We start from the raw sequence: 144,179 nt of genomic DNA on the forward strand, positions 1-144,179 counted from the left end.
GTTTCAGTCATGAGCAGCTTTATCCAGTGATAAAAGTAGTGGTTATGATGACACAATACAGTAGTTTAACTGATATCAATAGCACTCCAAATGCTTCTCAATCAATCAGTCACCTAAGTTGCTTTGTACAGGTCGCATTACATCTTACTGCGACCTATACAAAGCTAATTTGTACTTTGCTGATTGAGCCCTCTGTGTATATTATACATGATTGTATGGGTGTTGCGGTGTGCATTGCTGTGTCTCCAAAGCAAGAAAGTTTGACATCCAATACATGAGGGCTTTCATTTCTGAAAAATGCCACCGCACTAATTTGATGAAAAACAACAACATACAAACAAAAGAAACATGTAGCAGCTTTAAAATGTGTTCAGTCAAAAATTTTAAATATTAATACCTCATACAACTCTTCATCAGTGACATGATTTCAGATGTGGGGAGCTTTTTGTTTTTGTATAATATGTGGATCGTGGATTCCATTGAAAAACACTGGCCAATTTACCATCCAAACACATTTTTAGAATAGATTGATTGATTGTAGTAAAAAGCAGATTAATCTTTCACTGCCACAACCAAAATGTCTGAAAACATTATGGAAAGGATTTCTAGGGAGGTCGACCTTTCTGTTAAAGAGTAAGATCCTTTTTTTAAACAGAAAAACATCCACAAAATTGCGTTCGCTAAAACCCACCAGACTCCATGTAAATAAACAGTCATTTTGGCATCGTAAAATACACTTCATTCAAAGTCGACAGAAAAAAAATAAAAATATGAAAAGCTGTTTTGGGCGGTCTTTCCACCTTTCCAACCATCACAACTCTAGTTTTGGTTGAAATAAACACATAGTTTACAGATTTGCATAAAAATATGTTGGCTCTATACACGCTAAAAGTGTTGCTTTTTTAAATGGAGTCTGGTGGGTTTAGCGCTAGCGACTTCAGAGCTGTTTCTGGTTAAACAGAAAGGTCTCAAAGAGGTTATAAAGGTCTGTCTCTGAAGGGATCCTTTCCATAATGTTGTCAGACACTTAGAATATTAATCTGAGCCTGTCAGTGGCAAAACGAGCACTTTTGTGATGGTAAATATAAGCTGGACAATTGCCCTATTAACCATTGTAGCTTGTTTCTCTGCTGCCGACTGCAGCGATCTAACTTAAAACTGGACCAGTGTCAAAGATTGTTGTTCCCATCAGTCACTTAGACACAAACACATAGGAAAATAGCATTGAAAAAAAAACAGTAGTTACCCTTTAAGTTTGCGCAACATGTTTTTTTTTTCCCCCAGGCTGGGAGGATTCAATGAAAGATGCTACAGAGCTGCATGATGGGAAGTGTAGGATTCTGGATTTCTGGAGCGTAGCTTCAAATCAGGGGTCTTGAAAGTCCCCACACTTTGGAAGTGCAGTACTTAATCTTGGGAGTAGTCCTTTAAGTTTGCATTAATTGATAAAGAGATGTACTGTCTCATCAGTTCACGAGTCACGCTGCGGGTTTTTTTTTCTGATGGTTTCTGCTTCCCTTCATGCTTGCAGAAGCTGTCCCACCAGGGCGGGGCTCCTCTCCCGGATCAGGGCTGACGTGATCTCGGCGACCCTCAACACTGACCTCTCCCATCGCTCGGTGTCCTGAGAGACAGAGAGAGGAGGAGAGACAGGGAGGTCATTTGTTAAACAATGTGAAATTACAGACAGACACTTGTCACGTGAGCTCAGTAGTAGAAGAGCCTGCAATAACAAAAAGACATCCCCACTAGAGTGCGGATCGGGCCGCATTTTTCTGTCCGAGCCTGGCCCGAGCCTGACAGGCATTAAGATATTTATGTCTGAGCCCGACCCGAGCCCGACACAGTTAAAATCTAATATTTTTCCTCATACTAATGACACATACGTTTGTTTGTGTGGAAAGCCCGCTTTTATTAAGCAACTGTAGGAGGGCATTCGGAAATGTCAACAGATGAGCGCATCAGCGCACACGGGGGAACAAGCGCATGTTATAAGCTGTTTTAAATTAAAAATGTTCAATGCCTTATCGCGCTGATGTGACCGAGCCCGAACTGAACATCATTTCTAAATATCTGTCCGAACCCGGCCCGGCCCGTCGGGTTACCATCGGGGTTGGGTATCCATCCTCTAATCCCCACTCAGATTCACATCCATTCGCGTTTATCTTTCCTCCCACATGGTCACGCCTCCGTCTGAGTCATCCGAATGTTTGTGCACCAGCGGGACTGCCAGCAGCATCCAGTTAGCGTTAGCAGCCAGTTCAAACCAGCGGGGAACAAAGTTAAACCACGTTGTTCCACTTCTAGTAGTAGTAGTAGTAGTAGTAGTAGTAGTAGTAGTAGTAGTAGCAAAAGTAAGGAACAGGCCTGTTAGGAACGAGTTACACCACTTACGGTTTACAGTGGTGGAAGAAATACTTAAGACCTTTTACTTTAATAAAAGTGTTGTCATAGGTAAAAAAAAAAATCCTGCATTTAAACTTTTACTTCAGTGAAAGTACAAGTATTAGCACACAACTATACTTAGAGTACCAAAAGTAAAATTTACTAGCAGAATGGCCCATTTCAGAGTCATTTATATTATAATACTTGACAATAATTAGTGATGCATTATTGTGTTCATCACTTTAATGTTGCAGCTGGAAAAGGGACATTTTAACTACTACCTATAATAATGTACCATCATGTATTAGTTAATTCATATTTTATATTAATAATTTAAATTCTGCAAAGTAACTCATGTCACCTTAATAAATGTAGTGGAGTAAAAAGTGCAGTTATTTGCCTCTGAAGTGTAGTGGAGTAGAAGTATAAAGAAGGAGAAAATGGAAATACCCCAAAACCTTTGAAATTGTACTTAAGTACATTATTTAAACAGTACAGTACATGTTCTTAATTACTTTCAACCACTGATGGTTTGGCTTCACTCTGAGCTACACGGACATCTCTGAGAAGTAGGAAAGGAAGAAAAGGAAAGGAAAAGGAAGTGGGCAAGGTTCCAGATTTAGCACCAGCTGCCATTTTCTTTACAAATGACGACACTCAGGAAAATATCTTGGATTCGGATGTGGCCACAAAGATGCTCCTGATGGGAGAAAAGTCCCGTGCCATTGGTCAGATAAACGCAGAACACACTGAATTCACCACACGTCATTTGATTGTAAGAATCACAAAATCTGGCGGCGGATTTTTTCGTGACTCCCATGTCTCTTTACAGACGGGAGCAATTTTCCCGAAGGAGGGGAAAAGAAAAAAAACGCCACAGAATTAACTTTCTTTTTCCACAAATTTGTGTAAATGTCGAGTCCTCTGAAGCTTGTGAACCAATAAGGCCTACTTTGAGATTTATGGTGCATGATATTGGACAGAACTACGCTCAACCACACTTAAAACAAAAGGAGACCATACATTCTCTCATTCGCTCAGTCTGTTTCTTTTATGGGCAAACTCCACTGTTGTGGTTGTTTTGCTTTCGTGATTCCTCTCTTCTGTATCTCTTTCTTCTTCTTTTTCCCTCTGCAGACCGCCTGCACAATGCACTTTTAATGGTTTTCACTCCCCTGACTACGTTCCTTAGGCTACAGTGACTCCCTACTTTGATTTAGTTTCTTGATGAGGCCTTAGAATGACCCGTTTTCCATCTTTCAAAGGCACTGCAGTTCAAGGAGCTTTACTTATTTTTACTTGTTCCTCACGTAGATTTATGCTTCATGCTCTACCTGGACCTTTTCATAAATGGATCGTGGACTTTTAATAAGGCTTTTGACAAAGCTTTTGATGTAGCAGCATGCATGAGGTAAAAAATATAAAAGGTTTTCATTTCTTGAAACTTTTAAGCATACAGAGAACACAAAAAACAGGCTGTATAACCACAGAGGAGAGAGAAAAGAAAGGCCTGGGATAGATTTGAGTTTCTGCAACGAGCACACATACATTAGTTCTGCATTCAAATACCTAAAACAGCACACTTTCATGTAAAGTTGAAGGTAGGGATGCACCGAATACCGAATCCTACTCCCATCCTCAGTCCATTAACACAGTAAACGCATTAATGAAGTAAACAACGTCCACGGCCTCTAAAATAGTTAAATGTAACAACTTAATGTTGAATTCACACACTCTTTTCACATCGTAGGATATCGCCAAATGAGTGACAATTTTGTTTGGCAAATATTTCGCTAACCAGTGTATGATGAAGGCATGCTGGGTGGGTGAAATTAGCAAGCTAACGTTAGCTAAGGAGCAGCAGCCGGCTGGTCGGGCACTCCGCTCCCACCGTAGGGAGACTCATTTGCAGAGAGAACGGCTGACAGCCCGGGAGAGGCGCTGTCTGGTTAACACCAGTCTTTAGCTGTGACTGTCCTTCCTTTGCCGTACCTGGGGTTGCTGCATTTTGGCTGCCGTCTGTAGATTCCTTCATGCACAACTCATATTCTTACGGATGTTTCATACGCAAATGTTTTAACAGCGGCGAGGTTGTGTATTGTTTAGGGTCCTCGCCACCACGAGACAAATCGGCATTGCTAATTGAACATGTAGCTCGACTTGAATCACCTTCTTTTGACAAAGTACTACTGCCACTACTGTACTTACTGCCAAACAACAACTTTTTCTGCTCACGAGTTCCATTTTCACTTTCTCACAGCCTGCTGCATTGAACGGTCCGCCTCCGTAAACACCGTCCCGTAATCAACGGCGGCGCCATTACGGCGACCAGCGTAGCGCAAGCGTAGGGTTCGGTGAAAAAAAAAAGAGTCCGTTTTGTTTTACATCCCGGATCTTGTTATCACAGTTTTAGCCGAACTGATTGTTTGCTAAGCCCCACCCCCCTTAGTTGCTGTTGCTACGCCTGTCAAGCTTTTAGTACTTGCACGGCACATAATGCAGTTAAAGGTGGCGGATTTACCATTGGAATTCATAGTAGTTTTTTAAAATGCACATACAATTATTTAAGTACGGCAAGTCTATTTTTTCAAGTCTAATTCTGCCTTTAATGGATAGAACAGCTCAGATATGAAAGGGGAGAGAGAGGGGGAAGACATGCAGGAAACTGTCACAGTTCAGACTCGAACTCTGGACCTTCTGCGTTGAGGAATAAACATCTTTATGTGTGTGCCTGCTCTACCAACTGAGCTAACCGGCCACACGGCAAGTCTATTTTGATGCGGGAAGACTGTGAACTTTGATGGATGTTTTCAATGGACAGTTTATGTCTGTCCCCGTCAAACGTGTAACTAATGACATTAATGATGGCTCTGTTCCCTTTGGGTGTTTCAGTAAGCCATGACAGTGAGCCAGGATGGACAACACCGGGGGCATAGAACAGCACCACCCGACTGGAACGAAGCCTTTAATACTTGGGCTTTTCCTGCAATGAGATGTCAAAACGTCCGCTGTGAAAAACGCCTTTTACTTTGGCGAGTACAACGTTATCAAAACAGACAAAAACGATAATGGCCAAGCCACCGAAAACTGGATCCAAGCTGTAATAAATGGCAATTATCCTTTAACTTATCTTTTAACAGTCCTGGATCTGACTTGTATTATTTTAACAACCAATCTGACACTTTCTCTTATTAGGTCTAGAACCAATTTCATCAGCCAGCACTCAAAGGGCAGGTTTGCTTAGAGAGAGAGGAAAAAAAAAAAAAAACATTTAAGAGGGCTTTTTACAAAGCTTTTAATGTCCTAACATCCACAGAGAGGAACATAAAAATATATTAAAAATGTATCCCGCTAAAATGACAGCGATGATTTGTGATCTGGAACATCCTATTTAACAGGTCTTCAGATCTGGCTTCCAAATGCATTTCGCATTACAACTGTGGGACAGCAGTTTAACACATTTGGAGCTGAGTGTTAGATCAACAGGAGAAAAATAAGCTTTCTCTGACTCTGTGATTTCTCCTTCTTATAGCCTAGCTCCACCGGCCAGCTCCTAACAGCGCAGTTTGTGCAGAAATTGGACGGGAATGTGACGAGGTGTGAGAGCGATGAGCGTGGAATCGGGCCTGACCGTGGTTAATGGGAGCAAGAGACCCGGGATCCAGAACTCCCGAAGCACTCCTCCCTAATCAGAACCAGCGGGGGGGGAGTCAGATGACATGGATTTTCCACACCAAACCGACTGAAGGGGGAACTGGAGTACAGATCAGCGACTCCAGCCTCCTGATTGATTAAAGCAACAACGGAGGAATGAAAAAAAGAAGATGATGGAATCAAAATATGATAGCTTTGAATGAGCTCCAGAGGCATTCTGTGCCCCCTTCTACAATCTTTTCTTAACATGCTTTTATATCTAAAATTGGCAAAATCTTTGAAGAATCAAAAGGAAATGGCTTTTCTGTTTTTCTTTACGATGTACCCAAGTCATTGTTCCGTAGCTTAATCACTGGTACGAGGCGACGAGGGAATGGGCCAGTACATCTGTAAGCAGTCATGCGTGAGCACAACGTTGGCCACACATCTTCAGGAATATGCATTCAGGTTCATCCATTGAAATAAAATGTATAATCAGTGTTACTTCCTTGGGTTCATTCATGAGATCAGTCAGGAGCTCTGAGTGAGAAATCAAAGTGTTCTAGCGAAATCTAATTGCATCTTTTCATTGTTTACAGCATGAGCAATCAGATCAAAGCATCGCTCCGATTGGTATCTAAAAGCAATTACGTCTTCGCACGGAAAGTATTTGAGATGTTACATGTGTTCGGAGGAGCTAAAAGGGCCACGGGGGATGATAAATGCGATGAGCGCGATCGTCTGTCGATTGCCACCCAAGTGCAATTGATGAGGACGATGGGAAAGTCCTGAGATCTCCGGGTGCATCGGGCATATTGAAGACAGCTACAGCCATCAAACCACAGCTAATGACTCTATTATAGAGGTCTGTTTTCTTATAGGCAGAACAAAAAAACAAAAAAACACTTAAGTTTGCACAAGAGAAAAATAAGAAAAAGCAAGTCGAGATCACCAAGGAGGATCAAAGTTTTAAGCCTGTCTAAGCCCCAGCGCTGAATTATTTCCACTCCAGATATGCGGCCTTTGAAATATGAATCATGCTTCATAAAACGGCATTATTAAATCAAGTAGTTGCTTGCACAGTGGAACACAAATACGACTTGAGCTCTTCATTGACTCGTGGCACAGCTTTAAGTAGTCACAACTGCCACTCAGGCTTTAAATGTGGTCGAGACAAAAGCACGACAAAGGGGTAGAATTACTGAACAGCAAACAAATTCCGAGGCTTCGGAGATATTTGCATATCTAACCGCTTTCAGGCTGAAATCTATATGACTTCAGTGTGAGGAAGCAAGTGAACTGATTGATCGGCGCTCAGGAAAGAGTTCACTCCACTAAGTCTTGACAGACGAGAGCTGGTGCCTCTGCTGATCTGGGTCTCCTGTCCTGGGTCTCCTCTTTCCACCGAGGACCATCCCGGAGGAATAAAGCAGCTCTCTAATGAGCCGCTCGCTGGCTCATTGTTATGGGCACACAAACATCCATGAGAGGGAATACATGTGTTGGGACACACGAGAGAGTGCGCACGCATACGGAAGACGGACTGGGTAGACACTTCATCGGGTGTTCAAACTCATACATGTGCACCCAGGAATGTGATCCAGGAGGGATTTGCATGTCTCCAGATCATCATTATAAGCAGCGCTGTCTATGTCCTCCAGCATTTTCCACCGTGTCTGTCCCAGTGTCTCTTCCAGCAGAATATGGAAATGTAGAAACCAGTTAGCGAGCACTCGAGAATATGAGACAAACAGAGCTGGAGTTGGGTGTTTGGACAGACCGATAAAAACCTGAGGCAGAGGCGTAACTGAGCCTTTAAGATGGAAACCACAAGCAGATTAGTCTGATTGACGGAGCTATTTGAGGTAATAGGTGCTCCTCACCTGTTTACAGTGTGGAATTAATCTTCATACTTTCCAAAGACAGAAATGTCTTCATGTGCCAAAGTCTAAGTGCAGTCGCAAGAGGGTATTTTATTCTATTCTATTCTAAAAGTGCTTGTTTTTGAGATTATTAGACATATGGGAACCTCACTTTCCACTTCATAATGATTAAATATCACAAATCCTCGCTTAAAGAATCTTCCAGCCAAACGTATCATCATTTATTCACATTAGTGGAAGGACTATCACCGGTAACGCATGCCATGTTAAATGGGAAAGCGACACATTTACATTCTGAAACACAGCACTTTTTTTTTCCCCCACTGACAGCAGAGACTCTGCTACATCGATTACTGACGCGTCCAATCCTCTAGCGGCCTAGAAGACATTTATATAGTTTCTCTTGACAGATTTTACATTTAAAAATAGAGACGGTTAGCAAACAATTTATGAACTGGTATCAAGGGGAAAATACCACTGGATACGAGTCATAGTTGGAGACATGTCTTGGGACTTTACAGGAGATTTTGTATTTGTACTTTGTGGACCAGGAACCTAGACTATAGTCCAAGAGACAAGTCACATTGTGAAATGAAGTGACAGCATTGTTTTAATACATAAACAATGCAATATATAATCATTTGACTGGGCAGTAACTGAAAGCAAAATCCTCTCAATCACTCCCATGTGTATGGATGCACAAACACATGCATCAGCCTTGTTATTCCAGACTGCGACCACACGTTTTTTTGGAATGGAACTTCAATCATTAGCTTCTATTTTTGCTTACTGTTAGAAGGGAGGATTTTGACAAGCCGTGAGGCGACAGGTCTTTGAAACGCAGAGCAAAGGGAGAACGGGGAAGAAACGGGGGAGGAAAGCATCGACGGACCACACAAAATGCAATCCCCAAACTCGCTCTACTCTTAAATGCCACTGGTGCAATCAACCTTTCCATCTGAGAGGAGCGTGCAGCAGCACTTCTGCCACACAAGAAGAGCCTGCTTTGAAGCTTAAAGGTTTCAGGCAATTAGGACCTTTAATGGTGACAATTTGTATGCCTCTGTCATTTTCCCGAGATCCCCAGCCCCGAGGACTGCTGCTGCTGCTGCTACTGAAGACTTCCGCTTCTGTTCCCTTCATAAAATGCCAAGAGTGCTGGGTCCTAATTGAAAAACAGCTTATGTAAAAGCTTGGCACAGAGCCCGAGCCAAGGGACCTGGAAAGAGTTGTTAGAGTCACACCAGCTACCATAACCAATGTGGCCAAGAACATTTAGAAAGATGTTATGGCCTCTTTTTACTGCCACTGTATTTTTGCAACCCTAAGAGTTGCAGCATCCACTTGAGGGCAGTATCATTACTAGCAATAAACAGCATTCTCCACTCTGGGAGTCTGAAAAGCTAAACCCACCTAACATGAACTTCACTGAGCATTAATCTGATTTCTGCTCTTTAATAGATGAAGTGATTTCTCGGAAAAACTCTCCCTAAATGACCTGCGTGTAGAATCCCAGTGATACAATACTGCTAAAAACACCCAGCGCTTTGGTCTGAGAGAGGATAGTGTTTCAGGGCTTCTGACAGCTCGTCCCCCGAGTGGCTATTGTGGTCCTGCTGCCCTCCGCTCTGTGCATCTTTGAAGACAGGCAGTAGCTTGGGGCTAAACCGCGAGGAGAGAAGAGGGTAACAGGTCCAATTACCGGCCAGTACAAAAGTCTGATTAGAGCCGCAATTTTTACACCGCTAAGGTGCTTCAGAGACTCATGTAATACAATGAAGAATGGTGGCAGAATGACTTTGGTAGATGTAGCACCACAGGAGTCCTGTTGCATTTAAATCTTTAAACTCCTTAACATTTAATTCCCCCCTTTTTATTTCACCTAAAGCAGCTCCAAGGTTCAGGATTGGTTATTCCACTCTGTCTGACAGTATCATATAGATTTTTTTACAGCTTTTCATTGAAGGAAATATTCAAACCCAAGACTCCACGTTTTTATGGCTGGAAATATTCGAGATGTCTCGCACATCATTTTATACACATTTTCCCCCCAAATTCAGTCTGACATGTTTGGTATCGTTGGAAACGTGCGCCGCTAAAATTTTAAATAAAGCGCTCTGTGGGTTTGGATAAAATTTGGCTGCACAGCATGAGTGTGTAATGACTGAGCCACCAGCAGGTCAATGGGATGGAAAAGGAGAAGTAAACAAGTATGAGCAGCAATATATCCTGAAATATCACAAATAAAAGAACTAATTGTGAAGAAGAGTATTTCCTATTTATTTATTTCTAGTGTTGAGGGGATTTCAGGTCAATTCGAGAAAGAAGTAATATAGCGAGAACATACAGAAAGAAGGAAGAACAAAATTCAAATGTACTTGTGGTGTTTCTTTAAAGTATTACAAGTAGTCATTGAAAATAAGTGTTAAAAGTTGAATTTTGTTGCACAGTGAAAACCTTTATTTCTAGTTTGGAGACTCATTAACTCATCTGATACAATGAATGAATTGGTGAAAGTAGGAATACAACAAGGGAAGATACTACCGGTAAAATGTTCAGCAGGACATATTTGGTATCGTTTGAAATCTTTTGTTAGTTTTGTAAAGACCGACTGGCAACGGTGTTCGATGAGCCGGATTAAAAAAGTAGATGTAGCTAAATATATCCTCAGGTATCACAAGTAAAAGTACACATTTTCAAGAGCAGTGTTAAAGCGTAGCTTTTTTTGCTGCTCGGTGGAAACTTTTATTTCTAGTCTTTGAAATGTTCATGCTTTCAGATCAGTTGAAAGTCCAAAGAGAAGAGAGGAAACTTCCACAAACTTAGTTCCAGTCATTTTTATTTTTATTGCCGATCTTTGGATCTAAACAACCTTCAGAGTATACACCACGCTTACCCTGACAGTTCAGCCATTAATATAAAAATGAGCTTGGATCCCAGCTAAAAGACTGAGAGCTGAAGTTGACAGAGACATGAGAATTATTTCGTACTTCTGGGAACGTGTTTTATTGAATTTCTGCGAGGTATTCAGTGTCATTGCCTGAATGTCTGTACTTTAGATACCCGTGTCGTTCCCACTCTGCCTCACTTCATCTGAAAGGGATCATAATGTAGGAAAGTGAATACGTCTATATCCCAACCTACTTTTGTGAGTTCCCCTCAGACTTTCCAGCCATAGAAAAAGCTAACTTTTGTATTGATAACTGCTTTTCAGACTCCATTGAGAGAACAATTGCTGCCACACAACTCTTTCACGGTACACTGGTAAAGCTCTGTCAACACGGGTTTCCAAAATATCCTGTCTAGGGGCGTCCATTGGGCAAACATAGCAGTTTGTTAGTCACGTCTAATGCACGACTTCTCTTTCTGCTCTTCAGAGAAGGCAAACCCTGCTAAGAATGGGACATCGAGGGGGTCTGTGTTTCCACTGAATCCCCTTACTGAGAACTTTTTCAAACCAGCTCTGGTGAGAGACGACTTTGTTTGAATTCAACTCACCGAAAGACATCCCTCAAAACAGTAAGCAGAACAATGGCTCCTTAGTTGAGGAGGTATGAAGGCATGGGTGGGATTTATGAACTGGGACATACCAAATCCCACATGCGGTGAGAGAGAGGCCCAAAAGCACACACACACACACACACACACACACACACACACACACACACACACACACACACACACACACACACACACACACACACACACACACACACACACACACACCCTCTGCGGATGCCTCATTTACTTATCACACTGTATCATTTACACCAAACCAAGGGAAGCCAAACACAGTCTATATCCAAGGCCATCTGAGGTCAGGTGCAGGTGCAGGAATATTTCACAAAACAAGACATTTATTACAAGCTGGGTTTTCAGCAGCGCGCATCCTGGCCAAGGCTTAGTGCCCTCACTTCCATCCTTAATACAGTACAAGCACGAGATTGTAATCGCAGTAGGCCATGAGCCAAACATACAAACATAGGTGCCACACTGTGTTTTTGTACTGCTGTCAAAATATCGGTGTACCGCAGACTAAACATCAGGGGGATAAGGCCGGCCGTGTGACTTGACAGATGTAGTGTGGGAACAAGAAGGGACCACTATGAGAAACTGTAAAGGATAATCATTTTCACATGACACTTCATGGCTGTGAGATTCATTTGAGGACATTAAATACAAAACCAAATTTCAGTTCTTGCACTTCTTGAATCCTACACTGAAATCTGGTTATTTATAACTTTATAAACCTTCAGTTGGGGTTTCCATTGGAGCAGGAAATTAGATTTTGGCATTGGGGCCCAAATCCCCAAAACTCACCAGCCGTTTCACCTCCAGACAACTTGGTTGGTCATTAACTCCACTAAAGTTATGTATGTCAGTATGATTCAGTCCTGTTTAAATTTTCCAAAATGTTGTGGAAGGTTCGGCCATGAGCCAACAAACAACAGCTGGATTTATGGTTGTGTGTTAAGGGCCTTCAGCATAGCTACACATGCGCAGGCTCTGAGGTTACATTGTGGCCTACACTGCAGCTGATGTTTACCTCCTCGATTTTTTTTACTATATGTCAAGGCAAGAGGAGCTACAGAGATACCACATGCAGAGCTGCTGGTGTTTTCTGTTTCTGTTGCTCGTGGGTTGATTGTTGAGAGTAAAGATAACATTAAGGAAGTTGAAGAAAGGTAAAAGTTATCTTTCCCTTTTGAGTAGCACACATATAACAAAGACATCGCCGATGCGAAACGGTTACAGTTAGACGTGGCTCCATCACGTACAATACATCCATCTAGTGTTGCGGGGGTCGCGTCAATGGTTGAAATCCAGCGCTGAACTATAAATCAAAGTTCTCTACAGCGGTCTAACCACTTTTCCTTTCACAACTGCTGGATGCTTGCGATATCATATGAGAATCGTGGGATAACATCGCACGAAAATCCATCTTGTCAGGCTTCAAGTAACGTGCTTGTGTCCGGCCAATCAGCATCCTGTCAGGAGCTGCTGGCAGCTACGGCCGTGGTTTAGGTGTGTGTGACAACACGGAGAGGCAACTGTTAGTTCAAAACTACTGCTGCAATAGCATCAGTTATATCCAAACTGGAGAGTATTTCTTCATTACCAATTTATGTTTTGGTTTGTAACCTTTGGACCCCGCAAATTTCCTATAATCACATTTAGTGAGTTCCAAATCATTTCGGCGTGGCACATTTAAATTACCGTTTGACGGCACATTCACGTATCAAGTGTGACTGATAAACTGTGCAATAATAATGAGACTGTGCAATACTGTAAATACATTAAACTATTTATTCTCTTTACTTATATTTATTTATTGTTTGTTTATCTTTAGTGGCTTGTACTTTTCCCCCTATCCCTTGCTGCTGCAACACTGTGAATTTCCCCATTGTGGGATTAATAAAGGACTTTGAATCTTGAATCTATATTGCAAAGTTTGATGTCACTTGACGGCCTATAGGTGGATCTACAGCAACAGAATTAATTATCCATAACTCTGGCCATGGCTCTAGATTATGTGAAATCTTGTACACGTCATACTTTTTGTTACGTCGTAATCCAAATGTTAAGTTTCTATTGGCTGCCGGGCTGGGGTGGAGAAGAGGATTGTTTTTTCTGACTCGTTGTGAAGTTTCCCCACGGAGGTTGTGTTAATTTGTCGTCCGTGTTTTTAACAAATGAACTGTCAGCTGAGTGCCAATGCCCTCTGACGCTGCACCGACCGACCAATGCTGAGGACGACCGAGCCGGACGAAAACCATTACCTTCAGTCGGGCAGTTAAGCGGTTAGTTTTCTAGCTTTCAAAGGCTCAAGCAAAACCTAGCTCTGTTATAATCCTAGACGTAATATCAAGTTTTCCAAGAGTTGGTTATGCCGTGACATTATACAAAGCCCTAATATTTCTGTATAGGATTTAGGTAGTGTCCTAAGCAGCATTATGTACAGTAGATAATACAGATTTAAAATGTTTCTTTTATTAAATGCCAAAGTGACTGGAGGAGCAGATACATTTGCCAGCCTTAGCTTAAGTTTTACCAGCATTTTTGGGGCATCTGGTGGTGTTTTCCCTGGTCTAAATACACTGTGGGCTATTCCGCAGCTATTTTCCACCACACCCAACCAGACGAGCATTGGTGTACCAAGAAGTCCCTGCAAATAAAAGCACAAGCAGAGCAGGAAGGTGAGCGCTGCAAAAACAATCTTTGATGAGGCCTGTTAAATGAAAGCATAATCCCTGCAGAGCTGTGCTCACCCACGACACGACTGAAGAGCTGCAAGGAAAACTCAAACCAGGACTACTGTGGGTGGTCAGAAACAGCTCAAAACCAAGTGGCAAAACAAACATACACACGCATGTTTTGCCCTTACTCTGAGTGATTGAATGTTTACAAACTAATTGTGAAGAGCTGTCTTGCATTAATCCGCCATAAGAACATACCGTCTGTTTGGAACACTAATTCTCTCTTGGAATGTCACTTTCCAAATTGTCTGTAAGAGCCAGAGTCAAGTCATATCAGACAAACAGCGCGCTCGCTGGTCTTTTTAATCTAAGAAATCAAAGCTGAGTAAACACCGCTTTGGTATGTCTAATTCCTTGAGCCAAACTCAAGCGGTCAAGTTTCACACATACCGACACACATCTGGAGCGCTCTCAGCATGGAAGATCAAGCCTGATATCCTGCACATGTTGCCGCAGCGCGAGTCTCTCCCAAGGCTCTGACCCTAACACTCTACAAATACATCACTAAGAAGGGGAGCAATCCCCGGGCTTCTGTCTTTATGGAGATGTCAGGATTCCACAGAAGGGAGCCAAGTGCTCTCGTCCACATTTCCAAGGGGGGGATCTTAGATAAAGTTTAAAGACATAATTGTCAGAACAAAAGACAAGTACTTCGGCAAACAGCAGGGAAAAACTGTGTGAAGGGACAGGGGGGATTGTTGGACACTAAGTGCAGTGGGATCAACGGGAAGACTCGCCAAATCTGTCAGCCCCGCCCAGCGACGTTGTTGGGGGAAACCAAAAAAACTGCCGAGGCCACGTCATTTCTTATCTCTGCAACGTTTTTTTGATTAACTTCTCAAACATTCGTTCTGTTGAGTGTTTTTCCTCCTTTCTCCTCAGCTGTCAGTCGACCTAAACCAGTCAAAGAGCCTAAAGACAGTCCCTCCAGAAAAACGCGATCATGCGATCGCATAATTCAATGCATAATCAGCAAAAGTCCGCATATTTATGCGGGGGACGCATTTTTTTCAAATACGCTGCACTTTCGCCGCATAAATTGCCGATTTCCGCGCAAAACATGCGGGGCTTGCATGATTTCATAATCCCCACATTGCAAAAAAGTCACATATCTTAGCAGAAAGTTGAAAAATTTTGCGTTTACTTCACACAAGAGCAGCCTTTTCCCCTGTTGCCATGGGAACGTTATGAAGTGACGTAATTGCGCGACGTGAACATCATCGAAAAGCAGGGTGTTGGGGGAATCCCTTTTTTTTCTCTTTTTCATCAAACCGCAGTTTTTGCAAGTTCCCGCAATTTCATCGCATAAAATTGCATAAATATCCCGCATATTCCATCGCATTTTTTATGAAAACGTGCCGCATAATCAAGTATTTTTGCCCACAACAATCACAAAAAAACTCAGCATTTTACTGGAAGGACTGTAATGCATGCAATTTTACTAATCACGTGTCCAGTAATAGAAATAACTCCTCATTTTTAGACACTGGAATGACAATATTCTCTCAGAACACATTAAAGGTCCCAACGCTCTTTTATCACAGAAAATATAACAGCGGTCACTTATTCACCTCAGGACAACGAGAGAGAGAGCGGTCGGGAGTGTGCTGAGACAGCAGAGACGCCAGCCATCCCTGATCTCCCTTGACCCCCGCGCCAGGGTGCGAACACAAAGGTGTCACAGCAAGAGCCTCAGCTTGTGTAGGGTTTCACCTGTCTGCCACGTAGGACCTGAACAGAATAAGCTGCATGTGTCGCCTAACAGTTTGAGAGAAATTGTGGACAAAGACCTCTGGAGAAATCGTTTTCCTTTGGCACTTCATTTAGAAAATTCTCCAGGAGTGTGTAATTCCTTTTAAGGGAAGTGACTAAAGGACCAGATTTCAGTTAGGTTACTTTGCAGTGAAACCTGATTGTTCATGACTTTTTAAACTCTGGCATCACTTTAAGACACTGTTAGCCAAGCTAGCTCGGGCTATAGGTTTAGTTCAACACTTGGGTTCAAACTGAAACATGCCAACAACTACAGTAATCCACGGATTGCTCAGTCCTTCCAGAAAAATGCTGAGTTTTTTTTATTGTTGCGGGCAAAAATCCTTGATTATGCGGCACGTTTTCTTAAAAAATGCGATGGAATATGTGCAATTTTATGCGATGAAATTGCGGGAACTTGCAAAAACTGCGGTTTGATGAAAAAGAGAAAAAAAGGGATTCCCCCAACACCCTGCTTTTTGATGATGTTCATGTCACGTAATTACATCACTTCATAACGTTCCCATGGCAACAGGGGAAAATGGCTGCTCGTGTGAAGTAAACGCAACATTTTTCAACTTTCTGCTAAGATATGTGTGACTTTTTTGCAACAAAAATGCGTGGATTATGAAATCATGCAAGCCCCGCATATTTTGCGTGGAAATCGGCAATTTATGCGGCGTATTTGAAAAAATGCGGCCCCCGCATAAATATGCGGACTTTGGCTGATTTTGTATTGAATTATGTGATCGCATAATCAAGTTTTTCTGGAGGGACTGATTGCTATGAAATGTTGTACATACATTCACGGTCCCCATAGGATGAATCCTACTGACTTCAGTGATCCGCAGACTTCATCGAGCGCCACCAGCGAGTCAAAGTTTTCACTTAAACAGTGAACTATCTCTACATCTACAACAAGGTTTGGCACAAAATGTGGTACAGGCATTCATGGTTCATGACATTGGTGATTCGATGACGTCTTCTTTAGTGCCACCATTAGTTTGACGTCTGTGATTCTGAGTAAAATGTCTCAAAAACGGGACTGTGGATTTGCATGACATGTCATGTCCCCCTCAGGATTAGTTGTAATAACTTTGATGATCCCTTAACTTTCCTTCTAGCACCATCAAGTCAAAATTTAAATGTGTTCAATACTTTGGTTTATGATCAGATAGCTGCAGAACTGACATTTCCATTAAACGCACCAGTACTTAGGAGTTTTGGGAGCAAATATTAGCATGCACACTAAACTAAGATGGTGAACATTGTCCACTGTCAACCTGCTTTACATCAACTTGTTGTCAAGATCGTCATTGTGAGCATGTTACAGGGTTCATACGCATTTTAACCAATACTTTTCCATGACTTTTTCATGACATTTTAGCAAATTTCCATGACTATGTGTTCCTGAAAATGTCAGTCGACAATATACAATAAGAATACAAATCTGTGTTAAAGTTTACCCTCAGAGGTTTAACTATAAAATGAATGACGATTTATGTGGTTCATAGTGGGATTCATAATATCGCTCCCCGAACAGAATGTTGAGTTTAAGGTGACGTAAAAATACATTTATTAATGACATATTATTATGCGGAATATAAAATTCCATGACTTTTCCAAAACTTTCTGGTTCTTTTTACATTTCCAAAACCTTTCCAGGCCTGGAATTTGCATTTTTCAAATTCCATAACTTTTCCAGGTTTTTTCAAAACGTATGAACCCTGATGTTAGCATCCCAGTGTTGTTTCAAGTACAGCCTCAGAGGCTAGCGTAGCTTTCAACTCTCTGTCTGATCATTCTTTAATCAGAGGTTCCCTGACTTGCTGGCTTGCAACACCTTAAAATGAATCCGTGTCAGATGAATCAGATAAACCTATTTTACTTAAACTTTTCGCACAACCATCCCGCCCCCGATTTATTTCCTGCAATGCTGTGCCTCCCCATTAAGACCACTCGTTTTTTGTTTTTTTTCAGCAGAGGACAACTGTTGGATTAGCCTGAGAAAAGTGGGGGAGTGTGCTGAAACCACAGAGGCGACAGTCTTCCCTGATCTCCCCTGACCCCGGCGAGGGTACAACTCCACAGAGTGTCACAGCAAGAGCTTCGCTGGGTCGGGTTCGGTTTCACCTGTCTGCCTTTCAGACCTAGATCTGAACAGGTAGAGGAGAAAAGACCTATAGAGTCCTCTCCTTTTCTTCCCTCCCTCCCCTCCCTGCTCTCCTTTCTCTCCCTCTCTTTTCTTCCCGGCCGGCTAATCTGTTCTCAGGTTTAGGATTCCCGGTCCGGGGCTCTTTTGAGGAGGAGGAAATATGGGGTTGGGTAAACATCAGGGTTCTCACTGCAGGGATTACAACACCCATATATCACCGTGACAACTCCCTTTTCAGCGGATGACAAGTCGCCAGGACCCTGTGCGAGGAGGGATCCAATGACACTTCCTATCGCCGCTGCAGACACCGATAGCGCATACCGTCACCGTTTTCACAACATCGGGTTAGTTTATGAGGATCCGGTGTCCGCGTATCCTCGGTCAACATCTTTAGGTCTGATGTTTTCACACATTATCGCACCTGATGTTTGGCTTGTGGGCATCTTCAGAGGTAACAAAACAAACGGAAAAAGGCTCTAGAGAAGCGCTTTGATCACGTTCCTTTCAGAGAGACCGCTGTTCATTGTCCGTGACTCCATTTCACTCTCTCCTCTCGACGAAGCCAAGTGGCACGCCTGGTGACACGCTGCTGGATGCATTGTGTCGCGTCCCAGCGATTCAGTGTTGCCATGAATAATGTGAAACCAGTCAGGCCTCGTTTGTGAGAATCCACTTATTTTTTTATTTTCCAAAAAAGGACTAATCACTAAGAGTTCAACGAGGTGGATCGTTTTCCCAACCTCTCTGGGACGAACACCATTCCATGTGCTCATGCGTTTTAACTGTCAGAGGTTAAAATTAAATTAGCCGAATGGCCGTACTTTTCCAAAGAGGTGGGCGCGTCAAGTAATTCCTCAGAATGAGACATAATGAGAGACAAGGGACGCTTAAATGCTCTCTACGGTTGTTCTTCTCACTGGTGTGCAGTTGACAACAAACAGTCATGTCAGAGCAGAGAATGAAATCATTTAGGCAGGAACAAAAGGGATTCAGAGTTTATGGTGGACCATCTTTAACAAGATTTTGTATAAAAATTTGGAGAAGACGGAAAGTACTGATGTCATACCTTGTTTTACTGCCACTGGCAACTTGAAGGAATCATAAAATATTGAAACTTGGGTTCGTAATTAAAACTTTCACCTAGTTTATAAGAACTGCAAACATCCCTGGTCTACAGCAGTCGCAATCACAAATATATCATTCATCAACAGTATTGCTTTAGAACATGTATTACATTTTTATTCATACAATGTTTTGATTTATCAGCATCAGTATTTGAAGTATTAGTTTTGCGAGTAGTGATGATATGTCAGGCACCGTTTATACCTAATCTCAGAAAGTGCAGCATACACAAAATGTAATTTAATTGAAACATGATCCTATGAATTTGTAATGTGTTGTGGTTCATGCTTTTATATATCTAGAGATCTTTTCACCTCTGTGCCCAGGTAGTGTTAGTTCAGCACAACTGCACACAATAGGCTTTCCCTGCGAGACCCACGTTTAAATGCCTTTGTTCATCATCTGTGCTGTGAAAACATCGGATAAGTAAAAGTATAATATAGAAAAGTAACGCACCCCGAGGGATGAAGTGAGGGGCCCGATCACTGGAGGTAGACTTGGAAATAAGAAAAAAGTGTTGCACACTTCTTATGCATATCTCTATTTATTTTGACGACGTTTCGGCCCTCAGGCCTTCTTCAAATCAACAAATCAGATCAAAAACAAGGGCCCGAGGGCCAGAAACGTCATCAGAATAAATACAGATATGCATATGGAGCCAGAGTGTGCAACGCTATTTTCTTAGTTTCAAGAGAAAGTAAACGTGTCATCGTTCATTTAGCTATAAAATCCTAGCGCACCACGGAGCCAACATCATTCGTCGCGCTGCCCTGCCTCACGCTGCTCCCCGTTTCCATCACCCTTCTCTACTCCCACTAGGCATGGGCCGGTACACGATTCTGACGCTGTGATAACCTTCAGCAAAAATATCACAGTTTCATGGTATTGCAATTACAGCTTTAAAATGTATTATTTTTTTAAATGGTTAAAAAACTACTTCTTTTTTTTCCATTAAACACAATGTATTTGATTTTTAAACACACTGCACACTGGCAGGGAGACTAAACTGCAGTTTCTCTCCTTGACCTCTCATAAAAAACAGCTCATACCTTAGGAACGGTGTGACAGAAAATTTTTTGTGGTTTTGAAACCTTGACTTTTTCAAACCGCGGTATACCTTGAAACCGATAACCGGCCCATGCCTAACTCCCACCTCAGTCCGTTTCGTGGTGAGGTCATTTTGAGACTCTGTTTAAACAGTTCACAGCTTGCCTTGCTGTTGCTCCTGCATTGCTCTGTGTACAACGACACAGCTAAACAAAAAGGTTCAACTGACAATCTGCGAGTCGACACAGGGGTTTCTTGGGGGAGGAGGGGGGAGGGGGATGACACGCAGCAAAGGTCCACAGGTCAGATTCGAACCTGGGCTGCTGCAAAGGCCTCAGCCCACATGGGTGGGGGGCAGCCCTAGTTTGTCCACATGATAAACCAGAACAATGTGTTGATGTGGACCATCAAACTGCTTTGTACTGAATGGAGGGAGTCACAGATTGAGTTTGATAGCGTTTTTTTTATTTCATTCTCGGTGGTGCTAAAGCTGGTACACACATAAGCGCACAAAGCGACACACAAATCAATGAATGAATAAAACAGTTCATGCTCACAAACTTGCATTAAACTATATATTGAAGCTAACATCTTAATAATATGAATTCAATGAATGTTTATTGATACAAAGTGAACTGTGAAAAGTCACAGGAAGAACACATGTTGAAAACAGCAGCATAAGTCCCTTACAAAGATATTTTCACTTCCAAACAGTAAAAACTTGACCTTTCTTTGCAGGGAACAGAAAATGTAATCCGGGCTGTTTTGTCGTGTCAGCCTTTATGTGACCATTCGGGAAAATAACATCTTTCCTCTGGATGTTGGAAGTGTTGAATTTCAGTGCAAAGATGCCGGAGTTGTGCCTGGTACTCCGTTATATTGTCGCACATGTAATCACAGTGCCATCTCAGATGTTTATGGTTTTCGTAGGGCTGTTTTTCATGTTTTAATTAAAGCAACAAACACTGAGGACAAAAACTAAATAGAAGAAAAACTGCATTTTTAAGCAATCCGCACAGATTCAATCCCTCTTTCAACAATCAAACTGATTGCCTGAAAATGTTCACTATGTGTGCATTATTGCCTGCTGTCAGATCTTTTTTTTATTTTTTTATTAAAGCCAAAGAAGTAAAACAAACATAGAATTTGTGAGCATTATTCATATATACTGTACGGCTGACAGAGGAAGTGTTGGCAGGCATCTCCACAAGTATGAATAAGGCCATCTGGGAAGAATTATCCTCATTATAACAAAAAAAGCTAACAGTGATTTATACAAGGCTGTATTCTGCTGTTCCACTATCTCATAACGATAAGCATTTTATCATGGTGAAACACACATTATCTCCGTCCACTCTCTTCCCCATTTCTCTGTCGAAGCAGGATGACTAATTAACAGCATTAGTTCCATAATTCAGAGGAAGACCAAGATGTCCAACATCCGATAGTTGGAATCAAACTCATATGTGGGCCGACAGCGTATTTCGTGTCTCGCTATCAAGAATACAAAGCATCTCATTTTAATTAGGCGACACTGTGATGTCAAGGCCCGACGCATGATGCTGAATCACCGACCACAGAAGACTGGGCCTCCTCCTTCAGCTCGTTGTTCTCTTTCGCAGGAGTGAATAAAGCCGACCTGCTCAGACATCCGGACGGCCGGGGGCGTTGTACCAGACCCGAAAGGGAGGCAAATCTCGACGTTTCGACCTTTGCCTATGGTCATGAGCTTTGAGTATTGACTTTAAGAAAGAGATCGCAGATACAAGCGGCCAAAATGAGTTTTCCTCTATAGGGTGGCAGGCTCAGCATTATAGGGTGAGGAGCTCAGACATCGAATGGAGCTTGGGGGTAGAGCCGCTGCTACTTTTTAAAAAGGAGCTAGTTGAGGTGGTTCGGGCATCTGATAAGGATACCTCCTGGACACCTCCCATTAGAAGTTTTCCGGGCATGTCCAACTAGTAGGAGGCCTTGAGGTAGACCTAGAAACGCTTGACACATTATATATCTGGTCTGGCCTGGGAACGCCTGGGCGTTTCCCAGGAAGAGCTGGAAAACGTTGCGGGGGAGAGGGCCGTCTGAAATTCTTTGCTTAGCCTGCTGCCCTCGCAACCCGATGACGATGGATGGATGCTCATCCCCTCGCCTGAGCTTTTTTAATTGATTTGTGACGTGATGCAGCTGCCAATAAACCTCATTTATCACACTGCTGCAGTCAGTCGTGAACATAAATCATGATGGATGTCATATTTAAGGCCAACATCACCATGAATATTCAGCATTCGTCTTCTGTTTACCCTGCACATCTGGCCCAAATGTTGTGATTTGACTTGACGGCTTTGGTAGCATGAATCCCAACATTTCTCACTGTGCTGGATGAATAATTCCATTTTATATAATCCTATGATTACAGAGCAGTCAGTTATGGATTCCAGGTCAACCGCATCCATCCTGTATGACTCCGGTGCACACTTGGCGGGCCTCGCAGCGGATTCCCGGCTAAACTGTGGAGGTTTCGACCTACGCGTGCGGTGGTTGAGCTGCTTCAGACCTTAAGCACCTCTCCATCCTTATCATCCCTCTGGCGTTCAGTTAAAACTATACTTCCCAACGAGTGCGGCGGAGGGTAGAAATTTGATCAATTTTGATCAAATTTTTCACATCCAAGCGTGCACACACGCACTAACACATAAAGACAGCAACCTTGCCTGAAGCATAAAAGCATGACAAGACATTGGTACAAGACACTTAAGAGACATTTCCCATTCTGTTTTGTTTGGCGTCTCTGAAATATGAATTCACAGCACAGGAACTCTGAGCTCACTTTAGGAAGACATTAAAGAAAGACGGGGAAAGACTAAAAGCTTACCTTTGTCTGACGAAGCTGGATGCCATAGAGGAGAATATTTCGGAGCTTAGCTGCTGAGGCCAGGTCCATGATAGCTGCCGGCTCTACCCCTCTCCCGCTGACGGACAGCTCATCCGAACCGCTCAAATGCACCTATCAAAACAAAAGCCACCGCGCCCAATCAGAAAACGCTTGCCAATAGAGAGGATCTCTTACCAGAACAGCAATTATGCCCCTTTTTTTGGAGCAATAACAGCTCATTTTTCAAGCAGCCATTTAAACATGTTGCAACTCAATAGGCCTGTTTATTTAGGGTTGTATTCAGAGAAGCTCGGCTGTGCTGAGAGTAAACAGGTTGGGTGATGCACTGTCCTGTCTGAAGATATAATTATTCTCTAATTAAGCTGTAAATCTGAAGGGGCTCTGGGGTTTATTTTCTCCAATTATGGCAGCATAATCCAGACACACTGGTACGTATTACTGTATCAACCCTAATCCAACATTTAGCCGATTATCGTAACCCGCCCGCTAACAGAAACTGAACTCAAGATTTATTACCCGCAATTATTTTGTCATATATTCTTAAAAGCTGCGGCAGCAAGACACGATAGTCAGGAGAATCGTGTCAAGGCGTCAGCTCTAAACTTGCAATTACACTTACACTTGAATATCAATCAGACGTTTGCTGTCATCGGGTGACATTCAATTTGAAGAGTGATTATTCAGCACATAAGCAGGGCTTCAACCTCCAGGCCATATTAGTCTAGTGAAACACTGACAGTGATATTTGTGCGAAAATATGAATAACTGAGGCATATACAAGAGCAACTGACAAGAACAACTTAAAGCTAAAAGTTAAGGATAGATGTTCAACCGTACTTCATTTACACTTCATTGAGTCACACACGTTGACATCTTGGAACTGCCCACTTAAACTACTCATGTCGACCTTTGGCCACCTGGACAGTATACTAGAAGGTTTAAAAGGAGAGATTTACTTTGAAAAACTATTGAAAAATAGCTACTGGAAACGTACAGTACTTTGCACAATGTAGAGTGCATTTTTGGCTATTTACGACAAGACATCATGCATACATACATACGATCACATACATATTGTCAGTTCCTCGTCAGAAATCCACCATAGAAGAAGAAAAACATCAGTAGCCTCAAACGACTGGAATGAAACACATCCACAATACATGGTCTGTTCTTTTTTTAAATTAGAGGTGCGGCTGCGATCGCGCACACCCTGATTTGCACTAAGTGGTTGCTGCTATAGGCCGCTAGCAGGTGATGTCCACAAACTTGAAAACCTACACTAATACCCCGTATACATGTACATGGTTATTTTGAAAAAAACAGAGACATTTGCCTTCGTTTGTGCCCTTCGTTTACACGCAAACGGACAATTTGCCTTTGAAAAAGAGTCTTTCTAAAAGCAAGATTTTGGAAAACTTCGTTTGCACGTTTGCATGTAAGCTGAAACAAACGGAGGTTTAGGCAGCCGAGGAAGTGAGGAAGAGAATAGAGAGGAAGTGATTCGTTGCTGTTGTTCCTATTTTCGGGATTCTGATTGGCTAACGTGGGCTTGAGCTTCTCGTTATACTGCCACCTACAGGTTTGGCATACAAACACTTTTCTGAAAACTGACAGCTGTGCACGATGTTATTTTTAAAAACGGAGAGGTTGAAATGTCAGTTTATGAAAATAGCCGGCCACGTGTAAACGTAGCATAAATTAAGTACAAGAAGGCCAGGCAGGACAGTGGGTACTTTCAAAAATAAATACACTTCATTTCAACAAGGTGGAGGCAAAGAAAGTTTCTTTGTTAAAGTAGAGTTTTATATTGCACTTTCACAATGAACATTTACCAATGAAAAAACTGTGTTTTAAACTCTTATTTGTTTAGCTTCTTTCAAACTTAGAAAATGACTTAAAAATTGCTAACGTAGCATAAAAAAAATAAGATTTATTGCTAGGTGGTTAAACTGTTATCCATTATTATGTCTGAGGTGTACCGATATTGCATTTCAGCCTCCAATTACTAAAAAAATAAGTGTCTAATACATAACACAAAGGACTCCTTGGAACAGACATCAATCACAGATTTATGATACCTAACAACATGAGACATAAGGTGCTAATATCAACAACATGGGGCTCTTGCTTTGAATACAATGCTCAAGACCATAGCACCTCATTTTCACAGACGGTTTGAAACCGTGACCTCCATCAACCAGTCTGCTTCTCTGCCCTCGAGGCTACCACCTACACTTCAAACTCAATTATCCCTCCACCGATCCCTTCCATGTGATCAAAGCTGTGATAAATAACGGGGCACATGTGCAACCTAACAACAGCCCCATGCACAAAAACAAAAGGTAAGAAAAACACTTTGGTGCTGAACTAATCCTCATCACTTATAACCGCCAAACTCAGAGGCTGCTTCATGTTTCTCGTAGTCACAACTTCCCCGAATGACTTCACACACATTCTAACGCCAGCATGAAATCAGGTTATAAATGGAGAGAAAAGCAAACTGTGTGCTCTGTTATAGACTTACAGATTGTTTTGCTTATTTGAAATGCTCTTTGCCTTAAAGTGCTCATATGATGCTCATTTTCAGGTTCATAATTGTATTTAGAAGTTATATCAAAATAGGTTTACATGGTTTAATTTTCAAAAAACACCATATTTTTGTTGTACTGCACATTGCTGCAGCTCCTCTTTTCACCCTGTGTGTTGAGCTGGACTACAATAGAGCTGTTTGGAACAGTTTGTGGACAGTGTTTTCTGTTGGAGATGGTAAGTCCCTTTGGGGTGGACTTTGAGCTTTTTCACTTTGTAAACCTATAACGTGCACAAAAAAGATATATAACACAATAAAGGAAAGAGAAAAAGCCAAAAAGCATAATGAGCACTTTAAACTTTACAGACACAGTAGCTTTTAATATAGACTTATAGTCTTATCTGTCTTTTGTGGGGCTGCAATTAATGATTATTATTATCGATTATTTCTCTAATTTTCTATAATCAATCAGTTTTAGTCCATAAAATGTTGGTCGACCAAAACACAATAGAATTCAAGCAAATTTTCGCCTTTGAGAATCTATTTGATAAATAACTCATTGTACCAGACTTATAGATTAATCAACTAATTAACTATTTTTTCAGCTGTTGGGAGTTGTTTTAACTTAAATGAGTGTTACAGGAATTAATAGAGTAGAATATAATAGAGTACAACAGAGTACAGTGGACTTGAGTAGAGTAGAACAGAAAAAAAGGAAAATAGAGTGTACTAGAATAGAATTGAATAGAACAAAACTAAATAGAATAGTGGACCAGACTAGAGTGCAGTACAGTAGAATAGAATGAAATAGAATAGGTTTGGAGCAGAAGTGAATATAATTGAAGTGAACTGAGTGCTCGATGGTGTTTTAAGCCCCCAACGTCGACTTCAAGGCAGCACTGCGACCGTCAACTTCAAGGCCCCTAACCCTAACCATCATAACCATTGCCTATTCCTAGTGCCTTCCAGGCAGCACTGCCTGGAAGACGACGTTGGGGGCTTAAAACACCAAACACCAAACTGAATAGACAAGAGTAGAGCATAAGAAAATAAACAAAAACAAAAAATTTAATAGTTGAGTAAAATATAGTATAATAACAGAATATAACAGATTGGAGAAGAATTCAATATAAGAGTAATAAAAGAGAGCAAAAATAGAATAGAAGAAACAAGTTGACAGTGGGAGTTCTGGGTACTCTGACATGCTTTTATAGGGAGTGGATCCCACTAAAGCCAGTGTACACGTGTGAATCCATGTGTGTGTGTGTGTGTGTGTGTGTGTGTGTGTGTGTGTGTGTGTGTGTGTGTGTGTGTGTTCTATTGAAAACTTGGTACAACAAATAAGAGTGGGGGTTGATTGTGATTGAGACTGATTGAGGGATTTGGCGGTAGAAATCGGCCCTCTGCAGGTTTGTTTTTTTCTTATTACATGCCATTGTTTTGGCACTTACTCTGTGTTTTAGTAAGAGGTCAATTTTCCAAATTAAAAAGGAGCTTAAACAGGCCTTTCACAAATATTTGGATGTTTCTTGGATCAGATTTGATCCGTTTGTTTTAGGTTTTTCCTCTCTGTGATCTCTCTGGTCAGTGTTGCTCTGTGGGTGAACAGTAAGCGAGGCCAAGCTGCAGGGCTCTCCTGGGAGGTGTGCGGTTTCCAAACAGCTACAGAGCTCATCAGTGGAGCCGAGGTGGACTACAGGTGACGTTTTTACAAGCGGGAAAAAAAAAGACACGGTTTGGCTCGCTGTGTAGTACATGTACCTTTGAATAAAGAGAATCTGTCCTTCTGCCAGATGTCTGTATTCAAAAACATGCAAAGAAAAGTTCAATCAAAGTGTGGGAAATGATACTGAGACATGTTTAACTCCGCCTCTTACTAAACACACAGACCCACAGTAACTCTGTGTACACTTTGTGAATTTTTGGTTGATTTTCAAGGAGACACAAGATCTGATAAAGACCTACACTAACCACATCCAGGATGACTGTAAAGGCTGAATGTGTTGTGTTGTATAAATTGGTGATATACTGAAGCAATAAAGCCATAAAAAGTAATAGAACACACACAGTGACCTGAGAGCACATTGCTCAGCTATATTCATTTTCAAACAAAAAGTAATAAGTAAGATTTACATAAAAATGCTTTTTTTTCCTGGCGTGACAGAGACGAGTCGATCCTGTACTAATGAAACCTGCTGTGTGGCGAATTACAGCTTCATTGAAAGGCCAGCGTACCAAACACAAATCAAGGCAGTGGTTTAATCGAGTAATGCTGTGTGACAAATAGCATTTGTATTTTGGCACTGGCCCAAGTTAAAAAGCTAAGATCGGTTTTTACAAATTCAAAGCTTTCTCCCGGTGCGTTGCATGCCAGAGATCTTGTGCAGCTGATGCTCCTGCACCTCCCGGCATCTGTGCATTCATTCTTCTTCACTGGTTTACAAATCTGTCCTTCAGACAACAACAACGTCTGAAAACAAGTCAGGAGTGTGAGGAGTGTAGGATACATTTGGAAATGTGAAAAGTGGCTTTGGTGGCTTGGCTCTAATGATGGCAATGACGGTCTGTCAGTGAGTCCATCACTTTGGTCCAGACTAAAACAACTATTTGGACAAATTGCCACGAAATTCACGATGCATTCTACTGACTTTGGTGATGCCTTGACCTTTCATCTAGAGCCACTGTGGGTTTCACTTTTGTGGTTTTCAGCGAAACTTGGTACAAGTATTCATGTGTCAGCCTCACAGAGCCGCCAGCAAAGTTGTGCAACTCTTAAGTCTTTTTTTTTTTTTGCAAAACCATGGCTGCAGTATCCGTGTATGAACTCACCCAAATGACGACCAGCGGGTGGAGAAGAGCCCGATTCGCTGCCTCCAAATCCTTCAATACGGCCTCCACTTCAGACAGGCATGAACGATTGACCTGGAGACCAAGGACATAAAAAAACTACATAAGAACTTTTGAAGCAAAGATTACATTTTCTATTTTCTCTCCATGATGACCAGCAAGATAAAACAAAGGAAAAAAAGTGTGCTAGAAGATTTTAGAAAGTCCAAACCCTGCTTTGGCCAGAAAAGATCATAAATATTTACACTGACATGTTTTCATTTCTCATTAAAGTTGTGCTTAAAATAGGGAACTTACAGAAACCTGGATGAAGTTCCACTCTTTTAACAGATACCCGGCGTTTTCTCCCATCAGATCTGGGATGACATCCAGCTCCTGTAAGACGGAGATACCCTGACTTTAACTATTCAGTTGACATTCTGCTTGTTACAGGATCCTGAGTGATAACATTAAAGCAAGAGCTGCAGTACCAGGGTCCTCGTGCATCTGATGTTGAGTGACGGATGACTTCAGTGCTCAAAAGGTCAAGAGGCTTCTGGTTTTTGTTTCAGCCACTTCTTCAATCATTTAGTGTGAGTACACCCACCTGTTCTCCTGCCATGACTGATTTTATGATTATGAAAAAATCTAAATACACTCAGGGAGTATGTAACTGAGTGGCTCATTTCCATCAGTGGTAATCAGAAGCTTATTAGAACAAATGGTAGATATTAAAAAAAAAAGAAACCGTTTCTGGGTTCCTTTATACTTCTGAACAGGCAGGAAAATTCTGTCATATGCAAAGGCCGGGGACAGCGATCAGGCAAAAACCAACTTAAATTTCATTACGCTGCAAATTGAGTCAACGGCCGATGTACGGCCAAGAATCGTAAAAGCTTTTTTGCACAAAGAACCACGACATTTAGGTCCTGATCTTTCCAGTCAGCTTCGGCCTTGGCACACGAGTAACATGAGGCAACCGGATAGCATGCCGTGTCCACCATGTCCGTTTCACATTCATCTTTGTTGTTATGCCTCTAATTACAGCCTGGTACTTCAATTTCACACACGCAGGAAATAAACACAGAAATAAACATCCAGACTCTGAGTTTGGCATGAAGATACAGTCGTTTTAAAATAACAGAAAGTCATTGGAAATGTAAAATGGTTATGGGAAACATATGTCGGAGGGTTAATTTGTCTTGAAAGATAACTGCCCATGGCTTCAGGAGGAAAATCATTTCGGTTCGAAATGTAGATTTGTAGGGTTTAAAAAAACTTTGACGTGATCTAAACCAGGTTGGGCATGAAATCCCAGAGTAGGAATGTTTATTTAAATTTAGGCATGGCCTGGAGAGCCAAGAAGGCTCGGCGACCCAACCACTCTGAGGACACAAGAAAAACAAAGAGCTCAGCACAGCAGTGAGCTACCCGCGGAAATGATTTTAACGTGTTAACGTAGACCAAAATATAGTTATTTTAGTCATGGTTATAGTTTAAAACAATGTAGTGTTTAAAAATCCCATTAAATATTAGACTCAACGTTGTAATATGTGGTTATTTTGGCTACTTACTCTGAAATTAAGCTGTAACAAAATACTTATATATTATCACTTATAAAGTTGTGTTGTGTGTTAGCCAACTGTTTCTTATCTACACATCCAGTAATAACAGTGCAACAATAGCATTCATTTAGAGTCGTGTTTCTGGCCACTTGACAAATGAAAGTCCAACATTCATAGATTTTTTTTAGCTCTATATTGGTCTCTATGAACTCCTTAGTAATATACTGTATATCCAGCTCTTTAGCTTCTATATCCTCAACTATTTTTAGTTTTGCTAGCTGCTAACTCTGTCTGTCTGCCGCTTGGTGCTGGCCAAGAAAAATAAAGATTAGTGCAACTTTAAACTCTTAAAAGAAGATATGGCACATTTATTAACTGCTTAAATAGAGTTTGGTATGACTAGTAGCAGCTGGTGGCAAATGTAAGCTAATGTTGCCTAGCTTGAGATTGATATTGCTGTGTGACTGACATTATTGAGTCAGTTTGCTGACTTTATGACTCTTCTCTACTGCTACTGTTACGCTACAGCTAGCGTTTATCATCCCTTTTTGTCACTGGTAATAAAAATAAGTTTTAACAAGAGTCTACAACCATGCTGGCAGCTCTGTGAGCCTGTACTTAGCATTTAGCTCAAAGCATCACTGTCCCTTATGTCAGAAAAGCATGTGAACATTTGATAATTAGCACTAAACCCAAATTAAACACAAAGTACAGTTGACTTGAGCCTAATGGGAATGCCATAAGGTTAACCAGGTTAGTAGGGTTCTTCCTCTGGGGACCATGAATCACTGCACACAATTTCCTGCCAATAGTTGTTGAGTACAGTACAGGCCAAAAGTTTGGACACACCTTCTCATTCAGTGCGTTTCCTTTTTATTTTCATGACTATTTACATTGTAGATTCTCACCTAATGCATCAAAACTATGAATGAACACATATGGAATTATGTACTTAACAAAAAAGTGTGAAATAACTGAAAACATGTCTTATATTTTAGATTCTTCAAAGTAGCCACCCTTTGCCTTTTTCTTTAATAAAGGGAAAAAATTCCACTAATTAACCCTGACAAAGCACACCTGTGAAGTGAAAACCTTTTCAGGTGACTACCTCATGAAGCTCATTGAGAGAACACCAGAGTTATCAAAAAAGCAAAGGGTGGCTACTTTGAGGAATCTAAAATATAAGACATGTTCAGTTATTTCACACTTTTTTGATAAGTATATAATTCCATATGTGTTCTTCATAGTTTTGATGCCTTCAGTGAGAATCTACAATGTAAATAGTCATGAAAATAAAGAAACACATTGAATGAGAAGGTGTGTCCAAACTTTTGGCCTGTACTGTATTTCAGTCTTAACCAAAGTGGTTGAGACAGACCGAAAGACAGACCATCATTGCCATCCTTAAAGCTCCTTGCAAGGCTAAAAATGTATGTTTGTGGTGTAAAATTTCTTGGTAGAAAACAGCATAGACAGATTTAAACAATAGGAAAGGGAATGGCTCCAATCCTGGGTCAGATTCAAATTCATGTGGAAATTATGTCTGATATATTTACTTTATTTAATATTTGAGCCTGCGGTGGCATCAAATGGATGAAAATGTAATGACCGTGTATTTACCACATTTAAATGTCAAGTATACTTTTATAAACTTTTGTAAATTGTTAACAAAAGCTGAACCCACTACTTATCAATATCAGTGGCTGACAGACAAAAACTGTTTATCCTGGCGAGCAATACTCCCTCTCTGTCAAAATGACAGATCCTCTTATAGGTTGAGGTTAATCATTATAAACCTTCACTAGTTTGATACATGAGCTGAGGATTGTCTTTGATCTGGGCTGGATATGAGAATATTATAATTATATATTATCAAGATAAAAAGGGTTAGTGATAAGGGAGGTGATTTTTTTTTTAATGAAATACTGCTTTCCTCGTTTATGTAGGTGGCCATAAAACATCTACTTGTCTGGGTTTAGCCTATGATCCAAATTCACTGAAGCCAAATGTTTGAATAATAGATGGCTCATAATTATGCATTAAAAGGGGAAAGTAGGAAAATGACAGACTGAAAAAACTAGTTCAACATTGAGGAACTCATACATAACTTAGGTTTTCCATTCTATATTTAGTATTGCGATATCTCCTTTTTTCCGTGCTTATGAAACACTTAAGAGACACAATAACACAGTAATGCTCAGAATGTGGTCAGAAATTAGACATTTGACATGGACATGTGTAGGCCAGGAGTTCTTGGCATTGTTTATTTTAACTGAAACTAGAGGCAGTTTATTGATCCGACAATATAACGAGAGAGTTATTGATACTTTCACAAAAACTATCTGGATCACAATAACCATTTGTAGTGATGAGCAGCAGTTACCCATGAAGAGATTGTGAACTGAGATGTCGGATACAAAACTATTTGAGTTGTATCATCGCAAAAGACAAGATGACATTATATATCACGGAGAAACATTTCATTTAGCTGAACTACATTTCTTTAAAAAAATGATTATTCGACAGGCCAAAAAAATATTCTGTCATGTTTTAGAATGGAATAAGCTTAAAAGGGTAAAAAAAATTAGATCAGCTGTGGTTTTCATTTATATAGTGTGGAAGTACTGTATTTTTAGTTCCATTAAAACATTAAATATTTATCAAGCAGATGTCTTGCATTGTGCTATTTTTGGCCAAGATGTTTTTCATAATACGGTATTGGCACATTGCCTGTTTGAGAGACAGAAACCATAAAACACTACTACCACTGAGGTGCCCATGAGCAACGCCCTTAACCCCCAACTGCACCAGTGAAGACGCTCAATGGTCAGAAGATGAAAATGGTTATACTGTGCAGCTTTCAGGTGTGAATGTGTGTTAGGTTAAAAAGAAGAAGACAAAACTACAATGCTCTTGAAGAAAAAAAATCAGCTACTTTCTCCTGAAATGTGGTATTTTCAGGAGTTAACTTCATTTTTATATAAATTTGACATCAACTGACATTTTTTTTCCTTTTTCTCTGTAAGCCTGGATTTAAACTGCATTAAATCTCTCAGATAACATCCTGTTGAGAGAATCCCTTAATCATATTCTTACCGTGTCTTCCTCTTACTCACACATGCTGCCAAATCCTCCACCTGCACAAACGCACGCACGCGCACACACACACACACACACACACATACACACACACACTACACTACACTACACTACACTACACTACACTGTCGGCTGAGCCTTGCTTATCCCTGTATTAGATTCACGTGATGGCACTGAGACAAAGGTAATTCTTCGTCTTCCGCTTCTTCCACTCTCCTTTCATCTCCCCCTCCATTCTTCCTCCCTCCCAAACTCCATGAAAAGGATGTATCTGATTCCAAACATGCGCACCGGAAAAACACATCCCCACCGGCCACCTGAGCGCAGACGGGAATGGCTCCAGCAAGCCGATCCAAAGAGACAGACACCGACCCCAATCCGTCTCTGGGGCCCCCGGTCCAGCACAGGACAGCCAGATCCGCCCGTTTGACACCGCTGATGAAGGACTTGGAGCGAGTTTAAAGGAGGATGGACTGTTTGGATCACGTTGGAACATGGAAACATGTAATGCGGTGTGCTCTGCCTCCCCCCTTCCACTGTCAGCAGATACAGCCGGGGAATATATATATATATATATATTCATCAGGATTATCCACGACACGCGTTTCTATACATGGAGCCATGTGTGGGCGATTTGTCAGCCTGGGTGCCTGCTCTGGAGAAGAGTAATAGGTGATAGGCATGAAATATAAGCACATCAAGGGATGGACACAATATTATAAACACCTGTACAATCTCATATACAATGTCCTGCAATGTTTTATGAAGCTTATGTTATTAAATCTGGTTTTAGAAGGTTGATTCAACTCTTTACCCATTTGTGAGGCCCAACTTTGGTGTCACTTTACAGGATTGCTTTAAATTGTTTTTATGTGTTATTTCGTTCCCCCATATACATGAACCCCTTTCAGTCAAGTGTGTAGGTTTGGTTTTCGAATTAAGTCAGAGATTGTTACCATAAAATAAAAAAGGGGAATGCTATATCTTGCATTTATATACAATGATATCAATCGTGAACCGATACTTAATGTTTACTTTGCATTTCCATATTCATCAGCAGGAGCACTGCATTATATTTTACTGATGGTCACTTCTAGCATGAAATATTAACTGTGAAGAGAAACAGATTTTTATTTTGCCTGAAAAACATACGTATACATGAGGTGGAAGTGCGTTTCTCAGCCATGTAGATATAGTAGAGCCTGCACATCTTCCTCCGTAACCTGTACAAAGTACTGCCTGACAGGCGAAACCCAGAGCAAAAAAAGTCCAGAAAATAACGTACTGCTGCTTGTAAGGCTACATTTATGTGAGCTCACAATATAATTATAGGCGATTTATTTAGATAAGGCTATAAATGTTTTTTCAAACTCCTCTCTTCAGTAAAACAGTCAAAGTTGAGAGAGATGTTATCGAAACAAGCTCAAACTGTAAAAGTGGGGAGGGAGCTGCTGTCCCCACTAAGGAGCAGGCTACAAACCCTTCAGAGCCTCTTTAAGCCCACAACTATTGATTTTGATAACATAGATTTTTGTAGAGTATTCCTTCAACAAAAATTATATTTATAATTATATTATATTATAATTATAAGCTACACAAAGGCAGAACTTTTATATGGAAATAAGACTTTACAGACATTCATATTATTATGTCCACCCCCCTGAGCTGAATGAGCTCTTCCCTACCAGGTGGCACGCTCTTGCAGTCATACACCTTCACTGTAGGATTCATTTGTTAGTCTCAAAACAAACTGTACAACTTATAAGTAGACTGACTTTGCATTGTGACCACTGACCATCATAACTTGCCAGTAGCTGGTGAGCGTCACTTTCTTATTTTAAACACAGCTTTGCACAAAAGCTATTCTTTCTGACAGATCCATTTTGTACACACAGCATCTACTGCATGTCTGCCTGTCCTGGGAGAGGGATCCCTCCTCTGTTGCAGAATTTCTTCTGTTGGAGAAGTTGTAGAATTTACGTGACTTGACCCAGAACATGTAGTCACATGGCCATGGGCTTTGCCAAACTATAAGCAAGCTGGCTGACAAAACTCATTTCTGTGACATCCATTCTTCTTTCTTCTTTTTAAAGACAGACAAAAGGTTGCTCGAGTTAGTGGTTACGTGGCTTGCTCAAGGGTTGTTGAGGTAAAGGAGAACATTTCACATGTGGAACTTCTATGTGGTCTGTGCCGTCTGACTGAATATCTCAGACTGTCACTCTTTGTTGTTTTGCATAGGGATACTGTTTTCCATTGTCTATTAGGAACAAATTTTACAAATTAAATGGAGGATGTTTGCAACATGGGAATTTGATGTGCCCGAAAATAAATTAAGAGTGAAAGGGAGGAATGAGAACTGTGGTGGAAACTGGGAGCTTGTCAAGCCGGAGCAGAGGCGGTAGGAGTAGGATGAGGCGGAGGAGGTAAGAACTCATCACCAAACACTCAATTAATCAAGCAAACTCCCACGGTACAGGAAATATGACTGCCATCTGCTCTCCTGCAGGCAGGGGAGTGAGAGGTGGAGGTCGGGGATGGAGAGTGAAAATGAGGAGGGGGGGAAAGTTGCAGAGAGTGGATGTCCCAGACAGGCTCCATTAGAGGTCTGACCGCAGATGGCAAGTCTCACCACCAGGGCCACCCAAGTGGAGCTCACATTGAGTTTGTGCGGGGGATTGGAGGTACAGGGATGAGGAGATAAGAGGAAAATGAAAATGGCCAACTCATGGGGGATCTTCTGTAATACTGTCATCAACATAACCAGCATTTTAATCAGCAGGGAGTGACACACTCTTACCATGTCGAGGGCTCCAACAGCCTTCTGCAGAGCATCAGCCAGCGTGACAGCTTGTTCAGATCCACCTGTGATAACACAGGCCGACCGCGATAGAGTCTCTGCAAGAGGAAGACACATGACTGGTTGAAAACTCCTGAAATAATTAATTGCAGTGGGAGCGTAAATTAGCATGAACACAAATTGGCAAATTTTCTCGCAGTTAGTTTGGTTCTGTCAGTAGAGGTTCTTTAGAGCTATACACGGACAATTAACTGTAAAAACATCCCAACCAGGCTAGAAAAAGAGACACTTGTAAAAGGTTTGTGTAAAAGGCAACATTTCTGCCCCCCACAGTATCAGAAATAGGGCTGCATTGTTAGAGTGCATGTCGGAGAATAGCGCGGACACACGAGGATAACTAGCCAGTTGAGATCGTGTGTGTACGTCCTTGAGAACTGTAAGTGGTATAACTTATGTTGTCAGTTCATTTAAGCCTGGTCTTGCAAATTTAAATTAAGTTAACTGGTGATTTTCGTTGTTTGTGTTCTTCACCTGCGAGCTAAATTGCACGTGGCTGTTGATTCGATATAATAGCGATTGCTGAACGCCCTTGCGCACGTTTGTATTTGAGGTGCATTATTTACATGCTGAAGTAGTTACACTGCATTAAGATAATGTAATTAATAGTGGGTTTATTGTTATTTGCTACAGAATGCTTAGCCTTTATGTCAAGATCAAAGTTGGCCTATATAGTAACTCAAAAAATACAGTTCAATCACAACTGAAAATATGCCTCATTGTGTGTGTGAATAGAGGTGAATAAATATTTGTTTGTGTTGCAGCGAAGTGTCAGTTCCGTTTCATGGGGGGAAGGTGTGTGTGTGTGTGGGGTTGTTCGGACCTGCCCCCACTGCTAAAAAAACAAAAATCTATGGTAAAATGTATAAAATCATGGTCAAAAATAGAACATAAGTTAACCATTTCTATAACGTTAAGTTATGATAGCCAGCTTGTACGTCGTAAAACAACAACAAACTTATCACAGCTACAAAAAACGAAGGCCCTCCAGAACGGCTGCCTCACTTAAAAAGCCATCTATTGAGAAATCAACCACACAAACACGCACTTCTAACCAGGATACACACATCCATGTGTGGGCCCACAAACACACACACACACACACACACACGCGCGCGCGCAGGCACAGTCGTGCGTATGAAAGTATGTGTGAGCACACAGAAACACAAACACACACAAAGTGAAACACACAACAGTTTCTCATACTGACAGATGTGAGAACTTTCTTCCACGTCCTCTCTAAAAAACACACACACACACACACACACACACACAATGAACTCATTCACATCAGAGGCTCTGGGAATAATCACTGTGCACCTTATGTCTTCATCTAACAGGTAACTGTTGGTCCAGGTGCTGTCGGGGTGAAATATGGTCTTGTGATTATTTCCATGCCTCTGATTGTGATAGTCGCCCTAGTCCTGACTTGCTCTCCGAAGTATTCACAGGCGGCTTTACACCCGTCCTGTTCCAACCAGCTGAACAATGCTATGAAGAATGTTCCCTCTCAGTACAGCGAGGGGCGATTTTGGTTCATTATATTCAAGAAGAAGACACAAAAACTCTTACATTGCTCATTCCTGACCTTTTGATCTATCTGAGAAGACCTACTGCCTTCAGCCTTTCATGGATACACGTCTACATGGATTCATCCTGTGTGTATATCATATAATCGGATATAGAAAGTCAACAATACACAGTACAGTAAATGATAATCATGGCAAATGTATAAAGAAGGTAACTCACCTTTAATAATGGACTCTGCGGCAGCCAAATCCCGTTTGTAGGTTACCTGCAGGACAAAATAACAGATCAGTTCACCCAAATTGAAAAAAAAAAAATGGAAATGGAGATTAGTTTTGTTTTTTTGCCTCTGAAAAATAAGTCACTATCCCAATAGACTGACGGTAAATGGAAATTCACTTGGTTTCTTCAAAGTATTGAAAAAGTTACTCTCAATCAATGGTTCCCACGGTGTCACGAGGTGATTAACAGGAAAAGGGAAATAGGAAATTAATCCTGTTACACAAAATCATATTTATTCATTGGACTTTTCTCTAATCTTTGCTTTTTCTTGAGAAATACTGTGAAGTTGTTTCTCTTCAAATCTAACATGAATCCACCTCAGGAAGCTTACCTGAGTTTCGACCAGAGGTAACAGGGTCTAAATTGAGATCCTCTGCAAGTGTTATTGGTGGCGAAAAAGTCCATGCCATGGGGGTAGCACTGTCCCGCAAAGTGAAACTATCTCAGCTAAGTTTGCAATGCTGAAAGAACAACCCATTGCACACTCTTGTTTTTTCTTGTATATGAAAGTTGCATCTGAAACACAGCTGTCGTTTTTTTATCCATTATCGGACTAATTTGGCTAATCTTCACTGTTCCTACGAAGAAGCAAACTCACATGAGTGCGTAAAGGGGAAGTTTAGTTCCTGTGGCTCCATAGATCCTGGAAGTATTTAGTTAAAAGGGCTCTAAGAAGGTAAAAAAATTCTCTCTCTCTCTCTCTCTCTCTCTTCAATTGAGCTGCTCACAACGAAAAGACACCCAATCTGTGGTGTGGGGTCGTGGCTTTGTATTTATCACAAGCAAAATGTTGGGAACCAACCACTCTGTTAACCAGAGTAACCGAGGAATTGTTTCGTGGAAAGACAAGTTGCTCTTCAAATGTTATTTAAATGCCCTTCTTCAATGCTCCGAGCACCACAAACAAAACTCTGTCCATGTCCATTATATTAGGGGTGGAGACAGAAATCTCAAAGCCTCAGCACATAAAACCAAAAACTATCTTCATGGCTAGATAACACTACGTCTAACTATAAAAATATGTCTCTTTGTAATTAGGGTGAACTAACCATTTAAGGCAGAAAGTTACATGATCTGATAGAGGGTTAAATACACAACATTTGCAATTAAACTCATTTCCACTCGCTAATCCTGGATGTCACATTCAATATATTAATGCTTCCTCTTCTGCCGGCACCCCTCACTTTCAATTCATGAGCTTTGTTTGTGCCCATATGATAAATTAGCAGCGGGCACACAGCTGTGCTGGCCAAAATGTCACTGAATCCACAATCCCCAAACCAGGCCCCTGGCGAGCTCACCTTCCACAGTGTTGGCGGACCCTGGATGAGCTTGGCAGTGGTGCCACAGTACTGCAGAGCCAGATGGAGACACTCGGTGCCAAACTCAAAGTCTGATTCACTGCACTGTAGAGGGGACACAACACAGAGGAGCAGCTCTGGACGATTGTTGACAACAATATATTTCCACCACACTCAGTGGAACTGTGGTACACTATGTTGTTCCGCTGCAAAATCGTACATATACTTGACATTTTCTAGATTTTACTGTTATTAGACCGGACGGTCCATCACATAAACGTAATTTGAAAATGGTGTGAAGCTATATTACGCTAAATATAAACAAGACCATAGTCTACAGCCATGCTGGCGGCTCTGCTAACATGCTCACAATTGATTGATTTTATTTGACCACTTAAATATAAAAAACATATATGAAACAGCACTCTGCATCATACACTAAAAATACATAAATAGTCAGGGATGACACAATAAAGCCCAAAGACTTATTTCCATTGTGGTCCCAATGGATGCTGGTTTCCAATGACGGTGCCAACATGCAGATGTTGAGTTTTAGTTTAGCGTGTTACCATTCTGACATTTGCTAATTCGCACTTATCACAAAGTACAGCTGAGACTGATGGAAATATAAAGTAATTTTGACCTGTTTGGCACTAAAGGAAAAGTTAAGGGATCACAAAAGTTATCACAATGCACGCTGAGGAGAACATGAATGTTTTTACTAAATTCAATGGCAATCCAGCCAACAGTTGTCGAGATATTTCACTCAAAACCACACATCAGTACCAAAATCAGTAGGATTCAACCTCTGAGGACCATGAATGTCTCTACAAAATGTCACGACAATCCATCTAGTAGTTGTTGAGTTACTACAGTTTGGAAGTCCTGGACTGACCAACAGACATTAATAATAATATAATAATTCCTACTTCTTTCTAGTAATGAAGTATCAAGGTTCATGTTCTTTCCTTGGGAACTTGGACGTGCTGCTCGGAAATCAGATTTTTTTTATGATGATTAGATTGATGATATAATTATATTATGAGATATCTTGCGTGCAAATCTGAGATTTTGTGCTGAGGGTGCTGCAAGGGAAAACCACATGAAAGTCCAAAATGGAAATAAATATGTAAAAAAAACTAAAATAAAAACTATGTTAAAAAGAAAGAAAGTCCAAAATGGAACGTGAACGTGCTCGGTAAACGTCACGCCAGTCTGCAATTTAGACTTTGACATTTCAACATATATGTACATCTGGAAATTTTGGCCTGATAGTGGTAAAGAAAAGCTCCGGGGGCATCAATAACTTCAGATCATAATTATCCAAACCAAATGTCATGGCAATTTGGCCAATAGTTGCTGAGATATCTTGCTCAGCAACCAAGCTGAGCAACCAAACAACCACATCGCCATCCTTAGGCCCCATCTCCAAAAATATCAAATGAAAAAATATTAAACAAAGACCTTTGGTTAAATATCAGCATGAAGCATGCTTGGAAAGGTCTAAGTCTACTTAGTACACCTGCATTTAAGAATTGTCTCATATTGTTATTTTCAGAAGAGTTCAGACTCTGAACAATATGGCCTGCTGTATACTCTCTTGTACCACTATACATATGTATACCACTTGTTCGAGAAGCTTCTTTTGTCCAGACGTTTCTGAGATCATTTGGTTCTGTGCATCGTATTGTCGTCGCCTTGAGAGATGAAATTCTTCTTGAACTTGAACTTTCTGCACATAGTTCACCAAATATATCTGAAGCCTTTCATACACCGTCTGTGTTGAGAGCAGAGCTGGTGTTTGAACAGAAGAATAACAGGCTCGTGATGCTGCCGTCACCACATTTTTTTAGCAGACTGTTTTCTTTGGCTGATGGACTGCTGGCCCTGTAACGCTCTTATCTCTTTGAATTCGTTTCATCAGGACATAAGACATGTTTCCACGTTGTTCGGCAAGATGTCATGTGTTTTTTTGTATGAAATACTGATGCTACACAAATGGTTGTTCCTGCATATGTGAGAAATGGCAAAACTTTATCATAGGGGGGGTGATGGGGGCTTCTTTTGAAAATTGTTCAACCCTCAAACTAAACTCTTTAACAGTGTTACCCACAGGAATGTATTTGTGTTGGCGGACCAAACATTTCCAAACATACAGTATAGTAATTTAACAAAAAATGTTTTATCATAAAAGCAGTAACTCATAAAAGGGTCCTTTCCTTTACTGCCCCTCCTCAACAGCAGAGATGTGACATTGTTTGTTCCAGTATTTTATTTCCCCTCGTTTTTTAAAGCAACAGTCCCAAGGCTCATTAGTTGGTAAGAACATGTGGTTCTAGTATATTTCATTGGAAGGAAATGCTACACATGCAAATCTGATGGTTTTATCGACTTTGAAAAACAGCTTAAATGAATGGGTTACCTGTTACACAAAAACATGCGTGACTGTGGCTGCTACGAAAGGGAGGAAGGGAGGAATCAGCTGAAGGTCACTTTCAAGAGAAAATAAATAAATAAAATACAGGTATGAAAGATCTTTGTGTGATTCTTTTTGTACTTAATTAAGATTAGTTCATACACGTTATACACAAATGGACATTTTATTTGTGCTTTGACAGCTGGAAGTTTGGATTGAGGCGATGAGCTCATCTGGTTTTAAATACAGTCGGGAATACAAAGACAAATCCATGCTACCTGAGATTACACCTGGGTAATATTTTATCAAGTTATAAAAGAGAGGGGTCTTTTATTCCATGGACCCTGGAACTGAAGAGAGAAATTACAGCAGAAATACGCTCTCGGTCTTGAGGTAATTTAACCTTCAGCATTTTCTCCCGGTACAAAAGCTTTCACTGGGGACTGGATAAAGTGTCTCCCCCTTTGTCTTTTCAGCGCTAAGTTCTTCTACTCTCAATGGATGTCAAGCCACAAATGTGCAGCTCTCGGAGATTTTTCGTGAGCATGTCCTACAGTCCTAACCTGACACTGTCTCTATCTTTTTGAAGGGTTGAAGGAGAGGACAACAACAGGAGGAGTGAGCGTCCCCCCCAACCTTCTCTTTCTCCGGCGACCTCCCCAGTTTGTCTTCATTTTTGCAACTTGACTGGCCTTGACACCGCAGCATAAATGTGAGCTCATTTTCTGAAAAGGCCAACGCCAAAGCCAACAAGGCTCTCAAAGCAATCTCAAAATCCATATGGGCCAGGGGTAAAAATAACTGCGGACAAACTCTAATTGGAGGCATACTTGAGCTCTTTGCTCAAAGTTTGCTGCGTTCTTCAAAAACGTGGCTATCGGAAGAACCATCTAATGGAGTCAAGGTTGAAATAGCACACTCAAATAAATAAGGTCAACTTTTGCAAGTCAAGTTTCCCATTAAGTTGGCTTGCGTTAGCCGGCCAAGTCTTTGCAATAAGCCCCGGCTTTCAGGGAAGAATCAGACACATTTACGGTTTGCGTCAGCGGATAAGTTCTTTCCATTTTTCAGGTACACATATTAAAATGCACTCAACTGCTGAGACTATTAATCTGACTCCACCTAAATGTGCCATGTAATTTCAGTGCTCTCTCGCCATTTTTCCAACTGAGCCTTTGTTCCCGTTTGTTCCACAGACTAATCTGCAGCACTGTGGCAGAATATATTAATGTGTCATTCCTTTCCCAGATGCGGCAGAGGCCGAAGTGAAAAGTGATAGCACCCGCGCCACAAGCTCTTCAGAGTGAAACCCTGCAGGTTCTTGCACATCAGCTGAACAATGAAGGACTGTGAAGGCCTGTTATGATGTATGAGAACCATAAAGTCCTTTGTCATCTAAGTGGTGTAATTTTTAGAGCATAAATCTCATCCAGACAGTCATTCTATGAGATTTAAAAGACTTTCTCTTGTGCAATTATTCGACACCAGGAGTAAGCGGCACACGCCTGCAGGACTTGATTTGTCCATCCTGGAATATAAAGTCACATCTTTGTCATTACTGACTAATCCTGGATGCTGCTTGCCCTCTTCAGTTGCACAGATTGAATGGTACACTCTTACGCTGTTCCAAATTATGTATAACAAAGAAAAACAATAAATAAATGATAAGGATGAATCCATAAATGCGACCACTGTACTTTTCCCCTGGTAGTCAGTGAAGGCCACTTTATTATGCGTAAATCTGACATTAAAAACACTGGAACTGATGGCAAAATTATCACATTATTGAACAAGTAGCTGCTACAAAATAAGGGAAAATACATTTTTCTTTTCTTTGGTTTCTTATTTGTCCCCCCTCCCTCTGTAGTTTGTTGTTTCTGCCACTTCTATAGATAGGACGCCTAAATCAAAAGATTTGCCCATACTATGAAAAAAACACTTTTTCTGGGATTTGGAGTGTTATTTTGTGTCTCTGGTGCTTCCACACTCATACTTTGATTAAAAACATCCATGCTGTTCTGAGTGAGGTTTCTGAATGTCTTCTGCCTTCAGTCTCCGGGTGAGCTGTTCAAAATCGGCAGGGCTTTCTACATCACTAGCCGAAACGAGCTGGCTAACCGCTAGCATGCTAGCGCTAGCATGCTACCTCGTTCTCAATGGCAAAACACTGCTACAACACACACAAGTTCACCATAACCTACAAAAGAACTACTTCCATGTCCCTGTTCTGCAGGTATTCCACGCAAAGTTGGAAGTGCGCCCTCGTTTAGAAGAAGTCTCCCGGCTAATCCTGCCTTGTACAGGCCGAAGTTGGAGACACAGCCTTTTTTTTTTACTGTGTATGGAAACAGCTAGCTAGCTGGTATGATCCTTACCCAGCTACTGCGCATGTGCGACTGCCAACAAAGATGATACAGAAGTGAGATGTCTCACTCTGTGGCTAAAACAGAGACCTGAAAACACAGGGTAAAAAGAGGAGCTGCAGCAATGTGCAGTTCAACAAAACTTTGAGGAGTTTTGTATTGCTGTATTTATTTTTATTGTTTTATTAATATTGTGTTGTGCCTCTGTTGTATGTTATTGTTTATTCATAGACTGTGTTCAGCACTTTGGTCAACAGTGTTGTTTTTAAAGTGCTTTATAAATAAAGGTGGATTGGATTGGAAAAAGATGGTGTTTTTTGAAAATTAAACCATGTAAAGCTATTCTGAAATAACCTCCAAATACATGTATGAACCTGAAAATGAGCATAATATGGGTGCTTTAAAACACACATTAATAACATTTAAGGAAACAGGACAAAGACAGGTCGGCTGTAGTTAACAGGTTATCACAAAAGGGCTGACTGCCACAAGAGGGACAAGCCGTCTTGAAACTTACATTGTAAGTACTTTTCAATTACTCTCCAGCCACCGACCTCTACCCTCTCCTTACTTCTGGCTACATCTATGCTTCCTGGCTCACTGATTAACACAACTCACACAACACCACTCGTTGCTATGTCAAAACATTTTGTAACCAGGGAGTTGGGGACTTAAGCTGCAAAATCTTTGACGTGTTAAATATCAGGGCTGGGACGATATGCTTTTGTCCCGATTGGATTCTTTCATGATTGGATTTGTATTTTCATTTATTGCGATTTCAGAAGTATTGAGTATTGCGATTTTCTTTGCCTTCTTTAACAAAAAGTTGAATAATACACTTCTAGAGACAATATATCATGAGGCATTTCTAAAAAACTATGTTTTCTAAGAAGAATGGACATCACGTCAGTCAGTCAGTCTGACGTTTATTTCATTTGTAAAGAAGTACGTAACATGGGTTTTCTGCATTTTCTGCTTTCGCTCTGTTATGCTGGAAACTGATATGATGTTTGGTAAAAAAAAACAACAACAAAAAAACAGAGATTCTGGGGAAATTAATTAATTTAAAAAAATAGTTGCAAAACACGATACATACGATTTCCGATTTGTTCCCCCACCCCTATTAAACATCCTGAGCCATCGCATTGTGTCCTCCTTGTGTTTTTTTTCATCATTTATGCACTTATTGTTGTCATCATCACCTTCGTAGCCCCACTCACAACGTAGTAACGCCTTCTTGTGTGTTAAAGCTAAATGAAACAAATGACTGTACCTTCTGATAGGCTTGACAGATGACATCATATGTGAATCCCTGAGGCATCTCGCTGGCTCGGTACTTGGCTCGCTCCAGCGAATGATCCAGGTAGCCCTCTGATGTGGTGGCTATCACCGTGGAAACCAGAGGTCGGATAGCTCCTGCTGCCTGGGCAGAGTTTTTAGGATTTGTTTTGAATACAACGACAGAGAGATATAATACCCCTAGACAAGCTCTGTAAAGGGTGAACTTGTTGCTCTTGAAACTATACATCATTTTTAGCATTTCTCGAAAGCGTCTTGGCGCTTGGGGGTGAAAGGATACCATCGGCTGTATATCGTAATATCGTGATATGACATAAGTGTTCCTGGTTTTAAAAGTGATGTACTTTTCTGAACTTACCAGACTGTTCTAGCTGTTCTATTATTTGCCTTTACCCACTTAGACATTATGTCCACATTACTGATGATTATTTATCTAAGTTTGAAGATATTTTATTAAAGCACAAATTGTCAACTCTAGAATATCGCCGCAATATCAATATCGAGATATTTGGTCAAGAATATCATGATATCTGACTTTCTCCATATCGCCCAGCCCTATCAGAAAGCACAGGGGAGACTCAGTATGACTCCAGAGTCGCTACTTGCTCCGAAGCTAATTGCCGTCACTCTCTCACTCTCACACACGCCGGCTCGATGCACACACCAACGCACAAGTATAAACTTCAGGCCACTTACGTAGGCTACAGCGAAAGCTGTGCGTGGAGCCAATGCAGAACCATAAATCACGCTTTAGTTGTCTCCAACTTTTTTAGAGTTTAGTGAAAAATGCAAATGAGCCACACAGAGAGTCGCTGTTTGTTGTCCTATCTACATACAGTATATATATATATATATATATATATATATATATATATATATATATATATATATATATATATATATATATATATATATATATATATATACAGTGCCTTGCGAAAGTATTCAGCCCCCTTGAACGTTTCGACCTTTTGCCACATTTCAGGCCTCAAACATAAAGATATAAAACTGTAATTTTTTGTGAAGAATCAACAACAAGTGGGTCCCAATTATGAAGTGGAACGAAATTCATTGGCTATTTCAAACTTTTTTAACAAATAAAAAACTGAAAAAGTGGGCGTGCAAAATTATTCAGCCCCTTTACTTTCAGTGCAGCAAACTCTCTCCAGAAGTTCAGTGAGGATCTCTGAATGATCCAATGTTGACCTAAATGACTAATGATGATAAATAGAATCCACCTGTGTGTAATCAAGTCTCCGTATAAATGCATCTGCTCTGTGATAGTCTCAGAGGTCCGTGTAAAGCGCAGAGAGCATCATGAAGAACAAGGAACACACCAGGCAGGTCCAAGATACTGTTGTGGAGAAGTTTAAAGCCGGATTTGGATACAAAAAGATTTCCCAAGCTTTAAACATCCCAAGGAGCACTGTGCAAGCGATAATATTGAAATGGAAGGAGTATCAGACCACTACAAATCTACGAAGACCCGGCCGTCCCTCTAAACTTTCAGCTCATACAATGAGAAGACTGATCAGAGATGCAGCCAAGAGGCCCATGATCACTCTGGATGAACTGCAGAGATCTACAGCTGAGGTGGGAGACTCTGTCCATAGGACAACAATCATATAGTCGTATACTGCACAAATCTGGCCTTTATGGAAGAGTGGCAAGAAGAAAGCCATTTCTTAAAGATATCCATAAAAAGTGTCATTTAAAGTTTGCCAAAAGCCACCTGGGAGACACACCAAACATGTGGAAGAAGGTGCTGTGGTCAGATGAAACCAAAATCGAACTTTTTGGCAACAATGCAAAACGTTATGTTTGGCGTAAAAGCAACACAGCTCATCACCCTGAACACACCATCCCCACTGTCAAACATGGTGGTGGCAACATCATGGTTTGGGCCTGCTTTTCTTCAGCAGGGACAGGGAAGATGGTTAAAATTGATGGGAAGATGGATGGAGCCAAATACAGGACCATTCTGGAAGAAAACCTGATGGAGTCTGCAAAGACCTGAGACTGGGACGGAGATTTGTCTTCCAACAAGACAATGATCCAAAACATAAAGCAAAATCTACAATGGAATGGTTCACAAATAAACATATCCAGGTGTTAGAATGGCCAAGTCAAAGTCCAGACCTGAATCCAATCGAGAATCTGTGGAAAGAACTGAAAACTGCTGTTCACAAACGCTCTCCATCCAACCTCACTGAGCTCGGAGCTGTTTTGCAAGGAGGAATGGGCAAAAATGTCAGTCTCTCGATGTGCAAAACTGATAGAGACATACCCCAAGCGACTTACAGCTGTAATCGTCGCAGCAAAGGTGGCGCTACAAAGTATTAACTTAAGGGGGCTGAATAATTTTGCGACCCAATATTTCAGTTTTTATTTGTTTAAAAGGTTTGAAATATCCAATAAATTTCGTTCCACTTCATGATTGTGTCCCACTTGTTGTTGATTCTTCACAAAAAATTACAGTTTTATATCTTTATGTTTGAGGCCTGAAATGTGGCAAAAGGTCGAAAAGTTCAAGGGGGCCGAATACATTCGCAAGGCACTGTATATATATATATATATATATATATATATATATATATATATATATATATATATTCTTCAAAGTAGCCACCCTTTTCTTTTTTTAATAACTCTGCAAACCCTTGGTGTTCTCTCAATGAGCTTCATGAGGTAGTCACCTGAAATGGTTTTACCTTCACAGGTGTGCTTTGTCAGGGTTAATTAGTGGAATCTTTTCCCTTATTAATAAAAAAGCAAAGGGTGGCTACTTTGAAGAATCTAAAATATAAGACATGTTTTCAGTTATTTCACACTTTTTTGTTAAGTACATAATTCCATATGTGTTCATTCATAGTTTTGATGCTTTCAGTGATAATCTACAATGTAAATAGTCATGAAAATAAAAAGGAAACGCATTGAATGAGAAGGTGTGTCCAAACTTTTGGCCTGTACGATATATATATATATATATATATATATATATATATCCTAATCTGTAACAAAACCACTTCATACAGTTACGCTGCATGCCTAATGGAACCACTTCTCTTCACTTTGAATATACAGTACACTGTAGATAAAAACTGATCAAAATGTTGGCATAAAATGTCAAATCTGCAGTTTTGTGAAGATTCAATCATGTTTAACAACTCTTATCACAACATCATGCACAACATAATCATAAAAAGCACAAATAGGGGGCGCCCAGATAGCTCAGTTGGTAGAGCGGTCGCCCATATATAGAGGTTTACTCCTCAACACAGCGGGCCATGTCATTCCCCCCTCTCTCTCCCCTTTTGTGTCTTCAGCTGTCCTGTCAAAAATAAAGGCCGGAAATGCCCAGAAAATAATCTTTAAAAAATAAATAAAACACACACACACACAAATAGGGATGCTGTGAAAAGCTGAAAAAATCTAATATGTGGACCTTTAGTTGGGATTCTATTTCTTGGTCAAATAATCTTGATAGCTGAATATTTCTCTGATCATACTTTGAGTCAGCAGCCGTATTACACAGTAACAATAAATCCATCTTAACCAGTACAGCTGGAGCATGTGCTGCTGGTTAGGGTTGGGCATCGTTTTGTTTTCAACGATTCGGATTCTTCCTTTCGATTCCGGGTTCTAATCGATTCAGATTCTTTGTGGGGTGGGGTTGAAACGGGTCACGTGCTTATTTCACAGATAAGAGGAACATTTTATTTTGATTCGATGTTGATTTACAGTTTTACCGGGCGTTTTCAACGCCTGGATGTACGGTGGCCGCTGCGGAAACCTCGTGCATGTTAAATATGGAACCGATGAGCGGATCTGAAACCAAATTTTCCAAACGATCCTAAACGATTCCAATAAAGAAACCATTCCGCTGGAATTGGAATTTTTCGAAACGATTCCAAGTTGGAACCGCTTCTCGATGCCCAGTCCTACTGCTTGTACAAAATAATCCACATTTCTGAGACAGTATTTGCATCAATGGCACGAAAGAAGGCATCCCGGAGTAGACGGTCAGCCACACGCTTGCTGACGTGAAATGAAAGCAAAGCAAACATGTGTTCTGCGTGTTACACATGCTGTTAAAATCAAAATGAATCTGCTGTTTTTCGGTGGAGACGGGCTCTCTGCCATGAGCGTGGACACTGGCGAGATAATGAAGACCAGACCGCCTGCAGTGAAAGTTCATCACAAGGCGCACGCACACTCAGAAACACACCATAAACGTTGGCCCCATGTCAGGGAGCGCTTGCTTTCTTTCACAACCTGTGTGACCTGCCTTCAACAGAGCCTTAGCCGCGGATCATTATGGAGAGTAATCTGCGAGCGTGTTCGTCACAGCGGGGCTCCGTGACTTGGGTCCAAATGTTTTCCATTTATCACTGACGGGATACACGCCGCCCACCAGGAGCAATGGATCTGTCAATGGGATAAACACTTTTCTAAAAAAAAGATGGAAAGACCTTGAGGTGAGGTCACAAGACCTGTTTGTCGTCTTTGGTTTGAACCCCTCGACTGGAAAACTTGACTTTGTTGTAACTGTAGCGTTTGGTTTGTTGATGTTCACACTGCGCGGTGAAAAATGAGGCACAGGGACGCACAAACAAAAGTCGCCCGCTGCTTCTGGGTAACTTGTCATCCCGCCAGGTCAAAGGCTTGATTCCTGTAACTGCAGCTGGCCATGATGGATTTGCTTACACTCTGCGCTGTAATTGACCTTCTCTGGCTTGAGAAATGAAGTATGAGCTCCAGTCGAGATTTAACTGGCATTAGAACTACTGGCCTTTTGGGGTGGTTTCCTCTATTCCTCGCTTTCTGAACTGCCGCTCTCTTGGAAAGAGACGCATCCTGCCATTATGTGCTACTGGAAACACTGACGATCCATCTTCAACCCATCTTCGAGTCATATTTACAAATGGGAGATCATTTTAATTACGATCATTTCCAAGTTTTGACATTCACGGAGCTTTGAACGCTTCCTCGTGGCAGAAATTGAATGCTTGCAGTGATCAAAGGCCCCGTGTTCACTGATTTCTGTCTGCTACTTTTTAAAGATTATTTTTTTGGCCATTTTCAGCCTTTATTTTGACAGGAAAGCTGAAGACATGAAAGGGGAGAGAGAGAAAAAATGACATGCAGCAAAGGGCCGCAGGTCGGAGTAGAACCCGCGCCTGCTAAGCCGAGGAGTAAACCTCTATATATGGGCGCCCGCTCTACCAACTGAGCTATACGGGCGCCTAATTTCTGTCTGCTACTTCAAAAAATATGATTTCTATATCCTCCAGATATCCGCAAGGTTTAACATCGCAGTCCCAATTTGACAAGTAGGAGATCTGGGCTTCTAATGAACATTAGATGAAACTAACAATTATTTTCATTATCGATTAATGTTTTTCAATCCATCGGTCAATCATTTTGTCTCAAGTGTCCGAAAATAGTGACAAATGCCCATTTGCCCCGGGATGTACGGAGGTTGTATTTGTTGTCTTTTATAGAGCTGCAACTCACTATTATTTTTGGAGGTGCACGTCGAGCTACGGCGGAGGGCTCGGAGGGGGGGTTCGCGGCGACGCAGAGGGGTCTGCGGGGGTACGCTGTCGATTCGACGCAGAAGCATAAATCAGCCTTTAACCCACCCCCCCATCCCTAGTCACTACACTTGCACTAACCTTCATCCTGGCCTATACACCTGCCCATTGCACTATATATCCTTCGCTAATTCTGCACTCAACCCATTCAGCCTCTTTTGCATTTTTCTTATGCAACAGTTACTTTGTATATTTGTTTTTCTGTATTGTTTATTTCATATTAATGTTTAGTATGTTTGTTTGTTTATGTATGCCCCTTTCTCCAAGGCAAATTCCACACAAGTGTACTTATTGTGGCAATAAAACCTTTTCTGATTCAGATGTTGGAGGGATTTCAGTTCTTTTCCCTTTGAATACTCGGGTGTTTCAGATCAATGAGCTTTCATCATACTGACCCCTTGTTCCTCGGCAGCCATGGCTATCTTGTACAGTAAGTCCTCGTCCACAAAAGGCCGCACGGCATCGTGGATGATGACCACCTTCGGCCTCTCCTCCTCCGCGTCGCCCAGAGCCCGCACGCCGTTACATATCGACCTGTGGCGAGTCGAGCCGCCTGGCACCGCTCGAACCTTCTTGTGCTGGAAACGCTGGACGATGTCCGTCATCAGGTCCATGTTTTCTTTGGCAACGACGACCACGATGCTCTGGATCCATGACACCCTGCGAGAGCACACCGTCTGTTTTGTCAGGTGAGAAGTCAGAAAGACCAGGGAAGATAGGCAGAACATAACATCCACCCAGAGCTTCTTACATTTAGGAATCAGGGCAGCAACTAATCTATCGATTCTTTTTTTGCTTTTTTAATCTGGAAAATGTCTGGGGAAAAAGTTCCCAGAGCCTAAGATGACGTGTTCAAAATTCTTTTATGGGGCGACCAAGAGTCCAAACTCAAAGTCATTCAATTAACAAAGACATAAAACAGAGAAAGGCGGAAAATCCTAACATTTGGGAAAATGAAACCAGCAAATGTACAACAACGAATAAAAATACAAAAAGTGTCAAAGTATCTTTCTGCTAAGCTATGTGGTTGAGGGCTTTGGCGTCATATTTAGGGTACACACATAAGAGTTGTATCAAACTTCTAATCTAACTCTCAGCAAGAACACGAATGAGCGCATTTCCCAAAACAGGAATTATCCCTGTGATAAATGACAACAAATTATCAAAATTGTTGTTGAATGTGGCCCGGTTAGCTCAGTTGGTAGAGTGGGCGCACATGTGCAGAGGTTTACTCCTCAACGCAGAGCGAGCCTGCTCTCTCCCCTTTCATATCTCAGCTTTATTTTTTTTTTTACTGTTACCAACTTCATAATCATGCCACTTGAAATAACAAAAACCCAGGCCTTCTATCTGTCGAACATCTCAACTTCAGTTTGGTTTAAATTACAGAGGTTCAGGGATGGAGAATGCTTTGCCATCAGATTTTTCAAAGCTAACACTTGTACAATTTAAGAAGGCTGTTAAAGGTTTGTTTTTTGTCTCTGCAATGTTATCCCTATGGAATGCTTTTGTAAACAACCCTAATATGTAACTCCTAATATTATTTGACCTTTCGTATTTTAATTAGATGCACTGGAGAGTGCCCAGATTAAGCCCCTTGGAGGGTTTTTTGCATCTCTCCATCACATCTGTAGGAGCCACATATTGTAGGCCTATGTTGTTCATGGTCTCATTTATATTATTTATTGATTTTTTATACCTGCAAACTCAGAAGGGCTGAAAAAGGTGACACTCTCCCCCCTTCTTTTGGATATTGTAATATCGTGATATGACATAAGTGTTGTCTTTTCCTGGTTTTAAAGGCTGCATTACAGTAAAGTACTTTTCTGAACTTACCAGACTGTTCTAGCTGTTCTATTATTTGCCTTTTCCCCACTTAGACATTATGTCCACATTACTGATGATTATTTATCTAAAATCTATGTGTGAAGATATTTTGTTAAATCCCCAATTTTCAACCCTAGAATATCGCCACAATATCGATATTGAGGTATTTTGTCAAGAATATCGTGATATCTGATTTACTCCATATCACCCAGCCCTATTTGTATATGTGTAAACCAAAAAAAGTTCCACCAGTATGATAATGCACAACTTTCTAAGACCATGCATCCCTACTTATGAGTGACCAGGCTCGGATTGTGGATCTGATCTCACTTAACTACTTTACAGCGCTAACACTGATGATCTATGACCTCTCTGTAATCGCCGGGGCCACACAGGCAGCATCTCCATCCTGATCTCCAGTCCCAGGATGTTGTAGGATGTTGCCGCATTCATTTCCTGACATGTAAACACTGACGACGAGCTAAGAGGAGACACATTTGATTATAAACACCGGTTGTTATTGGATTTTTGTAATGAAGGCCATGCAATGATCACCACACAGTGTAAACATCCACCTTCTCTTCGCTGTCATGGAGCCTGAAATCAGTCTGTCCTCCAGTGGTGGAAGAAATGCTTTCAGTACCAACATGTGATAAATAAAGTACCTACATGAGAACGTATACAATTTTTAATGCAGGACTTTTATTTGCAACAGAGCATTTCTACACTGTAGTATTGCTACTTTTACTAAAGTAAAATATCTGAGTACTTCTTTCACTACTGATCTCATGTTTATGTGCGTAGTAATAATAAGAGGTCTGACTAATGTAGAGAAGTAAATAGTAGCTAGAATAGTTCCTTCTGAAAAAAAAATACTGGAGGAAAGGTGTCAAGATGAACTAAATGAAAATACTCCCAGTATGTGTCAGACTGAGCACTGAGCAGCCTGAACTCAGACTGCACAGACACACACCGACCGATAGAGGAAGGGAAGTCCTGTCCCGTTTCCCTCTCCTGCTCCTGCTCTGTCACTAACGTTAACGTTACACCTGAAACGTTACCTGGATATCTTCACAAATAGGGATTATGACATTTTAGTCCTATCTTATTTTATTTTTATCCTACCTCTCGAAAGCCTGGATAGTGTAGCTTATGAGCGGCCGACCCAGAAACGAGCAGAACTGTTTCGGTGTCTGTAGTCCGGTTCTCTCTCCGGTGCCGCCGGCAGGAAGAACCACAGACACCGGGAAGTCCACGCTGGATCCCCCCGGCTGGTGGTCGCTCTTCCCGGCCTCGCGGGTTGGGAAAATCCCGGGATGAGCGGGCCTGTCCGGGTCGCAACTATGGCTCTGCATGTTGATGTGGTTATCCTCCATCAGTTGGGTGGGTGAGGGGTCACGGCATGTAATTCCCAAAACTGTCCATTCCCAGCTAATGGGCGGGGTGGGAAGATAGCGACAACGTGGATGGAGAGTTGGGAAAACAGCGACGTGAAGCTAGAACCGTTAAACTGCGTACATCCGGTGACTGCTTTCAAAATAAAAGAAAACCAAAGTTGCTGGTAAAGATGCTCCATTGCTGTTCTTTTTATTTATTTTACCACAAAGCAAGCACCTAAATGGCATAACTTGTATGCCGAATGTATAGTGGGATACTTGTTCTGTAATCTCAAGGAAACTGTTTTCAAATGTCTTAGTTCTTCAGTGGTGAAAAACAAAGTTGAAAATGAATGCCACCTTTAAATACTCCATAACAGCTAATAGTTGTCTTTATTGAAAGCAATGTTTTTGTAATCATATTTCATGAGATGTGGTTTAAAGCTCCAGAAAATTACGTTTTAAGTAAGACCTTAAATAATAAAAAATGTGTCAGAATAGTACAATGTTGCCTCTAAAATTGAAATTGAATTAAAAAATGACCAGTTATTATGAATTCTTCAGATTGTTTTGTACTGAAAATAGTACGTAATATTTATTTGCCTGTCTGACTGCCAAAAATCTATTAAAACTAATAATCTGTACCACTGTAGAAAGCAGGGCAACTGGTTGATTGGATAATAGCCTACAATTACTGTAGGAGCAAGTATTTTGCACTCATCAGCATACATATGCACTCAGATGTAGCCTATCTATTTTAAGTTTAGTTTGTTTTAGTTTAGTGAACTTTATTTTAAAAGGTGACTTTTTTCATTTCCGGTCAAAATTTAGTGGATGTATTGTATTGGTGAATACTTGACCAAAGATTGTGAACTGTCTCTGGATTTGGAGAAGATTCGGCAGCTGCTAACCATGTTGCTAACAGGTCGTCACAGAGTTCTTGCGTGATTTCAGGTTCTATCTCACTGCAGAAAGTAGATTGTAATACCAGGTCTCACGAGAACTCAATACTACATCAGCCTTTGAGAAAACCATTCCTGCAGTAAGAAATCTTACCAAAATTATGTTTTAATTTTGTGCGAAATTCATATTACAGCCTGTAAGAAAAACTAAGAAGCAATTTTCTACACATACATATTTATGATTTATTTTAAAATTAAGAACCTAATGTTTTTTATATCAAGAATTTTACTGTGGAGATTATAGCCATTTTGTAAAAATTGTGACAGTTTCTTCCAACTTTCATCAGTACCCCACCCTCGTGTAGATGAAATATCACCTTGCATGGGTCATACATTTAAAGTATCCATTGACAACAACACGTGATAAAAAAAAAGTGATATTTATTTTCATATAAAGCTATTACAAGACTGATTAATGAAAATATCTTTTCCAGATTCCACCCACCTGATGACACCGTTTAAGCAAAACTTATCATATTGTATGTTGCCACAGAAAATATATTACATCATACATCATAAATCTTACATACTAACATTTTATACACATGACCATACTTCAAAAAGGCAAGTAAGAATTTGATATATGTACAAGTATTTACACTGGATTGTGGAGATGTTTGGTGTTTACTGGTGTTGGTGCCTAAACTACAGATCTCCATCTGCATATAAAATGAATACATAGGAAACGCATGCACATGGCTACATCTGGGACAATGTGTGTCGACTCGGGGCTCCGGAAGGCTCTGCAGACTGTACACCCCAGCTCTGTTCACATTATCTTTAAACCACGTGGATTCAAATGTCAAGACAAGTCCTTAGCATGCGCTTTGGAGTTCGCCATCATAGTGAGGAACCAGCTTCACATAACTCAAGTCCCAGTCACATCGAGAGATAATCCACAAGCTCTGGACGTTTGTGTCTCGATGTCGCAGGGACAAAACTCCTGTGGGTTTTGTGTGGATTCAGAGGGAGTCTCAGGGCTCAGTGTCGTGCCAGTTCTCACTCAGCCGGTTCTTCCCCAGCCTCCTCTTGCTCTTGGACTTGTGCTTGTGCAGGAGCTGCGGCGGCGACAGAGCCGGCTCCTCGAACTTGTTGCCCGACTCGTTGTGCTGCCTCGAGTACCTCTTGCACTTGCAGGAGGTGACCACAGTGATTTTGTACGTTCTCGTGCTGCCGTCCTGACACTGCAGCTGGATGCGCTGGGTGCGGGTTTTGTCGTTGACACAGCGCCAGTCTTGGTTGCTGCTCCGGCGACTCCACAGCTTCCTGCCGTGGGCGCCGCCGATCCAGTTTTGAAGCATCTGAGCTGGGAGACACTCGCCGGCGCACACCAGCTCCTTGATGGGGTTGATGCTGGTGCAGTGGCCATCAGAGATGTACTTAGTGGACCTCAGCTCTCTGCATCCGATTTGGCTCCGTTCTGTGGAAAGACACAATCACAATTGTAAGAATCTGGCAGCTGCAAAAGGACGGATATGGGAGAAAAGGTCTATAAAATGTCAGGGAATAGTGAACATTTTTTTTAATTTTCACACAGCCCAAGGTAATGTCTTTAAATGTCTTGTTTTGTTCAGCCAACAGTTCAAAACCCAAACATATTCAGTTAGCCATCATGAAAATAAAACCTTGCATCTCTCACATTTGGTTGTGATAATGCCATAGGTAATGTCCCTGATAAATAAACAATAAATAAATAAAATGTATGAAACAGAAAAGAAGCAAATCCTTACATATGAGAAGCTGAACCAAGCGAATGTTGACTAAATGTCTGTGAAGGTTCTCAGTCATCCAGGTCATATTTATCCAGCAAAGGGTTGAACACAAGAGCAACTAGACTTGGTTAAAGGTGCGCCGAAGAACTGAAGAAGTCTCTGGTAGTCGGAGGAGCGCTGAAACGTCTTCGAATGTGACCAGTTTTAGCGCAAACTGCTAATTAGCCTATAACGCTAGTCGTCTGGGCTTTGTGAGTGTACAGACAGTTTATATATATAAAAAGATAGTTTATAAAGACAGTACCATTCACATATACATGCAGGCGCCACCTTGGGAAAACAGTCATGATCAGTCGAACGACAAACGCTGTGCAACCAGTAACATAGCTCAAGCACGGCATTTGTCGTTCGACTGATCATGACTGTTTTCCCAAAATGGCGCCTGCCTGTATACCGCACGGTATTGTCTTTATAAACTATTTTTGTAATAAACTGTCTGTACACTTACAAAGTTCTCAATGCTTCAGTTTACATGTAGGGACCCTCATTATGCTACTGTGGAAGTGTGGCGCTATTTTGAGCCTTGTTAGTGGTGTAGAAATAGCGATTTCTTTTTACTTTACCAGTGCCCTGACGACTAGCATTATAAGCTAATTAGCGGTTTGCGCTAAAACTGATCACATTCGATTAGCATGAAAACATCCCAGAGAACGGTCGACTCTGTATGTATTATTAACCCTTAGGTTCATTTTGCGCCGGATTTGTCCTTTAAGTTCAACCCTTCCCTGGATAATGTTGACTAAAACATTATTTTATTATTAAAATAGTTGCCGTTTCATTTCGATGAATCGACTAATTGTCGCAGCTCTAATGTTAGACTTAGTTTTCTGAGAGCTCTGAGTCAGAATGTCCTTTTCAGCACTAATTGAGACAAGAAAATGACACATCACAGTGACTCTGTCAAGATATTGAAAGGCAAGTCCTGATAATAGTGAAGGATTACTGCCCAGCCTTTAACCCTGTACATTATGTCCGTAATGAGCCCCTTCGTAGCCTCTGGCAAGTCCCAGGAACCCAGGCAAGGAGCACAATAGCATTTTGACCTTTCTACTTCAAAACGCTGAGGGACTATGGCATGTGAGAAGGAAAACACTTTCTTATTTATCAGGATTAGCTCTGTGCAGCAGCTACGACTGTCTGTATTATTCTGCCGCAGGCTTCAAACACTGTCCCCCTGCTCGCCCCCTTCACCACTGTAACCCAAGCTCTGGTCCATTCATACAGCTCAGTGACAATGCCTCCCCCCCCTTCCCTGTGACGGAGTGTTTGATGAATGAACTCCCTCTCACTCCCCTCCCCTCCCTCAGAGCCACAATCGGAGGCTCCCTGTTCACGGGAGAACACCTCCATTGGGACGCCAGCCAGCCAGTTGTGTGTTACGCTGAGTGCGACCTCAGCTCACTGTGGTGACTGGCAGCAGAGCCGCTTTTAGTAACCCCTCCCTATACAAGGTCTGTCCAAGACTCCATTGTAAGTTTACAGTGACCCTGTAGTGTTGTTTAGTTATTTTTCTACAACTGCAGGATTCTTGCGATATGTTATAGCAGCTGCGTGCTATTTGAAAGTGTTTTGATTACGTATAGTCTATAATCTGTTTCAGTATGTGTAGCCTAAATGATGATGGCATGATGATAGAGCTGGGCGATAATGGAGAAAATCAAATATCACGATATTTTTGGACCAAATACATCAATGTCGATATTGTGGTGATACTGAAGGGTTCACTATTGGTGCTTTCACAAATATTTACACAATGAGAGTTTTGACAAATAATCACCAATAATGTGGATACCATGGCAAATTGTAAAACAGTAAGGAAGTCCAAAAAAATGACATCACTTCACTGTAATGCAGCCTTTAAAACCAGGAAAAGACAACACGTGTGTCATATTACGATATCCAAAATGTAAGACGATATCTAGCCTTGTATATCGATGTCGATATAATATCGATATATTGCACAGCCCTACATGATGATGGGATTTGGTGCCTGATTAAAAGGTCCCTCATTTGGCTCTTTGAGATGTAGATATTGATGTATAGACTACAGACAAAAAAAAGGAAATTTGGATTCTTAAACCAGAGTCAAGAGTCAAGAGTTTTCGGCTGAATGCATCCTTAAATGAAGAATAATTTAGAAAAATTGAATAAAGTAAAGTGTAAAAAATGGAAATTGGAAATGGAACAGCTTGCATTTTCTGCTAGTTCTGTTTCCTCACCTTATTCATGCTCCCTGGGCTTTAGGCTACTAAGAGTAAGAGCTAGGACCACAGTACTCTATTTCCTAATCCTAGAAAGCCAGTATTCAGATATCATGACTGTTTAATGTCTTGCAAATAGCCTCACCAAAGATTAGAAATAATACCACTTTGAGATCTCTGATGAAAAGTGCATTATAAATTAAATGTATTATTATTATTATTATTATTATTATTACCAGAAATCAAAAAGGAAACAATATAAAAGACAAAGATTCTACACTAGTGAGAGAACAGTTCTAAAAAGCATCTTAAAGCACGCGCACACACACACACACACACACACACACACACACACACACACACACACACACACACACACACACACACACACACACACACACACACGTTATAGTCCCTATACAAATAGCCCACTAAATGATAAAGCGGAGCATCCTCCGGTCCTTACCGCCTCTGTCGTGCGCAGCGCTGGCCGCTCCTCTCCCTCCGGTCCGTGCGCGGTTCAGGGTCACGTTACTCTGAACCTCCGGCACCGGCGCGCTCACGTGCGAGAACAGGAGCTCCGTGGCGTCGTTCTTGAAGGCATGGCAACTCCTCAGGAGGATGCAAAGTATGACCAAGGAATGGCACGACTCGTACGCGCTCAGGTGCATGGTTGCTCTCTGGGTATGGAGGGTGGGGGGAGAGAGATGTAGGTCCGGCTTAATGTAGACTGATTCTGGATGAAAACCACGGCAAAGCCGTGGTTTTATCCAGCCGGCCCGCCTCACGCTTTGGCAGCTACTCAGGTGCGTCTCTGTTGGGAGGCTGTGATTGGTCGCCACAGATGTACGCTCGTAAAATAACCCCGCCCACTGCTTTTATTGTGGAGGGTTTAACTTTTGATCCTGAACGCTGCAGAGGATGACGATGATGATGATGATGATGATGATGATGATGATGATGATGATGATGATGATGATGATGATGATGATGGGATTAGATGCCTGAGTAATTGGCACATTAACACGTGGTTTTTGGTTCCTGATGTAGATATATTTATAAAATATCTAAAAAGAAAATGATAAAATCACACGAAAAAAAAAAAAATCTAACTAAATAAATTCGAAATAAATTACAATATAAAACACAGCACAATGAGAGACAGACAAAATCCAAATGAACCAAAACATAAGACAGGGATGGGGATCTATTAACAGGATTGCCTATTAAAATGGGATTTTAGAAGCCATTAATAAAAAGCTATAATCAGGTAACTTGAGAATTCCATTCCTAGACTTTTCATCCATAATACTGCAGAGAAGGAATGACAATACTGAATATATATATATATATAGACCCAGGTCAACTTTAGTTTTTGGTCTTATCTAAATGCAGATGCTTCTACATTTGAACCGACATGTTTTGCAGTCAAGTCAAAAACAGATCAAGTTACAGATGGTGTTGTGATGATGTGATAAACAGACTTTGCTTTCAGTGTCTACTGCTGTTCTTGGATTGCATTTGTAGTTTTCTGGATGTTTCTTTTCACTATAAAGCGAGAGTTTTGTTTTGTTGAAATTTGTACCAATGTAGCTTCTCATCCTTCTAGCTTTCATATCAGCTCTGAAGTGCTCCTGTGTCCCAGTAGCTGAGCTGCAGAATGTTCCTGCTTGTTTGAATCTCTGCTTGAATTAGTTTCATTTGAGGGGAAATGAAATGTTCCCTCCCTCACTAAACTCCAAATCCAAGCTGCAGATGCTCTGAATGTAAGGTGTGTGAGTGTGAGTGTGAGTGTGAGTGTGTGTGTGTGTGTGCGTTTCTTCTGTTTCTTCAATACTCCTGCAGCACTTTTTTCTGGTGATGCTGGATACGAATTTAAGTTTTGGATGTACAATATCGTTTCGATTTTCGGAAACATTCAGATAAAGTTTGGCACCTCTCTGATCACATGCTGAAGAGAGCAAAATATTGTTGTTGTTGCAAATGTGCTCTTTTATGCAAAATAAAATTACCTTGTGGGTAGCATTTCTCTGTCAGGTGGAAACCCTGCACCTCCAGATATGTTTTCAGATCAGCTGAAGAAGGAAAGGTAGGAAAGAAGAAAGGAAAGAAATAAAAATAACTTTAGACTGTGGCCGGGTTGGCTCAGTGGGTAGAGCAGGCACACATATACAGAGAGGGTTATGCCTCGACGCAGAGGTCCAGGGTTCAAATCCGACCTGTGACAATTTCCTGCATGTCTTCCCCCTTCCTCGCTGTCCTGTCAAAATTAGGTGGAAAAGCCCCAAAGAATTATCTAAAAACTTTAGATTTGGTGGATGCTTGCACATGATTACTTCTCCATCCACATGCTGTGAAAGCAATAAGTCTGTCTATTGAAAGCTGGACTTACAGCGTTACACAACGTTTCTTGTGCATGTGGAAAATAAGTTATGATTATTGTGCAAGGGCATTCTCATGTTCACCAAATATGCTGTAAAAACACTGCAAAATAACTATAATCATACCTATGATACTTTAGTTTGTTTTTAAGACTCAATTTTCATCTTTTTAGTCGTCAGTTTCCAAATGTGTTTTGCCAGACACTGAATGCCTCTCTCCGTACTGATAAAAGTAGCTGGACTGTGGAAACACCAGGGACAACGATAGAGAAATAGCTCCGAGACACAACTGTTGTGTCCCTCACAAAGCCTGATATGTTGCATTTTAATATTATTTTCCTTACTTTCAATGAACCAAAACAAATCAGCCCAGATGCATTACGACTCAGAGACGATCAACTACTGAGCAAGGTTGCTGTATTTCCTCTGAAATTGTTAGACGTTATGAGCTCTCTGACATCTGCTGTGTTGTCAGAGTCAAGGAGAATCATAGACGTTATTGCCAAAACATTATTTGCCCCTGATCCGGCCAGCAAACAGCTGCTCATTAATCAGTAGTGACGGAGCATTAATCACACATGTATACAAGACTGATCATTTAAGATCTTCTGGTTAGTTTCTCCTATAGGATGTTTTCCACGTCGTGACTTGCATCCCTCTCTCTCTTTCGCTCTCTCTCTCGCTCGTTTAATTAAAGAATGAAAGCTGATATTGTCTGTGTGTGATTTGCTGTGCGTCTATGCCATCGTTCCTCTGCCTGCCTCTCAATCCCCTGTAATTACTTTTGTGGGGAACATTCAATCCAGGCCTGTCTTACTGATTTGAAAAGAGGCGTCGTGCAGAGACACTAATTGCTGCTCATGTGAATGAAAGTTGATACGCGGATCATTTATTTCTTTTTTTTATTATCACAACAATTTTTTTTTCAGAATGGAGAGCTGAGTAGGCCACGAGGACAAGTCCTTCTTCCCCTGAGTGTTAAGCTTATGGTTTTAATCTTTAATCAGCGGTGAAGGAAATGCTCTCCATGAGCTATTACCCCTCTTAACGGTTAAAAACATGGACGTCAATATTTGCAGAGTTTACTCAAGTGTTTTAAAGTAGTCATTGTAAAGACAAGCACTGTAGTTTTGCATGTCAATGTCGTAACCTCCAAATATGACTATTTTCAGGGGTTTCTGTTCAGTAAAAAAAAAAAAGAAGTTGGAAAAGAAAGAAATATATATAAAAAAAACAAAAAAACAGGAAGGTTGGATGAGGATAAGGAAGGAAGGATCCTTATGGGACCGGCTAAAGAAAGAAGGAACTAAAAAAAGGAAAAGGCAAAGAGTAAATGAAGGAACAAGGCAAGGACAGAAACACTATGGCCAAAACTAAGTTGACAGGTGGGTCAACATAGTTTAGGCCATAGTGTTTCTGTCCTTGCCTTTTTGTGCGCTTTTGGTCTATTTAGGTTATTTTTGGTCGTTTAGGTTCATCTCCTTCCTGTTTTAAAGTGACTGTGCTTCAATGCAAGAAAGCCAGCTAACCGTAAAGAAATGGTTTGCCCAGTTTGGTGTTGGGAGATCTTTAAAGAGCGCTGACCTTCAACTCCATCCAACACCTTTGGGATGAACTGGAACGCCAACTATGATCCTCCAGGACTCATCATCCAACACCACTGGTCGACCTCGCTAACTCGCTCTTGTGGCTGAATGGCAGCAAATCCCTGCAGCCAGGTTCCTGAACTGAACGAGAGCTCTTATAAGAGCAGATTTATGCGCCGAGTTTTGGGAGGAGATGTTCAACAATCTTGTATGAGCATAAAGTTCAGGCGTCCACGTACTTTTGGCCCTGCAGTGTATGAATGAATGAATGGTTTATTTTCGTGTCTGGTCTCTTGCACATTATAGGATTATTCAGACACATTTTAAATGAACACTTTCCTAGTGCTGACACAAAACTAAATAAGTGCATAAAAGCAGTGGTGTAGTGTAATGTATTGTAGTGGGTATACTGTACTGTATATATTGGCCAGAATCTGCCCTTTTTTTAGGGGGGTCAGGGTGTCCTCCCCCAGGGAAGGTTTGAGCATCAACGACTTCATTTCCTGTATTCGGTACACTTTTATGCTCCAATTTACGGTGGAAATCCCTTTATTTAGCCTATGTGAAGAAGAAAAACACAGATGACAATTCAAAATATAGCAAAAATATAACGCAAAGTATGTTGTTGTGTGTCATTGGGCATTTTTAAGTGGGGTATATGGAATTTCTGGAGCTTTCTTAGTGGGTATACTGCGTATACCTGCGTATCACGTAGACTACATCACCGCATAAAGGGAACAAATATAAAATTTACAATTCAACACAAAAAGCAGATAAATACAAGGAGGGTTCAAACGTGAAGTTAACATTTTAACAGACCCCGAATAAATGATGGTACAAATAGGAAATAAATAGATTAGGCAAATACTGTAGGTATTCCAAATAAGTAGTTTTAGTATTTTGAGTAATCGAGTAAATCCGCTCCGCAGGTGAAGCCGGTCTGTCATTAAAACTTCACCGTTTCTGTTATTGTTTCCTCTCCCTTTTGTTTGTCCTCAAACAGGAGAACCAGAGGCTCATTCACTCCACTTCCGAGAGAACATAAAAGGAGAACAGGGCCGGCTCCTCTCAGAACACTAGTTCCACTCCGACGCCCCTCTGAGCTCCTTATGGGACCGGCTTAAATGAATGCAGAGCAGTGAATATGATAGGCTCTCCCCCTTTGTGCCTTCAGCAGCGGCCGCGAAACTCAGCAGCAGGAATTCGGTAGCCCCTAACCCTCATGGGAAATGAAAGGTGGTTGGGTTAATGGCATATTGACAAGCAGCATGACGGGAGTGTGTGTGCATGATCAGGAAGCGCCCACATGCAGTAATGGGAGGTGTGGCGAGGGTCGACCGGAGGGGAACTAAAGGAATGCACAACACCTGGAACAAAGCCAGGAAAGGTCACGGTGGCTACAGAGTTTGGAAAAGATCCCAACGGATGGAGGGCTGCGTCTACTTCACTTGTGTTATTCCCTGGGATTGATCCTATATGACAGTCAATGGTACTTTAACTAGCAGTATTGTTGAACACCAGTATACTACACTTTGAGGTGCTTTCTTTAATTTAAGGGAGGTTGCATGCATACAAATAGGGGTGTCCAATATATCTATCTACGTGAGACTAGACATCGTTTGGATATGGTAATATTGTGATATGACATACAGTACAGGCCAAAAGTTTGGACACACCTTCTCATTCAATGTGTTTCTTTATTTTCATGACTATTTACATTGTAGATTCTCACTGAAGGCATCAAAACTATGAATGAACACATATGGAATTATGTACTTAACAAAAAAAGTGTGAAATAACTGAAAACATGTCTTATATTTTAGATTCCTCATAGTAGCCACCCTTTGCTTTTTTTGATAACTCTGCAAACCCTTGGTGTTCTCTCAATGAGCTTCATGAGGTAGTCACCTGAAATGGTTTTCACTTCACAGGTGTGCTTTGTCAGGGTTAATTTGTGGAATGTTTTCCCTTATTAATAAAAAAGCAAAAGGTGTTTACTTTGAAGAATCTAAAATATAAGACATGTTTTCAGTTATTTCACACTTTTTTGTTAAGTACATAATTCCATATGTGTTCATTCATAGTTTTGATGCCTTCAGTGAGAATCTAAAATGTAAATAGTCATAAAAAAATAAAAGGAAACACATTGAATGAGAAGGTGTGTCCAAACCTTTGGCCTGTACTGTAAGTGTTGTCTTTTGTTGTCAAAAATCTAATTGTGTAAATATTTTGACGATGTATTTGGTCAAAAAATATCGTGATATTTGTTTTTCTCCATATCGCCCAGCTTTACATACAAACATAATAATCTACTAACAAGCTTTTTCAGGAGCTTTCGATCTCATCTCATGGTCTTCATTAGCAAAGGGAACTGGTTCAGGTGTCATGTGAACAAGACCTAAGGTTACAACCCTTATTTTTTTTCCACGTGACACATTCATGTTTTCCGTTCACTGATGAAGACTATTAACTAAAATTCTTTCAAAAAAAGCAAGAGTAGTTGAAAGAGGGCATGGCACTGAGGAGAAGAGTCATGCGAGTAAAAGCTTGGACGGGTTGAAAAGAAAAAGGGGTTTAAAGAATCACTGCACCAACTGGTTTCGACTGGTTTCTACTCCTGTCTCTGGTTGAATCGGTGAAATCAGCTGGTTGTCTTGAATGCAAAGACAAATTCTTCTGGGCTTCCTTTGCACGTTTATCGGTGAAACCCCCAACGTCTCTGCCTGGAAGGCACTAGGATTAGGCAATGGTTATGGCTAGGGTTAGGGTTAGGGTTAAGGTTAGGGTTAGGTGGCTTGAAGGAGACGTTGGGGGCTTTGCACATAAACCTGCAAACTAAATATACCTCGTTTGCCTGTTAATTGTGGTGAAACACCGCCCTCTGCTGGATATTTGACTTCCCTGCAGATGAATGATTAAGACATGTAATCATTAACACTGTATGTTCCAAATTCAGCAGGAAAAATACGCAAACCTGACATAATCGATGCACACACCAACATAAAGCTGATATTTCTTTTTGAAATACAATAGAACTATTTTTTGTTTGTTGTGATTTCAAGCAGAACAGGAGTTTCCTGGCAACAGGTGTGAGACTTCAAAGGTGGCAGACAATGGAGGTGGCTGATGTAGGTAGACGGCATTATCTCAAATAATTTCAACCCCCAATTACAAAAAGGCACATGAATGCAACTTTTGTCACTTCTTTATCTGTAGTTTCTTCTTTTCTCACCCTAAAAAAAACAGGACATAAAGAAGTCCCTTCAGAAGTCTGGAATACGGAGAGATGTTGATGTTTGCCAACTCAGCCTCGCCACAAAGTAAGACAGACTTTCTTTTGTGTGTGTGTGTGTGTGTGTGTGTGTGTGTGTGTGTGTGTGTGTGTGTGTGTGTGTGTGTGTGTGTGTGTGTGTGTGTGTGTGTGTGTAAAACAAATGTATCTGTTGCTCTCACTGCAGCGGTTTGGAAGATTGAAATTCACACAGCTACATCATTTTAAAATGAAATGAAATGAAAAATTAAACAGGAACAAATAGGCAATTTTTTGCCGTTTTTGCTTAACAGAAAGCTCACCGGCGTCCCTGACTTATCAAGATTTCACTTTCTGAGGAAGCTGTGGCTGAATAACAACAGGGTAGGCCTCTGTAAAGATGTGTGCATTTCAGCAACAAAGTTTAAACCGAGTGAAAAAAATAATTTCTTTTTTATTCTGAATCTTTTAGATCAGAGAGCTCAGCTGCCGTTCCCTCAACTGCTGCTTGACTGAACTTTACCTCCACAACAACAACATCAAGTCTATATCTGGTGAGCTTGTATTTTTTTTTTTTTTTACTCCTTTGAATTATCTGTGAAGCTAATGTGAAAATGTTCTGAAATTAAAAAGGGCCTCTTGCTGGTTTGAATCCCTGGACAGACTAAATATAAATTAGTAAAAAAATAAAAATAAATATCATGCTACTCTAACCTTGATCATAGTATAGATATAAAAGGCTTAAAATGTTTTTTTACTGTCCTGTTGCAGTCAGAGGTGATATAAAATCTGAGGTTGATTTTTCAATTTACTTTTCACACTGTTTTTGATGTACTTTTAGGAGGACAGACACTATTGATGGATGTTGCTGCAGTCCCTGCTTGTTGTTGACAGATTTCAGTAGAAGATTACTGATGCAGTCTGATGCTGCTCCGTTGGGCTGTGATTATGGGGCGTGTTTCAACCGAACCGGGAAAGAAAATGCCTCTGCACTCAATTGGATAGACCTAAAACCAATCAGAGCAACAGAGACAGATGTCACAGAAGCTGCAAGTCAAAGGCAGGCTTAGGGTTAGGGTTAGGGCAGAGGCGCCACCCAGAGCCCTCGCCGTAGCCTACGTAAGTGGCCTGATGTTTATACTTGTGCGCTGGTGTGTGCGTCGAGCCGGCATGTGTGTGTGTGTGTGTGTGTGGAGTGTGTTGTAGAGCGAGGGTGAAGTGAGAGAGTGACGGTGATTAGCTTAGGACTTAGCGACTCTAGAGTCTAGAGTCATAGTGGGAAATCTTTTAGCAGGAGAAGTTAACCCTCTCCTTGACTTCATGTTGTTTATGGAGAAGGAGAACCAGGAAATGAGTCGGGGGGGGGGGAAATGCAACGCTACCAAGCCACGGCAGTGTAGTTACATTTTTCGAGAGGTGGGCATCAGGCTACGGCGTAGGGTTCGGCGTAGACGCAGAGGGGTCTGCGGGGCTACGCCGTCGATTTTACGCACGACTATAACATGGCCTTTAGACAGAGCAAAGGCAGAGGCGGCAGTTTCCGTGTCGTGCGGACAGGCGTGGCAATGTGTATACAGACGTGATCGCGGTTCTCTGTTCCTCTTTTAAAATGAATGCGCTGTCATTATCTTCTATAACAGACGCGATGGCAGCCATCTTTCTTGTAAACAAATTCAACCCAACCCAAGCGCTCGTGGTTGATGACGTTGTTACTGTTGATCATCCGTCATCATCATCGTATAAAAGCCCGCCCTGACAATTTGATTGGTCCGAACAGCTCTGGTTCGAGCATAGTTGCTCCACAACGGATCAAGTCCAGACCGAACTTCCCGACCTCAAATGTTGTGGGCGGGGCTAAGTTCGGCTGGCATCCAGGCTAGTAGAAGATAGAACGTACTTAATTTACCTTTAACCCACAAACAGCGTTTAAAGCTACATTGTGTAAGAATCTCTCCCATCTAGCGGTGAAATTGTATATGACAACCAACTGAATATTACTTTCTAGCCCTTCCTCCTACGGCGGCCGAACACGAAATTAGCTCTCTCCATCGTTTCCACGCAGCGGTTCTAGCCACTCCAATATTAACTTTGGTCTTGTCGCTTTGCCTGTCGCGTTGTCGTTTTAATTCTCTCTTTCGCATCCCTGGCGAGTGATCTCCCCCTTGCATTCGTCACAGTGCCAATAGGTGTAAGAGGGCGAAATGCGGAGATATGTCCCTCTCTGGCTAATGTATTTTAAAAGGTGGAGGCGCTACATGGCGGCCGTCATTCGAGCGACTCACTCGTCATGTATTCTGAAGGATTCTGAATGGCAGATTCTACGCTTACAAAAATACTTTGATTAGTTGTTGGAAGTAATTACACACGAATGAGCACATATTTGTGAAAGAACAAAGTTTGTTTTTGCTAAGAATCAACTCAAAAAATGCCTAAAAAAAGTGCCTAAATAAAATCCTCCCTGGTCTCTCATACAGGGGCCCTAAATCACCTGACCTGCCTCCGACTTCTTTTTCTCCACAACAACCAGATCAGAGGGCTGGAGGACACGATGCACGAGCTCAGGAGGATGCAGCAGCTCCAAACTGCATGTGAGTGACGAAACTCATAAAGAGCGCCATTTTGAGCCTCCGACAGTCTGCTGTCTTATGCTTTTAAAACAGCCGAGAAGTCCACTGATAGCCACAAGATTGCACCGTAGACTGTTAATTGTTGCATACTTTTCTTTCTAATAGAGGGCTTCTTTGCAGCTTTTTTCCTCAATCCCATCTCCCATGACCCTGCGTATCGCCTCCATGTGATCCACCGCCTGCCTTCTATCCTGGTTTTGGATAGAAAAGGTAAGATCTCGGTGACATTACTGTACGTATCTGACCTGCAAAGACTGCAGCCTGTCACAAAATATCACTTGCGCGTGGCTTGTACTTGGTTACATTATTCTGTATAAATGTGTTAAGTCTCTATGTCTTGTGTCATCAGAGGTGAGGTCAGTGGAGAGGGAGAGATCCTTCCAGATGTACAGCCAGGAGCGTCATCGCGTCCTCCAGTCTGTGGCTTTCTGCAGACGGGCAACATAGTCCACAAGCTGAGAGGAAGTTTGTTTCCGGTCATTACACTGTGCAAAGATGTGTTTTCAAGTGTATTAATAACTCTGTGGTTTGCTTAAAATGTCATTTAAAAAGCAAATTTTATTGTCCTGCTTACTCGGGTCCATATAACCCTCATGTTGTCTTCGGGTCAAATTTGACCTGTTTTTAAAGTTTCTGTAGCAGACATTTGGATTTCTTTCAACCAAACAGGTGGATCCATGCTGTTCACAAGTCAAATTAAGGATCAGTTCACTACTATCATTGACTTTTGGGTGTTTTATTTTATAGCATTATTCGGACTGAACTTTGACAGTCTGTGATTATCCATCAATATCCTCTGATCTTAAATATTAGTCAAAATAATTCATACTTTGCTTTTCTAACTCAAAAGTTAGATACAATTTCATAGGCTTTATAAGGTTTAGTGACCAGAAATTCCAAAAATAGTGGTAATAAGTTGTTCTTACTGGTTCTAGTGGGGGATAAAATTGCAGAAAATGTCGAATAATGCTACAAAAATGTTGGGAAAAAAACGTTGAAAAGAGAAAAAAAACAGCAAAATAAGTGACAAAAATGTCAAAAAAAGTGTTAATTTTGACCTGGAAGGACAACACAAGGATTAAAGGGGAACTCCATCGATTTGAACAGAGTCAGGTATTGTGCCGAATGTGCCTTGCTACTGTAGCTCTGACACGACGCACACAAGGACAGTATTGATTAGGTGATTGAGACCAGAAAGTCATATGGTTCCGGGGCTTTGATTATGTTGCTGCCTTGATCGGTTACGCACAGGTAAAAGGAATTGTGGTTGAGAACGTCCGTTGTAAAGGCCCACGTATTCAAAAAGTTTCGGGTTTAATTCGGGCTCATAATTAAAGTTAATGTGCCGGGCCGGGCCGGGCCGGGCCAGGCCGGGCTCGGACACAACGTGCACGGGCTCGGGTAGGATCGGGCTTTGATTTTTTGGGCCCCGATCTAAGCTTTAATGTACGGAGGCTACATTAGCTGCTTCGAGCATGAAGCACCCGAATCCTCACCCAAACTGTCTGCGGTCAAGTAGAAATATAATATACCAAAAATCAATATGATCAGTGGGCACTTTGATGAAGTTTGTCTTTATTTAATGTGATAAAGCTCAAATTGTTGGACATAGTAGATATTAGCAGTGTTCAGGACAGACAAAGCCTCATTGGACCTGTAGTTTGACGTCTGTCCATTAAGGCTACACAATTAACGAAAGAACATGAAAACCATACTACTGACATTTTTTCAAAACAAAAGTATCCTGGTCATGATGTTCTTGTGCTGTGTACAACAATTCTTATTCAACAACTGATGTTGCATTTTGGGAAGAAAACTTTCATTTTGTTACCGATATCCTGAGCATTAACATAATTTTTCACAATACACTAAAAATAAATTCATGTTTATGTTGTTTATATTTAAAAAATATACATTTTTGGTCAATATTGTGCAGCCATGCTATCCACTCACAATCTGCCATGAAATTATCAGTACAAAAAAAAAAAAAAAACGGTCCCAATAATAAATCAAGTACAGAGTATTGCAAACAGACAGACAGCTCTGATTGGCTAAAGTCACTTCTTTCCCGCACATGGTGCTACAGTTTAAGGCAGAATTATGTCCCATCATTAGCGGTGTTTCATTCAATTGTCAGGCGACTTTTAAGCAAAGTTTTGAAATGTTGCAAAAAAGAAATGTGAATCAACTGGTTTGGAGCGAATTAGTCTATATCGACGACGTTTTATTTCCGAGATTGTTCAGGTGCTGCCTGCCGGCAGGCCGGATATTCATCACCTCACGCTTTCTTTGTGTTGGCATTCTAAACTCCCAGACTGATCTCATGAAATGGCGTATGTATGACACGCCAATTTGTATACCATTACTGGCATGTTATCAAGACGCATACTCACGTTTTACGTTCACGTTCACGTTTGGCCTCCATTGACTTACATTGGCATACACATGGCTTAAAGCAAACCAGTCTTGTACCCATTAAGTGACTATTTCACTTTTGCCTGTATTTATTCATTCTTGTATTGTTTTTCGTTTTCTTTTTTTTTTTTTTGATTTGTATGTTGTAATTTCTGTATTTATGTAATTTGACTGGGGACTACGGATGTAAATTAGCCCTGTGGCTATAATCCGGCGTGTTTACGGTTATGGTTACACTTGTAATCAGAGTAGAAGAAGTACAGGTTGCTAACCGGAAACAAAACAAGTCTCCTTGGCCATCCAACCAATCTACTAGAGAAACATGCAGAGAGGTCTTCAGGAATTTGGTTTAATTGGGCAAATTTTATTTGTTCTTTCATGTCAGCTGGTATTGACCATGTTTCAGGCTGTCTGGAGAAGAAGACACGTTATGGGAATATCCGTGAAGCAGCCGATCAGTCAGGTTAGTTAAATGTTCGCTACGCCAGAACTTTTTCGGCAAAGGCGTTTCCATATCCCATTTAGTGCATCAACTCTTTTGCGCCAAAGGCAAAACCACCTCAAGCGAAAGTAAAAACTTTTTTGCTTAACTGAATTTCCACACATCTTTTCTAACGTGATGCTTCAAAAAGGAGCATTAAAAACACGTGAATGGAAGCATGGCCATTGATGTTAACCATTAGCTCTTGACATGTCCCCCCCCCTCCCCCTCCCAGTGACCTCTACCACTAACACATCAGCGTACGTAATTGTCACATTTACATGACAATATAATCTGAAAAATTAACATATAAAAATGAAAAAAAAAAAAAAAAAAGACGACCGCTGTGGGACAAACCTTCCTTGTATGCGTTAGTGTCTCCCTGCCTTTGTGACAGCCTCGGGTCAGTAATAAATATGGGTTCTCATCTCCTGCTGGACCAGTCCTTGTCTGGCTTTCAGTCTCAGTACCAGTTTGCTCCGTCTGTGGATGTCCGTTTATGGATGTATTGTGGTTGCTGACCGTCAGATGTTCCTCAGTTGTCAGCAGCTAGGACGGAAGAGGGGTTTGAGTTTTCTGAGGGGGCGACCTCACTGTCGGTTTCCACTGAGAGCTCCTGCATGGAGTCTGTGGCCTCCTGCACGGCTTCACTCTCCTCTGAAACACAGAGACAATATAGCCTAGTTAGGCCTGACTTTGCTTTTGTACAGAATCAAGCCATCGGAGGTTGAGGTTAGCCATTGACAGTGTACATGCCGTTTCATGTTCCGTCAGGTTGGTTTAATGAGCGTTACTTTCTTTCTGACGAAGTGCAACCTGGACAAGAAATTGATTTGTGTGAAGGAGCTTTAACATCGTTCCGATAGATTGTAAAAGGCTCATCGTTTTCAAAAGAAAAGAGAAGTAGTTTGGTAAAACCACTTTCCCCTGAATTTTATGTCCCCATCCATCCCAAAGTTGTTATGTTTCTTGCTGCACGATGACACTGATCACTGCAGTTTAAAGTAAACGCAATCCAACAGAAAATGCTTACAGTAATACACAGCACACTGAGAAATAAGTTGATGTGCCAGAGTTCCTTTAAGTACACAAAATGGTGGCGCTATGGTAGTATTTTTTTTTTCTTGAGATTTTTATAAAATGTAACTTTTATATTTACCCACTTAATAAAAAGAAATTATTTCCAGATTCCTTTCTTAGAAAAATGTAAATAAAACAAAAATACTGAGTCCTATATATCTATTTATTACTTATTTACATTTTGTAATTCCAATCCAAAACAAAGGCATGCACCGAGTTTTGGCCAAAGAATTTCCCAAACTTTTATTAGATGCAATTAAAAGCTTATGCTTGTGCTTTCTAGGCGCTGTAGGTAGAATTGGGAAGATCCAGGACTTAGCCAAAAAATTTGAACATCAACAACTTCTCAGTCCCTCCCCCCTTTCTGCTAAAGCCCAAAGGGTCTGTGACCAAAGTGAATTTGCTGGGCCTTTGAAGTTCATTCCAGATATGTGCTGGTTAAAATGATAATAATAATAACGCTTTCATTTCTGTACACGTTATTATTATAAAGCAATCCCCTCTTATCATGTAATTTGTGTGTGGGATTAGTGTTCCCCCTGTTGTAGAGTTTCATTCTGTCGTGTTTTGTCTCTTTGATAGATGAGGTACCTTGGCTCTGCAGCATCCTCAGTTTGGCTGATTCTGCCTCCTGCTTTTCTCTCTGCTCTTGGAGCTTCTTGCAAACTTTCTTGTGGGTGAACCAGTGCATCTTTTGGCAGGCCTGGTCACAGTAGATCACCTAGTACCAAAACATAAACCAAAGTGACTTTATTTGAACATGTGAGAGAGGAATATTGTTAATATTGTTGAGGGACAGCAAATGTCTTACAAGTTTCCCTCCACATGAAAGCCCTTACTGAATATATGAATTTAAAACCGTTAAATAAGGGCACACCCTTCGCTCAGTGGTTGAGACGCTGACCATGAAATACAACGCCCCTGTTGTTGCATCTCTTCAATCTCACTATCTAATAAAAGGCAAAAAAAATAAAATATTAGCTTTATCTTTATTCTTCTTAAAGAATGAAAGTTGATATTGAAACAACACTAAACTTTTTTTGCACATTGCAGAAAAGATGTAAATTGTTATATTGCTGCTGTTTTGACACTCACCATTTTACAGATGGAGCACCTCTTCTCGGCTCCCTTCTCTCCACAGGAGGTACAAAACTCTGCGTCCATGAAGCCGACCTGACCTGTGATGGCCTGAGTCAGCACTGACAGAGCTGTGGGGTCGTTGCCCTGCGATGATGGAAAGAATTATTATTATTTTTTTAAATGGACAAGAAAACAGATTAGGCATCGCACAACAAAACATTAACACAGATAGTTTACAACTAGATGAGACTCATTCAAATCAAATGTAAACATGAGAGCTTTTTTTCAGATGTACTGTGATGTAATACAAAAGATTAAAAAAAAAAAAAAAAAAAAAAATCACATTGCTGGATATAATCATCTCTAAACAGTTTTCATCATTCATCCAGACTCACAATCTCCACAGGGGCGATACTCCGCACCAGCTGCTGCAGCAGAGTAGCATCACAGTAAGGGAACTTGCGAATGCACTCTCTGAGAAACTTCTCCTGGTACACGGGGAAGCCATCGCTGTCCCGACCCTTCAGCAAACTGCAAGGCAGGGATCAAAGTGGTCAAACGCTTTAGGAAAACTTTCCTAATGGCAGAATGATGCAATATATTTCAGAGGGACTTAATAGGTTTTGAAAGATATGTTAAGCTGAAAGAAGCCACGTCTAGACAGAGGTCCAGTCATGATCCGTAAAGCGCGGCTACAATCATGTCTAAACCTGCATCACAATCTACTAAATACGTATAATAAAATTAATTTGGTTTGGTTAAAAGAGAAGACATTTTTGGAACTGCAAACATGCATTTATCCCAAAGGCCATACGTGATGAAAATATTAGTTAGGCAGAGTGATGTTGTCAGCTCAAGAAGAAAAAAAAAGAGTGGTTAAACTCCTTCATATATTTCCATTCCCTTCCCCCTTTCCATTTCAACTGAGTCAAGCCTCAGTGTGACCCTTTGGTAAATAATGAAAGGCACAATGTGGCTATTTAGCGCCTAAAAGGGGCCACAAATCCTCAGCAAATATCCCCCATGGCCTCACCTCTTGATGAGGCCGTCCAGCTTGTCCTCGCGGTCCTTGAGGAAGGACGCACATTTTCCCAGCACGCAGCTGATGTAGTGCATCTTCATGGCCAGCACCTCGTTCATGTCCTGCTGCTTGATGCACTTCTCACAGATGAGCTCCATCACCCGGCGGCATTTCTCCAGAGCCTCCACCTCCGCCAACAGGGGGTTCTCCTTCACCAGCATCACCATCTGCAAAACACAAGAGGTACTTATCAGGTTCCAGTTATTTAAAAAAAAAAAAAAAAAAAAAAAGTACTCCACCAATTTAGCATTTCACTCTTATAACATTGTCGGAACCACGATGGACAGTTTATATAAAAAAAAAAAATATTTCTTCCTTATCAAAACCTAGCGCCTACATTACCAACAAAGCAACTCAACCACCGACAGCTCCACCGTTGATTCTGATGTGTAATAAAATAACATATATGCATAGTAAGGGTTAATGTAGCCTCCAGCCTCCAGCCTGCAGCAGAGATGAGGAGCAGGCTACAGAGGTCTGGTGAGATCGCTTCTTTCTAATCTAACAACCCCAGATTTTTTTTCTCATTTTCAAACTTTTAGTCTTCAAACCCAACAACGCTAAATCAAACGCAAATAATCAAATTTCGTGCCGCTCTCTCTGGAGCCACAAAGGGCTTTATACAACCCATTTACATACTGTATATGCAGTAGTAGCATTAACAGTAGGCAATTTTGTACCAAGCTGTTTGAAGTTGTGTTTTGTTGGCACAAATTTAACCTCATTTTGTGCTGTCATGCATGGTGCAAAGCAAAAGAGCATGCTGGTTTCCAACCCAACTAAACACTGCAGAAGCTGATTAGTTCTCTGATTACTTGTCCCCTCCATATGAAGGAATATAAACAGTTAAATTGGCTGCTGGTGTGTTTTGATTAAGAACCACTCATGCAGACAATTTATCTGCTTTACTGCTGATATTCCCCAGAAACGTACAAGGAGGTATTTGCAGGTGGTTGGATGAGGGAGCTGCCGGGCTGCAGGATGGAGAGATTCATTTTGTCTCCACCTGAACACATATTCACAAAACAATTCCTATATCACCAGTCCCTGTCCAGTGGTGCCCTACCTTGATGGGGTTCAGGTTGGTGCTCATGATGACCTTGTGGAGGGGTCCGGCCAGTTTGGGCGGCAGCTTGGGTTCCTTCTCCAAACCCTGGGGCTTGGTGTAGTAATCCAGTCTGGCACGGGAGAAGAAGTTGTTGATCACCGTGACACAGTCGTGCTGCCCTGAGGAGGGAAAAGATAGATGGTTAATTTTTCAACATGAATGTAGCGTTGGTCACAGATTTATGTTTAGTCAGAGCAAGTTACAAGCTATTTAGGTGCAACACTAGAATAACAGTTTGCGTCAGTGCAAACAGACCTTGCCTCTTTCACCAACTTCAGGCCAGTTGGAGGCTTTTTTTTTTGTCCAAATGTGTTTGATTTGGTCTGTGTGTTCAGGCAGTGTACTGCAAGCGGCCCAAAAGCTGTCTAAAAGTCCTAAAAGGACCCAGATAAAGGAAGTTTAGCTTTTATTCAATTTAATTCAACAAATGTATTAATCCCAATTATTTAAGAGCAGCTACAGACAACACACACATACATACAGAACACAAGAAAAAATATAGATTTTATCCATTTAAAAGTCAAATTACTATTACTACTATTATTAGCATGCAAAATTTGTTGATTTATAAGAGGAACATGAACAAAAGTCCAATTTAACAAGAGCTCACATTGAAGTCTGTGTGGGAGCTACTGTAGGAATGGTTCTACTCTACTATAAACACAGAACAGAATTGGTTGTGTGAGGATTAAAATAATGTGCCTTAACAAAATACCACCACATTTATTAAATCTGAGTTTAATTGCATTGCAAGATGGTGTTTGGCTGATCTGAGGCATCCACATTTGTTTGGTTTTCAGGCGCTTCTGTATTAATAAAGTACTAAGCACGGAATATCACAGCTGTCAGAAAAATGAGATCTTGGATGTTGACGTGAAGTCGGTAACTTCGGTATGACATGAATGCAGCACAAAGCGCTGTGCACATAAATGTTCAAATGGTTCAAACAGCTCACGAAATCTTCTAAAAGGAAAGTATTGTTTGTCTGTTCTGTGGGACAAAAAACGGCCAGGGAGGGGAAGGTGTGCTATTCCAAGCACGTTTATAAAACAAGTGCATTTCAAGCAGAAAACTGTCTTAAAGATGCTTGGCTGCATTACTGTTTTTAATCCTGTTTGTCTTCATAATACACTAATTGCGCGTAAATTGTAGCCTTTCCCATTAAACAAAGAAAAGCAAACATTTGGTAATTTTATAAAAAAATAAATAAAAAACAGGTACAAAGTTACTGGGTAAATGTTCCTGACTGACAAAGAAGTGCTCTGTGATCCGCGGTCATTTTGAGTTCGATAATACAAGGCTTAAGAACAACGGACCGTTGTGTGAAGGTCACCCACAGACGTACCGACAAAGGCAGCCATCTGTGAGGCGGTCCTTCCAACAGAGTTAACCACGTCGGTTTCCGCCCCGGCGTCCAACATCATCCACGTGATGTCAGTCTTACCTACAGGCCAGAGGAAGAGGAGTCACAGCACATACGGGGGAGAGACTTTCCAGAATAACAGCCTATATAAAGATATGGCTGTAATGATCAAGTACAACATTTAAAATAGTTCATCAGTTACATTAATAGCATACCTGACAGGCCAGCAAACATCAGCGCTGTGTATCCGTGCTCATGTTCATTGCAATTCACGTCCGCTCCGTGTTGTAGCAGCAACTTGCACATGTCTGCTTTTCCTTTGTAAGCAGCGTGCATGAGAGGAGTCATCCCATACTGTGGACAAGACAAAAGTTACTGCGAAATTTACAGGAACAATTTAACTTTTAGATGAGCAAAAACTATGAAAAAAATGGTTGCTAGAAAACAATAAAGAACAGAGTTTAATGGTGAATATGCCAAGAATTTTGGATACTGTCTCTCCTAATAATAATGAGTTTAATATTTAGCATGTTTATTTTTCATATCTGTCATCTCTGTCTGTGTTGTCCTAATGACGGCACCGTCACCAGTTGTAATGTTATGTACTGTGAAGTTAAAATATCCAGTCGGCTTAATGAAGACCATTAAGCTTGATAGGATTTACATGCATTAAGGACTGCAACTAATTTAATTACCGATTAATCTGCTGATTATTTTCTCAAACAATCACTTTGTCAATGAAATTTGAGATAATAGAGAAAATTTCCCATTTTAAATGACCCATTTTGTCTGACAAACAAAACCTAAAGACAATCAGTTTACAACTTTACAAGATCATATGATATAATACTGGCCTTAATGATATAAAATAGAAAAAGAAGAAGCAAAAACCTCACACAGCTTCCATTACTTAACAGAACATCCATTTCAAACACCTGCTTTTGACAGGCGGACACGTACAAGTGACAAAGAGAAAGAAGGAAGGACACAAAGGGTCACTTCCAAAGCCCTCCAGTGTGGTGATTCACATGTCTTCTTGTCCCACACATATGTCACTGGACAAAGAAAGAGCTTTACTTAAGGATCTTATGTTTTCTCCTCTACATTTGACATACATGCAAGAATGATAACATTCAAGTCAGAGATGCAAGCTAACGTTGCCCACAATGATTATTATAAGGCAAACTTTATAGAAACCTGTCAGGTCGTTTGATGCAACAGAAATATAATAATTTTGTGATAATACAACTGAAGCTACGACTATAGCTAAATTAGTATGATAGTAAAACTTTCTCGTTTTAGTGATGCATCATTGCTTTAGGACGTACCAGAAGGTATGTCACTCCTGGCTGCCATTATATTATATATATATATAGGTTTAAGTAGTACAATCCAATCTTTAAAATGTACCTTGCAGCAGACAAAATGCGTTTAATACTGGCAGTAGAGAGGAGTCTTTGAGGACTGTTAAATGTCTTAAAAAACACAGCAGGTTAAGTCAAATTTAAGGCTTGATTTTTGCGCCTCAAAATGAATCATCAATCAACTAGTGTCAAATATCAAAAGTGTAATTAGATAAGATTTGACAACAGTGTTTTTCTATATCACCAGCACCATTTTTTATATTGATCCTTCATATTGTAGTGTTGCGCAGACTAAACTTTTTATTTTTATTTTATCCCTATATATATATATATATATATATATATATATATATATATAATTTTTTTTTTGTACTTTTTACTAGATTTTTATTGCCAACAACTGCTTCTCTGTTATTGTGCATATGACGAATAAGTAACTTGAACGTGAATTGGGAGAAATTCAGTTCATCATTAAATGTGTCAACCTGCTTTAAGAGTCAGAAATGCTCTGTTACCTCATCCAAGCAGTTGACTCGAACATCCTTACAGCCCAACAGCCTCGAGGCCTCTTGAACATTTCCTAAGTGCATACAAAACAGTATTATTGCAGTATAAATACAAACAGCAAGCTTTACCAGCAGTTTATGCAGATCTAGACAGTAAACCCACCCCCTTTTTTTCTGAGATTCCCCCCCCAAAGATTTAGTCATGAATTTGTCTGTTATCATGAAACGGTTACATAACATACAAGAGAAACTTCCAAGACACAACGTTAATGTCATCCTGGAAGTGGAGTTCACTGAGGTGGGCATGTTAATACAGACAGCTATCACATGTACACATTAGTAGCTAGCTGTTATCTGACATTAGCTGACGTTTTTCACCAAGCAAACTCACAACTAAGTTAACTGCTATGGTTTAACTAGGCAGTCGACGAGCAGCAAAAGTGTCAGGCTGACATTATTTAGTAATATTTGTAACGTAATTAATCATACAAGCAAACAAGAGCTAGCCCCTGTGTGAGTTCTAGACGGATTAGCGTTAGCCGAAGAGGCTTAACGTTACCTGCAGTAATAACCTCAAACAACTCCTTCTCGCTTGAAGACAAGTCTCCCTTCTTAGGAGCTGACATGCTGGTGATTAATAGTTTAAAATTAGACTATAACGGCACAAATAAAACACAGAGCTCTTGTTTAAAAGTCTTGCTTTCCGTGGTTGTAGCAGTCTGCTCGGGCATGGAGGCTAGCCAGGTTGAGCTGTCATTTGGAATGCACCACTGCGTGTAGGTTAGCAGGGGTGCAGTAGGTTACAACCAAAAATAAAAAAAATTTTAGTCTGATAGCTTGCACAGATTTCTCAAAATAATTCAACTACAATACACTGATATATATGTAGGATATATTATAATTAATTCAAGCGAAGACAGTCGAATGTGCACATTCATAACGGATATCAACCCCTGTTCTTTTCACTAAAATAATCAATTCCACAGAAGTCTAGAAAGTTCATTCGGAATTTAAATGCTTCATCTCGGATGAATAGCCTTATCGCCATCCTCCTTATCCATATTTATATCCAGATTAATAATCTGCGTTTTTTTTCTGGGTGTCACAATAAAGAGATGAAATAGTCCACTTTCCTAGCTGTTGTTTCGCTCCTTCACCACACTCCTGTTTAAAGCCTACATTTCTCTGATTTACGTTCTCCACTTAGCCTATTACAATGTAAAAGACTTGATTGATTCTCATCACTTCAGAATGATCGGGCTGCTGTTGTTTTGTGGTTGGTTGTAAACTTAATCCACTCTTGAATAAGAAATGCAGGTTTTTAATAATTATCTGTTGATTTACTCCAGTCCAGCAGGTGGCAGTGGTGTTAATTTGGCTTTAGTTTCATGTCTGTAGCTTTACCATGGCTTTGGCTTTACCCAAACAGACCATTGACATACAGACGGCTGTGGAGAATACTTCCTGGTATGAAGCTGATAGGGTTAGGGTTAGCATATTTATCTTTCTGTAGTGTTTTGGCATATTTGAGACAGTTATTGTTACATACTTTCAATTTGTATTTATATCGTTTGGGCTTAAATTACATTTCATGTAGCATCTGCACTGAATTTGTGAGAAGGAAACAGCAGAAATAAAGCCTATTTTTTTGTTGTCTGGATGCTCAAGCTTCATCATTTGTGAGTAAGGTAAGTGACACACTATAAAATAGTGACCAGCACCAACAATAACGCCAACAAGATGATGTGTGTAGAGAATAATATGCTCCCAGTGGTGGAAGAAGTATTCAGATCCTTAAGTAAAAGTATCAATACCACACTGTAAAAAATACTTAACTACTAGTAAAAGTCCTGCATTCAAAAACGTAAGTAAAAGTGTGTGAGTATAAGGAAATTGTATTTTAAGTGTCCATTTTGAAAGTAGTGATTGTGCAGAAAAATGTGCCCTGTCAGAGTTTTACTATGATGTTTCTGGATTAATATGTATGTTGCATTTTACTGTGGTAGATGTTTAAGGTTGTGCTAACTCCTTTACTGAGAAGCAGTGGCAGCAAAGACACTGTCCTCTGACTCCATGACAGTCATGGAGTCACAGGACAGTGTACAGGACAGTGTCTGACTGTCCCCGAACACTCCTCAGGACACTACTAACAGGACAGGACAGTTTCTATTGCCACTGCTGCTGCCTTTATTGTTGGTTAGTTTAATCTATAGCGATGCATCATATTCTATAAGATCATCATTATGTTTGTAGCGTCGCTGTCCTGTGAGAATCACATTACTCTTAAAAACTCAACTTTTCATGTTGTCAGAAAAACAGCCCTGTTTGCAGCTTTGTGACCATGCATTTTCCAGCTGATCCAAGAGGTTACTAGAGACTCTATTTAGCTTAAGAAGTAGGAGAATTTTCACGGGACAGGAAGGGGATGAAAAGTTGTAATTTGAATCTAAAGCTGACAGACAAATGTAGTGGAGTAAAAAGTTCAATATTTACGTCTGAGATTTAGTGGAGTAGAAGTATAAAGTTGCATGAAATGGAAATAACACAAGTGAAGTGCAAGTACATTGAATTTGTACTCGAGTAATTAGTAGTTCCATTCCACCACTATCTGCTCCAATGCTTAAAAAGATGCTAAACACGCACCGTGTTCCCTCTTTACTATTCAGCTCTGACTGGAAATGAAACAGGAGCACCAGGATCTCATCCTTCAGGCGTGCGGTGCTTCGTCCCTGCGTGTTGGTGCAAAGATCCAGACACTGTGGAGTGGTTATGGGGAGATAGTTAGGCTGCACCTGGAGGGCTCTGAGCGGCCATCAGTGGTCGTCAAACATGTCAAGTTTCCAGAGGAGGCCGAGCATCCCGGAGGCTGGAACACAGATCGCTCCCACACACGTAAAGTGAGATCCTACCAGGTGGAGACACACTGGTACCAGAACTATTCCACCAATCAGAGCTGCCGGACCCCCGCCTGTCTGGCCGCCTGTTCCTATGGAGACGAGATGCTGATCGTGCTGGAGGATCTGGATGTGGCTGGTTATGATCAGAGGAGGTATGACCACAGAAAATGTTGTATGTAATGGACAGTCTGTAGTTCGGCAAGCAGGGCGTCAAATGAGTGGGCAAATTCAAAATTTCCATTAAACTGATGTAGTTTAACATTTAGTAGGTGCTGAACATTTTTGTAAAGATTTGTGTCTGCATCGCATCCAAATTGGGCGAACAGCAAGGCCGAGATTAAGGTCATGGGTCCAAATTCTCCCAATTTATCCCCACCCGCTTTTTGGATTTTTGCTTGGAAAATTTCATATATTCAGATATTTTCATAAATATTTTCATCTCATCATTATTGTATTCTTTTACTAATGTGTTTAGTTATATTTTCTGTAAATATCATTCTCTAACATAATGGTCTAAAAACTATTTGAAGTTTCTTCACACTGCCAGGATACGACTCTAGTGGCGAAATACAAAATCTCTTTATATTATTTACATTTTTGCTTAAAGGTCCCATGACATGGTGCTTTTTGGATGCTTTTATATAGACCTTAGTGGTCCCCTAATACTGTATCTGTAGTCTCTTTTATATAGACCTTAGTGGTCCCCTAATGCTGTATCTGAAGTCTCTTTTATATAGACCTTAGTGGTCCCCTAATGCTGTATCTGAAGTCTCTTTCCCAAAATTCAGCTTTGGTGCAGAATTACAGTCATTAGAGACAGTCCCACAATGAGCTTTCCTTAGTATGTGCCATTTCTGTGTCTGTAGCTATTGAGGAGGAGAGAGGGGGGGGCAAGGTGGAGGGTGGGGGTGTGGCTTTGACCAACTGCCACTTTGCTCGTTTGAAAGCCATGATGTCTCTCTCTCATGGGCCGGCCAAATTCTCTGGGCGGGCAAAGCAGAGAAAGGGGAGGTAACCTTGCTCCTTATGACCTCATAAGGAGAAGATTCCAGATCGGCCCATCTGAGCTTTCATTTTCTCAAAGGCAGAGCAGGATACCCAGGGCTCGGTTTACACCTATCACCATTTCTAGCCACTGGGGGACCATAGGCAGGCTGGGGGAACGCATATTAATGTTAAAAAACCTCATAAAGTGAAATTTTCATGCCATGGGACCTTTAAAAACAGTACACTTTAAAAATTATCCCGATCAGCCTTCAAAACCCACTAAGTGTTATGTGTGCGTAATTGCCATAGGCTGTGTCAAATAGCTAATTACTGAATGTAATCTCTTCTTCAGTACCAAAGGGCATGTTCTCAGTGTCCAGGGTAACTATAGCCATGCGTAGGAATCAAAGTGGTTTTAAGCTTTGGTCTCATGTTTTAAATGAGGAAACATTTCTTCATGGCTCATTAAATGTGGATGCAAGTACCCTAAAAAAAAAATAAGATCTGAAAATCAGCAGTTCAACCTTATAGCAATTTTTACATTTCAAATTCAATGTGCTGGAGTACAGAACCAAAATAAAAAACAGTTGGAAACTGAATGTGTACGTAGAGCTGGGCAATATATCAATATTATATCGATATTGTGATATGAGACTAGATTTCGTCTTAGATTTTGGATATCGTAATATCGTGATATGGCATAAGTGTCTTTTCCTGGGTTTAAAGGCTGCATTACAGTAAAGTGATGTCATTTTCTGAACTTACCAGACTGTTGTAACTGTTACTTTTACTATTATTTGCATTTACCCACTTAGTCATTATATCCACATTACTGATGATTATTTATCAAAAATCTCATTGTGGAAATATTTTGTGAAAGCACCAATAGTCAATACTACAATATTGTCGCGGTATCGATATCGAGGTATTTGGTAAAAAATATTGTGATATTTAATTTTATCCATATCGCCCAGCCCTATGTGTAGGTGTGGCTCTGCGTTAGCACTCTGCTGACCTTTTCTTTTCAACATAAATTTTGAGACATGTTTTCCAGGTCTTTCAAGGCATGGAGAAGAGTGAGACGTACAGTACAGTATAAATAAAAGACATGCTGAATGAATAATGTTGATTGTTTTTCTTTTGTAGGACCAGCGTGAAGGACCGAGAAATAAAGGCTTGCCTCAGCTGGCTTGCCCACTTCCACGCTCTCTTCCTGGGTGTGGCACCAGAGGGCCTGTGGCCTGTCGGCACCTACTGGCACCTGGAGACCCGGCCAGACGAGCTGGAGGCCATGGACCACGCCGAGCTCAAAGTGGCGGCTGGTGACATTGACAAGATACTCAGCGAATGTCGCTTTAAGACCGTCGTTCACGGAGACGCCAAGTTAGCCAACTTCTGTTTTTCCCAGAGTGGACGGGATGTGGCAGCTGTAGACTTCCAGTATGTTGGAGGGGGCTGTGGGATGAAAGATGTTGTGTATTTTTTAGGAAGCTGCATGGAGGAGAGGGAGTGTGAAAAGAGGGTGCCAGGCCTGCTGGACTACTATTTCACAGAATTAAATCAATCTGTGAAAAAAGATGTGGACTTTGCTGCCCTGGAGAAAGAGTGGAGGGAGATGTTTGCATTTGCCTGGACAGATTTTCATCGCTTTCTGCTGGGATGGATGCCTGGGCACTGGAAGATCAACCGGTACAGTAAACAGTTGACCAAGGAGGTACTCCGCAAACTGAAACTGTAATCCGCATCAAAAATGTTTAACTTCAGACAACCAGAGAACTGAACATGTGGCTGGAAGGTGACCAGTTTCACCCTGGAAAAAACGAATCACTCACAAACACCTGTGTACAGTGAAGCATGCCTATCGAAACAATTCTACTTAAATAAAAGTTTGTGAAAAATGCTCATGCTTTTCTTTCCTATACTGCAGTTTTTTGGACTGAGAAAACATTATACCTGACATTTTAAAAACTAAACATAATAATAAAAAGAAATCAACAGATGGCTTTGCAAGGATTCCTTGCTGTCCTATTTTGCTTTGTTGCTGTGTTGCATGCAATCCTTTGACCCGCCCACCCTGATTCGACTGTCAGCTACATTGCCTCTACATACATTTCTATCATTCTCAATCACATGCTGGATGTTCATAGCTGTTACAAAAAAGGTGGCTCCAACAGTGTTTAGAAAGTGTAGCAAATGTTGATAACTGTAACAAGAGCGTGATTATACAGATACTAAAAGGGTCACACATTTTGATAACTATAAGACAGCATTGTGACCCGATAGGTATAGAGAGGGTCTCAATTTTTTATTGTTTTTATATTTTTAAACATACAGAAGAGGCAAACACAATGAAGAAGAACAACAACCCTCTCCCACCCCCCACCCTCTGCGGTCTCGAGGAAAGAATAAAAAACAAAGATCCCACCTTGCCTAGTCGCCCTCCTCTACTTCTGGTGATGCAGAGGTCATTAGGACTGATACCTGTGCTACTGCGTTTTTCTATAGGTCTATAGTAGATGACTTGGCTTTGTTAATCCTTGCTGTAGAGAGCTCAAGCAGAACTATGTCCAGAAAATACACCAACCACTGTTTTATACAAAGTGAGTGGGGGGGGGGGGAGCCAGCGTTGAGCTATCGTTTTCTTGGTCGCAGTTGATCCGGCTAGCCAACTTTTCTTCTGTCTTCCAAGCAGGTGTAATTTAGAGTCGTCATTAAGTAACAAAACAATCAGGTCAGGAGGAATTCGACATCCTATCACATCAGATATTATTGATGTTGTTTTATTCCAGAACTCCTGCACCTGTTCACACTCCCAGACCATGTGCAGGAAAGTTCCAGTTTGTTCAGGTTGACAGAACGTGCAATAGGGAGTAGGAATGGCTTTAGAGACGTATCTCTTCTGAGGAGTCCAATATGTCCTGTGGCATATGTTGAAGTGGATCTGCTAGTGATTTGGGTTCTTGGAACAGCGGGAAATGTCCCAAACTGTCTCCCAATTAATTACGTTCCCCTCCGGGCTCAACTCTGGCTCCCATTTCTTTAGTATTGGGAGTGAGGGTCTGAATTTTTGATAACTAAAGAAAAGTTTGTGATGCTATAAATACAAAAGTGTATAGCCTACAAACATTTATGACCCTAAGATACAGACAGAATCACACATTTTGATAACTGTAATTAAAAAGTGTGACCTTACAGAAATAGTCAAAGATTTTGATAACTGTAAAGAAAGAAACTATGACCCTACAGATACAGAATGGGTAATGAATGTTGAAAACTGTATACAGAGAAATGTAACATCATAGACCTATGTAAAACATTGGGGACTCTAAATATAGCCTCATATCTATGGATAGCCACACTTCTTTTTTTTTTATAGCCGAGATTTTTGTGACTCCATCTAAATACTGTGGAGGCACCATTTTGGCTAACACTAACAGTAATACAGTTTGTCAATAAAATACAGTATGTGTGGGAAAAATGTATGACAAAAAGGCTTGAACTGGCAACAGCTTAAAAAAACTCCTACTCGGGTCACAGAAATTGGTGCAACACCTGTGTTCGTTCCATTTCGCGACGTTAAAGTTAAACATTAACAGCTTCGGGTAATGTTAGTGTTACTACAACAATTGCACATTATCGATTACATATTATAGCACTGTGTCTCCGAGGCTCGCCGTTTAAATAAAGACTAACGTACTGGGACTAGAATTCTCTTTCTGGCTGCTGATCATATTGCTGATACATTTTTTTTTTGTTCTTTTCATCAGCTGTTGTGAGGAGAAGGCTGACGTGGCTTCCGGTCTCTCTCTCTCACACACGATTACAACAACAAGGCGAGCAGGCAGGCAGGCGAGCTGGGAAGGAGAGAGTAGACGACGGTACCACAAGAGTAAACAGGTATGAGAAGAAAGCTCTTCTGATAGCGATGGCTTGCTTCAATTCGTTAAGTTAACTGTGCCTTAAATTTGTTGTCACCGCGGTTAACGGTTCGCAAGTCCCAACCGAGTTTTCGAGCAAGCAACAGCGAAGCTAACGTTAGCCAACGAGCTAACCTTGTTACCCTGGTTTCATGAAGGGTAAAAATAAAAATATAAACCGAGCCGCTCGAAATTACCTAAAGCTGGTTTCACAAGTGTAGCTAGCTAACCGTTGGTTTGTGAACATGAGGGCTGTACTGGTTAATGGCGTACTTGGCTAGCTAGCTATGAATGCCCTGGTTTAGCTTGACTCGGTGATTTACACTTAGTTAGGCTAACGTTAGTTGTTTTGACAGTTTAACGTTACTGTAAAGATGACGCAACATGGCAGGTGTCAGGAAGTCTGACCTGAAACTCGTGACCCCCCCCACCTTAGCAGCATTGTTTCGGTTTTCGTGCTTGAGTGTTTTTGCATACACAATACAGAAGTACATCATGAGCTAAACTACATAACCTCAATGTACTGCTTGTCAGCTAAACTATTTAGATTACGTGTCATGTCCAAAGCGACTTACAATTGCTAGCTATATATGTCAGAGGTCGCACGCCTCTGGAGTAACTAGGGGGACACGCTGGTTGATGTATCGCAGTGGGAATCGAACCCGGGTTTCCCCACACCAAAGGCATTTGGCTATATCCACTGCGCCATCACCACACCGGGTTATCTGTCAGGGTGTAAATCTATGGGTATCCTACGATTTGTATAATAGAACACAAGACTTCTGGTGGCGCTTTTAATTTGCCAAATGCAATATTATAGGCACATTAACTACTACTGACAAGTAAGGTTATGTACAGAAGGTGTCATCCTAAAACCTGTATAACTGGAACGGTGTTTTACTGGCAGTATGGTTTCACTTCAGTTTGCAAATGTCCCCGCTGTGGGACTAATAAAGAATTAACTTCTTTTTACAAGTTAACACTCAGTTTCCAGTTTATTAGGTAGGCTACATGTAGATCAAACTAATACAGTCTAAAAGCCCTACCTTCATTAAGGTTAGAATCAGTTTATTGGTTCAACTCTATGGTCATTTTTGGACGCTATGGTTCGTGGTGCTGTTGGAGTGTAATATGTTATACTGAAAAAAATCTAATATCATAAATCTAATATTTAGTATTATTAATATAAATTGACAAAATATTAGAAACATATCCATATAATGCGGTACAATTAAACAGCACCACAAACTATAGCCTCTGAAGTGACTGGCAGCTGACTGAATGCTTGTTCATCATTTCAACTATAACAAATACGGCTCAAGTGAGATATAGTTACTATCAGGACCAGGGTATAAAAACTGACAGAACATTAAACAAAAGAAAAAATACATTTTACGTGAATGGTTGTATCTGAAATGGTAAGCTGTACAGCAAGATAAAATATGATTTAATGATGATTTTATTCTGTTATAATTATAAGAAGCCTGCCAGCCTGCCCTCTACAGTGTATGGAAAACTTCCTTCACAGCAAAGAGACTCAGACTCTTCATCTTTTTTTTTCCCACCAGAAATCCTAGAACTATCACCACACAAGAATTCCCATCAATATCGTCGGAAAGCACCAACTTTCCCCACAAACGAGGCACATGTTGTAAAAGGGGAACAGCAGGGAGAGTTTGAGGTGTGTTTTTACTGAGTCCAGAATGGAGAGGATTTGAGGTAACTTTCTCCTCAGGTCAGTCCTGAGTTGTGACGCTAAGCTCTCCTGAGCTCAGGTTCTTCAGAGCCCACCCTGCTAGTAATATGAGCCATGGACTCCTGGGCAGTTGAGAGTCCTGTAACCCTGGTCATTAAGGCCCCCAACCAGAAGTATGAAGACCAGACCATTAACTGCTTCCTCAACTGGACTGTAGAGAGGCTGAAGAGTCACATCTCCAATGTGTACCCCAGCAAGCCGGTAAGTAGCTCTCATCTTCCATGGTTTAATTCGTTGCCTTTGTTCTGGCTCTAATAAAAAAAACACTTGAAAGAGTTTAAACTGACTCATGGACCAGGAGGGGGGTTCCTTGAATGCCATGATGTTTAGGTGGACACAAAACTAGAAGCATTTTGGCCTTTGACTCAGTTGTACCAAAAGACAAATATTGGGCTCTAAATAATAATTAATTATTTTTATGATCAATTCATTTGCGATTTAGTTTCTCAATTCATTGATTAATAGGGTCTTTCGGATTTTTCGGATTCCGATGCCGAACCGGTACTTTTTAAAACGATACAGATTCTTCAAAAACTTAAAAATGGCATCAAAGAAAGGCTCTTTTTATATTTTTTTTTTTGTATTGAAAATTATTTAAATTTAACAATATATTAACTTTTTAAAGTACTTCAATATATAATAAGAAAGAGAAAGTGTGATATTTCTACATCCGTTTTGGAGCGACCAAGGGAAAATATTTCAGTCGACACATTAAAAGTGGAACCGAAATGAGGAACCGAAATTTGCGTTCTACTCCAGTCCGATTCCTACCGGTTGCGTAGGGTTTCGGTACCCAACCCTATCGATTAACCACTCGGTCTGCAAAACAGTAAAATGTTTGCAACACAATTTCCTAGAGCCAAAGTGCTTCAAATGGCTTGTTTGTCTAATAGTCCAAAACCCAAATATATTCACTCGAAGCATCCGATTCTCACATTTGAGAAGCCGAAACAAACAAATATTTGTCCTGTTATTTCCTTGAAAATGTGAGTGGGTGATTCCTTTTCTGCCGAGCGACAAATCAATTAATTGTTTCACCTCTAGACTCAGCCTATGTCTGAATTCCTGTCACTTCTAAAATATTCCAACTGTTTTGGGATTTTATATTATTGGAGAGAGAAAAAAAAAAAGCCTTTTTAAACCAGTCCTGCAGCACAATCCACTTCTCTGCTCTGTCACGTATGCTGTAGACGTTCCAAACCCCCCCCATCCTAAATACAATGCTCCCGTCTTTATCCCCTGTAAGGGCTTTGTTGAGTCTGGTAACAGGTGCGTTGGGTGCACAATAAAACACCCGCCTCCAGCTCACACAAAGGGTGAAAATAACCTCTTTCGGGTTAGTATTTAACAACGTGACTGCTGGATTTTCATGGATGAGTTGAGCAGTTACGTGTTAGGAACACTGTCGTTTCTACACCTCGAATTTCAAACTGAAGGACCGCATTCAAGAATTCAGCATTGCAGCAACATGTCTTAATTTTGTCGTGATCAAAATCAGACCAGAGATATTAAGAGCAAAGCTGTGTAACCATAGCAACAAGTGTTAAAATGTCAGTGAAGGTTTGTGCTTTTAAGTCTGCGTTTGTAAAAAGTCCGAGATCACGCTGCAAAAGGAGAAAGAAGACACAATTGTAAAAGAGAAAGCGCAGCACACATAAATACAACAATTGATTTGTGGGATATGTGAGAATGAGGTGGTAACCTTTTTGAGTTTCTGTTCTTTTTTTTTCTGCTTCAGTTGTCAGTTTTCTATCATTGGCGGGTGTCCTTTTTATAAAATGAAATGCAGCACAAAGCTTCAGGAAGCACAGAGAATAGTCACTGGGTATGCTTTTAGGAAGATTTGATATCTAATCTAGCCCAGCAATCTAATCTAATCTAATCTAAAGGTGCCTAATCACTTTTATACACATTAAGGATTTGACATCTCATGTCATAACGTTCCACACAACATCTAGGTCTTTGCGCTCTAACAGCTGGAACCGAAACCAAATCAGAGCGGACAAAAAATGTGTATGCGAAAGTCTGATGTTTCTGCTCTGCGTCAGTGTGCAGGAATCCAGTGGGCTGATCGAGACAGAAGTAGCGGAGAGTGTTCATTCTTGGCCTTCGAAACGGCAGTTGAGAAAAGTCTCACAACAAGGTCCATTTTGTAGCTGTTCGGATGCTTGTGATCATAACACATGATCTTCATCGGCACATGGGGGTTTGTCCTGGTTTTTAATGGAATTTTCCTTTTTTTTTTTTTTTTTCCAGAGCCCTTTTTAAGGACTTGTCATCCGGGTTATTCTTGGCCTTGGAAACACTTGATACATTTGTTGATATTTCAGGTTTCAGCTCTGAGGCACAGGTTTGCTCTCGGGCCCGTTTTCCTATGAGGCAAAGACACCCTTATCTGGTTACACTGTAAAGATAAGATTGTTAGGTGGCTGAGATAGATGCGCCAGCCAGTGACCTAAATGCAGTTGCCTGTTGCTGTTCCAACAAATAAAAGAACACACATTTACACTGCTTCACACTGTCACCATACAATGTTTTTTTTTTGGTTGCAGCTGTCCAAAGACCAGCGGCTGGTGTACTCAGGAAGGCTCCTTCAAGACCACCTACAGCTCAGAGATGTGCTTAGAAAGGTAAGAGCTGCAGAGAACCTTGCAGACAGTCTGTGTGTGCGTGTGCGCATGTTGTGGGGGAACTGAAACAGGCTGGGAAACAATAGCTGATCTGATGTGTTTTACCAACAAATAGTGAGTATTGTGTCTGTACCTGGGCCATTTCCACACGTAATACTCTCTCTCTCTCTCTCTCTCTCTCTCTCTCTCTCTCTCTCTCTCTCTCTCTCTCTCTCTCTCTCTCTCTCTCTTTCCTTTTTTTGCTTCTGTCTGTTCTGTTGCTGCCTTCACCTCCTCCTCCTCTGTGCCCTCTGCCTCCCACATCTTCGGCTCGTGCCCTGACCTTGGCGACCCACAGCAAGATGAATACCACATGATGCATTTAGTGTGTACCTCTCACAGCCCCCCAGCCTCGCCCATGCCTCGGAGCCCTTCCACAGCTAACTCTTCTGCTTCTGACCCCAGCGTGAGTAGACACACACACACACACACACACACACACACACACACACACACACACACACACACACACACACACACACACACACACACACTCTCTCTCTCTCCACCTCCTCCTGTAGGGCTCAAACAATGTGTGTGTGCGACAGCTTTGTTGTTTGGAGATCCATGCTCGTTACAGGTAAATGTATCCTTAGTCAAACATTTATGAGAGCTGGTGAACCATGTTGACTTCCTCTTGTTTGATTTACTCCTGACTGAGATGACATACTGTTGACTCAGGATGCTGTTGAAGAGGTGTGTTGAGATTAAACCTTAAGGGAATTTTCACTTGAGAGAGACAAAGTTGGATCGGTTCATTCCTATTCAGCTGTAAGTTATTCATTGTCAAATGTACAACCGTTAAAGAGGCAGTCGTTGCTAATGAATGTCTCAGGCTCCCTCCAACATACTAACGTTTGTATAGTAAGAAAATCACAAGTAAAAAAAAAATGACAATCTAAGACTTAAGACATAAAACATGAATGAGTGGAAGGTAATATAATGTGAAGTAAGGTCATAAATTTGTGGAAGACAGTAATTGCAGATGGATAAGGTAATTGTAAACATTAATGTAGAATATGTATATGCCTAAGGAGATGTTATATCTATCTATCTATCTATCTATCTATCTATCTCTATATATATATATATATATATATATATATATATATATATATATATATATATATATATATATATATCTATCTATATATATATATATATATATATATATATATATATATATATATATATATATATATATATATTCAGAGGTGAAATCGGTACGTAAAAGTATATAAAAAGTAACAGCCTGGTTGCAACATAAAGGTGTGTGTGTGTGTGTGTGTGTGACAGCTCCGATTGGTGACTGGGATAACCAGCGCAAACATGTCTTCCCCTCAAACTTCACCGTCTAGAGCAAATCCACATTCGCTTGCTTCCACTTATGTCCGACTGTTGTCTTTGTATGCAGTCCCACTGCCTTTAAAACTGCCTCCATGTTCAATTTGAACAACTTTCATAAAACATTCTGTTTTTCCTTGTATTGATTATTAAAAATGCAACCATTTTCTCAGCTCAACTTTTGATTGGTGTTCACATCTCGTCACTCCAGAGTTCACAAGCCGCAGCCTCGGCTTCCTCTGCCACCGCACCAAATCAGGACAGCCAGCCAGCCTCCTCTTCTTCCTCCTCCTCCTCCTCCTCCTCCTCCTCTTCTTCTTCTGTCCCAGGAAGTTATGATGGCCTGAGGTATCGCGGCGGCTTCCCCCAGTACAACCCCCAGGGCCCCGCTGGTGTCCCTCAGTGGTAAGCAAGTTTCTGATGCCACAATATAACTGATATAGAACTCCTTTTTCATTGACGTTTCAGTGTTTACCTCAAAATAAAGGCAGAGGTGGTGTGTCAGCTGTAACCTACTAAACCTAGGCTTTTGTTTGTAGAAACCCATAAATAATTGTTTATACAGACATCTCCTTTGTTCCACATATGCCACCTGAAGCAAGTCTTTTTTTTTTTTTTTTTTTACAGGATGGTTCTTAAAAGATACATTTAAATACTAAACTGACTGTATAACTGAATGTGATCCAATAACAACAACCCTAAATCAAACCTTTTATCAAAGCTCATTATAATCGGACTGTGGGAGAGTTGCCGATTCAACACTATTGTCATTTTGGACCTTCAGAATATTTCCAGTGTGGATCATCAAGAGTGCAAACTGTTGTGCACAGTGTTGACACATTTAATGACAAACATGAAATTCCTCCACAGGCCAGATGGAGTCCAGGTCCCTTTACAAGGCGACCTCCCTGCCAACATGCCCCCCCACCCCATGTACATGCCCATGCAGATGCTGTGGTGGCAGCAGATGTATGCACGCCACTACTACATGCAATAGTAAGTTAAAGCTACATTGTGTAAGAATCTCTCCCATCTAGCGGTGAAGTTGTATATGACAACCAACTGAATATTACTTTCTAGCCCTTCCTCCTACGGCGGCCGAACCCGAAATTAGCTCTCTCCATCGTTTCCACGCAGCGGTTCTAGCCACTCCAATATTAACTTTGGTCTTGTCGCTTTGCCTTTGGCAGATTCTACGAGTACGAGAATACTTTGATTAGTTGTTGGAAGTGATTACACATGAATGAGCACATATTTGTGAAAGAACAAAGGTTTTTTTGCTAAGAATCGACTAAAAAAATTACACAATGTAGGTTTAAAGAAATGTGTCTGTAAATGGACACGGCTGTTTATACACTGATTTTTTTTTTTTTTAAATCTTTTTCTACTTTACACTAGGGCTGCACAATATATTGTTTTTTTATCGTCCTCGCAATATGAACTGGCGCAATAAACACATCGCCAAAGGCTGTGACACTCTTTATTTTTAGCGGTGCCTTTTATAGTCAATTCAATATTCAACATTATAGCATATAGCATATTTTCCTCATATCGTGCATCCCTACTTTCTACCGTATTACAAATATTAATAGTAGTCAGGACCTTACCTTACTTGAAGACTTACTGAGGGAATTTTCTGTGTTTGTATTTTCTTCTAAATATCTCAATCTTTTCACCTCCTCGTCAGTCAAGCCGCTGTAGCTGCCTCTCAGCCTCCCAACACCCCCCCTCCCTCCTCTCCCTCCTCCTCGCCCCATCAACCCGCCCAGCCCAACGAAGCCGTGCAGCCCCCGCTGGGGCCCAACCCAGCTGCCAACCCTTTACCTGAGAACCAGCCGGCCAACCCCAACATCCAGATGAACGCGCAGGGCGGGGCAGTGATGAACGACGACGAGCTGAACCGCGATTGGCTGGACTGGTTGTACACGGTGTCTCGCGCCGGCGTCCTGCTCAGCATCGTTTACTTCTACTCCTCTTTTAGCCGCTTCGTCATGGTGGTCGGCGCCATGCTGCTGGTCTACCTGTGAGTCAATTCTGTTTGACATAATATGCATACTTTTACATTTCATACATTTGCTTTAATTTGTATTCAGTTTTTGATGACCAATCTTTCAATGTGATTTTCTTCTATGCATGTATGGATTTTAAAAGATAGGTTTGTGTTTTTCCCCCAGGCACCAGGCCGGTTGGTTTCCCTTCAGGCCGGAGCAGCAGAACCCCCGAGGAGGAGGAGAAAGGGCCAGGCCTCCTCAGGAGGAAGCAGAGAGACACCAAGACATACAGGAAATGGTGAGTTGGAGAGTGTCTCTCAACTTTATTGCTATTTTGTCTTAAGTTCTGCAAGAACCATGCAACCGCTCTTACCTGTCTGTCTAACATATGGCTCTTGGCAGCAGTTAAATATGATATTTGTTGTTATAAGTAAGATTTCTAAGATTGACAAATGACCAGACAGACATGTGTCTGCATAGAGACAATACCCTGCAATCAAATTGTGGAAAAGATAATTTAATGCAGATCTGCTTAAAAAACAAATTATTGTGGTTGGGTTGGCTCAGTGGGTAGAGCAGGCGCATATATACTGAGAGGTTTATGCCTCGACGCAGAGGTCCAGGGTTCGAATCCGACCTGTGACGATTTCCTGCATGTCTTCTCCCCCTCTCTCTCTCCTTTCTCACCTCGCTGTCCTGTCAAATAAAGGCAGAAAAGCCCAAAAACTAATTAGTTGTTCTTTTGCACATGGCCGAAGTTTCCACCAGATTTGAGTCAAATCCAATTTGGAAGATTTACCGCTGCAAGCCGAAACACTATGGTCATTGACCGTTGATCAGCTTGCATGTCTGAATATGGCACTACATCTTCACTATTCTCTGTCTCTCTAACCACGAATGTCTCCTCCCGTCTGTGTCCCAGGAACGTCTGATGGATGAGGGGATGGAGGAGGACGACAGCGGCGAGGAAGGAGGGGGAGGCCCTGAGGACCCGGCCCAGGCTGCTGCCGCCGCTGCTCTCCCAGAACCAAGCTTCCTTACCACCGCGTGGTCCTTCATCAGCACCTTCTTCACCTCGCTCATCCCAGAGGGACGGCCCCAAGCAGCCAACTAGGCAGACACTACCCCTGCTCTTACTCTCATACACCCCTCTTCCTTCTGCCAGCAGGTACCACTCTACAGAAGTATCACAATTCCCACTTTTCGTCTTTACTGTCTTAACTTCTTCAGATACCCCTCCCCCCACCGTTCAAATGCCCTTTTTACCCCAGTACAACCCCTGCCAGTCGGCTACTAACCTCGGCCGATATTTAAAACGGGCTCCTCTGAAGTTTAAGAGCAGATACATTGGGAGTTCTGCAGGAGGGTATGAGAATAAACGGACATGTAGAAAATAAATCTCGTGTTGTGTTAATGGAGTAAATGCTTCTTCAGCAGTGAAAGTTTTTTTTTTTTTTTTTTTTTTCTTTCTTTTCATCAATCGTGAATTCATTGAGACGTGCCGGTGGCGAGAGACCCTGCAGGGAACTGTCTTCCATTTTAAGCAGTGATAAGTTCATGCTCTTGAAACTTTTAAACGACGGATGTGACCCATAAAAAAAAATAAAAAATAAAAAGAGAATCTGGACTCTCCCTAGATTGGGAGGGAGATGTGTGTCGTTAACACACCATGGAAACCACATCCCTAAAGACATTTTCATGTATGCACGCGATGTGCATAAAGACATTGCAGCTATTAAAGCACATTGTTTTCCCACTTTGTGTATTTGAACATTATTTACTCATGTAAGGAATATGCATCTTTAATTTCTGAATATATGCTTTTTGAATAAAAATCTTGCTGCGGTTCGATTCGTCTGCTGTGTTTTACTTCCTGGAATTGAAACTGTAGTTCTTCTGATGTCCGGCAGGTGGCGGGATTCACACACAAATGTTAAAGTGGCTCCGAGTTCAGAAGTAGTTTTCTGATTGGACTTCCTTGTATGGGACTTTCCTAAAATTGTTTTCATGCAACAGTTGTTTTCATACTTTGCTCAGCCAAAGATGTTGCAACTTTGTGATCACTTGAAATGTTTCATGGCATAAAATTATAAATTTGAATAATACAAAAAAAAAAAAATAGCAAATGGTAAGTAAGAGCAAATTGGACTAAATTCAACTACATTAACATAAAAGAAACAAAAAGACAACTCGAGTAAAATCAAATAAATGAATTAAATTAACTGGGATACCCTGGCTGATGAAAGTATGTTTTAAGAAGAGATATAAATGAAGACATGACTGTTGCTTTTAACTTCTATCATTATGCATAATTATGCATTACACTTGTTATGGAGGTCTCAAAGCTTCCAGAGATGGCAAACATTTTGGAATTACAGGGAAATAAAACTGCACAATACAGTAAAAAACATGTCTTCCTTTCATGTTTTTTAGTCTCGATGGATGTCGGTCCAACATTTTAGTCCAGACGGAAATATCTCACCAACCATTGGATGGATTGCATTGAAATCTTGTGCAGACATTCATGGTCCCCTGAGTATGAATCTTACCGGCTTTGGTGATCCCCTGACTTTTCCTTAAGCACCCCCATCAGCTCAAAATGTTTTTACTTTTTCAAAACTTTGGTTTATGACCAAATTATTATTGACCTGCCAAACTATTTCCCCCATCAGCCAGAGCTGATCATGTCACATTCAGTACCCCATGTTCAGTGCTAATTAGCAGATCTTAGCACGTTAACACACTAAGAGGTTAATCATCTGCTTTGTCCTAATGTTTAGGGTCATATTTTTATACCTTGTTTTTTTTAATGTAGCGCACTTTGAGTTTACGTCTAATGAAAGGTGCCATATAAACAAAATTGCTTAACATCGGCATGTCAGCATTGTCATTGTGAGAATGTTAGCATGCAATGTTAGCGTTTAGCTCAAAGCACCACGGTGACTAATAGCGTGGCTGCAGACTTAGTTTTCTTAGAAATTAAAAACGGTCTCATGATTGCTTCTGAACAGTTCAATTTCCAGACTCGCGTTCCACTCTCCACACCGCTGTCTTCGGACAAGAAGTCACTTGTGAGATGGATGTTGTTGTCAATTTTAATTACAATATGAGCCTGTCAATGGCACACAAAAAAACCTTTAGTCGACAAAAATCGAGGGTGCAGAATTGCCCCATTGCAGCTCGGTTCGCACCGGAGGGTCGCTGCGATCTCGCTCAATACTGGACCAATTTCAAAGATTTTTGGTCACATCAGTCTGTTAGTCGTAGCAGTAGTGTAGTGTACGTGATACACAGGTATACACAGTATACCCACTCAGAAAGATCCAGGATTTCCATAAACCTGCTTAAAAATGCCCAATGACACGCGACAACATACTTTCCGTTATATCTTTGATATATTTTGAATTATCATCTGTGTTTTTCTTCTTCACAAATAAAGGTATTTCCCCCTTAAATTGGTGCATAAAAGTGTGTCAGAATGCAGGAAATGAAGTCTTTGATGCTCAAAATTTTCCTGGGGGAGGACACCCAGACCCCCCACTATGATATGCCTCACCACCCCCAAAAAAGGCAGATTCTGGCCCATATATATATAGGCCAATATATACATTTACACTTCAGTATACCCACTAAAATACATTAGACTACACCACTGAGTAGTAGTATATCCATGACGTTCCACTTCCGGGATTGCTGCGTTGCCGACGGAAATTCGGCTGGATTTCACTCGTTTAGGCCGGATGTCCGTTGCCTTGGGCTTTCTTTGTGTTGGCGTTCTAAACTCAGGTTGATTTCTGAGGACTATGGTTAACTGCTCCTCAGATCTCTGCAGGGTAAATCCAGACAGCTAGCTAGACTATCTGTCCAATCTGAGTTTTCTGTTGCACGACTAAAACAACTTTTGAACGTACGCACGTTCCACCAAAACAAGTTCCTCCCCGAGGCTATTTTGCAGCAACCGCCTGCCCAAGACGATTGTGATTTGTTTAAAGAAATGCCAATAAACCAGAGCCCGTTTTTCTCCCATCCCGGAATGCTGTGTGGACTCGCCAGACCCTCCTCCGCAGCGCTGTGGTCCAGGTTGAAACCCTCCCCCCCCCCAAAAGACCCTTTAAGTGTTGTGGTAGATCGGGAGGGAGGAGGGGCGTTTCATTGACTTCACCTGCTGAGAACGGTCAGGTGTCTCTGTATCTACAGGCTAGATAGTGATCTTCAGTAAAACACAGCCTACACATTATTGCAAAGACGTTATAAAGTAGTCATATTATGTCCTTGAGTTTTAATAAAAGGAACCTTAATGAGAGTTTGAATTTAGTCTTGGCTGGATGTTAAAGTTAAACATACAGTATGTGCAGCCTCTGACACTTTCCTCCCTGACAGAGAGGTGAGCAGGGAAGCAGCTCAGACAGCGATGCACTTCAGAGAGTCCTCCAAAAGCCCCTAATCAAATGACCATGGATTTTTGTGTAGTTGGTCGTAGAAGGCCCAATTAATTATGCATGACAGCGGCTTGACGGCCATTTGATTTCGTTAGGCGCGCCCCCTCCGAGGCCGCCAATCCAATCAGGTTAGGATCCTCACCCCAACCCCCCCACCCCCTCTCTCTCTCTCTCTCTCTCTGGGGTTAGACTCCCCTTATCGGAGGGAGAGATTTCTTTAAGAGGGTGTTTGGGGCCTTGTAGGACATTTCATCATCATAATAAGTCCTTGTTATGCAGGCGGCTCGCTCCTGTTTCCCTGCTATCAGGCCTCGTTGTCTTTGGAGAGGCAGCAGTTGGGCTGGACACATGCCACGGAGATAGACTGACTTCATTAGGTAAACCGAGAGAGGATTGGGGATGAGAGATAGAGTGTGTGACACCTGTAAGGACAGCATGGTGATGCACTGTAGAACCTGCTTTCAGTAAAAGTACCCTGACTGAGCGTGTGCAGTAAAACCTTCATGTTTAGGCGAGAACCGATACGTCAGTGGGCCGATGTTACTGGCTGAACACAGATATATCGTTGAAAAGAAGGAAAATCCAAGGCACTCTTTTTCAAAATGATTTAAAAAGCCTTTATTTTACTGGCTATTTCGTAATAGAAAATTGAAAAGACATAGGGAGAAGCAACCCACGCGTAGCGGCACAGACAGCCTTCTTCAGGGTGCCTTCTTATTTTCTATTAAGAAATAGCCAGTAAAATAAAGGCTTTTTAAACAATTTTGAAAAAGAGTGCCTTGGATTTTCCTTCTTTTCTACACTTAATTGAATTCCCGACCCCAAAAGAGCACCTTTAAACATTTGACTGAACTTCCTGAGCACCCTGGACTTTTTTGTCTTTCCACAGATATATTGTTATTGGTGTTTACTGTGTGTCAACCAATACGAAACAAGAGAACGCAGAACAGAGAAGCTCAAGACATGACTGAGGTAATCGACAAACCGTTGTTACATTTCCATAAAAATGAACGAATTTTCCAGAAAATCAGTAAAAGAAAATGCAACGTTGCACGTTTCTATCGACTGCTGTTATGTGAATATTAAGAGTTGTTGGGTCTCGTCATCGCTCCAAGCAGATCTGATGTTTTTTTTTGTCTCTCACTTGGAAGTCACATGCTTCATGTACATCATGATTCATTCACTCAGTCTGTTTCCATTTGTTTTTATCAATACATCAACTTTTTTGTGATATTTCAAGTTTTATGAGCTGATTGTTTATATATATATATATATATATATATATATAATAATGCTGTCAGTTAAATGCGTTCTTAACGGCGTTAACGCAAAAAATTTTTAACGGTGTCAATTTTTTTATCACGAGATTAACATTCTTTTTGGCTTAGCAAATTTTTCCGTTTTAGTAACGTTAGAAAACTACAACACCACACCGAATCTAGCTAGACCGGAAACTAAACAACAGGCACGCCGCACACACTTGTTTGGGCTCGCGAGCCGGCCAAAGAGTAGTAGGCTAACGTTACGTTTTGAGTGGATGGCGAGCGCAAGACGCCGAAATGGATGCCAGTAAGATTCTGAATGGAAAGTTTACTTTTAAAAAGTTGCCAAATGGTTCCATTGACAAGACCAAAGTGATCTGTGTGTTTGGTCGTTGTGAACGGAGCTATCATCGCAGCACGTCCAGTCTGAAATACCACTTGATGGCCAAGCACACAGCTGATGGGAATTCTCCTCCTCCGAGTTAACTATGACATTAATGCGATTAATCGCGATTAAATATTTTAATCGTTTGACAGCACTAATATATAATTGACTCTTATTTGTCTTACCTCCACCTTAATAAATGTACTGTACTTTGTTGTTTTTGTGTTCTTGTTAAATTTACTTTCCGGCCTATCTACTGTTAAAGGAATACGCCACCGTTTGTTGAAATAGGGCTTATCACGGGCTACCCTGGCTGTAGATAGGTGGGCCAACGCATTTTTTTGTCTCAGTGCAAGTAATTAGGTTGTTTTTTTGTCTTTTGTTGGCTCACTTTTACTCACAACATGCTAACCGGCAACATAGGATTCCATTCACTACGCTAAGCTAACTAGCGGCGGCGCTGCCGGTGTTGCATCCGACTAAAACAATGCATGCACAAAAAATGCGTTGGCCCACCTATCTACAGCTAGGGAGACCGTGATGAGCCCTATTTCAACAAACGGTGGCGTATCCCTTTAAACTGTGTAAGCTGTTAGTGTTATGTGTTTGACAAGTTCATTTTTCAACTGTAGTATTTGCCTTTTGATTGCATTTTTTTTTTAATAGCAAAATTGATGAGACAAACATGTTTGTCGTTTTAGAAGGACGTGTACTGAAGTCAGAGGTTCTTCAACCCAAATCCATACATTGTTGCTCATAAAGCTTAATTGCTGTGAACGCATGTTAACAATTTAACGCTACTCAGATCAGATCAACGTTTCTTTTTAACTCCTGATCTGGATTAGACAGTAGAAGACGCTTTGAGGGGAAAAATAGGACTTTAATAAAGTGGACGTGTCCGTCATGTCCTAGTCTCGCACAGTGCTGTAATGTACAAATACTTTGTTACTGTACTTAAGTAGAATTTTCACATATCTGTACTTTACTTAGTTATTTATATTTCTGGAAACTTTCACTTTTACGCCACTACTTTTCCTAAATAAAATGTATATTTTTACTCCACTACATTTCTCCCAAGCATCTTAGGTACTCGTTACTTACAAGAAATGTTTTCGGATGTCGGATTGAACACAAACTTAAATTTCTGTTTTCCGTTTTTTGTTTCAACCTCAAAAACCTAGTGGGGCTATGTCTCAAGTACAGGCTGGTGTAATAATATGCAAACTGTAAAGTGGATTTTCTCTGCAGTGTCTGACACTGAAAGGAAAACTTTCATCTTCTTTCACTACTGTCAAAAACACATACAAGATATGTTTGGGATTAATGTGATTAACTTGTGATTCATTTCATTCCCCAAACGTAAACTACATTTCCATCAAAACAACCCAGTGTTTTTGCATTATAGCTTAACGTTCAAATTTGACATTTCCATAAGAGTTGTAGTGCATACAGTAGACTTTGGGGTCCCTACTGAGTATGATTTTTATATTCTTTAATCAGATTTCCCAATTTATAGCGTGACAAGCCAGACTGACATCAACATGTTTGGTCTGGGAACTCACCATTGGCAGGGCTCAATCCGAGGGGCGGGATAAACGGTTGTCTTTCAAATTCCCTCTTTACTCATAGCCAACCAGAGCAACGCTAGTTGATAGTTTAAAGTTTTGCCGTATCTGGTCGGCAAAACTCCGAACACATCTTCCTTTTTTAAGAACGACATCAGTGCCGTTCTTCTCTTCTCAAAGAAAAGCTTAACTCCAAGTCTTCCAGAGTCGCGGCCAAAGCCGATTCCAAAGACCGCTGTTCGCCAGCAGCAGCAGCCATCTTCTTTGTTTTCAAGTAGCGGGGAATTCACGCGGAACCGGCGCAACTCTGCCGCCATTATGTTAAGCCCGCCCACCGACTCTATACACGATGTGATTGGCCCAGCTAGAGTTTGGCTTTTGGACATTTCCTCTAGCCTGGTTGACACCAGACCCTTCTCAGTTGTAACTGAGAGTGGGTCTGGGAAAGGTTCATTGACAGTTCATTTCCAAAGGAACGTCACCAATGGACGCCGCTCAAACGCCTCTGGGCGCATTGAATAGTCCAACCAATCAGACCAACCATCTGGGCTGACGCTGCGCTTCGGTAGCCATCATGTTGAATGTAAAAAAGTTGTTCGGCGCTCGCTTTGGCGCTATGCTTTCAGCAGGCTATCGTCGTTGCGCTATCGTTTTTGTGTAAAGCCCGCCTCAACGGTTGTGATTGGTGTAAAGCCCGCCTCAGCGGTTGTGATTGGTGTAAAGCCCGCCTCAGCGGTTGTGATTGGTGTAAAGCCCGCCTCAGCGGTTGTGATTGGTGTAAAGCCCGCCTCAGCGGTTTTGATTGGTGTAAAGCCCGCCTCAGCGGTTGTGATTGGTGCCTCGATTTTGGGGACATTGGAAATGGGTTTGAATGGGCTCTTCGCCAGACTGACTTGCAGAGCAAATCTCAAATTTGCCGAAAGTTCGTCAGGGTTTTTCCAGGCTACATATCCTCTGCATCCCCCCCCCGAAATCTACGCCTGGATTTATAACACTTGCTATTCCAGTATTGTCCATTGTTCCTCTTCTTGTAAAATAAACCAAAAATGTTCCACAATAAGAACAAAAACAATCTCAATAGACAGAGGCTGGGGGTTAAAATCTGTCTGCTTCTCACACACTCAAAGCAGCAACACCTGGAGCTGATTGCACAGACCTCGTTATGTACACCTGCATCAACCATCTCAAAACAAGGACGCGCAGACACAAACGTCTCAAATATTCATGTACAAAATCTGCAAATGGGAATCCTATTTTACAAACGGATCCTTTATGTCAACCCTCATGTTGTCTTCGGGTCAAATTTGACCCATTTTCAAAAAATGTCTCCGAAATTTGGGTTTCTTTCAACCAAATTGCCAAAAAATGAACATGGATGGTTCCATTTAACGCTCTTCACAAAGTAAAATGAAGGATGAGTACACTACATTGATTGAATTTTGGGTGTTTTATTCAATTTGATAGCATATTTCTGCTTTTTAAACTCAAAAATTAGGTTTAGTGTCCATGAATTCCCAGAATAAGTGTAAAACTCGTTGTATGAGTTGGTAGTAGTGGGAAAAAAACGTCAAACGTAAAAGTGACAAAAATGTCGAAAAAAGGGTCAAAAACGTAGAAAAGAAATGTTGAAAAAAGCAACAAAAACATTGAAAAAACATCAACAACTTAAGAAAAAAACAATGCGACACTAAGCGTCCAAAAACTTGCCGGAAGCCTAGGGGAAAATCTTTTGAAAAAAAGTGTCAAAATGTCTTTAGCCAGGAGGAAAACACAAGGGTTAAATTGATTTCTGCAAAGTAGCCACAGCTATCAGATACTTGTGTAAAATGTTTTTTCCCTCTGTAATGCAGTGGAGTAGAAGAAGGTAGCCTATAAAGTAGTATAACATGAGAATACTCAAGTAAAGTACCTCATAATTGTACAATACAGTTCAGTACTTAGTTACTTTTCACTACGGATATTGGGTTATCTCATAATGGCATTACTAAAAACCATTTAGGATCCGCAGTAATCTGACAGCAGCCTTCATGTCAGACTACATTGGGTCTTCGAAAGCTTTAGTAAAACCATTTGTACTTGAGCAGAAATCCAAGGAGTACTTTAGTTTAGCATACAGTCTGTCATCTGTTTGTCCTCAAAGCAACTTTGCTTTCAAGGTGTATTTCCTCGTAAATGATTTTCCATTGTTTGCCAGCAGGTTTCACATTTCAGCACAAACTCTTGTGTGTGTTTGTGTCCTTTGTCTTCCCTGAAGCACTTTGTGGCCTGTTTGTTAAAAGCGCTTTATCGCTAAATTCGACTTGGCACGTCTTGTCAGGACAGACTGTGGCTGATGAGACTCTTGACCTGCAGATAAAACATCCATTAAGTGGCTTGTCTGGGGCGATTCGGTACTCTTACCCTATTAGCATATTGTTAGCCATTTGCGAGATGGTGCAGCAATGGATACACAGTGCCGCTGTGCAGCCAGTCACCACGCCATAAAGAACCACCTCTCACTCTGCTGCTGTGCTAAATGACGTCTCTGACATTGTAATGCTCGCCGGCTGTCCTCCGCCAGACGATTCAAATGACCGCTAAAAGCCCGGGGGAAGGGGAAAAAAAGGGCCAAAATGCAAAATTGATGGAAATGACATTAGATTCAGCTCCTGCTCCTCACTGTGTAAATTATGCCCCAAAATGGACTCTCTGGCCCGACTGTTGGCTCCAATTTGTTAGGCCATACCTCATAGTTGCTTGTCTTGTCCTTCCCCTCTTCCTTTAATCCAATCAGAGGCACACTGGATGTTATTTATTTGTTTATTTATTTATTTTCGAAGGATGTAACCGATTCTTATCAGGGCAGAAGTGGGGCCTTCTTCCTGGTGAAACGGTGACTAACGTCCAGCCATCGATCCGTCAGCTCGTCTGCGGTGGCGGGTGATGCTTCTGGTGATAGACGACAGTGTGTGTGTGTGTGTGTGTGTGATTATGTATGTGTGTACACTTAGTGGAGTCAATAGTGCAGATATGGGTGTGTTTTTCAGTCCATAGATTGTGATTAAACATGTGCACATGAGAACTGTTACCCTTTACAAACAAACGTTATAAGCCCCGCCAAACAGATGTTTTGTCTGTTTGTCAGCAGGATTAGAAACCGGACAAGAAAACCTCACAATGTTACAACTATTGCAATAATATTACAGCGGGGTCTCCGAGCATGACTGGCCGAGCGACGAGCTAGCAGCCCCGGCAGGTGCTAGCTGGCTGTTGTGCCACTTTATGGACTTTATATCAGATTCCAGTGTGAACTGTTTGCGGTTTCGAACTGACCCTCCTGCGCAAAAGAACAATAACAATGACTTCAGACGCAGCATGCTGTTGCACTAAAGTTAGGGAGGTTATGGAGAAAGTAAGCATTTTCACAAGCAAGCAATGCGACAGTGGCGACGAAAAACTCACTATTAGGAAGAAACCTCAGACAGACCCAGGCTCTTGGTAGGCAGTGTCTGACGGTGCCGGTTGGGGATGTGACGAACAGTGGCAATAATAGTCACTTTAAAGATAATGGAATAGTGACTTCAAATGATAGTCGTTGTAGTTCATGTCATATCAGGGCGCTGCAGGGCATTACAGGATGTAACGCGGCACATGCAGAGCATGGATGGATGCAGCAGGACCACGGCGACAGCTGCAACCAAGATCTTGGTGCCAATGTACTCCAAGGTAATATGCTGGGTGAGAAAAAAATCAAAGCACAAGGACTCCGGGGAGTAAACTCCTCAGAGCCAGTAACAAGCATCCCGTGGGACGGGATGCACACAAATGGAAAGTGAGAGGAGAGAGCAGTCAAAGGAAAGAGAGGAGAGGAGAGAGCAGTCAAAGGAAGGAAGGAAGGACGGAAGTCCCCCGGCAGTTTAAAACTATAACAGCATAACTAAGAGCATAACTAAGAGAGAGTTTAAGGAGACTCTCCCCTGCCGGATCGGGCTGTACTGGCCTGCCTCCCTCTACTTTTGTTATATTATTAATCTGACGACTATGAAGAGAAGCAGGTGAGCCTGGTTAGGCGAACACTGCAACTCCTCCTCCCTAACTATAAGCTTTATCAAAGAGGATGGTTTTCAGTTTATTCTTAAATGTGGTGACGGTGTCTGCCCCCCGATCCCAGATTGGGAGCTGGTTCCATAGGAGAGGAGCCTGGTAGCTGAAGGCTCTGGCTCCCATTCTACTTTTAGAGACTCTAGGTACCACAAGTAACTCTGCATTCTGGGAGCGTAGTGCTCTAGTGGGGCAATAAGGTACTAGGAGCTCTTCTAGATATGATGGTGCTTGACCATTTAGAGCTTTGTAGGTCAGGAGGAGGATTTTAAATTCAATCCTGGATTTTACAGGAAGCCAATGCAGAGAGGCTAATACAGGAGAAATATGATCTCTTTTCTTAGTTCTTGTCAGAACAGGCGCTGCAGCATTCTGGATCAGCTGGAGAGTCTTAAGGGACTTATTTGAGCAACCTGACAGTAGAATTACAATAGTCCAGCCTGGATGTAACAAATGCATGGACTAGTTTTTAAGCATCGTTTTGAGACAGGATATTCCTAATTTTGGCAATGTTATAAAGATGAAAAAAGGCGGTTCTCGATGTTTGTTTTAGATGGGCGTTAAAGGATATATCCTGATCAAAAATAACTCCTACATTTCTGACAGTAGTGCTGGAGGCCAAGGCAATACCATCCAGAGTAGCTATATCTTTAGATAATGAGGTTCAGAGGTGTTTAGGGCCCAGCACAATAACTTCAGTTTTGTTAGAGTTTAACATCAGAAAATTGTAGGTCATCCAGGATTTTATATCTTTTATGCATGCTTGAAGTTTAGTTAACTGACTAGTTTCGTCTGGTTTGATTGACAAGTATAATTGGGTGTCATCCGCATAACAGTGAAAGTTAATAGAGTGTTTCCTAATAATATTACCAAGAGGAAGCATATATAAGGAGAATAGAATTGGTCCAAGCACTGAGCCTTGTGGAACGCCATGGCTAACTTTAGCGTACTTGGAGGATTTATCATTTACATTAACAAATTGAGAGCGATCAGAGAAATAGGACTTAATGAGGCCAGTTTAGTGCGATTCCTTGAATGCCAACTAAGCATTCCTATCTCTGTAACAGGATTGTATGGTCAATAGTGTCAAATGCAGCACTAAGATCTAGTAAAACAAGTACGGAGACAAGTCCTTTGTCTGCAGCAGTTAGCTAACAGGGTTAGCTGCCTGCAGTCTGAACGTAGCCTCAGCTTTCTCCCGTACAGTTTGGTCGACATAAAACCCTAAAAAAGTCGGTAAAAAAGTTTCTTAGCCGTCATAGAATTTAGCAAATCATGAAAAACAAAGGTTACATTTTTACCACACAGCCGACTCACAATAAGCTGTTTCACAGCCTTAATATGTAAACTCTCTGGTTGTGTGTAGATTTCTAAGGCTTAAAGTCAGCAACTTTGAGTGTCACATAATTACATTGTGAAAAACACTTTTTTCTGACTTTTTTTGGTGTGGTGCACAACTAGTCGGGCCAAAATTTATTGTGAACCTAAATTGATATGCAGGCCGGATAAAAATTTGTGATAGGCCAGATTTGGTCCACGGGCCTTGAGTTTGACACGTGTATTAGAGGTGTAGGAAAAACCATCCTATGTTGTCGTATGGTTTGGAGGACTTGTTAGTTGTTGCTAAAACTTCACACAGAAAGCAGTCGTCATGGAGCACTCAGGGACAGTGTTTTCATGGAAGAACAGTGGTAACAACACTTTATTTTATATACTAAGGTGTGGTTATGGAAATATAAATACACACACATATCTTGCAAGTAATTAAACTCTTCCTCCCATACAAGGTTAATTGTCTGTAAGATGTGCAATAAGTTTTTTTGTGCACAGCCATATTTTCTTACAGTTTCAGTTACAGACATATAAAGTGGTTGCGCTTGCAGATTTGCATATCAGAGAAGACTATAATGGCCTTGGTGGAGGACTGCGCTCTCCGAGTGCCCTTCTAGTTTTGAGTTGATTTCATTTCTGACATTGTTGTTTTATTTTAATCTTTAGAAGGGAATGGACAGTTTGGGGCCCATTCAAACATCTACATCAAGTGCTGCTGCTTGCCAGTAATGTTTATGCTCATAAAAGCATCGGCAAACTGCCTAAAATGTAAATCTACAACACTTCCGTTGTTCCAATTGAAGATATTTGTTATGCAGATCTATTAGCTTTGCAGAACATTAGCATTTATCATCTCAGAGTTAACTTTAATAATTTAGCAACTCCTCTGTTTCTATGTACATGTAGTATGGGCATCTGAGTGGATGTTTTCGGTCTAATTTAGTCCATCATTCATTTAGTCATTTCAGGAAGGATCACGGACTCTTTTACTTAACATTATCGTGGTTTTTGCAACACACATCTATAGTAAAAAAAATAATAAGGCTGATGTTATTCTATACTTTCATGATTGTCAAAAAAAAAAAAATACTGAAAAATGGCCATGGTTGCAATAAGTTTAGGTTAATAATTATTCAAACATTAAAAATGACCAGAATTGGAGATACGTGGTTTTCACTGGACAGGAAGAGGACGAAGAAACTGAAAATGAAATCAACGACTATGTCTATATCCTCGACGTTCCACTTCCGGGATCGCTGCGGTGCCGCAGGAAACTCCGCCGGATGCATGTCTTTTTGCCGGATGTCTGTTTCCTTCCGCTTTCTTTGTGTTGTAATTCTGAACTCCGGTGGATTTCTGAGGACTATGGTTAACTGCTCCTCAGTTCTCTGCAGACAGATAGCTAGACTATCTGTCCAATCTGAGTTTTCTGTTGCCCGACTAAAACAACCTTTGATCGTACACGTTCCACCAAAACAAGTTCCTTCCGTAATTTCAACAGTAATCAATAATAGTGCCCAGATACTTGTAGATCCCTACCCTGACACACCTGATTCTGATTCTTATTTATTTCGTTATCTAGCAGCTCGATAACGAGCAGATCATTTGAATCAGGTGTGTCAGGGTAGGGAGACTGAATTATATTGCACGTTCATGCCACCTCGGAATAACAGGGACCGTCCCCGTGGTTATTTTGTTTTTCCGACCTGCAGCGTTCACATGGTCGAAAGATGTGCTGCTGTTTTCTTATGCGAGCATCCAAACAGCACATCGCCAGGTGTTTGTTTGTGTTATCTGCAGGACAACGAACGGGAAAAAACACGGATAAGGTGTTGTTTTTTTTATACATGGGCATATTTATGAATAATTTTAAACATGTTATGTCTGTGCATGTTTCTTGGCAAAGGCATTTGTCCACATTAAACAGTTTATTGTCATTAAAATATTTTCAGTGAACCAAAGTCGCCTACATCAAACGTCAGTTGTCAATAACGCGTCACCAACTGGGAAACTCAGTTAGCAAAATTCAGCCCGAGTTTCCCACCTCTGATTCCCACAGGAAGTGTCGTGAATCGGAAAAATGTTTTTCCGATGTCCATGAACGCACGGATACTGGCTGTTCCCAACGTGGCGCGCGCCATCGTGACGTCAAAACGACGTGGATCTTGCCGGCGCGCCCGGATTTATAGCGCGCGACCAGAGGGCGTGCACCACTGTGACTGCAAGTCTCTCTTGTAATCTTACTGGGTTAGGATGAGTTCTTTTATGGCGAATGAAAGGCTTGATCCGACCAAGTAGGTCATCGAATCAAATCGATCTGTTCACGAGAAGACTGCAATTAGTGTTGCGAGCACCAGCGCGGGTATTCACCGTGCGTTCATGGACATCGGAAAAACATTTTTCCGAGTGAAAACGTCACCATTCACGTAACTTCCTGTGGGAATCAGAGGTGGGAAACTCGGGCTGGATTTTGCTAACCGAGTTTCCCAGTTGGTGACGCGTTGTTGACAACTGGCGTTTGATGGAGGCGACTTTGGTTCACTGAACATATTTTAATGACAATAAACTGTTTATTGTGGACAAATGCCTCTGCCAAGAAACATACACAGACATAACATGTTTAAAATTATTCATAAATAGGCCTATGTATTAAAAAAAAACATTATCCGTGTCTTTTCCCGTTGGTTGTCCTGCAGATAACACCAACAAACACCTGGCGATGTGCTGTTTGGATGCTCGCATAAGAAAACAGCAGAAAATATTTTGTTATTGTGGCCTCCATGTTTTCACACACCTGATGCTCTCGGCTACGGCCAACCGTTGGTGGCAGTCATGCAAAAAGTTGTTATGCCAAACGCCAATATAACAGAAGAAGAAGAACACGCATCCCGACCATGTGAACGCTGCCAGTCGGAAAAACAACGTAACCAGGGGGGCGGTGCCTGTTATTCCGAGGTGGCATGAACGCAGCAAAAGTGTTACGCCGATTCCATGACGTCACATTTGCCCACGCCAGCTGGGCTGCGGCCAGTATAATTCACGCTTAAAGCATGCAGTGCAGCAGCTCTCCAGGCGAAGGTGTCAGATTGGGGGAAGGGGGACTTAGTACCCAGGGCCCTCAAGTGACGAGGGCCCAAAAAGATGCTAATGAATAGCTGCGGATGTGGAGGGGCCCATAGAAAATGCCTTTCTACAGGTCCCAGAATGTTGTGCTACACCCCTGTCTCCAGGAGCACAGTTGGACACCAACCCATGAGGTGGAAGAAACTGCCTGCAGAGCTCAGAGACAGAAGCGTGTCGAGGCACACATCTGACTCAGATGATCTGAGGGAAGGCTACTGAAACATTTCTGCTGCATTGAAAGGTTGCCGAGAGCATTCCATTATCCTTTTAAACACACAGCCAAGACAATTTGGATACTTAAGACCCTTTTCCCTTTTATTTCATTTACTAAAACTCTATAAAATCCAGTTTTTTGTTTTTCTTTTTTTCTTCGCTTTGTCATTATGGGATTATTGAGTTGTTGATTGATGAGGGGTAAAAAAAAATTATTTAAAGGATTTTACCATAAGGCTGCAACATATCAAAATGTGACAAAAGTGAAGGGGTCTGAATGCTTTCTGAATGCAATGTGTTTTTGTTGACTAAGTAGATGTACTGTAAATTGGAAAGCCATGAATATAATGAGAGGTTGAGCTTGTGCATAATCTACATATAAACAACACAACACACACACACACACACACACACACACACACACACACACACACACACACACACACACACACACACACACACACACACACACACACACACACACACACATTGTCTGCAAGGTTTGCTGCAGCTCTGCATGTTTTCAAAATGAATCTAATAATTCTCATGTTCTGCACAAACAAGTCTGTAAAGGTAAAATATTATTCAGACTCATGGTTTATCTAATAGCCCATTTTTAATAGTTTCAGATCAATTTCCTTGCCGTTTTGTAAAAAAAAAAATATAATTGGGGTAATAGCCATTACAACAGCAGAGCACTAGGTGGTGCTGTAGGTTTTTTTTGGTGTTTTATGTTTTTTACCACAAAAAAGTTTTTTTTTTTTTTTTTTGCCGGTATTAGACCTCAGGTTGATGTGGGCCAGAGTTTTTCTTTTTAAAGGTAATTTTTTGGGGCATTTTAGCCTTTAATGGACAGGACAGCTGTAGACTGGGAAGGGGGGAAGAGAGGGGGAAGACATGCAGCAAATGGCCACAGGTCGGACTTGAACTCTGAGCTGCTGCATCGAGGACTGAGCCTCTGCATATGGGCATGAGTTTATAGGTGTCCTACCCTAACAGGTGCAACAAAGCTAACAGGAGACTCAGGAAGATGTCAATCAATCAATCAATCAATCAATCAATCAATCAATCAATCAATCAATCAGTCTAAACATGCCCACTGAGTCCTAGGAGGAGGTCTAATCAGACACATTAACTTAAAACACCTGTGTGGGTTTTCAGAGCCTTTTTATACTCCGTTTACACGTACATGGTTATTTTGAAAAACGGAGACATTTCCCTTCGTTTGTACCCATCGTTTACACGCAAACGGAGAATTTGCCTCTGAAAATGATTCTTTCTAAACAACCCGGCCAGAGTGGAGATTTTGGAAAACTTTGTTTGCACGTTTGCATGTAAACTGAGAAAAACTCAGGTTTAGGCAGCCGAGGAAGTGAGGAAGAGAAGAGCACAGACAGTATATAAAATGGACCAACAGAGCCCGTTGCTCTGGACGGAGACCAGTGAAGGATATTAGAAGCACTTTTCTGATGAGCGCTGAGAGTTACTGAGCAGCCTCCAACTGAGAGAGACAACATAAATGTGACGTGAGCAACCTGTCTGAAAGTGTGAAGTCTTCTGGTAGCTGTGCCGAGAGAAATCTCAATCATTCCCAATCTTACAGAGACGGAGAGTGTAGGTATATGTAAGGAGATAACATAAGCACAGGCTAATTATTGCTAACTAAAATGCTAGTTAACATTAGTAATTAAACTTAAACAGCTCATGCAAGTCGAAACTGCCTGCGAGCTTCTCCTGTACTGTACGGTAATTTCTCTACTATGCGACAGTAAGTCGCGTGGTTATGACACAATCGTTAGCCTATTTTTACAAAAAACGTCTGCTACGGAGCCATAACGTGAGGTACAAGGTAATGGAACCTTTTATACATTGTCGTGTTTCTTTAGAAATAAACGATGGACAAATGGAGTCTTTAAACGCTTCAGATGTAAAGTTATTCACTGTCAAAATGAATGGCAGTCAGTGGAACGCTAACAGCGGGTGAGTGCTTGTTAGCATAAAAATGGCGCCATAGGAGCTACGGGTTGTTCACAGACGCTTACCCCCTTGGAGAAGAGATAGGAAGTGATTTGTTGCTGTTGTTGCTATTTTCGGGATTCTGATTGGCTAACGTGGGCTTGAGCTTCTCGTTATACTGCCACCTACAGGTTTGGCATGCTCTTGACGGCATATATACACGGGTATGTGTAAACACATTTTTTTCTGAAAACTGACAGCTGTGCACCATGTTGTTTTTGAAAACGGAGAGGTTGAAATGTCCGTTTATGAAAATAGCCGGCCACGTGTAAACGTAGCAGTCGACACAGAACAATACCGTTTGTGTTGTTTTTTTCTCCGTTAACTTCTAGGCAACAGATTTTTATGTTTTGGCTTTTTATTTTTAATATTTCATCCCATAAACTCCATACTAGAAGATACAGAGAATTCCTTGAATGGCTTAGTAGAAGAGAAGAAAAAGTCTCAGTATCTGCTTTGGCTGAAAGAAATTCATCACTGAATGCGTGATACAGAAACCTTTTATAAATATGTTTCAGTTGTTTTTCCAATGATTTCATGATTTCATTTATTTCTGACAATCTGTGATTCATTGAGAGAGAAAAGTGAACATAATGGCAGTCAGTGAAAAAAAAGAACTCAAAGAGTTTGGGTGGTGATATATATTTCTCAAGGTTTACAAATAACTATTTTTTTTTTTTAAATGCGGCATAGTACATTACACATTATTTCCAGAGAGCAAAATAAATATATTGCACTTAAAAATCATCAAAACACAATCTCGTTCGGTGTCGTATATTATGGCATACAAAAGAAAGCTTTTTGTTTAAAAAAAAACAACATTATTTTGAGTGGTAAGTTGGGACTATGTGTGTGTTTTAAAAGGGGAAAAAAGTGTTTTACGTACTGATGGAAATCGACATTCAGTTGATTTGTACAAACAAAGCTCAGGTTTCACATCAGTGAAGGAACAAGAGCTGATCTCCAAAGCAAAGAAAAGGAAGTTCAAAATACAAGATTTCCTCAATAAACCGATGATGAAAAATAACTGCTTGCACATTATGGATATGCAAGGGTTCAGAACAGAAGGATTTTGTCCATATATTTCACTGCAACGGACTTCATATGATGTAAAATGTGCCCAGCTGGGACATTGACAGTGTTTGTGAAACCAGCTCATCTATCACTTTCATACATTTTGTTTCGAATTCTGCAAAGAGCAGCATTGGAAGTGTCGTCATCCATCACACGCACCTGAATCCACACAACGCTCCACTTCCGATGTGTCAAAATGTTGCCTTCATGACTCAAGAAGCTGAAATATTTAACTGTGTTTCTTTGGATTTTGTGCATAAAACGTGACAGCCTCACTGCAAAAAGTCTCCATCACAACCAGTTTGATTGTGTCCTTAAAAGCCATATTTTCCCTTGTGTTTCCAATATAATCCAACTAAATCAGAAATGTGAGTCTCTATCATGAAACAAGTAACTTGAGTGTTACTCGAATTGAGACTACGGCTGATTTGTGTTGGAAACAGTCTGAATAAATCGGAAAAAACAAGCAATTTTATCTATATTTATATTTATATAATTTATATATCTACAATAAGTTAATATCATCTAATATATAGGTCTAGCTCTAGGTTTTAGGACTCAATTATAGACAACAGCTGCTTGATAAAATGGAGAGTTATTGCTGTGGAGTTCTTGGATTGAATATAAACATAATATATATTAAACATAATAAAAATGTATTCAAAAACAACAGTATTAATTGTCCCTAGGACCATCTCACATGTGTAGCTTGTATTTCTTCTTAATTTTTCAAATAAATTACTCTAACTACTCCACCAGTGAGCTGCCATTTTTATGCACCTGCACCCATACGGAGTGCGAGTCGACTCCGGCGGCTTCCAGCTTCTCCCTGTCTGCATGTTTTAAATGAGACCGCAGAGAGCCATTATTTTCCAGGTGTGGACGCCCTGTTGGCACGCTCTGATGCAGCCATGAATCAGCTCGGCAACACCTCTAAAGACCAACTGCTAAAAGGCTGCAGTCGACAGTCGGCAACTGAAGACGGCGTGGAGACAAACCTGGCGTTTCTACCCAGACGCTGCGGTCTGTTTGCCGTGAAGTCCCACTGCTGTTACCCTTCAGATGTTTTCTGAACATTAAAGCGATTACTATGCATTGGCCACTGACTTCAAATCCTACCAGTGGAAACAGATGTATGATGGCTACCATTTATGGCTGGTTTCACACAGTACATTAAAATATGATACTCTAAAACTGATGATTTGAACTCAACACATTTTGTAATTGATTCCCTCTTAACCCGGTCACACCAGGAAGTAACACAACGAAATTCATCCGCACGTTTTCGCAGAATGGGCGGTGTTTGAGGCTTGGTGACCTGACGGCCAACACGCTAGCGCTAGTTAGTCACAATAACCCACAGCGTTTCTTTGTATTTTCTCTGTATTGGACAGCTATTCAAGCTAGCTAGCTAGCTAGTGAACAGTCAGTTCAGTAGCTCGTTGGCCAGTTTGCTAACACACAGATAATTCAAAAGGCATATTTGTACCATCAACTCCTGTCTCATATCTATCTGCAATCCATGCCTCCTTTGTGGAGAAGTTAACACTCCAGCAGAGGAGCTTAAATAAAAATTGTATGGAGCAACACAGCTTATAAGCTACGATAGCTTCCAACATTTTGATGCCCAAACTTCGCCATTATAAATGCTGATGTGACCGGGCCTTTAAAGTATGCAAACAGCCTTCACCCCTGTTGCAGGTTAGAGCTTATTCATCCCATATTATTCCATATAGTAAGTCCAGCGTGTTTGTCTACTGCAGTCAGCATGCGTCCTATGATTATTTTTTTTTGCACTCTACAGTGAGTAAATGTTGCATTTTCAAGTTTGTACAATGCTCTTTAACGTGTTTCTGACATTATTTTCAACAGAGCGTGAAGTCTGAACTGTACATATGGCTGGTTTCTAGAAAACAGAGGAAAGCTGAGATTCCGATATGCTGAAATGTTCACAGACTCCGACTACGCCTCGGTGTCCAACATACTGTAGCATCGGACGAGTCTCTCCGAAAATCTTCATCTTAGGTTGCACTGGTGGATCACACAGCAACCTGCCGTCTTTAAAGCCCCGGTGGAGACCCTGTAGGGACTGTTACACCCGCAGAGGGTGTCTAAATAATGGTTAAAATAAGTTTAGGTTGAGGATCCACTTTCTGTTCTCCAAGGGCCAAGACCAAACATGCTCCTTGTATCGTCTCGCGTCAGGCTTTATAGTTTGTTTTGAGGTTGTAAGTGTTTGTACAATGTCACTAAAGGGTTCATAGAAACCACAGGACCTGCTGATGTGTCCGCAGGTCCTGTGGAGGCGCCGCAGTCCTTTTTTCTTTTGGTGTGGATTTTCTGGATCAGTGCGCCACCTTCTCTTCACCTCACTCGCAGCAGGTGAACTATTTACAAAGACCAGGGGGAAAGATACAAACAGGATGAGGAGTGATGAGTCGGAGTGGAGAAATAACTGGTTGCGCTGGATTGGGGATCAGAGCGAAGATCGCCCGTCTCCTCCCCAGGACGGAGTCATACAAAGGGCGTCATGACCGTGGAGGTGTGGCGGAGTCCCTGGATGGCGGCATAGGGCCCCTGCTGGAAGTAGTGGTGGTAGCGGGGCATGTGGAAGGAAGGGAAGGACGGCCCACTGCCCTGCATGGTTCCAGCCAGAGCGGTGGGCGTCAGCGGCATGCCCAGTCGGCTGTAGGGGGGCAGGGAGCCCTGGATGGGGTGGGGCAGGGAGGCGGCGCCGGTGCCCATGGCCGACAGGGACTGTGGGTGCTGGAAGCCCGAGAAGCCCGAAGTGGTGGTGACCCAGGAGCTCAGGGAGAGGTTGTCTGAGGCGGTGAACGCCGAACCTGCAGGAAACAGGGGGCAGATGTAAATACTAGGGTGATACATACTTAAAGGTTAAAGGATAAAGCTGCGAATGTTCTGAAACTTGAGTGCCAGCAGGTCAGTAGGTATTGTAGATCTTTTCATGTTATTTGTTAACGATCAGAAAAATACAAAATAACACCAGCCTCATCCTACGTTAAGTTCTTATTTTGTTCTCGTCTCCTGTATCCGTGCTGACTGTTTTGGGTGCGACAGCCACTCACCTCTGGTGTGTGCGGTGTGTCCGTCCTCGCTCAGGTTCTCCTCGTCGCCAGCGTAGGTACGGATCGGCGACCGGGCGTACGAGTGCTTGTGGATCAGATTCTCAACACTTTCCCTGCAGCAAAAGCCGAAGAGAGAACCCCAAAATAAATCTCTTTTTTTTCCATTTTAGAGTTGCACCCCAATATAAAAACAGTGCACACTAGTGAGAAAAAGATTCTTGTGGAATATGAAAACATTTGAAAATGATCAAGAATTGTATGTCAACCTACAAAGCCTAGATCGTCTTTTTTCTTAGGTAACACTGATGTGTCACAGATTTCAGCGTAACGCCAGTATTTTGTTCTGTTCACTGACTATGTCTCTGTTTGCATATTTCCGTACATTCATGTAATATTTTTGTCTGAAAATGTGTGTGTCCACACTGTGTGTAGTTGTTTTCATCATGTTTGTGTAGACTGTGCACGTAGATTTTGGCGTTAGTGTGTATATGTGTGTTTGTCTGTATGTTGACCATGCCACAAAGTGCATTAGCTCATTTGAGTCTTGTCAGATAGCACTTCTCAAACACAGTGACACAAATTGTTGGGGGAGGTAGTGAGCGTGTGTGTGTGTGTTACGGTGGAGTGGAAAGGCAAGTGGTCTGCTTCATGAGCGCCATGCGTCCACATTAGCAGCCCCCCTTCTGCATCCCCCGCCCCTCCAATTAGGTTAGGAAAGTGCAATATCTGTCAGCAGAGGAGTACAAATGTGTGTGTTTTTATCAGCGTTGGGCCCCTCTGGCACAGAGGCCAAAGCAAACTCCCACAATGCACGGCAGGCCGGGAGGGGGCGAGGGGAGGGAGCGGGTGGGTATGTGGGCCTTGCTGGTTTCAATCAGTCACTGCAGCCAATTGAATTACTGTGTGTTTTAGTGCAGTGGCCGACTCCAGACTAATGTGATTTCTGCAGCTCCCCGAAGATCAATTGATCAGGTCTAATTCACAGCCCTCAAAAAGAGAAAGACAGAGAAGAAGAAAGAGGAGGGGGGGGGTGTGTCTGGCTGTGTTTCGGACATCTCTGGTTTGGGATGTTTGATTGAGGGAAATGGGCAGATGGTTTGATTTTGTCAGCTGATTTTGGCCGGAGTGCCGGAATCAGGAATTACGAGAAGTGTGTGTTTTGGCAATGTCAATAAAAATCCTTTGGACGGGGATTTGTAACTGTAAGTGTGTGTGTGTGTGTGTGTGTGTGTGTGTGTGTGTGTGTGTGTGGCATTTGTATCACACACAATATGGTACAAAACTATAGTGGAGGGCAAAAGAAAGAAACAAACGACAAAGGAAAGAACGAAAGAAAAATGCAGCGACTACAACAAGGGAAAATGAGAAGAAGACAAGAGTGTAAGACAAGGACGATGGAATGAAAAAAACAACAACGAGAAATCCAAGAAGGACAGATGGAGAGAAGGAAAGAAAAGAAAGGAAAACATAAAAAAATAAAGGAAAGAGGAAAGACAACAACGTAAGAAGGAAAGTCAGGAAGAGAAGGCAGAAACAATGACAGAAAGGACTGACAGAAGGAAAGACGAGAGAAAAGATTGAATGAAAGACAGATAGAAAGACAAGGAACAAAGACAAGGGAAGAATGATCCAAATGATAAGATGAAAAGGGTGAAAGAAAGAAAGACAACAGAGAAAGAAAATGACAGGAAAAAAAGCGAGACAGCAAAAAATAAAACAGGAAAAAAGAATTAAAGACAAGAAGTGAAACAGATGAATATACCTAGAGAAAGAAGACAGGGAAAACACAAGACAGCAACAACAAGATATGAAGGGAAGACAAGAATAAAAGACAGAGTGGTTTGAAAAAAAAAGGAAAGAGTGGGTAAAAGAGAAAATAACGAAAGCAGGAGCAGAAAGACAAGAATTATCAGAAGGCCTCAAGAGACAAGAAAGGTGATAAGAACTAGGAAGTCTAGAAGGCTAAAATGACGGAAAGAAGAAAAAGACGAGACAGAACAGATTTGAAGAAGCAAAGAAATGAGGGAAATATAGAAACAAAAGACAAGAAGGAAAGGCAGAATAAGAAATATAAGATTCATTTTGTCACAAATAGATTTTTTTTTTTTTTTTTTTATCATTTTATCGATGGTAAACAACAAACAGTGCAGGACCCAGAATCCCCTGTACCTCTCCATGTCCGTCAGCCGCGACGAGTCCCGGAACCCTTTGGCGAACGGGTTGCTGTCAATCTTCAGTTTGGTGATCTGGGAAACGCAGCGGGAGAGAAAACTGTAAATCTTTCTCCAGAAAAGCTACCAAATGGTGCGTGGAGCTATTTTATTGTTTAAAAAAAATGCCATGGGAACCAACAGCAGAGTTTGGCAGTTGGTCCAAAGAAGAAGAAGAAGAAGAGAACACGTGGCCCCTGATGCCCATTGGTCTATCACTCACCAGCTGGTTCTGATAGGCCGTGACGGCGGTGAAGACGGTCTCGACGAAGACGAAGGTGCGGAACTCCTCGGACTTGAGGTTGAGCAGCGAGGCGGTGTGCTCCTTCTTCTTGATGATGTGGACCCGCGGCTGGTACTTGTGCATGGAGTTGAGGATGATCTGCAGGAGGACAAGCAGAGCCGGAATCAATGACCAATCGATGAGAAATGGATGGGTCCAACAGTCCGACTGTCAGGGACAACCAACAGACCCAACAGTCTAACCAGCGTTAATATGTCAGGGTCAGGCAGGTGCTGAAGTGGGTAGAAAAGGAAGACAGTATACCCCGCCATGCATCACTTTTTGGTAATTAAATCGTAATTTAAATATCTTAACCCTTGTGTTGGCCTCAGGTCATTTGACCCGAGGACAGAATTGTTTTTTTAAACTAAATTACCCAAAAAATAACATGGATGCATGGATGTACAGTATTCCATACAACAATCTTCGCAGGTAAAATCAATGATTACTTTCATTGAATTTTGGGTGTTTTATTCAATTTTATAGCATTTGAAAAACAAGTTTCCATGGTTTCAAAACAGTCTGCTGACTAAGCTTTGACAGATACCAGTGTGTGATTCACTCAACATCCTCTGATCTTAACTATTATGCAAAAGAAAAATCATAATTTCTGCTTTTTTTTTACTCAACAAATAGGTATAATGTCATTTGAACTAGGTATATTGACCATGAATTTAAAAAAAAGCCTTAAAAAAGCGACAAAAACGTTGGAAAAAGCGACAAAAATAGTTAATTTTCAATTTAGGCCCGGAAGGTTCATGGTCGACAGGAAGACAACAAGGATTAAGCAATTTGAAGACATCCCTTAGGGCTCTGGGAAATGATGTAGGTTTTTTTTTTTTTTTTCCCACTATTGTCTTGACATATTCTCTAAACGAAATTATTGAAAAAATATAAAAAAATATTGCTAACATTTTATCCTGTTTACATAAAGTGAAGTTAGATGTTTTAATTCCGCATTCTATATATATATATATATATATATATAAAAATAGAGTAAAATCAAATGTGAAAATATTTCTGCATTTATTAAATATATTTAAAACTTATACTTAAAAAATCCTTAAAATTGCTCAAAAATAATAAACAACCACATTATAAAAAAAAAATAAACCTATAAATAAATATTGAAATAAATACAGTAACCTAGAAAAATGTGTAAAAAAATGGTACGTTAGAGAAGCTATACACCGAGCGTGGCATAATGCCTCATCGTTTACTCATTGCTCCCTGACTTTTGTGCAGTTTTGCAAATCTTTTTGACATGGAAAGCCTTCATATCCGACCGACTTACCGGTCTGATTGAAAGGGATGGGAAGGCCCGACAAAGAGGAAGAATAAAAAAGAGCGAAGAAGAAGAAGAAAAAACTGAGTTTGAAAAATGACACAGAGAGAGAGACCGGGATGCATTGCAGAGAGACGGAGAGTAAAAGGACAGTGGCGGAACGAGGGGAATGTAGAGAGAGAGGAGTGTGAACAGATAAAGTTGTTAACACTAGAGCAGCTGCAGGTCAGAGTTTTCCTCTATTCAACTCTCCTTAGTAAGGTGGGAGGGGGGCAATTCTCAACCACTGACCCGGGACACCAAATATTAAGTAATATACAGATGAAATGTTTGTGCAGAATTTTGTGTTTTTAACACCAAGTGCAACATAATGCAAAGGTAGTTAAATTAAATTCATCAACATTTTTGTTACAAATTATTTCAGTTGATAAAGTGAAAAAAAGTTCTGTTGAAAAAAAAAAGTATTGATTAGTATTGAAAAGAGTGTCTCTCCTTTATCAAATAAGTCATCCATACAACTGCTTGTTTTTCTGAATGGTATTATACATTTTTAGGATATTGTGGGGTGTTTTTATTTTGGATAAAGTTCATTTCTTTTTGTGCCACTATAGATTTAATTATATATTTTTCCAAATTTCAAGGCTTTAGCAGCAACGATAATTAGGCTACACAAACAATAAAACAAACGTTTGTCTGATCATCACGTTATGGGAAATATTATTTCTGCATTTTTATTCATATCAAAACAATTGATGAGTTTTTTTTAAATGATAACATTAATTTAATGGGGGGGGGGGATGCATTTGCATAAGACCTCTAATCATGATGTATTTTTTTGTTGTTGTTATAAATACATTATTTCTCCTTAAAACAAGCAGCTTTAGTAAACTTTTCCCTTATTAAATATATTTTAATATGTAATATCCAAAACCTGCTACATCTCTCTTTAACAAACTAGTGTATCCACTATAGGAATTACCAACAATCAAAAAAAAGAATATAAAATAAGAAGTGTTAGTATCTGTAAAATAGAAAGTCTTTTGTCACTTCCATGTAAGTACTCATGACGCTATGTTTGGTTAAAAAAGAAAAGATGTAGGCACACGCCCTCTAAGATAATAGCTACCTTGTTTCCCAGGATGTGTCTACTGTTGGCTGAATGAATGGATAAACGTTAAATGTGTTTTTGGTTGCGAAATGTTTTTCTGCTCCCGGCTTGTGCTTGGCAATTCGCCTTCAGTGAAAGGTGGGTTAAAGGAGCAATTTGCTCTTGTTAGGGGAGTAATTACAATGTCACACCGGCCTTTGAACCTGACGGAGAGACAAGCTAGCTTTCATATGACTTAGCTAGCCTACTAACTTCATCAACTTTAAAAAAATATTTTTTACATGCAATGTGGTCGATATCCAGAGTGGTTAATAACTAACGTTAACAAATCTAGAATACGAATTCCTACACACACATTTAAAATGTGTCTTGTCATTTTAGATACCGTTTAGGCTAGGCTATTTAAAAATATTGCCTTATTTGGTAACGTTGGGCTATAACGTTAAGTTATCACCTGAATTGTAGGCTAACTAGCTAGAATTTTCACAGTGTTTTGTAAAAGTAAAGTCTATGTAAGCATTTGTTACTGATAACTTGGGTTAATAAGTGACGTGTTTTTTATTTTTTATTTCTAGAGACAAAAGAGGAATAAAGTGCTCACATGTCCGTGCTGGTCCAGTTCGTTGTTTGTCAGTTTGACTTTCTCGAAGGAAACCATTTGCTTCATGAGCTGCTCTCCAGTGAACGGTGAGTCCGGGTGGACGTACAACCTGCAGGAGGAGGAGAAGAAAAACGGGGGATCACATCCTCAGCTGTGATTGGCTAAGAGGCGTTCGAAGCGAACGTTCGATACCCAATCAACGCACAGCTGTGAACAGAGCGAACTGGAAAATTACAAATCGCTTATTAGCGTCCACGATCTATCTGCCTATAAAATAGCGGGTAAATAGTAGGCTATGGTGGATTGTTTCAGTTTTTTAAGGGTGTTTAAATATTGGAGACTAAGACAAGAACAAAATCGAAATGCAATACATACAATACACAAAGCAAATCATTCTCTCACTAACGCATTTAATTCATAAAGACAAGTCTTTGTGTCCGCGTGTGGGGATTAAAATGGAGCATTAACAAAATATAGCTAGGCATCGCTGCCCAAACAATATTTGATCTAGTTAGGCTACTCCTCACTTTTCCTCAATACATGTGTTTGATTTAACTAATTAAGCATTTCTTGGACCTTTATGCTCGGAATTGAAGTGTAGGCTAGACTACATGTATGCAGCTCAGGATTCAAGAAATCAATTTTTTTTGCCAACATAAAGTCAGGAATAACACGTTTGTTGAGAAACAGTGACTCCATTTAGGCCTATTTTTGCTGGGCTAAGGTCAAATTTGAGTGTACTGAGTCTTAACTGCTGAAATCAGCCCATAAATTACCCTATGTTATCCTAAAAAAAATCTTCCCTTAGCTTAACCCCCCAAATTCGCAGGAAATAAATACAGAGGACATGACCTGTCCTGGGTGCATGGCATAGCGACCGTAATGCTAAAAAATAGGGTTTCAGGTGGCCTATTCTTTGAATTGACATTTTTATGACATCAATCAGCATGGCATGAATGTTCCCAGATGCTTCCTGGTAAAGATTCAATTATTTCATCGATCTCCATTACGGTGGTGGCCTCGCAAAGCTCTTTGGTCCCCAGTTTTTCTTCACGAGTTGATGATGATGTTCGATAAAAAAACATCCTAAAGGGCTCGAGCTAATAGCATAGGCCTGTCACATTTTCACAACAGTTAGCCTACAGATTATGGCTATATGCATTCATTATCATTCAAATTTTGAGGTCTCCGATTTTTTTTCTTGCCCAATTTGCTTCCCTTTAGACTGAAAAAAAATAATAAAAACTTTCAAGACTATAAGCCTATCTTCATGTCACCTGTAAGACCATGGTGTTTAAACCATAAGCAACAACAACATATATGCTATAGGCTATAGCTTTCCACGGCCCCCTTACTAAGGAATTACTGAGTGTTTTCTGTCCAGGAGGGCTCTGCCAGGTGTGCAGGGCGAGTCTCTGCAGCCTACCTGGCGGGCAGAGGAGGGTCGGCCTTGCCGGCCACCAGCCAGGAGGAGCGGTGGTAGGCGTACCGGTACCGCTTGTTGTCTACTGGGACGATGTCCATCAACACGATGTACTTGGAGTCCTGGTCCACCCCGGAGAAAGAGACCCGGATGGTGGGAAACATCCTCCTGATAGACAAGTGATAGATTATATTATTATTAGTCCGTTTTAACATTTAGAATAATATAAGGCTGATAATAATAGCCTAATATTCATAATTGTATTTGGGTAAGTGTGTTAGGCTACATGTGTAGTCCTATGTTGCTTTATGGCAGAATCAAATCAAATCATTATGAGGCTGTACCAATATATATATATATATATATATATATATATATATATATATATATATATATATATATATATATATATATATACACTGAGGTCATGTCGCCCACAATGCATATTGAAAAGAAAATTCTGACCAGATACCAAAAAGTCTATAGGCCTAAAAAAAAAATTTTTATTTCTTGGATTTTCATATTTTCCTTATTAATTATTTTTAGACTATATTTTATTTCCTAAATGCTATTTCAAAGCCACGCATGTATCAAATTCTGGTGGGGAAATCTCTTTGGCTATTTAGTAATGGTTTGATTTAATCTTATTTTTAAATGATCCAATAAAATTATTTAGGCTATTTTTTATTTATTTTTTTAACTGTATAGATAGCAAACCCCCTCCAGGTTATTAAAACTGCATGACCTAATTGTCCTCAGTGCTGCAGCCCGGCTGTTATGTTATGTCAGACATATGTTAACTTTATGAAACAAATACCATGTCTTAGCAATATGCATTTCTATTTCAGGATATGATTACATACATTCTTTAATTTACTCGTTTTAAGTGGCCATCCAGCCGCGGTGCATGCGTGTAGCCTTTTATGGCCATCAGCAGCTTGTTCTTTGTTCACAGGACTGTAAGGTCAGTAAACATGAGATTAAGGTGCAGCTATCAGGCGACGGGCCCGTCCATGTGAACTCTGCAGTGTGTCTGAGTTCACTGTTTGAGTCGTTGCTCTGACTGAGGCAAACCCACATGAGCTTTATACTCTTTATTTTATAAACGTTTTTAGCTTGCAAACTGAAGATGTGCACATCTGAACACCACGAGAGGACAATACATGTTTTACTTATGAATAAAATAGCATCAAATAAACCTGTTTATCTAATATAATGTAATGTCAATGTAATTGTTATTGTTATTCGTATTATTGTAATTATTAGTATTGTTGTTAAGTCATATTGTAAGCATATGGGACTGTGATAATAATAATAATAATAATAATAATAAAATAATAATAATAATAATAATAATAATAATAATAATAATAATTAGAATAAATGAAAGACAAGTCAACCGTTTACCTTCCAGACTTGGTGATGATCATCTCGGTGCCGAGCTCGTGAAATTTGTCCCACAGCTCTTTGGTTTCCAAGCTGCACGAGATCTTCGCCATCTCCTCGCTGGGGATGCCGGGATTGGTGGGGATGAGCGGCTCCGTGCACACCGCGGGCGCGCTCCCGCTGAAGTCCCCGTGTCCGTCCAGGGAGGACAGGTCAGCCAGAGACTGCTGGTTGCAGGAGGACTTCTCCACAAATTGTTCTTTTTTATATATATATATAATATAGAAACAGAAAAAAATAAACAGAAGTGTGAGGATATTTTTTATTTCATTTTCAATTATTGTCATCAGTGAGAGCAGCAGCTCTGTGTCACCAAGGATACATGTTAGTAAAGACAATGATCCTGCATGTAGCCTAGTTTACAATCTAACAAAATGGCTAATACATTCAAACATATCCTTATATTGTTATCATTATCCTGTTATTACGAGATTATCTAGGCCTACACTGTCCCATGTCTCCATGGTAATGGGAAATAAAATGGAATAACATTTGAGCTCTTTGTTTTGTAGGCCTATAAATCTATAAAACATGTACATCCTTAAGGGGAAAGAAAACTGCTCATGATTTCAATGAAATTCTAAATATATATAAGGAAAATAAATAAAAACTGACTGTTCTGCCAGTTTTGTATTTTTTTTTTTCCTCAAACAAATTCAAGTTGGTGCAGCATCCCACGTTGAGTGGATTTCTGTTACCCTGGCTATGCAATATGAACGCTTCAAATGAAACACAAGTCGCTCATGAGACAGAAAATAAAACGAGTGATATTCACAGTTGCAGAGCTCTGCTCCAAAATCCAGCGAAGTAAAAATGCTACTATTTATGTGGTGTAAAACTGAGACGATCCACACAAACTCACATCACTGTGTCAATCAAACACTTCAGTCACTTCTCAATCTTTCAATTAATACACATTTCCATTTTGTGTTTTAAATCACAATCATCATCTCGAAAAATAGAGTTTCATTTCTAACCAGACTCAAATTTAAACAATTACTCAGTGGTAGAAAAAAATGAAAAATAATAATAACAATAACAACGTGTTGCTTTTAATTTATTTGTGAAATGATGGTGATGTTGCGATGTTTTCATTTTTATTTAACCTACCTGTATATTGGGAAGCATTGATCGTTCGCTTTTTACCTCGCTGTCATCTGACAGAATTCCTCCTAATTCATTTGCCTATTTTGGTGTTCTCGGCATGTTGTAACACTCGTATTGTATTGTAGACTATTTATTCAAGTTCTAGCATAATCTATTTTCTTCTCTGCCGTTGCAGTTTCCTCACTTAACTCCTCCATTAACTTTCAGGGTTTGTTGCGTAAAACAACTTTAACAGCTGTAATCTTACGCACCAATTCACCTGAATCTAACCAATCGAATTCACTTTTCTATCCTTACCGAGAGGCTTGATGGTGTTCTCCTCCGTCTCCTTGTCCTTATTGGGCTTCCCACTGGACATCAGGGCGGCTATGGAGAAAGCGTTCGCCCTGGATGAGAGCTGCGGTTTCGGGGATGACGTATACTCCATGTCGGTGAAAAGGCTTTGACCAAAATAGTCCCCTTTAAATAATAATAATAATAATAATAATAATAATAATAATAATAATAATAATAATAATAATAATAACAAAAAATCCTGCAGAAACGCTCAACTCCGCTTGTTTTTGGCTCCAAGAAAAAGGCGAAAAGAAAAATACGCACAGTTTGTCCTCGATTTCGCTCTTTGCGCACAATCTGCTCGCTCAAACGGGTCAATACTCGCCACTTTGGAAACACTTGTCACTGCCGAGTTGTAAGTCTTGTTGGCTGCATGTTGAAGGGCGAAGGAGGCGGACTGACTCCAGTGACTTGTGCGTGTCCTGCGGTGCCAGATCTGAGGCCGGCTGCTCTTTGGGAAGCTTCAGTCCGATTCACCCTCCCCTTATAATTCCACTCTGCCCTCCAATCGCTGCCTCTGCTTCCACGTCACACTCCCACTGTCCCACAGCAGCTCTGATACCGAGCAGCCAATTAAAAAACCTGGAGCTGTCAGGGGCTTTTTTTTATTTTGTATTGTTTATTTCCAAAGACCCAGGAGAGTGTGTGGTTTAGGAGAAATCATATGTGAGATTTTTATGACTTCACACTGTCTGCGATGAGAGTGGGAAATGACAACCATATGGTGCTCTTTGCACTCATTGCACAATATAAAGGAAGGAAATAAAAAGTGAAATTTACTTTGTGTTTGGAGCCCTCTCATGGACCCCCCAAAAACCCCCCCAAACAACTTGGGAAAAAAAAAAAAAAAAAAAACCCAACAACAGGTGTCCCCCCCCCAAAAAATTTTTTTTTAATAAAAAAAGAAGGAAGGCTAACCAAAAAAAAAAAAAAAAAAGGTCTATAATAAACAGCTGCTATAATCTCACGTACACACGCATATTTTCATTTCCTTTCATCCAGACCAAGATTTAATATGCAGATGATCTTTATGTCCTAAAATACAATCCCTTGCCCTGTTTTGAAACATTTAGCCTACTATAATGTGATTCAATATTTGCTGTAATAAATAGGCTATGATGTAAGCAAAGCTTATATTTTTGTCTTTATTTTTTTAACATTGTGTAAAAGACTAGCAACTTGGCAACGGTCATTTCGTGTTGCTGTATGTTTTTTGTTTTATATTGTGAAAATTTTTTATCCTTTTTTTTTTTCCCCAAACAAAAAACAAAAAAAAAAAAAAAAAACCTTTGAACTGAAGCGCTAAACGTAACACTGTCACCATGTCTGTAATATTTTTGATTTTACATAAAACTTTTCAATTGTATGATCAAAACTCTTGAACTAGAATCTGACACACTTTCCATCACTTGTACTCACTTGATTTACGATGTTTCCACAATCAGAGGACGCCAGCAGCACTTTCAGGTACACCTTGAGATCAATAAGCTCTTCAAATATATAAACACACACGATATTGAGCTTTTCCATTTGTTAACATACATAGAAAATGTACAGTCTATACAGAAAATAGGTTCACATCAGAATTGATTTTGTTCCTCAGTTTGTCACTGTTAATGAGAGTTGGGGTTCCTCAGTGTCCCTGTGTAGACTGAGCTCTGCGATTAAATGTATTGCACTGCAGCCACTTGCTCATAATGACGATGTAATATATGTTAGTCATATTTGTTTTGTTGTTTGGTTGAATGTTGTGTTTTGTTATGTAGACACATTTCATATATAATCAGTCATTAAGGTCACCTCTCTCAGCCATAAATCTAAGCTGCTGTTTTTCTGATAAAAAAGGGAGTACGTGATGGAAAGTGATGGAAAGTCTGCTTTCTTTTACTCCTAGAAAATCTTTCATATGCAATAAAATACAACACACAGCACAACTTACAGTAGAATCGCATCAACACACTAATAACTCTCAACAACATAAGGTTGTTTTAATTGAAGTATATTGCAGGGCTGCTTTCTGCATTGTGAGCTTGCTTTTCTGAGAGTAGTGTTGATGTTAACAGAAAAAAACAACACAATTCCCAATTCTGCTATATTTTGGTTATTTGTTTTGTCCCATAAAGCGGATGGTTTCCAACTTTATTGTTTTAAAATGAAACGTCTCAATTAAAAAGGTAACAGTGGTTCTGCTTTTCGTCCTCATTATGTGGTGTGAAGTGTGTGAGAAATGCCTTTACAACACACACGCACACTGCACACACGCACATACGCGCACACACACACATGCACACACATGCACACAGACACACACACACACGCACACACACGCACACACACACACACACACATTATTTCTATGAGGCCTATAGTAATAAACAGTAGCAGCCTGGTTGGTTTTAATGGTGACAACAGACCGACCTGCAGTCTGTACTGTAGGTTTTCCCAGCTGTTATTAGTTTTTACTGTCTTTAGTTACTCATTCAATTTGATATCAAAGATGAAAACTTTCAAGATGGAATAAATACATCTTATTTTTCCCCTAACTTGATAATGTCTGAGTCCGGTCTTGGCGTCACCTAAAGTGAAGTAATCTTTATCAAGGTGAAATGTTTTTTCTTCCTCAACACGACTGATATCCACTGTTTGGTTTACAACAGCCAATCAGACAATCAGAATCAGGGACACGTATGTGTATTGGATTCTCAGTGTTACCTCCAATTTACATAAAGATAGAAATAGACATGCAGCTAAGGACAACCAAGCTGAACAAAGCAAATATCCTCATCCACCTTTTTTCATATGCATCTTACGATATCTTACGAATGTCCAGCAACACAAGCGACCAGTGCAATCCCTGCAGTGCAAAACCTGTTTAGGCAACAAAACTACTTGGTTATGTTGCTAGACTAAAAAGATGGACGACATGTCCCCACTTCCTCCCACTGTACAAAAGTGAAGCCAAAATATCCCGGATACGGGCGACGCCATCTTGTAATTATGGAGCCAGAGTCTGCACAGTAGTGATCAGCGGTGAAGCTGCGGTATCGAAGTTCAGCCCATACACCCGCTCCCGACCAATCACGAGTCAATCCCAGCTGTCAATCGTGACGTTTCACCTCGTTTTCATAGCATGAAATAACTAATAAAAACCTAACTTATCAGAAAAATAAAAACTTGAAAAAACATTAGCGTCATCAGAACTGCCTAAAATGACAGAAACCATCTTTAGGAAACAATTATTTGAGGTGTACTTTTTTTTTAGTTTGGCCCATGTCCCATCCGCAAACATGGAGGTGGGCGGGATTTATGACCTATACTGCAGCGAGCCACCAGGGGGAGATCCAGATGTTTTGGCTTCACTTATACAGACTATGCATCTGCCCCTGGTTATGTTAAGGAAAAGATTGTGGTTTGGGTTAAAATAAGTATTGTTACGTACTGTACATGGCGTTAGTTAGTAGGCCTATACGAACAGTGAATGAGAACAACCTGAACAAAGATAGCTAAACATTCAACTATTATGAAAAATAGGTGTGTGTATAAATATATATAAAAAGCAACAGTCACCAACAACATACAACATCAAGTGTTTCTGTAAATTGTAAACAAATACTAATAGCGCAAAGAAATACATCATAAACAGTGTGTATTTTAAAATGCATTACTGTAATATAGCCTACATAAGTGGGTGTTTTAATGTTAGTGTACTGACACTAAATGACTGATTTAACCGTTCACTGTTGTTTTTACAGTGAATAAAACTGATTTATCAATTGATTCTGAGAAAGAAGTAGAAGCTTACGAGGGGCACCTGAAGGCATCGTGTTTCCAAAGCGCTGACTTCAGATTTTTTGTAAAGGTGTCAGTGTGTGTGTGTGTGTGTGTGTGTGTGTGTGTGTGTGTGTGTGTGTGTGAGGTGAACAGGATCCGCTCTCGTCCTCAATGTCACTCTCTCTCCTCTCTGTGAGATGGAGGCTCACATAAACACCGAGCCAGAGACCGGCGGAGCAGCTAAACCCATTAGGAGACTCCTGAATGCAAATCCTGCTGCTGCAGATATTTAATAAGAGACCTGTGCTGGCAAATTAGATTAGGTTTGCAATTGCCAGTGGATAATGTGCTAAAAGCTTTCCCATTTAAGCGTTACTCCTTACTGAATATTATTCACACTTTGAGGGGCCAGTGCAGCCTTAAAGAAACAGCCGGCCTGAAAGTGAACTGGGGGAAACAGATGGTGGTTAGGGCGGGTGCCTTTCACAGCTCAATACAGGAGGAGTCACAGATCAAACTGATTTTGGAGGATGCATAGTTTTCCTATTTTGGTGGTTGACTATTGATCACAGCGGACTGACTCAAAAACAGGGCTGAGATTGAGAATGTTTTTTGTTTTACTGGGATAAAAAATTGTGATACTGAACATGAGTTTCTACATACATATCTCTAGACTTATGACAGTGCTTACTTTTGTTTTGCATAACTTGCAAAATTTCTGGAACACCCTCCCTGCAGATATCCGAAATGCTACATCCCTGGACATTTAAAAAAGAAAACTCCTGAAACACCACCTGTTTACATCAGCCTACAACCTCCTTTAGCTTAGCCACAGTAGTTCTGTAAAGTGTCTTTGGGTTTCATGAAAGGCACTATACAAATAAAAGTTATTATTATTATTATTATTATTACATGGACTCAGGCACACATATATAACATCCGTTTACTATACATAATAACAAAATAAAAATTAAACATCCCAAACAGATCTCTTTATTAGATGTATATAGATTTCTATATAATGAGTGCTAAAATCCAAAAGGCTAAAATGCATTCATAAAGAGACATGTTCCCAAAGTTTGCAGGTTACATTTGCATCAATAGATAAATAGATTTTTTTTTAATAAACACAAAAAAAGCCTTCAATGGGGCAAGCACTTTGTCAGATTTTTCTCTGCCCTCCATATTTTGTTTAAAAAAAAGAAAAAGGCGGTTCCTGTATTCATAGACGGATTAGGGCATGGGCAAAGTGGCCACGTGCCCAGGGCCCTGACGCTCCAGGGGGGCCCCTAACGATCTGATGAACTGAAATTTTACTATCATTGTGCGACGCCAAAAATTAATTCACGGTATGATCAGAGCCTACGCTTGTCAACAGGCAAACCAGGCAACTGCTTGGGGGGGGGGGGGGCCCGAGGGCTAACAAACTTTACTCCACAACAATGGCTCAAAATGTGGCAACCACAGTGACCGCAACAAACAAATTACTTTTTGCAATGACATCTCACTCGGAAACATCCCGGAGGGGGCCCCGTGCCATTCCCTGGAAGCACCATAACCAAACTTTTGAATTGATTTAAGTCAAATGAAAATTAAGAGGAATTATCCTTCTGGGAGTAACAAAAGGGAAGAGAAAAAAGAAGGATGATGAGAAAAAAAAGCAAGACAGTGGTAAGTAGAGCAGATAATGAAGATTAAGTTGTGTAACGGTAACTGTCTGAACAGTAACTGTCGTTTAGCCTTAGCTTGTCTATGGGGGAGACACTTTAAAAACTTTAGCTAGCTAGCATTAACGTTAGACTTACGGCGTTTTTGTTAACTAGTTAGCAAGCAGTCCGCAGCTATGCTAACTTGCAAATGCCTGCTAGGTCCCCAGGGGACTGCAGCAGCAGCCTCGAGTGCGTGAAAAAAAAAAGTTGGTTCGCTCCGAGGAGCTGTCCACTAAAAACGGCTCAGGCCTCGCTGTCCACCGACCTGTCTGTTCAGACAACATGCCCGGAGGTTACAGTTTCTTTAACCTAGTCTATAACCTTCGCGTTCCACATCCGGGATTGCTCCGGTGCTGCAGGAAATTCCGCCGGATGAATGTATTTTCTGTTTCCTTCCACTTTCTTTGTGTTGGAATTTTAAATTCGGTAGATTTATGAGGACTATTGTTAACTGCTCCTCAGATCTCTGCAGGGTAAATCCAGACAGCTAGCTAGACTATCTGTCCAATCTGAGTTTTCTCTTGCACGACTATTTTGCAGCGGCTCTGTGCGGAGTTTAGCACCGCCCATGAAAATTCTGATTGGTTTAAAGAAATGCCATTAAACCAGAGCACGTTTTCCTCCCATCCCCCGAATGCTATGTGGAGTAGCCAGACCCTCCTTCAGCGAGCTTTGGAGGAGGGTCTGGCAAAGCGAGACTACTTTAACCAGACTACAGGCCTACATATCAGAGGGGGGCTGATGACGACTTTTGGCGTGAGACTGTTACGGATCCTGCAATGTGGGGAAATATATCCGTTGACAAAGTAAAAAATGATTCTCATTGAAAGAGGGGCCTCTTTGTTTCACAACAGAGGAGCATCAGCGAGAGACTGCGGAGTAGGTGGTCGAGTTCGCTCGTTTAATAACAACATGTTGTGCAGCCGATTGCCTAATGGACACCACGAGAACGGCTGTTATATTCGTTATTAACCTTGATAAATTGTAGGTAGGATATTTGTTTTCACACTTTTTCAAAATAGTAATCCACCACATTTAATGTATTGGTTTGGATACATATCTGTACCCTATTTGTCTGTGATGCGCTGTAAAGTACTGTGCGCTCTTTGCGACAATGGACGTGTCGGCTACTACTTGCGCGTGCGTGTGCGTGGGTGGGGGATGGAGTGGGGGCCCATTCTGATTTTGTGCCCAGGGCCCGTGGTCATGATAATCCGTCCCTGCCTGTATTTATCCGTATAGTTTTATAACTCTTTCATCTCAACATTTCCTCTGTTACTCAACTTGTAACACTTGTTGCGATCAATTCATTTACTGGCTTTGGCATAAACGTGTGAATCGTGAGTCCTTGTGTGAAGTCTTGAAGTATTATTTCTCTAACTGTACATCGGTCAAGATGACTTAACTTTTTTTTACTAGAAAAAAATGTTGCAGATTGAGTCAGATAATTCCACTAATATCAGGATCAAAATGACACCAGCATCAAGGACATTCCTGAAACAGATTTACTTACATTCGAAGCAGGTTGAAGTTATTTCATGCAGGTCATTAAAAGTGATTAAATATGAACTTGTTCAGACAGATTTGGCAGTGTCTCACTCTCCCAGGTTGATGTGGCTGAAATGTATGTACTACCTGGAAAATATGTCTCTTTCAACAGGCCATTTAAGTCTTGAAGTGATGAAAACCATGACACTCGATTCGAGAAAAAACGTCTGGAAATAATGATTCACGTTGGAAAAACTGAGCGATCTCTTCGGTTGTTCTGTTTTCAATCTGAGTGGATTAAATGACTTGTTACAATTAGACCTGTATTTTTGCAGTGTGTGCTGCTCTTCCTGCCACACATCAGTATTTCTCAGCAGCGGCAGATAACAGGATATGTGACGGCTCGCCACGCTACGAGCTGCAGCACTCAGGGATATGACGACGAAACCATCCGAACAATTATTCCTCGGGATGAATGGCCGCGGCGTGAAAAGGTCAGCAACAAACGACAGCCAATTCCCCGCAGAGTGGAATCTGAGGAAAAATAATCGCCCCATGATTGAATTGCATCCTGGGACATTTGAGCCACAGTAATGAAATGGCTGTTGTTGTGACCCGACCCTTTTCAACTTCTTGACGATTTTTTTGTTTTTACCAGATTACAGAGCAGGCACCAGGGGCGACTATTTGCCTACAGGAACACATTTAATATATGTGCATAGGTTTGTTTTGTCAATGTAAATCCCCATTATCACAGATACTTGCATATTACATGACAGCGTTCACCTGCAGGGCTGACGGGGCCACAGAGGGGGGGGGGGGCGGTATCTGAGAAGAGAGATTCACGACTACAGGTATAATCTTAGCCACACTAGCGGCTAATGTCCATCTGTCGTTGGTCGTCCCAGGCTTAAATATCTCAAAACAACTATTGGAAGGATTGCCATGAAATTTTGTGAAAAAAGTAAGGTCTCATATTTGACTAGTTTTCAGGTTCATACTTGTATTTGGTTTTCTACTAGAGCATTTTAAGATGCTTTAATGTTTTAAAAACACTAACTTTTTCTCATACTGTCTGTGTGAATATAAATATATGACCCACAGAAGCATTTTATAAACTAGCACCCCAGTGGTGGCAGGAAATACCAACTCATGTCTAAACCAGAGAATGTAACGGTTGCGGTTTTAAACACGTTAATGTTCTGAAATGGTTACACACATGACGGGGAATATAGTCTATATCCATGACGTTCCACTTACGGGATTGTTCAGGTGCCGCCAGAAATTCCGCCGGATGTCCCTCATTTAGGCCGGATGTCCATTACCTTGGGCTTTCTTTGTGTCGGCGTTAGGGTTGGGTACCTTTCGCATCTGAACCAATACCAGTATCGATACCGGGACCTCAAAATTGCCTTCAAATCTCAGCCTGTCAGTCAGTCCCCAGGGCACAGAAATCACTGTTGTGCCTGGTTGTCTCACAGGAAGTGTAACGTCAACAGCACCGCGACCGCTTTCGCCTCGTCATTAATATCATATCACAGCAAACGCTGTCTGCGTGAAGTTTTGAAAAACTGTAACCACACTTGAAACCACTTTATCGACATCGCCGTGACTTACTGTGACTTCAACAAAACTGCAGAGCCCACGTAGTTTACTCCGTCCGCACCTCTGTCAACATGCAGAGAGGACCGATAAGCTTGCTCTTACGCGCTCTCAGGTACCTAAATTTGGCACCGTTTGATTTTACGTGAACCAATACTCGGTAGTACCGACGTGATTCGGTCGGTACCGGTAAAAGTACCGGGTTCGGTACCCAACCCTAGTTGGCATTTTAAACTCCGGTGGATTTCTGAGGACTATGGTTAACTGCTCCTCAGATCTCTGCAGGGTAAATCCAGACAGCTAGCTAGACTATCTGTCCAATCTGAGTTTTCTGTTGCACGACTAAAACAACTTTTGAACGTACACATGTTCCACCAAAACAAGTTCCTTCCATGAACGTCCAGTGTTTGTTCAGGGTCCCCAACCGTGTGCAGAGATGTGTCGCTCTCATACTTCATTACCTCAGTTTCTGCTTTGCTCCCGTTAAAACTACTACGGCCACTAGGGGGTGCTGCCACTAGAAAAGTAAATATCGAGTAGCAATAGAAAAAACAACTTATGTGGATGTTTTTCTTTTCTGTCTCTATAAAATAGGACCAGATAAAGGCCTGGTTCTCTCCGCCGCTGTGGTAAATCATTTTGGAGAATTCACAGAAAACATGAGTACAGAATAGTAACAACACATGTAATGTGATTTGGTATGCTGGTGTTCAAAAAGCTTCTAATAAAAAGGAAAAGATCAGTACTTAGCCTTCTTTGTGTGAACATGCCCTAAAATATGCCTCACAATAAATGTGATTTCTGATGTATTAGGTTAGGTTAGGTTACTTTATTGGTACCCATAGGTAAACTAGTTTTACAGTCTAAGAGGCAGGACATCTTTAAAACTTTGTAGACCACAACATAACATACAACACACAAACACACAAAACATTAAAACATATAAAAACAGGTAGTAAAACATAGAAAAAAGAGGAATAGAAAACAGTGCATGACCAAAGTGCTTGTGCGCTTTGTGCAAATAATTTTACCGTTTGTTTAACAGAGTGATTGCCGCTGGTACAAAACTATTTTTTTTTTTTTTTTGATGAATTGTTGGATTCATAAGGTTTGTATCTTTTATGTATCTCAAACTTTAAAACAGTTTCTGATATCTTGCTGTTAATGGGATCCACTGCAGCACTGCTGTATGCCAATACAACAATCTTCATGCAGAGAAGCAGTGGTGATGTTTTCCTTTTATTTCAAAAACAAATCATATCAGATCACACATTAGCGGACATGACAAAGCTTTGATCTGAAGCATGTCTTCACCAACGTAGACTCTTATTCACCTGCTGTTGACCAGAGTCCACACACACATATACACACACACACACACACACACACACACACACACACACACACACACACACACACACACACACACACACACACACACACACACACACACACCCCTCCAGAGCTTGAGGCATGCAGTGGTCGGTCTGTTGCCTCCGTTCATATGACTAATTAGACCAGCTTCACACTGCGCTGTTCCTTTTGAAGCTGATCCCTGGTGCTAATTGCTGCGTCAGTCCCGGGCCACAGCCAGGTTAAGTTCAAATGCAGGATCGACGTCTCCACTCACCCCCACTCTCTCTCTCTCTCTCTCTCTCTCTCTCTCTCTCTCCCCTGACAGACCCCCCCACCTCTACTCATCTCCCCCATGAAGAGCTTTAACAAACTAGTTTCTCACAAAATGCTTTACAGAGAATGTAAGGACGGTAATGTTAAAAAACCACTTGAGTAAGAGCAAAACACAAGTGCATGTTACATAATTTCTTCCTTACACTGTTAACATTTCACCGACTATTTCTGGTAACTTTGTGAAACTGACAATCCAACATTGGCAAGGTGAGTTAGCAGGCAGAGTTTGAACTTCTCTCTCAGGCTACATCTACACTATTACGTTTTTCATTTTTTTTAGCAGTATTTTGAGACAAAAACAATCTCCGTCCACAAGGGTTTTAGCTCCAGTAGCCAAACTAATCTCCGTCCAGGGATTTATTTGCTTGCTGTTACTGAAAGGTACGTAAGCCTACCTAACTGATAAGACTAAGTGACGTGAACCGTCGTTTCCAAAGGTCTCCGTTTGCGCCCATCCAGACTACAAAGCGACCCCAGAGTTTTTAAACTAAAACAGGGTTTGGATTAGGGTTAGGGGTTAGCATGTTTCCAAATGTCTCCATTTTAGGGGCTCTGAAATGCCGGAGTAGTGTGGACGCAAGGCATGAATGTAGCAAAAGATATTCGTTTTGAAACAAATGTAGAAGGCTAGTGTAAATGTAGCCTGAAACTCTGTTTCTTTTTAACAAATTACTTTTATCACTTTTCATGTGCACAAACAATGTAACAATATGAACGCCTTCAAGAATCTGTTAATAAACTGGACTGCGTGGATTGTGTTTCGTGTCTCTTTTGGTACCTGAAGTCACAAGCCCTCACCAACACAGCCCCTTGTGTGGTTGTAACACAGGGCTATTTGCTGTTTTCCATCTGAATGTCCGCTGAAACCACAGTGCTAAAGAGCTAAAGATCCCAGTGTTACTGCTATAACTGAAAACTATGAAGAATCAAAAAGTCTATGAATGGATAAAAATTATCCAGAGTTCCTTGTGTGCCATTCAAGACTGTCAAATACACAGCTGTAGCTGCAGGATCAAGTCTGTGACCTTTGGATTATAGAGCATTTTTCCTTAACCTCCCTCCCTCCTCCCCTCCCTCCCTCTCCTTCCCTCCTCCCTCATCCCCCCCTTAAAACTGTTTTTCTCAAACTCAATGGGATTACACTGGGCCTTGGTGAAGGATAGGTCAAATGAAAAGAAAGAGGAGGCGGAGGAGGGGGACGAGGATGTGATGGATCAGGGGACCAGATGAGCCACAAACACTGTGATAGTGTGAGATGGAGCTTTTGGGAGAGAGTCAAGAGAAGAGACGTCATTTAACATCGCAACTACTTTATTTTGAGGAACTACACAACGTACTGCCAACTAAATTTGAGATAAATCTCTGACCTTCCAGGCAGCCATTGATCTCAACACATTGTGAAAATCAACATTGGAGTTAATCCGGGGGTTTGGCAGAATCGTCTCAGGGTTCATGTTCTGTGAGTCAGGAGTACACACCAAAGTGTCTTTTAAATCAGTCCCTCCAGAAAAACACGATTATGCGATCGCATAATTCAATGCATAATCAGCCAAAGTCTGCATATTTATTTCAAATACGCCGCACTTTTGCCGCATAAATATTTAGTTGGCATTAAAGGAATCGCTCTAAGCTGGTTTAAGTCCTATTTCTCTGATCGATCTCAATTTGTTAATGTTAATGATAATCCTCCAAGTACGCTAAAGTTAGCCATGGCGTTCCACAAGGCTCAGTGCTTGGACCAATTCTATTCTCCTTATATATGCTTCCTCTTGGTAATATTATTAGGAAACACTCAATTAACTTTCACTGTTATGCGGATGACACCCAATTATACTTGTCAATCAAACCAGACGAAACCAGTCAGCTAGCTAAACTTCAAGCGTGCATTAGAGATATAAAATCCTGGATGACCTATAATTTTCTGATGTTAAACTCTAACAAAACTGAAGTTATTGTGCTGGGCCCTAAACACCTCCGAACCTCATTATCTAAAGACATAGCTACTCTGGATGGTATTGCCTTGGCCTCCAGCACTACTGTCAGAAATCTAGGGGTTATTTTTGATCAGGATATATCCTTTAACGCCCATCTAAAACAAACCTCAAGAACAGCCTTTTTTCATCGTAACATTGCCAAAATTAGGAATATCCTGTCTCAAAACGATGCTGAAAAACTAGTCCATGCATTCGTTACTTCCAGGCTGGACTATCGTAATTCCCTACTGTCAGGTTGCTTAATTAAGTCCCTTAAGACTCTCCAGCTGATCCAGAATGCTGCAACGCGTGTTCTCACAAGAACTAAGAAAAGAGATCATATTTCTCCTGTATTAGCCTCTCTGCATTGGCTTCCTGTAAAATCCAGGATTGAATTTAAAATCCTTCTCCTGACCTACAAAGCTCTAAATGGTCAAGCACCATCATATCTAGAAGAGCTCCTAATACCTTATTGTCCCACTAGAGCACTACGCTCCCAGAATGCAGAGTTACTTGTGGTACCTAGAGTCTCTAAAAGTAGAATGGGAGCCAGAGCCTTCAGTTATCAGGCTCCTCTCCTATGGAACCAGCTCCCAATCTGGGTTCGGGGGGCAGAAACTGTCACCGCATTTAAGAATGAACTTAAAACTCTCCTATTTGATAAAGCTTATAGTTAGGGAGGAGGAGTTGCAGTGTCCGCCTAACCAGGCCCACCTGCTTCTCTTCATAGTCGTTAGATTAATAATATAACAAAAGTAGAGGGAGGCAGGCCAGCACAGCCCGATCCAGCAGGGGAGAGTTTCAAGCCCGAACAGGCCACCTCTCCTTATGACCTGTCTCTCTTAGTCGCCGTGGTCCTGCTGCACTCCCTGCTAAGCTATGCAGTGCCCTGCAATGTCATGCTGCTTCCTGCTACGTCCATCCATGCTCTGCTGGGCCACGCTACATCCTGTAATGCCCTGCAGCGCACTGATATGACATGAACTACTACGACTACCATTTGAAGTCACTGTTCCATTATTAATGTGACTATTATTGCCACTGTTCATCACATCCCCAACCGGCTCGTCAGACACTCGTCAGCCTACCAAGAGCCTGGGTCTGTCCGAGGTTTCTTCCCAAGAGGGAGTTTTTCCTCGCCACTGTCGCACTGCTTGCTCTTGAGGGAATTACTATAATTGTTGGGGCTTTGTAAATTATAGAGTGTGGTCTAGACCTACTCTATCTGTAAAGTGTCTCGAGATAACTCGTGTTATGATTTGATACTATAAATAAAATTGAATTGAATTGAATTAAATTGCCGCAGAAATTGCCGATTTCCGCGCAAAATATGCGGGGCTTGCATGATTTCATAATCCCCGCATTTTCGTTGCAAAAAAGTCTCATATATCTTAGCAGAAAGTAGAAAAATGTTGCGTTTACTTCACACAAGAGCAGCCATTTTCCCCTGTTGCCATGGGAACATTATGAAGTGATGTTATAAAGTGATGTTATGAAGTGACGTTATGAAGTGACGTTATAAAGTGACGTTATGAAGTGACGTTATAAAGTGACGTTATAAAGTGACATTATGAAGTGACGTTATGAAGTGACGTTATAAAGTGACGTTATGAAGTGACGTTATGAAGTGACGTTATAAAGTGACGTTATGAAGTGACGTTATGAAGTGACATTATGAAGTGACGTTATGAAGTGACTTTATAAAGTGACTTTATAAAGTGACGTTATGAAGTGACGTTATAAAGTGACGTTATAAAGTGACGTTATGAAGTGACGTTATGAAGTGACGTTATGAAGTGACGTTATGAAGTGACTTTATGAAGTGACTTTATGAAGTGACGTTATGAAGTGACGTTATGAAGTGACGTTATGAAGTGACGTTATGAAGTGACATTATGAAGTGACGTTATGAAGTGACTTTATAAAGTGACGTTATGAAGTGACTCCACTTGAGGAGCGGTCAGCTCGGTGTCTCTCAAAATCTGATGAAAATCTTTTAAACTGACCTTTGTCGATCTTAAATGAAGACAGATTCAGCAACTGCATGGCCTATTTCTCGCTTAAAATGTTTTCAGAAACACGTTTCGGTGAACTATTTTAGTACAATATGCAATCGTCCAATCAGCTGCCATGGGTTGCGTTTGTCACGCCCATCCCGCTCGTAATTTCCAGTAACTGTTTTAACATAGGTGTCGAAAGTGGACACTACGGCAGTAAGAGGTTAGTGCACATTAACAGTGTACTGACGAACCGTGCGGTACACACATGCTCCGAACCGAGACTAGCGAACCGAGCGGTTCGGGTGTTTTTTCATGAACCGTACCACCCCTAGTAATTACGCGACATGAACATCATCGAAAAGCAGGGTGTTGGGGGAATCACTTTTTTTCTCAAGTTCCCGCAATTTCATCGCATAAAATTGCATAAATATCCCACATATTCCATCGAATTTTTTAAGAAAACGTGCCGCATAATCAAGGATTTTTGCCCACAACAATCACAAAAAAAACTCTGCATTTTTCTGGAAGGACTGTTAAATGAGTTGTAAGCGTAAGGTAGTACTATGCTATCTAAATATAGTCTGTTTGGCTTTTCCGGAATAAATTCTGTTCATAGTCTTTTGCAAACAGGCTTTTTTTCTGTTGTTGGCGTGTCTTGAGCCTGAAAGTGTGTTGTGTGCGTCCTCCTCGCCACCTCACCCAGCCATCTGGCCTGTCTGTCTCTACACGACTATCGGACATTCAGCTGGTCAAACAAGTGTTAGATCTTTAAATGGGAATGTTTGACTCCACACTGCTCCTGAATAATTGAGGAGCTCGGTGGTTAAAAGAAAAGGCCAGATTAATGCACATGTACAGGCTCTCTGCTGCACGTCCTGAGATAGCGTGACAGACGCCGACGGCGAGAGGCTAACAACACGCCTCGCTGCAACACCCAAACCCTTTTTGCAGCATAGCACGGACAACCAGAAGATTTTAGCGGCAGAGGGTGGTGCTAAAAGCTAACAGAGGGATTTTTTTTTTTTTTTAGAAATACACCCATCCACCGTGCAGCCTCCTTGGACAGCTCTTTAAGGAGGAGTGCTGTAATTGTGTTGTGATTCTGCAGACCGCATCGACCCGGTTGAGCCCCGTGGGGGAGAGGCTGTTTCTGAGATGTGCCACATCTCTAAATATGGCCAGAGCGATGGGGGGCTCATCTGTGCATGTTAGACCGTGGACTTCACCTACGTGTCCTTCTATTAGTTTGACCTCAACTTCAGAACTCCACACTTCAGCTCCACAGATTTTCACTTTGGCAAGGGGAGAGAAGGAGGTGTGCTCACAGGACACGTCACACCGAGGCGGACAAGTCAAAGTCAAAGTCATTGTCAGCTTGTAAAGTTGTAGAAAGTTTTTCTTTTAACTATGCCTTTGCTTTCTTCTTACCTTCAAGGGCAGAGGTGGAAAGATTACAAAAATATATATGTAGAAGTGAAAATACTATTGCTTTGATGAATTTGATCTACTCAAGTAAAAGTAAAGTTTGTTTACAAATTAAAAATGTACTCAGAGTAAAGTTACTTTCTTACTTTTAGTCTTGCGTTGCCAGACCTTCATCCACAGCGCCGCAGAGGAGGGTCTGGCTAGTCCACACAGCATTCCGGGATGGGAGAAAAACGTGCTCTGGTTTATTGGCATTTCTTTAAACCAATCACAATCGTCTTGGGCGGCGCCTCTGCAAAATAGCCTCAGGGAGGAACTTGTTTTGGTGGAACATGTGTAAATTCAAAAGTTGTTTAGTCGTGCAACAGAAAGCTCAGATTACCAGATTACCCTGCAGAGATCTGAGGAGCAGTTAACCATAGTCCTCAGAAATCCACCAGAGTTTAGAATGCCAACACAAAGAAAGCCCAAGGTAACGGACATCATAAATCACAGTCTTTTACAAAACAAAGTTAGGCTTTTTTTATTGAATTGTTTTTACTCAGTAACAAATGTGATTTAAAATGTAAGTGCAATACTTTAAACAAAACAATACTTAATTAAAAGTAAAATTACAGATTTTAAAAACACAGTAAACAAAAAACACTCAATTACAGTAACGTAAGTAATTAATTTGTTACTTTTTGAACATGGGAATTTCATATTTGAATCACTTACAATAATTTTGGAAGATTTTGCTGAGATGTACATGTTCTTATTTATGTTATTTTAATTTTATTATATATATGTATATATTATTTTTATTTCAAAATAAACAAAAACAGAAAAACTCTGTTCAAGGGTAAGCATTTGGTCCTGCATATTTAAAAAGTACATTCAGTGCATCTAAAACGTCTCTTTGTTAGATTACTGCAGTCTTTGATGGTCAAAGAAAATCCATGATGTTAACACTTTTTTTTATATAAGATTATGACCTACATATTTAGAGATAGAAATTATAATTTGATTTGTTAGCTTTGCAAGAAATTGTTGACAGGATTTAATTTCTTACCAAAATATTTCAGGTATTGGCTGCAGCAGAGAAGAGTATCTTAAGCACTATTTAATTCTAAATTATTAAAATAAAGAAAGATCTGTTGAGGTACTGTTCATGATCATGTTGCTTTTACTCGGCTCATATTACAAGATTTTTTCTGGGTACTGATGCACAATATTTTCTAGTAGTTGCTTCTTGGTTCTTGGTATTATCTTAATTTGTATCAATACATATTTGTGTTTGTGTTTGTGTGTGTGTGTGTGTGTGTGTGTGTGTGTGTGTGTGTGTCCGGATCTGAAGAGTAG

The 144,179-nt window shown here is 40.9% G+C and overlaps 7 protein-coding genes across 11 annotated transcripts; 3 read left to right on the plus strand and 4 right to left on the minus strand.

The window, feature by feature from the left end:
• Window positions 1-1,248: 1,248 nt before the first annotated feature.
• Window positions 1,249-54,129, minus strand: crppa (CDP-L-ribitol pyrophosphorylase A). 3 transcript variants are annotated; one of them, XM_039806449.1, is made up of 10 exons: window positions 53,739-54,129; window positions 51,182-51,446; window positions 45,164-45,313; window positions 39,112-39,216; window positions 37,751-37,796; window positions 35,945-36,042; window positions 28,799-28,876; window positions 28,484-28,576; window positions 23,104-23,235; window positions 1,249-1,624 (listed from the first exon to the last, which is right to left on the minus strand). In XM_039806449.1, the coding sequence occupies exons 1-10, from the start codon at window positions 53,987-53,989 to the stop codon at window positions 1,520-1,522; spliced, it is 1,323 nt and encodes a 440-aa protein (XP_039662383.1). In that variant the 5' UTR covers window positions 53,990-54,129; the 3' UTR covers window positions 1,249-1,519. The 3 variants fall into 3 exon arrangements, with proteins under 3 accessions (XP_039662383.1, XP_039662385.1, XP_039662384.1); XM_039806451.1 differs by lacking the exon at window positions 45,164-45,313; XM_039806450.1 differs by lacking the exon at window positions 39,112-39,216.
• An 873-nt stretch (window positions 54,130-55,002) lies between these two features.
• Window positions 55,003-69,304, plus strand: LOC120562640 (leucine-rich repeat-containing protein 72). Its single transcript, XM_039806455.1, has 8 exons — window positions 55,003-55,031; window positions 65,954-66,019; window positions 66,138-66,211; window positions 66,456-66,525; window positions 66,614-66,695; window positions 68,616-68,729; window positions 68,889-68,978; window positions 69,118-69,304. Exons 2-8 carry the CDS (start codon window positions 66,005-66,007, stop codon window positions 69,213-69,215), a joined length of 543 nt encoding a protein of 180 aa, XP_039662389.1. The 5' UTR covers window positions 55,003-55,031; window positions 65,954-66,004; the 3' UTR covers window positions 69,216-69,304.
• sostdc1a (sclerostin domain containing 1a) lies at window positions 55,313-59,965 on the minus strand. The gene is made up of 2 exons (XM_039806454.1): window positions 59,391-59,965; window positions 55,313-56,371 (listed from the first exon to the last, which is right to left on the minus strand). The coding sequence occupies exons 1-2, from the start codon at window positions 59,593-59,595 to the stop codon at window positions 55,926-55,928; spliced, it is 651 nt and encodes a 216-aa protein (XP_039662388.1). The 5' UTR covers window positions 59,596-59,965; the 3' UTR covers window positions 55,313-55,925.
• A 1,019-nt stretch (window positions 69,305-70,323) lies between the features above and the next one.
• ankmy2a (ankyrin repeat and MYND domain containing 2a) lies at window positions 70,324-80,021 on the minus strand. The gene is made up of 10 exons (XM_039805807.1): window positions 79,806-80,021; window positions 79,256-79,320; window positions 77,592-77,730; window positions 77,359-77,457; window positions 75,972-76,132; window positions 74,858-75,072; window positions 74,220-74,355; window positions 73,840-73,968; window positions 73,336-73,465; window positions 70,324-72,321 (listed from the first exon to the last, which is right to left on the minus strand). Exons 1-10 carry the CDS (start codon window positions 79,870-79,872, stop codon window positions 72,200-72,202), a joined length of 1,263 nt encoding a protein of 420 aa, XP_039661741.1. The 5' UTR covers window positions 79,873-80,021; the 3' UTR covers window positions 70,324-72,199.
• A 646-nt stretch (window positions 80,022-80,667) lies between these two features.
• On the plus strand, window positions 80,668-85,030 carry pkdc (protein kinase-like domain containing). Of its 2 annotated transcripts, none has more exons than XM_039805808.1 (3): window positions 80,668-80,934; window positions 81,913-82,295; window positions 84,277-85,030. In XM_039805808.1, the coding sequence occupies exons 2-3, from the start codon at window positions 81,925-81,927 to the stop codon at window positions 84,866-84,868; spliced, it is 963 nt and encodes a 320-aa protein (XP_039661742.1). In that variant the 5' UTR covers window positions 80,668-80,934; window positions 81,913-81,924; the 3' UTR covers window positions 84,869-85,030. The 2 variants fall into 2 exon arrangements, with proteins under 2 accessions (XP_039661742.1, XP_039661743.1); XM_039805809.1 differs by having other exon boundaries at window positions 80,668-80,925.
• A 1,848-nt stretch (window positions 85,031-86,878) lies between these two features.
• herpud2 (HERPUD family member 2) lies at window positions 86,879-96,655 on the plus strand. The gene is made up of 9 exons (XM_039805810.1): window positions 86,879-87,027; window positions 88,616-89,004; window positions 91,356-91,433; window positions 91,771-91,878; window positions 93,028-93,221; window positions 93,687-93,812; window positions 94,504-94,839; window positions 94,991-95,105; window positions 95,730-96,655. Exons 2-9 carry the CDS (start codon window positions 88,858-88,860, stop codon window positions 95,919-95,921), a joined length of 1,296 nt encoding a protein of 431 aa, XP_039661744.1. The 5' UTR covers window positions 86,879-87,027; window positions 88,616-88,857; the 3' UTR covers window positions 95,922-96,655.
• Window positions 96,656-113,740: 17,085 nt separating this feature from the next.
• tbx20 (T-box transcription factor 20) lies at window positions 113,741-127,622 on the minus strand. Of its 2 annotated transcripts, none has more exons than XM_039807287.1 (8): window positions 127,143-127,622; window positions 125,700-125,937; window positions 124,296-124,460; window positions 122,870-122,978; window positions 119,816-119,974; window positions 119,552-119,628; window positions 117,383-117,495; window positions 113,741-117,139 (listed from the first exon to the last, which is right to left on the minus strand). In XM_039807287.1, exons 1-8 carry the CDS (start codon window positions 127,270-127,272, stop codon window positions 116,811-116,813), a joined length of 1,320 nt encoding a protein of 439 aa, XP_039663221.1. In that variant the 5' UTR covers window positions 127,273-127,622; the 3' UTR covers window positions 113,741-116,810. The 2 variants fall into 2 exon arrangements, with proteins under 2 accessions (XP_039663221.1, XP_039663220.1); XM_039807286.1 differs by having other exon boundaries at window positions 117,383-117,498.
• Between the last annotated feature and the right edge of the window lie 16,557 nt (window positions 127,623-144,179).

The sequence above is a fragment of the Perca fluviatilis genome, chromosome 7, assembly GCF_010015445.1.
Source record: "Perca fluviatilis chromosome 7, GENO_Pfluv_1.0, whole genome shotgun sequence".
NCBI classification, from domain to species: Eukaryota; Metazoa; Chordata; class Actinopteri; order Perciformes; family Percidae; genus Perca; species Perca fluviatilis.

What these genes read in the sequence shown, in the direction of transcription:
- LOC120562640 (XM_039806455.1), top strand. An exon ending in CAACATCAAGTCTATATCTG is followed by an intron (nt 66,696 to 68,615) that starts GTGAGCTTGTAT and finishes TCTCTCATACAG; the next exon opens with GGGCCCTAAATCACCTGACC. An exon ending in GCAGCAGCTCCAAACTGCAT is followed by an intron (nt 68,730 to 68,888) that starts GTGAGTGACGAA and finishes GCTTCTTTGCAG; the next exon opens with CTTTTTTCCTCAATCCCATC.
- herpud2 (XM_039805810.1), top strand. Translation starts at nt 88,858, where the DNA reads ATGGACTCCTGGGCAGTTGAGAGTCCTGTAACCCTGGTCATTAAGGCC. An exon ending in CTTCTGCTTCTGACCCCAGC is followed by an intron (nt 91,879 to 93,027) that starts GTGAGTAGACAC and finishes TCGTCACTCCAG; the next exon opens with AGTTCACAAGCCGCAGCCTC. An exon ending in CGCCACTACTACATGCAATA is followed by an intron (nt 93,813 to 94,503) that starts GTAAGTTAAAGC and finishes CCTCCTCGTCAG; the next exon opens with TCAAGCCGCTGTAGCTGCCT.
- sostdc1a (XM_039806454.1), bottom strand. Translation starts at nt 59,595, where the DNA reads ATGCACCTGAGCGCGTACGAGTCGTGCCATTCCTTGGTCATACTTTGC. An exon ending in CGCTGCGCACGACAGAGGCG is followed by an intron (nt 56,372 to 59,390) that starts GTAAGGACCGGA and finishes GTCTTTCCACAG; the next exon opens with AACGGAGCCAAATCGGATGC.
- crppa (XM_039806449.1), bottom strand. Translation starts at nt 53,989, where the DNA reads ATGGAGGATAACCACATCAACATGCAGAGCCATAGTTGCGACCCGGAC. An exon ending in TGGCTGCCGAGGAACAAGGG is followed by an intron (nt 45,314 to 51,181) that starts GTCAGTATGATG and finishes AACTCTGCCCAG; the next exon opens with GCAGCAGGAGCTATCCGACC. An exon ending in GGAACTTCATCCAGGTTTCT is followed by an intron (nt 28,577 to 28,798) that starts GTAAGTTCCCTA and finishes CTTGGTCTCCAG; the next exon opens with GTCAATCGTTCATGCCTGTC.
- pkdc (XM_039805808.1), top strand. Translation starts at nt 81,925, where the DNA reads ATGAAACAGGAGCACCAGGATCTCATCCTTCAGGCGTGCGGTGCTTCG. An exon ending in GCTGGTTATGATCAGAGGAG is followed by an intron (nt 82,296 to 84,276) that starts GTATGACCACAG and finishes TTTCTTTTGTAG; the next exon opens with GACCAGCGTGAAGGACCGAG.
- tbx20 (XM_039807286.1), bottom strand. Translation starts at nt 127,272, where the DNA reads ATGGAGTATACGTCATCCCCGAAACCGCAGCTCTCATCCAGGGCGAAC. An exon ending in GACCCTCCTCTGCCCGCCAG is followed by an intron (nt 122,979 to 124,295) that starts GTAGGCTGCAGA and finishes CTCCTCCTGCAG; the next exon opens with GTTGTACGTCCACCCGGACT. An exon ending in CGGCCTATCAGAACCAGCTG is followed by an intron (nt 119,629 to 119,815) that starts GTGAGTGATAGA and finishes TGCGTTTCCCAG; the next exon opens with ATCACCAAACTGAAGATTGA.
- ankmy2a (XM_039805807.1), bottom strand. Translation starts at nt 79,872, where the DNA reads ATGTCAGCTCCTAAGAAGGGAGACTTGTCTTCAAGCGAGAAGGAGTTG. An exon ending in GTTTGAGGTTATTACTGCAG is followed by an intron (nt 79,321 to 79,805) that starts GTAACGTTAAGC and finishes GTATGCACTTAG; the next exon opens with GAAATGTTCAAGAGGCCTCG. An exon ending in GATGTTTGCTGGCCTGTCAG is followed by an intron (nt 77,458 to 77,591) that starts GTATGCTATTAA and finishes TCTGGCCTGTAG; the next exon opens with GTAAGACTGACATCACGTGG.